Source organism: Salvelinus fontinalis, chromosome 18 (genome assembly GCF_029448725.1).
Source record: "Salvelinus fontinalis isolate EN_2023a chromosome 18, ASM2944872v1, whole genome shotgun sequence".
Taxonomy (NCBI): Eukaryota; Metazoa; Chordata; class Actinopteri; order Salmoniformes; family Salmonidae; genus Salvelinus; species Salvelinus fontinalis.
Window position 1 is genome coordinate 7,205,634 of NC_074682.1, and position 144,179 is coordinate 7,349,812.

The 144,179-nt window shown below is 43.5% G+C and overlaps 4 protein-coding genes, 1 long non-coding RNA gene and 1 pseudogene across 13 annotated transcripts in view; 3 read left to right on the forward strand and 3 right to left on the reverse strand.

Annotated features, from left to right (window-relative positions):
• Window positions 1-837: 837 nt before the first annotated feature.
• LOC129814871 (protein kinase C and casein kinase substrate in neurons protein 1-like) lies at window positions 838-60,292 on the reverse strand. Of its 6 annotated transcripts, XM_055867992.1 has the most exons (12): window positions 60,133-60,292; window positions 55,807-55,890; window positions 22,719-22,837; window positions 12,021-12,177; window positions 7,296-7,531; window positions 6,951-7,106; window positions 5,849-6,024; window positions 5,607-5,727; window positions 5,278-5,408; window positions 4,148-4,356; window positions 3,749-3,804; window positions 3,433-3,521 (listed from the first exon to the last, which is right to left on the reverse strand). In XM_055867992.1, the coding sequence occupies exons 3-11, from the start codon at window positions 22,776-22,778 to the stop codon at window positions 3,791-3,793; spliced, it is 1,260 nt and encodes a 419-aa protein (XP_055723967.1). In that variant the 5' UTR covers window positions 22,779-22,837; window positions 55,807-55,890; window positions 60,133-60,292; the 3' UTR covers window positions 3,433-3,521; window positions 3,749-3,790. The 6 variants fall into 6 exon arrangements, with proteins under 6 accessions (XP_055723961.1, XP_055723965.1, XP_055723962.1 ...); XM_055867986.1 differs by lacking the exon at window positions 3,749-3,804 and having other exon boundaries at window positions 838-3,521; XM_055867990.1 differs by lacking the exons at window positions 3,749-3,804; window positions 55,807-55,890 and having other exon boundaries at window positions 838-3,521.
• A 1,321-nt stretch (window positions 60,293-61,613) lies between these two features.
• Window positions 61,614-66,276, forward strand: LOC129814878 (40S ribosomal protein S10-like). The gene is made up of 6 exons (XM_055868000.1): window positions 61,614-61,721; window positions 62,287-62,436; window positions 64,205-64,379; window positions 65,348-65,434; window positions 65,695-65,750; window positions 66,187-66,276. Exons 2-6 carry the CDS (start codon window positions 62,287-62,289, stop codon window positions 66,232-66,234), a joined length of 516 nt encoding a protein of 171 aa, XP_055723975.1. The 5' UTR covers window positions 61,614-61,721; the 3' UTR covers window positions 66,235-66,276.
• Window positions 66,277-66,541: 265 nt separating this feature from the next.
• LOC129814875 (diphosphoinositol polyphosphate phosphohydrolase 1) lies at window positions 66,542-100,873 on the reverse strand. Of its 2 annotated transcripts, XM_055867997.1 has the most exons (6): window positions 100,504-100,873; window positions 85,479-85,589; window positions 71,055-71,099; window positions 70,856-70,940; window positions 70,547-70,732; window positions 66,542-67,119 (listed from the first exon to the last, which is right to left on the reverse strand). In XM_055867997.1, the coding sequence occupies exons 1-6, from the start codon at window positions 100,600-100,602 to the stop codon at window positions 67,073-67,075; spliced, it is 573 nt and encodes a 190-aa protein (XP_055723972.1). In that variant the 5' UTR covers window positions 100,603-100,873; the 3' UTR covers window positions 66,542-67,072. The 2 variants fall into 2 exon arrangements, with proteins under 2 accessions (XP_055723972.1, XP_055723973.1); XM_055867998.1 differs by having other exon boundaries at window positions 66,542-70,732; window positions 100,504-100,866.
• LOC129814882 (uncharacterized) lies at window positions 72,731-78,365 on the forward strand. Its single transcript, XR_008753375.1, has 2 exons — window positions 72,731-73,640; window positions 77,812-78,365. It is a non-coding gene; the product is annotated as an uncharacterized LOC129814882 (long non-coding RNA).
• A 15,663-nt stretch (window positions 100,874-116,536) lies between the features above and the next one.
• Window positions 116,537-118,355, reverse strand: LOC129815945 (general transcription factor II-I repeat domain-containing protein 2-like; annotated as a pseudogene).
• Window positions 118,356-138,297: 19,942 nt separating this feature from the next.
• LOC129814883 (metabotropic glutamate receptor 4-like) overlaps window positions 138,298-144,179 on the forward strand; it is a 330,969-nt gene continuing 325,087 nt past the window's right edge. For 2 of the 3 annotated variants that reach the window (XM_055868006.1, XM_055868004.1), the window contains exon 1: window positions 138,298-139,138. The gene's annotated coding sequence lies outside the window, so the exon portion shown is untranslated. The remainder of the gene's footprint in view (window positions 139,139-144,179) is intronic. The other variant, XM_055868005.1, reaches the window with a different exon arrangement.

The following is a 144,179-nucleotide window of genomic DNA, read 5'->3' on the forward strand; positions in this document are numbered from 1 at the left end:
TATCCTTAAATATTTATCTTTATGTTAAACGTGCACTGGTGTGTTGATTGGTACATTTTATTTGTTGGCTTAAATTGGTCTTTTATTACCATGAAATGTTAATACATAATATTTGTTATATTTTCTGCACGATTCATCATTGGTCTTTATTATGAATGCAGCGGCCAAAAACAGTTCCTGTGAGAAAAGACACCGTAAGATCTACACTATTTAAATACTGGTTGAAATATGATATTCATCTATAAGGTCCTAACAAGTTCAACATATATCACCTCAAGGTGAACGTGGCGGCTTGATAAAAAGGTCAGAGAGAATGTCTCGCTCAGGGAATAAAAAATAAAAAAGCAAGTGCCATAAAATACAATATTTACTTTTTTATCTGCAACCATAATTTCATTCATACATAAAAAGTCATAGCACTGTATTTGTAGACGTCACTCCCCCATTAGATGTCAACCCAAACAGTGATTGCAGTTAGGGGCATTTGATTCAGAAAGAGTAGGAAGCTGAACTTCTTTGTGTTTACTGATGACCTCTAGTGGTGTGTTAGGTAAGGCTTTTTTTTTTTTTTTTAACAGCTTGCAGGTTAATTCATTATTAAAAGACTTGCCAACATTATAAAGTCTCATTCATGCTTATGACCAACGTTTTTGGTCAACAAAGAGTCAAATCACCAGGAATTTAGCGACAACAACAAAAAGTGACCGTGCCTCAAATGTAATCAAATGGTCAATTTGCAGTGTACAAAAAAAAATTTTTTTTTTTTAATGGATGTGTGTATATCACCCCGCTATCCAGAGAATGCGTGTACCCATCATCACAATAGTCGTACCAATGTTCTGATAAAGCCTTTTATTTTGTTGTATGCAGATGAACAGGCACTACAGTTTGAAGAGTACAGAACTATTATTCCAAGCAGACAGGCTTCTAGACCACTAGGGCTTTCCAACAACCACTGGTTCCCCTACATACTGTGTGCGAAACAAGGTCAATTAAAAGGTTAAAACATCTTTACATATTCACCATCCTTTCACGGCTTCACGTGAACTTCTGTGTGAACGCCATCGGCATGATGTAAATTACTGAACTTTACATCATACTCATATACAAATTAGATGACATGTGTACAACAGTATTGTAAACAATCTCATTCTGATTCAGATACAATGCGTTGTGTCTGCTGGGTCAATAGTGTACTATCTGCACTTTATTGGTGTGTTGAACTGGCTAAAGGAGTCTATAATAGTTTAGAACAGCATGTACACTAGTTGTGTCTTTTCATGGTGGTAATTGAACCGGGTCTTTCCAGATGCACTGGGCCAGTGTCTGTGTGCACATGCTCTCTTTCTCTCTCTGTTAGTGTGTGTGTGTGTTGTGGGTATGGGTGGTGTGGCTCAGGTGAAGCATTTACTGATTTAGCGAGGCTTGGGTTTCGTTTGGAGAGCTGATGGTTAACATGTTTTATCCCACTATCGGAAGTGTAGTCCCAAAATGTCCTCCGGTAGCTATATCCCAGATCTCCAAAATGAACTTCTAGCAGCAGAAAATATAGTTTCCTCATCAATATTTGACACTTTCTGCCTTTCTTTAACAGTGTACTTTGTACTATAGCTTTCTCTCCCCGTGTCATTGTCATTAAGAGTACATCCCTGGTGTTTAAAGGGTTAACACTGTTTCATATGTGTGCGTGTCACACATTTTCTAGGTATTATCTCTGCTGCAGATTCTCTTTGATTCACTAGTTCAGTAGACAAGGATTAAGGATTGTGTGTTGTATAGATTCAAGTTATCCCCATTATTTAGATAAGTCTCAATTTTGCCAGTTAGGAGACACAAATCATTGGCATCAGTTTCTAAAATGATGTTAAGGATTAAGGATTCAACTGACAGGATAAAAACTAAAAAGAAAAAAGAAGGAATCATTTGGTCAAAGTGTACAGTAAGCTCACTTTCAGTAGTATTTAACAGCTTATTGTGATCGAGTATGCAATGACCGTTAGATCAGGAACAGCAAGGTGGAGAGAGACAGAGACTGAGCTGGGATACAGTTAGGGTGACTCATTTTCATTCATAAAAAAATGCATGTGTTTTATATCTATGGATAGGATCTAGTATCTCGCATGGGGCAGTGGGGCTCTCGTTCGTTTGTTACTATAACTGTGTCATCTATACAGTGAATTCCCAGGATTCTCTCATATTCCTAAATGTTTTTGTCTCCTGTAATTTGGTCGGCGACAGTTCATTTCTGATGACAAACCGTTTAACCCATTAGTGGAGTTGGGTCAATGTTATAATTGCACTGAACCCTAGTGGAGGCCCACATAGGCTGAGGAATGCACTACCTAAACCCAATACATGCTAAAGAAAAAAAAGACAAAAGAAATCAAAATAATAAAGCATATTTTTCATATTTCTCAATGAACACAGCTTGCACTTTAAGACAAAAGAAAACAATATAACGTGATGAGTCCAGAAAGCAGTGGGGTCAGGAAATCACAAGCACATGATCAACATGGTATGATCGGAGGTACTTCAAGTACATTAACTCAATGCTGCTTTAGGGAAAGAACATGTCCTATACAGGTGTTTCTTCAACCCTCGGTCCATGGTCTGGCACCGGCCCCTGAGACGTTACTGAGTGGTCCCTCATCTGACACCAACATCGTCTGATCTTGAGAGAAGCTTTTCATCTAAACAGTCACCCAAAGAGGAGAACCGTAGCTTGCCAGTCTCTGGTACAACGAGGGTAGAGAAACACTGTTCTATGCCATTACACTGAACAAGGCTCAACAGCGTAGTACGGTCGTGCTCTGCTCTGCTCAACAGTGATTTGTCAGTGATCCTGCAGCTAAATGTCATTAATGTCATACAGTAGCACATGCTGCTGCTGCTGCTGTTTCACAGGGAGACTTTTAGAACCTTACATGGAATGACAGACCCATCAGCACATATTCACAATGCACAGTGCATAGCTCATTCTGTCTAAGCAAGCACCATGGACTAAACCATATCATATGTTATGAGGGAACGTCCTTTCTGCCATGTAAATGTCATCATAACCACTGCACAACATTGGAAGAGAACACAGCTACACAAAAATGCTGAATTATTTTCCTGCACTTATCGGTTGTGGTGTTTGTTGTTGGTACACATATACTGACGTGGTTTGACCGTGGTCCCAAGCCCAGTGTGGTGGTTGATATGTGTTGGTCGTGTTGGTACTGTCTTTGTCTGATGTGGGTCCTAGGGGAGTGTTTAAATAAAGACTGCTCAGTCTGTGTGTTGGTTGCTCAGGTAGAGAGGAGGGATGGGGAAGCATTGCTTTGAAGTCTCTGGTAATGTGCAGTATGATCAGACGGTTTAGTCTGGGTGACTAACCAATGGGGCAGTGTCCTCCACGTACACAAGCAGCTAGACGGGCTCCGCGTAATTAGCAGGATACAAGCCCAGCTGGCCACTGTCCAACCGGCCTTTACACCAACCCTGCTCATCCTCGTCTTCTAGTTTAGTCAGCTCATCTCCTGTGAGACAGGAAAGAGAGAGAGAGAAAGAGAGAGGAGGGAGCGAGAGGAAGGGAAGGTAGAAAAAGACATTATATTGACATACTGTAGAATTTTGGATTGATATTGGATTGAGTTTGCAACAAACATGAATTCAATTACAATTATAACAACTCTATTGTTGATTTTTGGTTGAAATCTGGGTTAAATCTGAGATGTGTATGTTGATGACTTTTTGCAAACTGTACCTCAAACTGGTGCCAGTTCATATGCCAGGGCCTTGGGTGTTGCTATTGTGTGTTTTCTTTTTGGGATGAAAAATGTAACGAGACAAAAAAAGAACTTGCTTTTTATCTCTGGAAACCTTGTATCCTACTGTGCGTTAGTTAGATTATTTGGTTCATATCATATATAAAGTAAATAACAAAACAAATGTATTTGAAAAGTTCAGGGCACAATTTAGTGTCTTTCTTACAGTAACCAATCAACAGGCTCTGCTTCTAAAATGTTCAGTTCTTAGTAGTAGTAATGGGAAATTGATTTGTGGCATCACATTTGGAAAAAGATAGACATGGCAACATGACAATAAACACAGAATTACAACCAAACAACCAAACAGAGTTGTTAGTTCTCGTTGGGATTCTCACCTGCTTTAAAGGTGAGTTCGTCCTGTTCCTGCCCGTCGTAGTCGTACAGCGCCCTCACCCGCACGCCCTTCGCTGACTCCTCCTCAAAGGGGTTGGCCCCACCCCCATTGGTGTCTGAGCCGGAGTTTGGCGCGGCCTGCTCATCGTCTGACCACTCTACCGACTGGTCCTGAGAGGAGTAGGCCTGGTTCTTATCAGAGCTGCTCACACTGTGGAGGAGGAGACGTTTCAACATCACGGACCATCATCACCATCATCATTGTCTAGTTGCAGAACAGTTGACCACAAGTTTCCACAAGTTTCCTCCAGTAACTAGGATCACTATCCATCATCATGGTCATCGTGTGACCAGCACAGAGGAGAAAGGGCTGTTGCTACCTTCCAGTCGAACCAAGGTGAGTGAATAGGAGGCACAAACTGGATGTTTCACTTCCATTGTCCTTTAAGAGCTGATCTCTCGTACATTCATGTTGACCCAGCACGAGAAAACATGCAACAGAGAAAGCACCCCCCCCCCCCACTTCTCTGTTCTGCTATGATCATACTGACAATGCAAAAACAACCGGGGTGACGTCATCTTCTGGCCACTAAACAGCCCTTGCGGGAGATATTACCAAACCCAACTGTGACATTTCACAGTTCGAGTTAATGATACTATAGCTTGCGATGACATTGTGTGCTTTGTATTTATGAACCGTTAACTTTATGTCCACATGAATCATTGCTGCTATCGCAAGGACATCCGATAAGACAAGACAAGATAAATGTTATAGCCCCCATCCAATACGTGGGGAAATGCTCTTGAGCAAACAGCAGACATAACATCTCATTCACAGAATTCATACATTGCCTATTGCACAATTCCTTATTGCACCTATGGGCCATTCTGGCTCGGAAAAAGCTTACTTGTCCGAGACTTACTTGCTTACTATTGCAAAATGCCAATTACATCACTGACATACTACACATTGTAAAAAGAGATGTTTTGAGATCAATTCTGCTGTTAGTATTGGTAAAAAAAGGAAAATGGTCTCTTGTGATGACATTCACAGTTATTCTACATGTTAGAGAGGCATGTCTGTTCTACTACAGAAGGTAACCGTAGTGGTGGAGGTGTCTGTGAGACCTACCTGCCCCTGTCTCCAGCCGGTGCAGCCACATAGTCCGGAGCCGCTGTCACGTTGGTCAGCATGATACCGTCTGCCCCTTTCTTTGACTTCTCCCGTTTGTTGATCATGTGAGTGATCTCTGGGTTGTACTCCTGGAAGGAAGGACGGACGGAAGAAAGGAAGGACAGACGGACGGAAGACAGGGAGCAAGCCACAGTTACCAGTCAAAGCCTGGTTGTTCCTATTCAGTCAATGGGGGAAGTGAATTGAAATGAATTCATACCATGAGTTAAAAGCGATCAATTAAACACATGTCTTGTGAGGCTAACTGGGAAGCGGTGGTTGTGTACCTCAAACTGGGGCCAGTTCATATGCATGCCAGGGCCGTGGTTGTTGCTGAACCATTTCAGGTCCTCCTGTGCGCTGGCAGAGGTGATGGTGCGCTCCAGGTCTCTGTACACTGTGGCGTAGCTGAAGACAGACAGAGATAGACAGCAGTCACACCTCTGCTCTGACACACTCGTCTTGACTCGGTGTACTATTATGGTGGTGCCCAGGTGGTGGGCCAAGGCGTGTGTGAGTATGGCCCTACCTTTGGTTCTCGGTGAGGTTGAGGTGTCGTTTGATGTCCAACAGCACCTCCCTGAGGAAGCTCAGTCTCTTCTCCTCAAACTGCTGACACGTGTCAAACACTGTCTCCATGTTCTCCATGTACTGGGGCGTACACTTCCTCAGCTCATCCAGAGTCTTCTCATACTTCTCCTTAGCCTGCATGGGGAGGATCACAGAGTACGTTAACAACGTGTCAGGGGTAAACAAGCACACTGGCTGTACAGTTCAGAGCGGAGGGGCCGTTGACCCCTACAAAGTGGGCTTAATAGTTGTTGTATTTTAATGTGTCAGGGACCTTTCATACAGGGTATTTTACTGTCAATATCCTGCACATTACAGTGACTTTTCTTTTTCTATTCGGTTAGATCGTTCTAGCCTCTGCATAGCAAGGTCTTTAGAGGCTTGAGGTGACTGAGAAGTGGTGGTGATTGACGTCGACCAAGGTTGAATGATAATTTGTGGCCCTCTCAGTAGTTCTAAGACAGTGTTATTGAACATATGTAATGGTTTGAGCGGGTCAAGGGGTAGCAAGGCTGTGACATCATCCCAGTGGCCTCAGCAGAGTAGAGTCCACTATACTAGTCAATAGGTCCTCTCTGGGCTGCAGATCTTCAACTCAAGAAATACTCCTGGAACTAGTAACGGCAATGAGATGAGAGGCCTCCCTAACATTGACTGTACTTTTGTTTATCCCGTGTGTTGTTGTTTTGTGTCGCACTGCTTTGCTTTATCTTGGCCAGGTCGCAGTTGTAAATGAGAACTTGTTCTCAACTGGACTACCTGGTTAAATAAAGGTGAAGAGGAGGATTGAGCAGTGGAGGGTGTGACCCAGATGAGTCTTAAAATAGCTGGAGTTGATTTGATTCACTCTCTCCTCTCCACTCGCCTTGATTGCAGCTCTCAGTGTGAATACTGATTAGCAGAAAGGACTCTTCACTGTGATGATAGCTGATGTGTGGTAATCAGTGTTCCGGCACAAAATGGCTGTCGTGTCTCAGCCAGGTGGGTGCTACTGCTATGCCTTGGTGGTGGATGTAAGCTCTTACGCCCTGATCTGGGCAGTAGTGGTCTGGGTAGCTCACCTTCTGAGAATCCTGCTTGCACCTGTCCACCTTGTCCAGGAGCTTCTTCTGCTGGTCGGCCGTGACTGAGGCGTCTGCCTTGCTGTTGGCCTCTCTGAATGACGCCACCTTCTCCTCCTTACAAGCCAGGTGGTACGTCTTCTTGGCAGTCTCAAGCTGAGGAGAGAAGAAATTGTATATTTTAGAAGGACATGAACCCGTTGGGGACATCATTTCAATGCAAACGACTTCAAGGTTACAGCAGAGTGTGGTGCATGTGCTGACCCGGACCTCAACGTCAATGACAGCTCAATTTGGGGAAAGTGTTACATCACTCTAAGTGTAGTTCTGGTGGTTGCCCCTCACCTCCTTGAGCTTCTTGGCCCATGGTTTCTGGGCCTTCTTGAAGCCCTCCTCTGCCTCTTTGGTTTCCTTGAAGCCTCCCATCATCTGCTTGTGGTAGGAGTCCTTCTGCCAGTTCTTCACCTTCTCAAAGTCATTGTTGACCAGGTTGTTCTTCACATCCTGGTGCAGCTCACTCACCTTCTCAGCCTCTGTCATCACTGCCACCCAGGCCCTCTCCACACTGCCGTACTGGGGTCCTGAGGGAGAGTGAGAAGGGGGAGGTCCATTAGCAATTTTAGAAACAGATTACTCCAGTATTACTTCATGACTAATAGCAGTTTTATTCCATGGCAAAACTGTCTAGAGAAAAGAAGATCCCGCGCATTGCGTTTACGGTACTGACAACACTAGAAAGAGTTTATTATACATTCTAAAATGGGTGGTTCGAGCCTTGAATGCTGATTGGCTGATAGCCGTGGTACAGTATATCAGACCGTATAACCAGGGTATGACGCAACATGTATTATTTTTACTGCTCTAATTACGTTGGTAACCAGTTTATAATAGCAATAAGGCACCTCAGGGGTTTGTGACATATGTGCCTAAGAGCAGCCCTTATCTGTGTTATATTGGCCATACACCACACCTCCTCAGAGTTTATTGCTTAAAAATAGCATGCACCAACTAAGCACAGGCTAATGCCCACGTTGTTTCAATGTCTTTTTTTGGTCTGTTTTTGGTGTGGTCCGGACCAGCCTTGATTTCTAAACCAATCATAGACATCTATGTTTGGTCCAGATTTGGTCCGGTTCGGACTGGCCTTGATTTCAACATCCACAGACGTCCGGTCCGGACTGGCCTATATTTAGCCCAAACATAGACGTCTATGATTGGTTCAGCTTTGTTCGGTCCGGACCAAATCTGAACCAATCATAGAAATCTATGTTTCCCAAGTTTGGAAAGCACAGTACAGCACACTAGTAGAGGAAAGAGGAGTATGTGGCTGATAGTGTCATGTGACAGTGGGTGATGGTGCTGGGAGGTCAAAGTTGAATTCATGGAATATGGGTGTGGTATATTGTATATCTTAAATGTATGCCTACATTTAAGATATAGATCCCTCTTTTCAATATAAATTACCCTTCCATTTCTGGACCAGTTATCGGGTATGTTGTTTCGATGTGCCAATTCGTCGGCAAGTTCTCTGCATTTGAAGCTACTAAGCCCATGAAAACTGGTCCGCGAGGTTCTTGATATGTTTAGCAAGCTCAGACTCCATGTCATCAGCTAAGACCTTGTGTGCCTCTCATACATTCTTCAAAAAAAAAAGGGTTCCGAAACGGTACTCCGGCAGTTACGGGTCAAGACCCCTTGAGGTTCTCGAGAGAACAGCCAAGGAAGTGAGAGAAGGGAATAAGTCCATTCAAGCAGCAGCAAGGGATGGGAAATAGACTGAATGACATTGACCAACAAAAAAAAGAAAACAAACATGTTCCTGTGAGAAAGAGAAGCTACACCAAGGTGCTATCTAGAACCTAAAACGGTTCTTCGGCTGTCCCCATAGGAGAACCTTTCGAATAACCCTTTTTGGGTCCACATAGAACACTTTTGGGTTCCACGGAGAACCCTCGGTCTCTCACTTCCTTGGCTGCTCGCTCAAGAACCTCAAGGGGGGCTAGACCTCTGCTTGTTTTACGTTTGTATGCACGGGACATGCTGATGTTTGCTCTGTAACAATAAAAATACACTATCTTGAGTTCATATGCATGACACATTGCAACAACATTATGCATGTGAATAAAACTGACAAAATGTAATAATCATTTGTATGGGGTATGGTGGCCATTGGCTCAACGGTTTCCGAGAAACAAGGGGTGGCTCAATTGACCCTTTGGCTCAACTTACCCCACTTTCCCCCTACAGTAAAGAAAAGATTAGTATAGTACAATACAGTACAGCAGAATACAGTAAATAAAGACAAGTAAAGTTCAGTACAGCTCAGCACAGAAGAGCATAGTACACTATAATGTACTGTATTGTAACGTACTTTAAAGTACTGTATTGTACTCGACTGTACACTACTGTACTCTACTCTACTGAATTAAACTGTACTGTGCCGCACTGTACTGTACTCTATCGAATTAAACTCTACTGTACCGTACCGTACTCTACTGAATAAAATGTACCGTACCATGCTGTGCTCTACTGTACTGAACTGTGCCATACTGTACTGTTCAAACCTGTGAAACATAGCGTATATGTCTGTGTCTCGTTCAGATTTGGTCTGGTCCGGGCTGACCAGATTTGTACTTGTTTGGGGACGGAGCTCATTCATGAATAATAATAGTTATTACAGTCAGTGCATTCAATTACAGAAGACGAACAACAACATAAACAGTCGTCGCAAGACAAATATATGTCTGTAACCGTTACTGAGAATGTTATTGCATGTGTCAGCATATGGTCTCACAAGGGGTCTGAGGATCTCATCTCGGTACCTAATGGCAGTCAGGCTACCTCTGGCGAGCACATGGAGGGCTGTGCGGCCCCACAAAGAAATGCCACCCCACACCATGACTGACCCACCTCCAAACCGGTCATGCTGGAGAATGTTGCAGGCAGCAGAACGTTCTCCACGGCGTCTCCAGACTCTGTCACGTCTGTCACATGTGCTCATGTGCTCAGTGTGAACCTGCTTTCATCTGTGAAGAGCATAGGGCGCCAGTGGCGAATTTGCCAATCTTGGTGTTCTCTGGCAAATGCCAAACGTCCTGCACGGTGTTGGGCTGTAAGCACAACCCCCACCTGTGGACGTCGGGCCCTCATACCACCCTCATGGAGTCTGTTTCTGACCGTTTGAGCAGACACATGCACATTTGTGGCCTGCTGGAGGTCATTTTGCAAGGCTCTGGCAGTGCTCCTCCTGCTCATTGGCGGAGGTGGCGGTCCTGCTGCTGGGTTGTTGCCCTCCTACGGCCTTCTCCACGTCTCCTGATGTACTGGCCTGTCTCCTGGTAGCGCCTCCATGCTCTGGACACTACGCTAACAGACACAGCAAACCTTCTTGCCACAGCTCGCATTGATGTGCCATCCTGGATGAGCTGCACTACCTGAGCCACTTGTGTGGGTTGTAGACTCCGTCTCATGCTACCACTAGAGTGAGAGCACCGCCAGCATTCAAAAGTGACCAAAACATCAGCCAGGAAGCATAGGAACTGAGAAGTGGTCTGTGGTCACCACCTGCAGAATCACTCCTTTATTGAGGGTGTCTTGCTAATTGCCTTTAATTTCCACCTTTTCTCTATTCCATTTGCACAACAGCATGTGAAATTTATTGTCAATCAGTGTTGCTTCCTAAGTGGACAGTTTGATTTCACAGAAGTGTGATTGACTTGGAGTTACAGTGTGTTGTTTAAGTGTTCCCTTTATTTTTTTGAGCAGTGTATATATATATATTTTTTTAATTTATATTATTGTTTTACCTTTATTTAACTAGGCAAGTCAGTTATTCAGCTTTGTTCAATTGTATTCTTCATACTATAAAATAATATAAATAATGCCATGGAATTCTAAGCAAATCTTATCTGCTAAATGAACTAGTGTAGCCCATAGCCATATGGCATAGCCAGATGAGGACCTAACATCAGGACAACTCAGAGTATGCTATTCTGTCCTTCTGAAATAGACTACATTTTCCTCATATCATGCTTTTTTAGACCTGTCTAAAATAAATAATGGATTTATTGTGAAGGTGTAGGATATTACATGGATTTCTTATACTTTTTAAAATGTAGATGTTCCAAAGGTCTGCATCAGTGGCTTGTAGGCTGTGTGGATGCCAGGAGATGCGAAAAGTGTTTATGATAATTAACGGTCAATTACCTTGAGACCAGCAGTTATTTGCTTGACAGTCACCAGCTGATGAAATTTCGTGACCGCCACAACCCTAGTCCAGAACAAACTGTAATTCACTCAGCAATCATTTCCTTCCTCCATTCCCATAGGGTGGCGCACAATTGGCCCAGCGTCGTCCGGGTTAGGGGAGGGTTTGGCTGGGGTAGGCCATCATTGTAAATAAGAATTTGTTCTTAATTGACTTGCCTAGTTAAATAAAGGTTAAATAAATCATTTTTAGATTACAGTGCAAAGTGTAGAACACCTCCATAGTCTCCAACATACCCAGTGGCGGTACTGCACCTAATATTTGTATGCACCACCATAAAACCCCAACGAAGAAGAAAAGTAGGTTGGACTACTTTAAACATCATTGCTGCCAGTTTGAAAGCTTTTGAAAAAGCTAACATAAGTGCATGTGACAGAAGGGAGCAATAATACATATTATATGTTGTAATCTTTGGTTGGCTCCTCTTTCCGAGAATAAATGAATTAGAAAATGATTATTGTGATATAATGCTTACTTCATTGAGCATGTACAATATGTGCAGTTGAAATTTGACATAGAACCAATTACCAAAACATATGTATTTTCAATGTCTGTAAATTATGTTTTTTCAACTTTCATTCAGAACCGAAAATTTCAACGTCCGGAAAATAAGTATTTTCAACATCCAGAAAATGTGTATATTTTGACCTTTTATTCTGAACCTAAAATGAACATAACTTCAACGTCTGGGAAATACGTCTTTTAGACATATTTTTTTTTGCTAACTGGGCACCAACAGGTGGCAGTAACTCTCCAAAGCACTGTGAGCTGCTGGGTTTGTGTCTCCCCTCCTTCCTTTGTACCTTTATCCACCAGCTGTCTCCATCTCTTGGACCAGTCGGTCAGCTGCTGGCTGTAGGCCTTCTCAATTTTGGCTCGCTCTTGTATACAGTTCATCAGGTCATTGCAGAGCCTGTGGCCGTCATCAATCCGCTTCACAGCACGCTTGTAGTTCCCCACCTTTCATGGGCACCAGAATGAGAGGCATATCAATTACATTCAACACATTCCACCTTAAAAGCCAATTTATGGTAATTACGAAATCTACATTGGCTGTGCAGTATTTACTGTGATGCGGCATCTGCAGAAGTCAGGGCATTCATACTTCTTGCGCTTCGCGGAACAGAGCTATTTTGAAGGAAGCCTCCGGATGTTCTGAAATTGGGGCACACCCTCCATACGGAGCGCATTGCCGAATCAAGCATAAATCGTCTTTAAGAATGTGGCGTGCCACCTTAAAGCTAGAATCCTTATCCCAGTGGGCATACAATATGTTAAATATGTATTTTTCTGGTTGGAATCTGGTCGGGACGTCTTATAACCAGATCACAAACAGATTAAGATGTCTTTTACATGATGCCCTTTTCTTTTTTTTGGTTTACATCTGATTGAACTACTGACCAGTTATCTAAATACTACTAAATGAATCGACTCCAATCTATATAAACATGTGCTTGGTGTTTGTGGGCCATGCACCCATTGGATATAAGATACTAGAACTATTACAATGATTCAAATTGGAGTAATGTTCTTTTTCTGCAGGGTTTGCGTTATTCAGCTTAGCACAGTTAGCAAACAACAGCTGTCAGAGCGCACCAAAGTGGGTAAAGGTCTCGCGGCAACATACTGGGCTCGGGCCTATTCCATTTGAGACTCGGGGTACTTGGCATGGACTCGGACTCGGAGGGCTTCATGTGGGCAGAGCTCTTCCCGAGTCCGGCAGAATCATATTACTCTGGCTAATGGTACTCCGGCCGAGTGCACTTCAGCTCATCCGGCCCGATTAACTTTTTCAGGGTTAGGGCCATTTGAGTTTTTTATTCAGCAGGTGATAAAATACAAAAAAGAAAAAAAAAGAAATGTGATATATTTAACCTCTATCGAATTTGCTAGGTCATTAAAAGCTAAACTGTGGGACAGTCTATGCGATCCTAAAGCTATCAGAGATGGTCCCTAATTTAGAGAATCTCTGATGGTATAAATGCTTTTGCTAGGCCATTGTAGGGTTTTTCGTAGTTGCTGTCCACCTAATTGAAAAGTGCACATTCACCTTCCATAACGTTTGTTCTAGGCTACCAGCATGTAAGATAAAAATGCTCAATAATACAGGATAACCTTACAAAAATGCACGGCCGTTAAAATGCAGTAAAACTGTGGTACAATGAAATAATGGTTGTTTTATTAATGGCATCTGGTAGCTTACTGTGTGTGTTGGCTTCTAATGGTCATATTTAGTCTGTTAGCCAATTACACTGTTTATTGTGCTGCACATTTTCTTCTGTTCAACTGAATGCAATTTTGATGTTCAATTATGACTAACTACATTTATATTTTCATAATTTAACAAATAACACATAGGCCTATGTATTTTATTTCAATATCCTACTACAATTTACAAGGGTTTACAAAACCCTTTTTTTAATCAATAATTAGTCAAATATTATTGCACCTGAATTTGACCTTGTGTCACGTTCCTGACCTGTTTTCCCTTGTTTTTGTATTTGTTTAGTATGGTCAGGGCGTGAGTTGGGGTGGGCATTCTATGTTGTGTGTCTAGTTTGTCTGTTTCTGTGTCCAGCCTAATATGGTTCTCAATCAGAGACAGCTGTCAATCGTTGTCCCTGATTGAGAATCATATATAGGTGGCTTGTTTTGTGTTGGGGATTGTGGGTGGTTGTTTCCTGTCTCTGTGTTTGTGGTCTGCACCAGATAGGACTGTCTCGGCTTTCACGTTTGTTATTTGTAAATGTTCATCGTTTATCATCTTATTAAACATGTTGAACAATAACCGCGCTGCATTTTGGTCCTCTCCTTCATCCCAGGAAGAAAGCTGTTACACCTTGAAAATATGACTATTATATTTTCCCTTAAAGTTTTTAAGCAATTAACATAATGTGTGCAGTAATTGTATTTTCATTTTAGCAGCTAAATAAGGAGGTAGGCATATTTCAGTAGCTAAATGAGGATAAATAAGGCATAAAACTTGGTTTGGAATCTGTGCCTTGCGTGCAGCAATGGATCTCTAATCTGCTAAATGGTAGTCCCTGTTCTCCTGCATTCTTGTTTTACTTTTGTAAGTAAAGCAGTGGTTTGTTGGGGAGAAGAACATCAAGGAAACTGCTGACAGATTGAATAGCTAGCTTACGTTAGCTAACTTAGCTGGCCAATTTTAGCTAGCTAACATTGGCTAATCTGGCTAATCCTCCATGGACATGGTACATTTACATGTATACCTGTTGTGGCCATTGGTTGTGCCTAGCTAGCTTTTTGATATCTGTTTAGTTAGTGACAGTAATTGTATGTGTTTGTGAATATTGTCATGTCAACATTTTGCCATGCTAGCTGTGTGTGTGTGGGAGAGAGATGGTTAATGAATACACATATAGGAAACATTGATTGTGTGTGTGAGAGACATTGTAAGCTGGCCTAATTCTTGAAACGTGTACCCCCAATGTGGATGTGAAGTTTTTCTTGATTCATCAGGTATTTTTGTGAAGTTTGTATTTGTATTTGACAATACATTTTGCCTATCCCTGATCCCGCTCAACACTAATTCTAACAATACACCTCTCATTTACATTTTACATTACATTTAAGTCATTTAGCAGACGCTCTTATCCAGAGCGACTTACAAGTTGGTGCATTCACCTTATGATATCCAGTGGAACAACCACTTTACAATAGTGCATCTAACTCTTTTAAGGGGGGGAGGGGGTTAGAAGGATTACTTTATCCTATCCTAGGTATTCCTTAAAGAGGTGGTGCCTCAACTGCCTATTTCAATTCCTGATTATTTTTTGTAAACAGGAATCTTCTAGTTTGGAAGGAAGGATGGAGGAGGGAACAAAGAGAAGGAGTAGATTAGTTATCCAGCCTGCTGACTAAGAAATGTAAATAGTCTATGTTTTGCTGTCTCTCTCTCTACGTCTGTCTGTCTGACGCAAGATTGCTGAGGGGCAACATAGTCAATGTACTTGCTATTCTAAGTCTAACTTAGTGAAGACCTTAGGTAATGGTTAATTATGATTAGTCTCAGTCTTTATAGCTCTTGAAACATGTCAATGACCTGATGCGAGGGGAGAATCTCGATGGCATACACCTCGCGCCTCTGTCCTCTCTCCTCGCCTCATTCTCAAAACCCTTTGGAGGAAAAGGTCTGAGGGGAGGAACCTCTGGCTTTCTCATCCAATGGGTTTTGAGAAGGAAGTGAGGAGAGAGGACACAAAGAGTATGAAATTTAGATTCTCCCATGGCCTCTACAGCAGTGCTTGGCCACACACTCAGTTAGCAGTGACCTATTCTGCCACATCCCATGGAAAGGAGTGAGCAGAACCACCCCTCCTTACATCCATTTTTTCTTAGCATCAGGTCTCACTGAGACTGGATTCCCCAAGAGACATGCTATTCGGCTGATGAAGCGCAAGAAGAATGTTATGCCGGGTGTAGCGAAATGCTTGTGTTCCTAGCTCCAACAGTACAGTAATATCTAACAATACACAACAATACACACATCTAAAAGTAAAATACTGGAATTAAGAAATATATAAATATTAGGATGAGCGATGTCGGAGTGGCATTGACTAAAACACTGTAGAATAGAATACAGTATATACATATGAAATTAATAAAGCAATACGCAAACAAGTGTGCAGAATGCAGATAAGAGGAATAGCTTTGCCAATTACACCCATTTCTAACAATGTTTGTGGCAGGAATGATATGACGAGCACAGCTTTTGAAATATATAATATTGGATTGTCTCTTTGTCTCTTTACACATACTTCCATTTTTTTGCATTTACCTTTCTTATTTTAAGACTGCCAAGCTGTACTCAATTGGGGGAAACTCTGTCCGGGACAGTGTCCACAGGATTATGGGACGGTGTGTTTATAAAAAGTGATTTTATCAAGCATAACTTGACCATTTAGAGATGAGTAAAATACTGTCATTATCCAACGACTGTCTAATTTTGATATTCTCTTTCTTAAAATGTTTCAGATTGATGACCAATGAATTAATGTCCCACTTCAATATGAAGGGACAGAGGAGCAAACATGCCTTTGCACATGAGCAAGAAGGCCTTTGCTACAACTCGTGTCTTCCATTGTAGTTGGTAAGTAAATGTGAGCTGTTAAGACATTTGACATAGACAATGACATTTTCTTTGTAGATTCTCTTAAAGATATTTTACTGTGCGTTACTGTTCTGTTGTGTCCTGCATGCCCACATTATGCCAATCGTACATTTTTTTATTTTATTATTACGCTTAAAGAAAGTGTCATGAAAAGCCAGAAACCTCAGGAGGTTGATGTGTTGCAGGCCCCTGGAAAGTCCTCAAATATACCCCTGATCGCCACGGTGGAGGAGGATGCAAAGTATGTGTATGAGCAAATTGCTCTTTTTAGAAGCCATCTCTAACCTGTAACTGCCACAAACGTCTTCAACTAGTACCATGGAAATACTTTAAGCCAGCTGAGTCCACAAAGTTGTCAGGAATTGCCTTTTCTATTTTTCTTTTAAAATGTCAATTTGATCAAGTTTTAATGCACTGATTCTCTTTACTGCATATCTGACCCATCACACCAGTCTTCAAGAGGGCCACTACGCTCCAGATCACCTTCTGTGCTCAGAGGTCTTTGATGAGGATCTACCCCATCACACTGCTTTTATAAATCATTAATACAATTTTAAAAAAATTGTCTTTATATACTCTGTATCCCAGTCTTTCTATGCATGTGTTTTCTTTGGGTGAATTTTGAAACAATTAGGGACAGATCAAAATTGACTGGGGGGAGGGTTGACCCAAAATAGGGGAGGGTTGTGTAGTTTAGGGGTAGGGTTGTGTGATTTTTCTTTTTTTTTTTGGGGGGGGGGGTGGGGGGGTAGTTTGTTTTTTCCCTGGTTGACATATGCTCTTCTGTTCATATTTTCCCTATAAACAATTGCTTGACTTACTTTTGATATTACCCTAATAAACTTTTGTGAAGGTTTGTTATGGTGTCACTATAATTAAGCTTTAGCTACTGCAGGCGTATGATATGAAGGCAGTGCACCCTAGTGCTCCAACTGACTCCGACAGTTGAACTTGAGGTGAGGAAGTCTGTTTCAGGCCAAACCAGAGTTACTCCTATAATCTAACAATATAGTGCTTATCTTTATGCAAAATATTCGGATCGAAAATTAACAAATGACTCTCCTTCTGTACGTCTATATCTGTATTGCAGACGCAGTAGCCACCTGGCAAAAATAAATGAATGTCGGTGTCATAGCATGCCACCGGCATATCTCTCTCTGTGGGGTTAGGCCTAAACTTCTCTTCCTTTATATAGGCTATATGTATTTATTGAAATATGAATATCATATAGTGGACACCTAAGCCTACAGGCCTTTGCATGCAATGCTCTGATACATTTAGTGCTCAAATCTTTGAACTCTGAGGTGGACAATTATTGTTTTAGGAAAGTATCCTAAAACTCCCCCAAAAAATGTGGTTATAAAGTTTTGCATATGCTACACATTGAAACACAAGGAGTAGTGTTTTTGTAATTTGTTATAAGGTGTTTTTAAGTGAACGTAAATGTGATTCATTTGGCCAACATCCCTCGTTTATTGATGGCGCTGGCAGGTTGGATCAAAGCACGCATTTCTCAAATGTCCGGTCAATTAAAATCTTCCCTGTCATGTTGTCCGGTGCAAAATTTTCCTGAAGGAAACTCTGAAATGGCATATTGTTTTTCTGACGATTTTAGAATCTTCACATGAAAATCTGTCGCCAATTGGATGGAAACCTAGCTATAGACACCCTAAAGGCTATAGACACCCTAAAGACTCTAGCAAGTACGATAGTTCAGTGTCGCTTTGATTATGCCTGCACATCGTGGTTCACCAGCAGCCCTAAACATCTAAAGAATGAGCTACCAGCCAAACAAATTTAGAAGAATTGTACTTAAACTCTCCCCTCAGATGAGTATCTGAAGGTGGACATTTTTATTCTATCTATGTAATGTGTCTGTATCTATGTAATTGGGACCACGACGGAAATAAATCCCAGACTTTTTTGAGCAATCCAGGTCAAAATCTTTGTATATATGTATTTTTTAACTGACAAATAAAATCCATCAATCAATTCAAATGTGCAGCGGCCAATTGATGAATGGAAAGCGACATCTGTTACAAAACACCAAAACATTTAATGACATTCGGGGAAAATATGGCATCAAAATGTTGACAATCCGATTTCCCCCTAGCTGATCATTGTCTGCAGCCGGCTCTGATCATAGTGTAACGAAACAGGCAGGGAGAGTGAGCTTGTCTGTGGTGGTCGGCGAACCCTCAACCTTCTGGCCTGTAGCCCTGCGTGGCATCGACTGTGCCACAAAAGCATGCTGAAGTGGAAAAGCCGATATCCACGTTTATAAACACAGGGTCGCGACAGTTATTTTTTATTTGTGGTCGTAAACATTATTTTGAATTAATTCTATGGGGGAGGGTGTTACAATCATGTGAAAATAATTTTTTACTTTGAGGTGGGGGGTGCATTTTTTTTAATGACACCTTGAGTTGGACCAGCCCCTCCCTGCCAGTATATTTTGATCTGGCCCTGTCACGCCCTGGCCTTATTATTCTTTGTTTTCTTTATTATTTTAGTTAGGTCAGGGTGTGACATGGGTAATGTTTATGTTTTGTTGGATTTGGGTGTTTATTTGGTAAAGGGGTTATGGGGTGTAGGATATGGTTTTGTGTTGAGTGTAGATGTCTAGCGTTGTCTATGTTGGTTAGTTATCTAGGAGAGTCTATGGTTACCTGAATGAGTTCCCAATTAGAGACAGCTGATTTCGGTTGTCTCTGATTGGGAGCCTTATTTAGGGTAGCCATAGGCTCTCATTGGTTGTGGGTAATTGTCTATGTAGAACGTTTGTAGCCTGTATGTATGTGCACAACGTTTGTAGCTTCACGGTCGTTTTGTTGTTTTGTTATTTTGTATAGTTTGTATTAAGTGTTCGTCTTTCATTTAAATAAATTCATTATGACTGCATACCTCGACGCGTATTGGTCCGACCCATGCTTCTCCTCTTCAGATGAAGAGGAGGAGAACGTTCGTGACAGAATTACCCACCATAGGACCAAGCGGCATGGAAGGCGGCAACAGGACCTACCTACACAGGATCTCTGGAGTTGGGAGGACGAATTGGAAAGAGATGGACCTTGGGCGCAAACTGGAGAATATCGCTGCTCTCGTGTGAAAGGTGAGGCAGCCACAGCCCAGGAGAGGTGGTTTAAGGAGGCAGCTAGGAGACGTGGATGGAAGCCGGAGAATCAAGCTCGAAACCGGAATTATGAGGGGACACGTCTTGCACGGAAGCCCGAAAAGCCCGTGAGTAACTCCCAAAAATTTCTTGGGGGGGGGCTAAGGGGTTGTGGGCCAAGGGCAGGTAGGAGACCTGCGCCCACTTCCCAGGCTAACCGTGGAGAGCGGGAGTACGGGCAGACACCGTGTTACGCAGTAGAGCGCACGGTGTCTCCTGTACGTGTGCATAGTCCGGTGCGGGTTATTCCACCTCCCCGCACTGGTAGGGCTAGATTGGGCATTGAGCCAGGTGTCATGAGGCCGGCTCAACGCGTCTGGTCTCCAGTGCGTCTCCTCGGGCCGGCATACATGGCACCTGCCTTACGCATGGTTTCCCCGGTTCGCCTACATAGCCCGGTGCGGGTTATTCCACCTCCCCGCACTGGTTGGGCGACCGGGAGCATTCAACCAGGTAAGGTTGGGCAGGCTCAATGCTCAAGAGAGCCAGTACGCCTGCACGGTCCGGTATTTCCGGCGCCACCTCCCCGCCCCAACCCAGTACCACCAGTGCCTCCTCCACGCACTAGCCTTATGGTGCGTGTCTCCAGCCCGGTATCACCAATTCCGGCACCACGCACTAAGCCTTTTGTGCGTCTCCAGAGTCCTGTGCATCCTGTTGCTGCTCCCCGCATTAGCCCTGAGATGCGTGTCCCCAGTCCGGTACCACCAGTTCCGGCCCCACGCACTAGGCCTAATGTGCGTCCCCAGGGTCCAGTATGCCCTGTTCCTGCTCCCCGCACTAGCCCTGAGATGCGTGTCCCCAGCCCGGTGCCACCAGTCCCGGCACCACGCACCAGGCCTACAGTGCGCCTCAGCCGGCAGGAGTCTGCCGTCTGCACAGCGATGACTGAACTGCTCGTCTCCCCAGCGCCATCTGAGCCATCCGTCTCCCCAGCGCCATCTGAGCCATCCGTCTCCCCAGCGCCATCTGAGCCATCCGTCTGCAATGAGCCTGCAAAGCCGCCCGTCTGCCATGAGCCTGCAAAGCCGCCCGTCTGCCATGAGCCCACTGAGCCGTCCGCCAGACAGGAGCCGCTAGAGCCGCCAGCCAGACAGGAGCCGCTAGAGCCGTCCGTCAGACAGGATCTGCCAGAGCCGCCAACCAGACAGGATCTGCCAGAGCCGCCAACCAGACAGGATCTGCCAGAGCCGCCAACCAGACAGGATCTGCCAGAGCCGCCAACCAGACAGGAGCAGCCAGATCAGTCAGCCAGCCATGAGCAGCCAGATCCGTCAGCTAGCCATGAGCAGCCAGATCCGTCAGCTAGCCATGAGCAGCCAGATCCGTCAGCTAGCCATGAGCAGCCAGATCCGTCAGCCAGCCATGAGCAGCCAGATCCGTCAGCTAGCCATGAGCAGCCAGATCCGTCAGCTAGCCATGAGCAGCCAGATCCGTCAGCTAGCCATGAGCAGCCAGATCCGTCAGCTAGCCATGAGCAGCCAGATCCGTCAGCTAGCCATGAGCAGCCAGATCCGTCAGCTAGCCATGAGCAGCCAGATCCGTCAGCCAGCCATGGGCCATCCCTCAGTCCGGAGCTGCAGTCCCTCAGTCCGGAGCTGCAGTCCCTCAGTCCGGAGCTGCAGTCCCTCAGTCCGGAGCTGCCATTCCTCAGTCCGGAGCTGCCCCTTACCCTGGTGCTGCCCCTTACCCTGGTGCTGCCCCTTACCCTGGTACTGCCCCTGACCCTGGTACTGTCCCTGACCCTAGTACTGCCCCTGACCCTGGTACTGCCTCTTACCCTGGTACTGCCCCTTAGTCCGGAACTGCCCCTGAATGCAATGGGGTTAATGTGGAGGGGGGTCGTTTGGAGGAAGCCTAGGAGGTGGTTAGGTACTGTGGTGACGTGGGGACTACGACCAGAGCCGGAGCCGCCACCGTGGAGGGGAGCCCACCCAGACCCTCCCCTAGACTGTGTATGGTGCGCCCGGAGTTCGCGCCTCAAGGGGGGGGTTATGTCACGCCCTGGCCTTATTATTCTTTGTTTTCTTTATTATTTTAGTTAGGTCAGGGTGTGACATGGGTAATGTTTATGTTTTGTTGGATTTGGGTGTTTATTTGGTAAAGGGGTTATGGGGTGTAGGATATGGTTTTGTGTTGAGTGTAGATGTCTAGCGTTGTCTATGTTGGTTAGTTATCTAGGAGAGTCTATGGTTACCTGAATGAGTTCCCAATTAGAGACAGCTGATTTCGGTTGTCTCTGATTGGGAGCCTTATTTAGGGTAGCCATAGGCTCTCATTGGTTGTGGGTAATTGTCTATGTAGAACGTTTGTAGCCTGTATGTATGTGCACAACGTTTGTAGCTTCACGGTCGTTTTGTTGTTTTGTTATTTTGTATAGTTTGTATTAAGTGTTCGTCTTTCATTTAAATAAATTCATTATGACTGCATACCTCGACGCGTATTGGTCCGACCCATGCTTCTCCTCTTCAGATGAAGAGGAGGAGAACGATCGTGACAGGCCCTTACTTTATGCAGATGTAAAAAAAAAAAATGTTGTAGATTTGTTTTTGCCATTGCTTGATCGATTTTAAAAGTAAGAATATGTTGTAGATTTAAACTTTATTGGTGTCTATGGAAACGAATTGAAATGTAATGAACAACGTTTTCAATATCCACATTTAGGATTTATGACCAGCTAGGCAGATAGAGATTACAATTATGACCAACTGGTCGTATGGCGGTCAAAAAAACATGTCATTCTGGTCAGTAAAAATACTTCCATTTTCAACTAGTTTGCTACCAGAATAAGACGTCATATAAAGACGTCATACTGACGTTCCCGTCACCTGTCAAACGTGTAATCTACAGCAGCAGTAGCCCCTAGAGTGGGATACTGTATCATACACACACACACACACACACACACACACACACACACACACACACACACACACACACACACACACACACACACACACACACACACACACACACACACACACACAAAGACACACAATCCCTCTACAACCGCAGCCCTAATCAGTGGCCTGTCACGCTGCCAGCTCTGCCGCAAAGCCATAGGAGGGTGATGCAGTGATTGCAGAGTGTGGACACCTTGGTTACTGGTTCAAATCCCAGTTCCACTTAAAGGGATGCCTGTTTGACTTCACATGAATGTATCTCTGTAGGCAAACAGTTGTGGTCTGTTCTCACCTCCCAGAAGCTGTCTGTGCCATCCTCCTGGCTGGCCGACTCATCGTAGACGCCCGACATGATCCTAGAGGGCTTGAGGAGGTTGTGGGAGTCTGCAGCAGAGTCACGGTCGTCATGCACTGAAGGGAGGAGAGAGAGGATCGTCAATAATAGCAATACAATGTGATCAGTTGCTTTTATCCAAACTACAAAGAAATATGCAAAGAGCCATTTCAGAGACTGCGTGTGGGAATTGAAAACCAACTATTTAAGTGGTCCATGTGAATATAATGTTCCCTTTCTTTCATAATATCATGAAAGGTTATTCAGATGTAGAAGATGTGAAAGAACTAATGACAGAAGAGCAACAGAAAACAACAGTTGTATTCAGTTACTGTTCGCCCTCAGTCCCTTCGAATTCAGAGATACAGTAGGCAAGCTACCAGTTTCAAATACAGGAGGTAGTACAGGAGGTAGTATTAAGTAAGTGATCAAGTTGCTCATCCTGAGAATGGACACAGACATTATCTGTTAATAAAGCACTGTTTGTCTGTTAATAAAGGAATCACTGATGTGGCCCCTTTCATTATGGAGGAGTTTCCTGACAGGTGAAACGGAACGTTTTTTAAATGTTCTGAAAACAGAAGTGAAAATGTTGCCTGTTCTGGGAACTAAAATGTTTAGGTTGCAGGGGGGTTCTGAGAACATTTTACTATGGTTCCTTGAAAGTTTTCCTGTGAGGTTTTATTAACAGTCTGAGAAAGGAAATTATAGGTTATTTGAAGGTATTAAATAAGGTTCTGAGAACATTCCCTACGTGTTGTGATTGTTTTAAGCAGAATTTAAAGGTAATTTGGATAGCTTCCTTGAAAGTTGGCGCTGGAGAAGAAGGCAGACGTTTTACGTGCCCCCAACCGATTTTGCTTTTTTGTTTGTTTATTTGCAAGTCATTTTTTAAACTTATTTTGTACATAATGTTGCCGCTTCCGTCTCTTATGACTGAAAATAACTTCTGGACATAAGGACTATGATTACTCACCACGGACTGGCAGAATTATTTTTTTCCTTTAACGAGTCTGACGAGCCCGATGTGAACGATATACTGCTTTCTCGGGAACAGGCCCAGATTCACGGAATTTGCGTGAAGAAGAGGCAGAGAAAAAGGGTCCAGAGGGCGGGCTGCCTTCTGAGAATTTGTAGGCGATCGAATAAACCGCCACTTCTTTCCATTCTGCTAGCAAACTTGCAATGTTCGGAGAATAAAATAGATGACCTACGCGGAAGATTAAACTACCAACGGGACATTCAAAACTGTAATATCTTGTGCTTCACAAAGTCGTGGATGAACGACGACACTATCAACATACAGTTAGCTGGTTATAAGCTTCACCGGCAGGATAGGTCAGCGGAGTCTGGTAAGACAAGGGGCGGCGGACTATGTATTTTTGTAAATAACAGCTGGTGACAATATCTAAGGAAGTCTCACACTATTGCTCGCCTGAGGTAGAGTATCTCATGATAAGCTAAAGAAAACACTACCTACCTAGAGAGTTTTCATCTGTATTTTTAGTAGCTGCTAACATACCACCACAGTAAGAGGCTGGCACTGAGACAGCTTTGAATGAGCTGTATTCCACCATAAGCAAACAAGAAAATGCTCACCCAGAGGCAGTGGTCCTAGTAGCTGAGGACTTTAACGAAGGGAAACTTAAATCCGTTTTACCAAATTTCTGTCGGCATGTTAAATGTGCAACCAGAGGAAAAGAACTCTGGAAAAGAACTCCACACACAGAGATGCATACAAATCTGACCATAATTCTATCCAGCTGATTCCTGCATACAAGCACAAATTAAAGCAGGAAGCACCAGTGACTCGATCAATAAAAAAGTGGTCAGATGAAACAGATACTAAGCTAAAGGACTGTTTTGCTTGCACAGATTGAAATATGTTCCGGGATTCCTACGAAGGCATTGAGGAGTACATCACATCAGTCATTGGCTTCATCAATAAGTGCATCGATGACGTCGTCCCCACAGTGACCGTACGTACATACCCCAACCAGAAGCCATGGATTACAGGCAATATCTGCACTGAGCTAAAGGCTAGAGCTGCTGCTTTCACGGAGTGGGACTCTAACCCGGAAGCTTATAAGAAATCCCGCTATGCCCTCCGACGAACAATCAAACAGGCAAAACATCAATACAGGACTAAGATCGAATTGTACTACACTGGCTCTGACGCTCGTCGGATGTGGCAGGGCTTGCAAACCATTACAGACTACAAAGGGAAGCACAGCCAAGAGCTGACGGTGACACGAGCCTACCATACAGGCTAAACTACTTCTATGCTCGCTTCGAGGCAAATAACACTGAAACATGCATGAGAGCACCAACTGTTCTAGAAGACTGTGTGATCAAGCTCTCTGCAGCGAATGTGAGTAAGACCTTTAAACAGGTCAACATTCACAAGGCCGCTGGGCCAGATGGATTACCAGGACGTGTACTGCGACCATGCGCTGACCAACTGGCAAGTGTCTTCACTGACATTTTCAACCTCTCCCTGTCCGAGTCTGTAATACCAAACTGTTTTAAGCAGACCACCATAATGCCTATGCTAAAGAACACTAATACTAACCTGCCTAAATGACTACCGACCCATAGCACTCATGTCTGTAGCCATGAAGTGCTTTGAAAGGCTGGTCACGGCTCACATCAACACCATTATCCCAGAAACCCTAGACCCACTCCAATTTGCATACCACCCCAACAGATCCACAGATGATGAAATCTCTATTGCACTCCACACTGCCCTTTCCCACCTGAACAAAAGGAACACCTATGAGAGAATGCTATTCATTGACTACAGCTCACCATAGTGACCTCAAAGCTCATCAATAAGCTAAGGACCCTAGGACTAAACACCTCCCTCCGCAACTGGATCCTGGACTTCCTGACGGGCCTCCCCCAGGTGGTAAAGGTAGGTAACAACACATTCACCACGCTGATCCTCAACACAGGGGCCCCTCAGGGGTGCGTGCTCAGTCCCCTCCTGTACTCCCTGTTCACTCATGACTTCACGGCCAAGCACGACTCCAACCCCATCATTAAGTTTGCCGATGGCACAACAGTGGTAGGCCTGATCACCGACATTGACGAGACAGCCTATAGGGAGGAGGTCAGAGACCTGGCCGTGGGGTGCCAGGACAACAACTTCTCCCACAACGTGATCAAAACAAAGGAGAGGATTGTGGACTACAGGAAAAAGAGGATCGAGTACGCCCCCATTCTCATCGACGGGGCTGCAGTGGAGCAGGTTGAGAGCTTCAAGTTCCTTGGTGTCCACATCACCAACAAACTAAGATGGTCCAAGCACACCAGGACAGTCGTAAAAAGAGCACAACAAAACGTCTTCCCCCTCAGGAGACTGAAAACATTTGGTATGGGTCCTCAGATCCTCAAAAGTTTCTACATCTACAATATTGAGAGTATCACCACCTGGTATGGCAACTGCTCGACCACCGACCGCAAGGCACTACAGAAGGTAGTGCGTACGGACCAGTACATCACTGGGGCCAAGCTTCCTGCCATCCAGGACATCTATACCAGGCGGTGACAGAGGAAGGCCCTTAAAATTGTCAAGGACTCCAGCCACCCTAGTCATAGACTGTTCTCTCTGTTACCGCACGGCAAGCGATACCGGAGTGCCAAGTCTAGGTCCAAGAGGCTTCTAAACAGCTTCTACCCCCAAGCCATAAGACTCCTGAACAGCTAACCAAATGGCTACCCAGACTATTTGCATTGCCCCCCCCCCCCACACACACTCTTTTACACCGCTGCTACTCTCTGTTGTTATCATCTATGCATTGACGCTTTAATAACTCTACCTACATGTACATATTACCTAAACTAACCGGTGCCCCCGCACATTGACTCTGTAACGGTACCCCCCCTGTATATAGTCTCGCTATTGTTATTTTACTGCTGCTCTTTAATTACTACTTACTTTTATTTCTTATTCCAATCTGTATTTTTTTTTAAACTGCATGGTTGTTTAGGGGCTCGTAAGTAAGCATGTGACTAATACAATTTGATTTGATTTGAATGTTTCAATAAGACTTTTAATAACACTGCTAGCTTAGTTTGGGTGAACTGTTTTGAACTCCAAGCACAGATAGTACACATGGGAATTAACTTGCTTAGGCATTAACCATGCCACATCATGCCAACACATTAATTTTTTTATTGTGGCAGTACCTATGATCTTTTGTTCTCTGTCCATGGAATTTGTCTACTGTGTCACCAGGATGGCGCTTGCATGCCATGTTTGTTTTATGCATACAAAGTTGTTCAGTTGATTCTATTCAGACGCCATTTCAAAAGGAATCAATCACTCAGTAAGATCCAGTGTGGCCAATTATTGTGCTGAAAAGCACTTAATAAGATTAAGGAGAGAGCGTTTTATTGATGCTGAGAACGGAATGTACAGTGGCAAGAAAAGGTATGTGAACCCTTTGGAAATACCTGGATTTCTACATAAATTGGTAATCAAATTTGATCTGACCTTCATCTAGGTCACAACAACAGACAAACACAGTCTGCTTAAACTAATAACACACAAACAGTTATACATGTTCATTTCTTTATGGACCACACCGTGTGAACATTAACAGTGCAGGGTGGGAAAAGTATGTGAACTGTTGGATTTAATAACTGGAAGACCATCCTTTGGAAGCAATAACCTCAACCAAACATTTTTTGTAGTTGTGGATCAGACCTGCACAATTGTCAGGAGGAATTTTGGACCATTCCTCTTTACAAAACTGTTTCAGTTCAGCAATATTCTTGGGATGTCTGGTGTGAACTGCTCTCTTGAGGTCATGCCACAGCATCTCAATCGGGTTGAGATCAGGACTGGGCCACTCCAGAATGCGTATTTTATTATGTTGAAGCCATTCTGTTGTTGATTTACTTCTGTGTTTTGGGTTGTTGTTCTGTTGCATCACCCAACTTCTGTTGAGCTTCAATTGGCGGACAGACAGCCTAACATTCTCCTGCAAAATGTCTTGATAACTTGGGAATTCATTTTTCCGTCGATGATAGTAAGCTGTCCAGGCCCTGAGGCAGCAAAGCAGCCCCAAACCATGATACTCCCTCCACCATACTTTACAGTTGGGGTGAGGTTTTGATGTTGGTGTGAGTGTTTTTTTTATCGGGCAAGGCAGCTCTAACCAACATCTCCAATCTCGTCTCATTGATTGGACTCCAGGTTAGCTGATTCCTGACTCCAGTTAGCTTTTTGAGAAGTCATTAGCCTAGGGGTTCACATATTTTTTCTAACCTACATTGTGAACGTTTAAATTATGTATTCAATATAGACATGAAAGATACAATAATTTGTGTGTTATTAGTTTAAGCACACTATGTTTGTCTATTGTTGTGACTTAGATGAAGATCAGATTGAATTTGATGACCAATTTATGCAGAAATTCAGGTAATTCCAAAGGGTTCACATACTTTTTCTTGCCACCGTATATGTTTTTAATAAAAATTCTCTGAACGTTACTACCCTTTTCTGGTGGTTTTTATGGAAAGTTTTCTAAAACATTCTTGGAAATATTTGAGAACATGAATTTAAATATAACCATGAGGAAACATGTAGGAAATGTTACGCTGAAGTACTGAAATTCCCACAGAAGAACATAGAACATCTTAAAGTTCTCGTTAATATTCGAGAACATTTCCAATGTCAAATCCGTTAGAGAACATTCCTGCAACATTATCAACATTTAAATTCAATGTAACCACGTTTGAACTTTTAGGAAACGTTCCTTTAAAGTAATGAAATACCAAGAAAATAACGTTATCAAGTTCCTTAAATGTGCTAAGAATGTTCCAAATCTAAGCAACTATACCATTCCCAGAAGGTTGTGGGAAGTTTGTATGCAAAATAACCATAGGACAACCACGCTCCCACCAAGCTAGAATAAACCTATCGTTCTCAGAACATTATGTGCTAACTGGGTAATTAATAACATAATTGCATGCTGTCCGCTCAATTTTTTATCAGATTAAGGAGTCTGTTACTTAGAAACTGTATGTCTGTCTGTATCCCTCTCTGTCTGTCTGTCTGCCTGCCTGCCTGTCTGTGTCCGTCCGTCCGTCTGTCTGCCTGCCTATCTGTCCACGAGCCGCGTCATCAGAGTTTTAGGGGTCGCTGTCTGTCTGTCTGCATGTCTGATTCTCAACACTCTCAGTCTGTCTGCCAGGCAGATAGCCTAGCGGTTAGGAGTGTTGGGCCAGTAACCAAAAGGTTACTGTTCCTGTTTCTCAAAACCTTAATAAAAACACCTCAGGAATAATTAGCTTCAGAACAAAAAACATTGTTATTATCGAACAGCAGTGCCTCTACTATTAACATAGCGCTAAGTGGAAAGGCTAACATGCTAGTAGGGGAAATGCTTCCCACTAATGAGAGACATTGCTGTTGAGGTCCAGAGGCCACAGGGTTGCTGGTTGGTTCAAGTCCTTAATCAAGGCAAATCTCATATTCTGTAATGTCTATGGCAGTAGAGCCTACAACTTACATATTGTACTCCAAGAGCAATTGGATGTTTCTTTCACAACCGATACTGCAACCCCCCCCCCCCCCCATCAGCCCTGCAATCTCACCGGGTCTTGTGCGTGCATACACACACACACACACACACACACACACACACACACACACACACACACACACACACACACACACACACCCTTGCAGGCGAGGTTAATACACAACAGAATCTGTTCAGTCCCACTGGAGAGCTGAGCCTTGGTTGAGTTAGACCACAGGTGTCAAACTCATTCCACGGAGGGCCGAGTGTCTGCGGGTTTTCGCTCCTCCCTTGTACTTGATTGATGAATTAACATCACTAATTAGTTAGGAACTCCCCACACCTGGTTGTCTAGGGCTTTATTGAAAGGAAAAACCAAAAACCTGCAGACACTAGGCCCTCCGTGGAATGAGTTTGACACCCCTGAGTTAGACAGACAGTGCGTGACGAGCGCTTACTTCTGTTCTGTGGAACACAGAGCTGCCTGCCATACAGCATCCCATTAGATGGGAAACAAGCCCACGCTCAAGGGAGAAGGGAGCACACTGAGAGTGAGTTGAGAGTCAGAGGGTCTATGAAGTGGGGTTGGAGACAAGACGGTGAGTCACTGTGGATTGGAACAAAGATCTGTAGCTCCGTATGGCTTCCAACACTTAATAGTTTCATGCTGTCACACCCTGATCTGTTTCACCTGTCTTGTGATTGTCTCCAACCCCCACCAGGTGTCTCCCATTACCTCATGTGTATTTATACCTGTGTTTTCTGTTTGTCTGTTGCCAGTTCGTCTTGTCCCGTCAAGTCCTACCAGCGTGTTTCTGTGGTTCCTGTGCTCGAGTTTTTGGTTTTCCTAGTCTTCCCAGTTCTCACCTTTCTGCCTGTCCTGATCCTGCCTGCCATCCTGTACCTGCCTGACTCTGATTTGGATTTGGACTCTTTGCCTGCCTTGACCTACCTTTTGCCTGCCCCTTGTACTGTAATAAACTCGGAGACTCGTACTACCCGCCTCCTGTGTCTGCATCTGGGTCTTAGCCTGAGCCGTGATACATACCTCCATCAGACCTCAGAAGCCTTCCGTTCTGTCAATGGATCTCTGTTGGTTTCTGATACATTGGATTAGATCGTTATCTTTCTCAGGTAGGTCCCTCCTATCCAAGAGCCTCCCAGTGCTAACACCAATCCTGGCTAGGGGAGTGTTTCATGAGAGACAGTCAGGCGTACAGTAAAGCAGCCACAGCATTGTCTCTCTGTTGCCCGGCAGTGGGCAATAACACATCTTCAGCCCTGTATATATAGAAACTATTCCATTCCAGAGGACTGAGGCCCAGCAACGCTGTGAGAGAGAGACATGTTGAAAACAGTAGAGGGCTCCACTTTAGTGTGGGGGTCAGGAAGAGGATGAGGAGGAGGGCACTGCATGTGCATTTGGGTCACTCAGCAGTCCTAAACCAATGGGTGGAAGAATACTTTTGGTAATGGGAGAAGGAAAGAGGGAAAATGAGCGAGAGAAAGAGAGCGATAAATACTCCAAAATTCAGTTTCTCCCCAGACAAAACATGAACGGCTTTGGTTGAAAAAAGGGCTTTGACTGAATGGGAAAGTGTGAGAGCTGGAGGTGCGCTACAGATGTTTAATCCATCAAACCACAAGAGGAGGATTTTGTTCTAATGTAGGACAGCCTTCTCTAGGAACAAGGCTAGATGGTAGGATACACACACACACACATACACACACACACACACACACACATACACACACACACACATTAGGGCCTACTAGTCTTTTGCACAAAATAACACGTAGTCCACCTATACCGTTACGCACACCTACGGTGAGAAAAACAGTAAAGACCCATTCATTCTGATTCATCAAATTCACCAGCGAAAGGAACATGACGTTCTCTTCTTCTCCTATACATCCCCCTGCAACACTATGAAGAAGCTCACAACACATATTTCATTAACACTCGTAAACTAAGCACCCATGCACCTCCAACTCTCCATCTCCACACACACAACCAAATACACACACACAGACATCGCAACCTCAACACACACCAGCACATCAACCGACTGCATTAACCAGAGTGAGAAACCACTCCAGGCTGTAGCCAAGAATGCACCCAAAAAGATGGAGAATGCAGGCAGCCTCCCTCCCTCCACTCCGTCATAGCAACAAAAGCCTTACCCCCATTCCTCCATTAGCAAGGTGAGACGGCTAGCTACAGATACAGCTCTGAGGCACGTGGGCTCCACTCCTCTCTCTCCTCTCTCCTCCCGCCCCTTTGTTTTTTGTTCAGCTCAGAGCCCCATTTTCTCAGAGAGCTGAGCAAGCATCATCACACCACAAACAGGCAACCGACGTAGACTGTCTTATCCAAGAGCACAGACACTTCTGGCCAGGCAACGTGTTGAGTGGAAGTGTGTGAGTGTTTCAGGGTATGAATGTGTGTGTGTGTGTGTGTGTGTGTGTGTGTGTGTGTGTGTGTGTGTGTGTGTGTGTGTGTGTGTGTGTGTGTGTGTGTGTGTGTGTGTGTGTGAGAGAGAGAGTGAGAGCGTGTGAGTGTTTCTCAATAATTGGGGGATAATCCTCTGGTGTTTTGCTTGAATGGTTCAGACAGAGAGGGAGAGTAAAGAGACAGAGAGGGGGGAGAGGTAGGCGGAAGGAGGGATGAGGAGAAGAGAGGGGGGGGGGGGGGTTTATGGCCGGGATATACTAACCATGGCATCATGAGGGCACAGGGTTGCAGTGATTGGTAGGACCAGAGACAGTTAGGGTTAAGGAGGTGTGAGAGACAGGGAAAATGGAGGTAGAGAAATATAGTGCGAAGAAGAGAGCGTAGTGGGGATGTAGGGTGACATCATGGTTAGGGGAGAGAGTGAGACGCAGTGAGGAGTGAACAGAGAAGCAGACATACAGATAGATGAAGGAGTGAGGGCACTATAAAACCACTGCACTGGAAAGTCCTGCAGTAGAAGGAGGAGAGGAAGGAGGGAAAGTAGGAGAGGTGATGAAAGAGAGAGAGAGTACAGGTGTGGCCTTATACGACAGGTAATAGAGGGAATTGATACTACATGCCACTTCAAAAAAAGAGAGCTGCAATATTCCATGCAGACAGAAAGCCAATAATAAAACCCTTATTTGAATATTCATGAGCCCAAGAAAGCAACTCGGTGCTGTAATAAGACAAATAAATGACTGATAATCAGCAGCCAGGAATAGCTATCAGGACATTCCAGAAAGAAAGAAAGGGTGCCATGCCGATGCTGTTATAACAGCTGATAGGCCTGTGTAACATGTCATTCCTGTGAATGTGACCAGGTGTGCTTTCCTGTGTCGACCCAGTGGCCAGAGAGTAGAAGAGGAGAGGGGATCATGAGACTCACCCTGGCCTGATGCTTGATCAGCACTGGGTTGAGCGCCAGACAGAGTGATGCTGAGCAGGGCGGGGCAGGACAGGGGAAGGAGTGTGAAGAAAGGGGGACGGAGGAAGAGGGGAAGGACATCGGAGGATAGAGGAGAGAGGGGGAAGAAGAGCGGGAGGATGGGGGAGAACGAGGGCAGTGTGGGAATATCATAGCAACAGCTCCTAGCCAGCCACAGTAAAATCCTACTGCAGGACAGGTCCTCTGCACCTCAGAACCCACCGCAGCGCAGCAGCTATTCATCATAAACACTTAATATGCTGCCTAAACATCTCTCTGACTGCAGCGCTACTCTGAATGGCTGTAAGCTGTCATCTGTAGAAAAGGCTTTGGTCCATTCCTGACCCATTGGACGAGTTCCTGTGGCGACTGCATTAACCAGTTCACACAGCGTTAAAACAACTTATAACATAACATTAACAGTAATACATTCCAAGGTAATGAAAAAAACAAAAAGGCATCATAATATAAAAAAGTTTCTCCTCAGGGTAAGAAACGAGAGACACGCCCTCATTCATGTATGTCACTCTGTAAACAAACTCGAAAGACACAAACCCTGAAAACAATTCCACTGTGCTAGCTTTGTCAGTACCTGATGACTTCCGTCCAAATCTTTAACAGGACACAGTACTCAAAGACCAAAGCATATGTGTGAAAGGTTGCTGACAGCTTCGAAAACAGTGTTCGGTGAAGTGGCACGACAAGGGAAGTCTGACACATGGAATATTATTACACTGACAACCACAAGAGGTTTTCAGTCTGACGGGGGAGGCAAGGAAGCTATTTCAAATAGGCCTACGTAACGCACCCAATGGGAGTGCAAGTGTAGGTCTAGTGGGCTCAATTACCCTCAGCCAAAGAAAAGGCATGCACACACACACACACACACATGCGCACACACACACTTTTCTCACTTTCTGTGTGTTCCTCAAGTCCCCAACTATTGCTGCCCCTGTTGCATCGCAAATCCCACTATAGTAGGATCTTGGCAACGTTGGTCATATCCAGGAAAAAAAAAGTTTTAAAGCACATTTTTTGCAGTTTTACACATTTTGCAATGGGACGGAGAGAAAATGTTGCAATTTTATAACAAATGTCATGCAATTCTACTAATTTTGCCATTGGGCAAATGTCTTTTTTTTCTCCAGTTTTACAGCAAATTTTGTGCAATTCTACACATTTTGTCAAGGGGTGGAGAGACAATTTTTTTCCGTTTTGAAGCTAACTTTCTGAAATTCTACATATTTTGCCATGACTTAGGCCATGTTAATGATATCTGAGTGAGAGTAACTAACAAAATCAATGGTCGCCCCCTGGAGGTCAGGGCCCCTTGGCACGTGCCCTTTGTGACCGGTTGGTATTCGGCCATGATGACTCCTAGTTTAGATAACTGGCTAGACTAATTTATCAAATTAAAAATTGTGAGCTGACATGGCTAATTTAGTAACTACTAGTGACTGCCATAACAAGAGAAAAATTGCTGATGCCCAACCAGATGTCTAACTTGCACCTTGTATATTCTACTATTCTAACACTCCATAATAAGTTAAGACTGAGTTCCTGGGGCCCTAAGCGACCACTTATGTCGCTTATACCTGGAGACGGCCCTGCAGGAGACGCTGCGACCTGCTGCTCTCATCAGATTCCTGCTCATTATATAGAGACAGAAGATATCATCAATTATTCAGCCATACTGTGTAAACAGATAGGAGCGATGACCAACCCTACGTACCTGGAGGCCTCAGCCAGGGCCCTTCAATTCCAACTCATCCCATATAATTTACCATACAGTACACACACACTGACAGACTGAATCATTACCCATAGGCTACACACACTGCCAGACTGAATCATTACCCATAGGCTACACACACTGCCAGACTGAATCATTAACCATAGGCTACACACACTGCCAAACTGAATCATTAACCATAGGCTACACACACTGTCAGACTGAATCATTACCCATAGGCTACACACACTGCCAAACTGAATCATTAACCATAGGCTACACACACTGCCAAACTGAATCATTAACCATAGGCTACACACACTGTCAGACTGAATCATTACCCATAGGCTACACACACTGCCAGACTGAATCATTAACCATAGGCTACACACACTGCCAGACTGAATCATTAACCATAGGCTACACACACTGCCAGACTGAATCATTAACCATAGGCTACACACACTGCCAAACTGAATCATTACCCATAGGCTACACACACTGCCAGACTGAATCATTAACCATAGGCTACACACACTGCCAAACTGAATCATTAACCATAGGCTACACACACTGTCAGACTGAATCATTACCCATAGGCTACACACACTGCCAGACTGAATCATTAACCATAGGCTACACACACTGCCAGACTGAATCATTAACCATAGGCTACACACACTGCCAGACTGAATCATTAACCATAGGCTACACACACTGCCAGACTGAATCATTACCCATAGGCTACACACACTGCCAGACTGAATCAATAACCATAGGCTACACACACTGCCAGACTGAATCATTAACCATAGGCTACACACACTGCCAAACTGAATCATTAACCATAGGCTACACACACTGTCAGACTCAATCAGGAGGAATGCTATCTATTCAAATCATTTCTGGTGTTCTGAGGATATTCTAAACTGGCAGATTTGCTCGCAGATGGCCCTACCCATGATACTAGACTATAAACACAGATAGAATGGTAAAGTCCATCACTATGAGCCAGCTGAGTATATGGGTTAGTCTTTATCAGCTTTAGTTCCATTATTCCACTCACTTTTCTATGCAACGTCTTCCACTCTGAAGACTGCAGCAGAGAGACATCCAAGGAGACAACAAAACTCCTGATGTACCCACAAAAGACAATACCCAGCATATTTCACTACCTCTAAAAACCTAAACACTTAATCTACACTGAGTATACCAAACATTAAGAGCACCTTCCTAACACCGAGTTGCCCATTCACCCTCTGAATGGCACACATACACAATATATGTCTCAATTGTCTCAAGGCTTAAAAATCATTATTTAGCCTGTCTCCTCCCCTTCCTCTACACTGAATGAAGTGGATTTAACAAGTTATATCGATAAGGGATCATAGCTTACACCTGGATTCACCTGGTCTGTCGATGTCATGGAAAGGCACAGGTGTTCTTAATGTTTTGTATACCCAGTGTATAATCCTCATCTTACCTCGGACTCCTCCTTGTGACATACACCGCCTCCCTCTCTCTCTGTATCTTAATATCAAGTCCAGCCTGTCCTCAGAAACCGATCAGACACTAACCAACCGGACCACACCTTCCTACAACAAAACATGGCCATTAAAATGCCCTGGCACGCTCGGGTCTCTACCAACAATGACAGGATACCCTAACCCGTCCCTCCCTGGGAGACTATGCTGATGCTCTGCAGACCCGACTTCACTCCCCAGCTGAACAGAGCTGAAGGGAGCTGTAATGGCCTAGCTCTCTCTGGCTACACAATCAATGTCCAATAGAGGTGCATGAAGATGGCGGCCCCCATGCACTTAACACAAATTCTTTGTTGTGCTAATTTCGCCTTCCGTTACTCTTTTTTTCTATGGTCGTTAGCAAAGTATATATTATCCGGCGACTCCGGGATGCTGGCCTTGCAGGCAGAGTTGTAAACAAAAGCCATATCTCAGACTGGCCAATAAAAATAAAAGATTAAGATGGGCAAAAGAACACAGACACTGGACAGAGGAACTCTGCCTTGAAGGCCAGCATCCCAGAGTCTGGTGTTTTGCAGGTTGAGACTGGTGTTTTGTGGGTACTATTTAATGAAGCTGCCAGTTGAGGACTTGTGAGGCGTCTGTGTCTCAAACTAGACACTCTAATGTACTTGTCCTCTTGCTCAGTTGTGCACCGGGGCCTCCCACTCCTCTTTCTATTCTGGTTAGAGACAGTTTGCGCTTTTCTGTGATGGGAGTAGTACACAGCGTTGTACGAGATCTTCAGTTTCTTGGCAATTTCTCGCATGGAAAAGCCTTAATTTCTCAGAACAAGAATGGACTAACGAGTTTCAGAAGAAAGGTCTTTGTTTCTGGCCATTTTGAGCCTGTAATCGAACCCACAAATGTTGATGCTCCAGATACTCAACTAGTCTAAAGAAGGCCAGTTTTATTGCTTCTTTAATCAGAACAACAGTTTTCAAGTGTGCTAACATAATTGCAAAAGAGTTTACTAATGATCAATTAGCCTTTTAAAATGATAAACCTGGATTAGCTAACACAACGTGCCACTGGAACACAGGAGTGATGGTTGCTGATAATGGGCCTCTGTACGCCTATGTAGATATTCCATTACAAAAATCCGCCATTTCCAGCTACACTAGTCATTTACAACATTAACAATGTCTACACTATTGTGTGTAGACATTGTGCTTTTCAAAAACATGCTTTTCTTTCAAAAACAAGGACATTTCTAAGTCACCCCTAACTTTTGAACAGTAGTGTATGTGGTAGTTAGACTATTAACATAATGCAAGAGAACAATGTAGATTGTAGAAAGAGAGCACCAAAGCAGCACAAAATGCCAGATCGGGCCTAATGTGTTTTTTTCCCTCTCCAATGTCGGTCGATCATGGGCCTTTTGCAGCAGACACTCCGTTGTCTGTCTTATTGTTTTAAAATCTTAATTTCCATTTTTTTCTCCCCGATCCCCATTCCATTTGAATGTGACTTCTTGGCCTAGCTATAGTCTACTCTTTCATGATCAACCATCGAATGAATCTATAGGCCTAACGGATTTCTATCTCAGAAAGTTGTTTGAATCTGAATCTATATTTCAGTAAACTTCTGCAATAAAAGCAGATCAGATTCTTCATTTCACCTGTCACATTATTTTACATTAGGAAGCTTACCTTAGTTTCACAGAAAAGTTGAGCCAGTCAAGTGTTTGTAAATAGCTCGATGGAAGAAAGCGGGAGTAGGTGAGTGCAGCTGTGTATTGACAGGGGTCGTATTTTATATTGAAAGTTAACCGTGGGGTGGCAGGTAGCCTAGTGGTTAGAGCGTTGGACTAGTAACCGAAAGGTTGCAAGTTCGAATCCCCGAGCTGACAAGGTAAAAATCTGTTGTTCTGCCCCTGAACAAGGCAGTTAACCCACTGTTCCTAGGCTGTCAATGAAAATAAGAATTTGTTCTTAACAGACTTGCCTGGTAATATATATACACTGCTCAAAAAAATAAAGGGAACACTTAAACAACACAATGTAACTCCAAGTCAATCACACTTCTGTGAAATCAAACTGTCCACTTAGGAAGCAACACTGATTGACAATAAATTTCACATGCTGTTGTACAAATGGAATAGACAAAAAGTGGAAATTATAGCCAATTAGCAAGACACCCCCCCAAAACAGGAGTGATTCTGCAGGTGGTGACCACAGACCACTTCTCGCTTCCTGGCTGACGTTTTGGTCACTTTTGAATGCTGGCGGTGCTCTCACTCTAGTGGTAGCATGAGACGGAGTCTACAACCCACACAAGTGGCTCAGGTAGTGCAGTTCATCCAGGATGGCACATCAATGCGAACTGTGGCAAAAAGGTTTGCTGTGTCTGTCAGCGTAGTTTCCAGAGCATGGAAGCCCTACCAGAAGACAGGCCAGTACATCAGGAGACGTGGAGGAGGCCATAGGAGGGCAACAATCCAGCAGCAGGACCGGTACCTCCGCCTTAGTGCAAGGAGGTGCACTGCCAGAGCCCTGCAAAATGACCTCCAGCAGGCCACAAATGTGCATGTGTCAGCATATGGTCTCACAAGGGGTCTGAGGATCTCATCTCGGTACCTAATGGCAGTCAGGCTACCTCTGGTGAGCACATGGAGGGCTGTGCGGCCCCACAAAGAAATGCCACCCCACACCATGACTGACCCATCGCCAAACCGGGCCTCCCCGGTGGCGCAGTGGTCTAGGGCACTGCATCGCAGTGCTAGCTGCGCCACCAGAGTCTCTGGGTTCACGCCCAGGCTCTGTCGCAGCCGGCCGCTACCGGGAGGTCCGTGGGGCGACGCACAATTGGCATAGCGTCGTCCGGGTTAGGGAGGGTTTGGCCGGTAGGGATATCCTTGTCTCAGTATGTAAAATGTAAAAAAATGTAATAAAATGTATGCACTCTACTGTAAGTCGCTCTGGATAAGAGCGTCTGCTAAATGACTAAAATGTAAATTAGTAAATGCTGGAGGATGTTGCAGGCAGCAGAACGTTCTCCACGTGCTCAGTGTGAACCTGCTTTCATCTGTGAAGAGCACAGGGCGCCAGTGGCGAATTTGCCAATCTTGGTGTTCTCTGGCAAATGCCAAACGTCCTGCACGGTGTTGGGCTGTAAGCACAACCCCCACCTGTGGACGTCGGGCCCTCATACCACCCTCATGGAGTCTGTTTCTGACCGTTTGAGCAGACACATGCACATTTGTGGCCTGCTGGAGGTCATTTTGCAGGGCACTGGCAGTGCACCTCCTTGCACAAAGGCGGAGGTAGCGGTCCTGCTGCTGGGTTGTTGCCCTCCTACGGCCTCCTCCACGTCTCCTGATGTACTGGCCTGTCTCCTGGTAGCGCCTGCATGCTCTGGACACTACGCTGACAGACACAGCAAACCTTTTTGCCACAGTTCGCATTGATGTGCCATCCTGGATGAACTGCACTACCTGAGCCACTTGTGTGGGTTGTAGACTCCGTCTCATGCTACCACTAGAGTGAGAGCACCGCCAGCATTCAAAAGTGACCAAAACGTCAGCCAGGAAGCGAGAAGTGGTCTGTGGTCACCACCTGCAGAATCACTCCTGTTTTGGGGGGTGTCTTGCTAATTGCCTATAATTTCCACCTTTTGTCTATTCCATTTGCACAACAGCATGTGAAATTTATTATCAATCAGTGTTGCTTCCTAAGTGGACAGTTTGATTTCACAGAAGTGTGATTGACTTGGAGTTACATTGTGTTGTTTAAGTGTTCCCTTTATTTTTTTGAGCAGTGTATATATCCAATTTGTAAGTCGTTCTGGATAAGAGCGTCTGCTAAATGACGTAAATGTGTGTTTTTGCTTCAACAGAGTGATCAGGGGCGTGCAACTATAGTTTTCCTTCACAGAAAAAACACTAGTGCTACACATTCAGCAGAAAATAGCTTCATTTTCATCAGATGACAAAAGAAGTGCAATGCTATTTGGCTGGCAGCCACACAAGTAAATGAAAAAAAGCAAGGTCTTTTTTGCAAAAAACGTAGCATGGTCATCCTATTTATAATGTTTATTATAGAAAGAACATAGACAGCTACATTTCCTAATGTTTTGCTGAACATGAATCTGGCATTTTACCGGAGGAAAGTAGGCTGGCTACACCAAGAAACATACTGGAGAAAAGTAGCTACACGTCAGCCAGAGCGCTGTCTGTTGATAGAATGCCCATCGTGAACTCTCATCTGATTGGAATGCAACTGAAGCAAAAAATGTGTCTGGTGCAGAGCAGAAATTACAATAAGATGCATTTTAGATCTGCGTTTACAAAATGCAACAAGATATTTCTTATGTGTTTTATCTTTTTTTCCTGCGTGAAAAATTCTGTGTTAACCTGTTTGGGCTGCAGGGGCAGTATTGAGTAGCCAGATAAAATGTGCCCATTTCAAACGGCCTCATACTCAATTCTTGCTCGTACAATATGCATATTATTATTACTATTGGATAGAAAACACTCTCTAGTTTCTAAAACCGTTTGAATTATATCTGTGAGTAAAACAGAACTCATTTGGCACAAACTTCCTGACCAGGAAGTGGAAAATCTGAAATCGATGCTCTCTTCTAGGTCCTGCCTATAAATGGGCATGATACGTATTAGTATATATGCACGTCATACACCTTCCCCTGGATGTCAAGAGGCTGTGAGAGAAGAAATGAGGTGTTTATCTTGGTCTGAGTTGGAATAAATCCTCTTGGAATGACGTGTCACCGATTTCCTGTTTTCAGGAAGGCGCGAGAAGGAACCGGGGATTGCCTTATGAAAAGCTGTCGTTATAGGCAACTACTATCTCCGGCTTTGATTTTATTTGATACATGTGACCATATCATCGTAAAGTATGTTTTTTCAATATAGTTTAATCAGATTATTGAAATTTTTGCCGTGTTCCGTTCTCTTCCGTTTGTTGACATGGAGAGCTTCGTGCCACATGGCTAGTGTGCTTGCTAAATCGAGAGGGAAAAAGGACGTTCTAAATCCAAACAACGATTGTTCCCGACAAAGGACCCCTTGTCCAACATTCTGATGAAAGATCAGCAAAAGTAGGAAACATTTTATGATGCTATTTCATATATCTGTCGTACATGTGAAATTGTCGTTGGCGCCCAGCTTTTGGGTACTCTCTAGCTATACCGAAGCTGTATGTCGTAATGAAGTTATTTTTTGAATTCTAACACGGCGATTGCATTAAGAACTAGTGGATCTATCATTTCCTATACAACATGTATTTTTAGTTATGTTTATGAATAGCTATTTGGTCAGAATATGTGTGTCAGAAAAAGTGTCAGAAAAAAATCCGGACGTAGTGAGAAAAAGTAGCTACGTTAGCACAATGTATAACCACTGATTTCAGCTCTAAATATGCACATTTTCGAACAAAACATAAGTGTATGTATAACCTGATGTTATAGGACTGTCATCTGATGAAGAATATCAAGGTTAGTCAAAAATTATATATCTTTTACTGGTTTGTTACGATCGCTTACTTTTGCTGCTGGGAAATGGCTTGTGTTTCTGGCTATTGTGGTAAGCTAATATAACGCTATATTGTGTTTTCGCTGTAAAACACTTAATAAATCGGAAATATTGGCTGGAATCACAAGATGCCTGTCTTTTATTTGCTGTACACTATGTATTTTTCAGAAATGTTTTATGATGAGTATTTAGGTATTTGGCGTTGGTTTCTGTAATTATTCTGTCTGCTTTCGGTGCAATTTCTGATTGTAGCTGCAATGTAAACTATGATTTATACCTGAAATATGCACATTTTTCAAACAAAACATAGATTTATTGAATAACATGTTATAAGACTGTCATCTGATGAAGTTGTTTGTTGGTTAGTTTGGTTGGTTCTTGGTTAGTTAGGTTGGCTTTGTGCATGCTACCTGTGCTGTGAAAAATGTCTGTCCTTTTTTTGTATTTGGTGGTGAGCTAACATAAATATACGTGCTGTTTTCGCTGTAAAACATTTTAAAAATCGGACATGTTGGCTGGATTCACAAGATGTGTACCTTCATTTGCTGTGTTGGACTTGTTAATGTGTGAAAGTTAAATATTTAAAAAATATATATTTTGAATTTCGCGCCCTGCACTTGAGCTGGCTGTTGTCATATTGTGGCCGGCCTCTGGCTTGCAGCCAGAAGAAGTTAACTTGACCCCTAAGTTTAACTTGCTACTTAACTAAGTAAGAGGTTGAATTACAATGGTGATGAGGCATCATATTGTGTTAGCTTTCTGTCATGTTTGAGAAGTCAAAGCCCATTGGATGAGTTATCTGTACAGCTGCCACTGCTATCTTGATTTCCTTGTGTTTTTTCCTCTTCTCTGTTCTCATCGTCTGCTCCTCCCCCCTCTTCTCCGAACAGAGCAGGCAGCAATGTTGCCTTGTCCACTCCAGACTCCACACAGACACAGCGTGTATACATGCTGCTTCAGAGCCAGTTCTGTTCTTCCTTCAGACAAGCATGCATCAAAATTTTGTTCACTTGCACAATGTCTCTCATTCTCATTCCCTTGTAAATGTCCAAACTCACCAAAAGTGACATTCGGTAGCACCTACCAACATATGTATAACGTTATGAGCATGATTTCCTTTCTTTGCAATTCGTTTTCTCCCCGTTTTGCGCTCGTTAACATATTTAGCAGGTTTCTACAGGTTTCCTTATGGTTCTAGTTAAAGTCATGTTCTCAGAACGTTCAGAGAATGTTAAGAAACAACGTTCTTCTATGGGAATTTCAGCACTTCAGCATAACGTTTTCTGCAGGTTTCCTCATGGTTCTATTTAAAGTCATGTTCTCAGAATATAAGATATAGACATGGTCACCCTGTTCATGGCTCCTAAGCAACTTTGCTGTATTTTATTTCTTTGTGTGTTATTTCTCACATTATTAGCTCAGAACGTCTTTTGCATTATTACATAGAGCCAGTAAGAACTTTTGGATATTAGAGCGGCGGTAAATCCCCAGCATTTCAACCAGAAATACAACTTTCCTGAATTGAATCCTTTGTTCGTACCCCCCAAGCCAATTCCACTTATCCCAGAGACTGCTCCAAGACACCGCCAATGGAGAAGAGGTATTCAGAGTGGACTTTTAATCTGACTCAGGAGGCGTGCATACCATCTACCGCTTCTGAGTATATTACTTGCTAATGTTCAGCATCTGGACAATAAAGTAGAAGGGCTCAGTGCGAGGATCTCCTTCCAGAGAGACATCAGGGACTGTGATATACTCTGTTTCACGGAATCATGGCTCTCTCCGGATATACTGTCCCCGTCCATACAGCCAGCTGGGTTCTCCGGGAAAAAGAAAGGCTCAGGTGTATGTTTCATGATTAACTACTCATGGTGTGATTGTGGTAATGTACAGGAACTCAAGTCCTTTTGTTCAACTAACCTAGAATACCTCACAATCAACATATACTGTTCTTCAAATATTCTACATATTCTATCCATATACTGTCCATGCTGTCTATACATCCCATATATATATATATGTATATTTATATATACATATATACACTGCTCAAAAAAATAAAAGGAACACTTAAACAACACAATGTAACTCCATGTCAATCACACTTCTGTGAAATTAAACTGTCAACTTAGGAAGCAACACTGATTGACAATAAATTTCACATGCTGTTGTGCAAATGGAATAGACAAAAGGTGGAAATTATAGGCAATTAGCAAGACACCCCCAATAAAGGAATGGTTCTGCAGGTGGTGACCACAGACCACTTCTCAGTTCCTATGCTTCCTGGCTGATGTTTTGGTCACTTTTGAATGCTGGTGGTGCTTTCACTCTAGTAGTAGCATGAGACGGAGTCTCCAACCCACACAAGTGGCTCAGACATTTACATTTAAGTCATTTAGCAGACGTTCTTATCCAGAGCGACTTACAAATTGGATATATATATATTTAACCAGGCAAGTCTGTTAAGAACAAATTCTTATTTTCAATGACGGCCTAGGAACAGTGGGTTAACTGCCTTGTTCAGGGGCAGAATGACAGATTTTTACCTTGTCAGCTTGGGGATTTGAACTTGCAACCTTGCGGTTACTAGTCCAAACCTCTAACCACTAGGCTACCTGCCGCCCCAGGTAGTGCAAATGCTCAGGTAGTGCATTTCATCCAGGATGACACATCAATGCGAGCTGTGGCAAAAGGTTTGCTGTGTCTGTCAGTGTAGTGTCCAGAGCATGGAGGCGCTACCAGGAGACAGGCCAGTACATGAGGAGACGTGGAGGAGGCCGTAGGAGGGCAACAACCCAGCAGCAGGACCGCTACCTCCGCCTTTGTGCAAGGACGAGCACTGCCAGAGCCCTGCAAAATGACCTACAGCAGGCCACAAATGTGCATGTGTCTGCTCAAACGGTCAGAAATAGACTCCATGAGTCCATGTGAAATTTATTGTCAATCAGTGTTGCTTCCAAAGTGGACAGTTTGATTTCACAGAAGTGTGATTGACTTGGAGTTACATTGTGTTGTTTAAGTGTTCCCTTTATTTTTTTTGAGCAGTGTATATACATATTTATACTCTAACTTCGAAATTGCTCATCCTAATATTTCTATATTTCTTAGTTACATTATTTAACTTTTTAGATTTGTGTGTATTGTTGTATATTGTTACTGCACTGTTGGAGCTAGGAACACAAGCCTTTCGCTACACCCGCAATAACATCTGCCAAAAATGTGTATGTAACCAATCAAATTTGATTTGATTTGAGAACCTTAAGAAAACTTTCGATAAAAACCACAATAAAACATTAGTAACGTATAAAGAATGCCCGTGGGCAATCGTATACCATATACAATCGTATATCAGCGATGGGATGATGAGTCATTCCAGACATCGCCCAATCCTCGTGGATAGTGCTAAAACAATGACGTCATATCTGAATTTTGCCATCTTTATATACGTTGACCATTGATAAGAGTAAAAGCGTGAGTCACACTCCAGGTGACTGCACAGTTGACTAACAGGGAAGGAAACAGCCAACAGAGCTGCTCCTGACAGATTTCTCCTCGGGATGGGAATGCTTTAGCCTCGTACCAACCATCCTGATCTCGCAGGCTTACATTCTGTTTTGCTACATAGATACAGTCTGGCCACGACCAGATTCAATCCCTGAGGTGTAATATTAACTGGAGACTGCGTCCAATATATCCGACCGTTGTTTTCAAGGTTATCTACTTTTGTGGACCGTCTATATCCGGGTTGTACCCGGTTTATACGGATCAACACCACATGCGCACTAGCCCTCAGTGCACACAGGGAGCAGTGTGAGCAGCGACGACGTCGTGACATCATCCAAAAACATGGCAGACTTTGGATGAATATATAATGTTGATATCTTCGACTGGGATTGATGGAAAAACAATCAGCCTCAGCGACAATTATTTGAATAATTCAATGGATGTTTTGTGCACAAAGGTGATGACTAGTGTCTTGATTAGGATTTTTTAATCTGACTTCTCTATGTGGCCGTCTACGGAAATTGTCGTTCTGGGCCGGGCGTCAGTTCAACTGCAGTACCGAAGCAAAACAATGGGAGCCGTGCTTCTAGACTGGATCCCTGGTCCCTTGGATTCAAACCATTTGAGCCCCTCCCTTCGAAACAGAATGCAAGCAAAACAGATTGTGAGATCAGGATGTTTAGTACGAGGCTAATGCTTGGCCAACACCCAAAAACTAAAGATGGGCACTGGAAGTAACACTGGAAATAATGAAAGAGAGAGAGAGAGAGAAAGAGGAAGAGAGAGAGAGAGAGAGAGAGAGAGAGAGAGAGAGAGAGAGAGAGAGAGAAAGAGGAAGAGGACGAGAGAGAGAGAGAGAGAGAGAGAGCGAGAGAGAGCGAGAGAGAGAGAGGGGACACCTGGTGTCATGAAAGGGCAGAGGGGCTCAATGATTCAATACGGCCATGAGAGAAAAGGACAAGAGCATAACAAAGTGCAGTAAATCCACAAAACAACCATACACACTTCGCTATTGTGGTGACATCATAGGTACATAAATTACGACATCTATTTGCTCAGCAACACCTGTGTATCCAAGGTATCCGAGAACAACCCCCTCTAACACCCATACACTCAGGATCGATTTCAAGAGCGCAAGCAGTTCAAGTTAAACCAGTGTACCCTTTTTTTTTGAGAATTGATAGATCAACATGTTATCCAAAGGCCCAACGTCCTGTTTGACTATCTGCAGTGATCTTAATACATTAATCCAGTGGAGGAGTATTGTTCACATAATCAACAAATCACAACACAGGAGGCTAGTGGCACCTTAATTGGGGTGGACAGGCTTGTGGTAATGGCTAGAGCAGAATTAGTGGAAAGGTATGAAATGCATCAAACACATGGTTTGATGCCATTTCATTTGCCCTGTTCCAGTCATTATGCGCCGTTCTCCCCTCGGCAGCCTCCACTGAATCATGCGTACAGTTCTCTAAAGAACCCTGATTTTTCTAACATTCTACATGATGTGTATGTAGACTAGGTTATTAAAACGGTAAATATTTCAGAAAGTATATATTGATCTATATTGTGTATTTTAAAGTAACATAACAACAGTACTGTACCTGGTCACTCTTGTCTGTGTGTGCTGGCTAAGTCCTTGTGAGCAACACTCGGAACGATCTGTGTCCAAACTTGCGAGATGTGTCACTCGAGACGGACAGTGTTAGAGGCTAGAAGCAACTAGCACAGCTATGCACCTGAAGGAGACGACACACCCTGTTGTCTAAGCACCCGCGCAACACACACACACACACACACAAACACACAAAAACACACACATACACACCGACTGAACTTTGACACATCCTCATGAAGACCGGCAAGGCCATCAATAATTAGCCAGCTGCCAGTGAGGGCACTCCCTCCCTGTCTGTCTGACACATTCCTAGGAAGTCTCAAGGAGAACCGTTGTCATGGAGAGGAAAAGGACTGGAGAGAAAATGGACAGGAGAAAAAGAGGTAGGAGGGAGAAAGGAGCAGCAGAGACAGAGGGAGGCAGGAATGTAAGGAAGGAAATAAGGGGCTGAAGGAAGGAAATAGGCAATAAACCTTTTTTCGGACAAAATCCGGACATGCGTGTAGGTAACAGAAGAGTCCTGTTAAGTGTGTTGTCTGGCAGGAAACAGCAGCGGATCAGATCAAAGCTGACGTGGCGATCTTAGGACACATTGCAATCGGCAGGAGGGTTGTGTGTGTTTATCGAATGGGGGGGGGTGCGGAATCACTCCCACCCATCAAAAGCTTCCCTTAGAGCAGAGCATACATAAGCAGCAGCAGCCTCATTTCATAGACTCAGTCTGCTTTCAACACACACCTCCCTCCCTTTCTGGCAGCACCTTAGGGAATGATAGAGAGAATGTGTAGCTCGACTGACTCAGACTGAGAGGGGATCAAACTAATTCTCCTACACTTCAAACACAAAGGCTTCTCTCTCCTGCTGGCTACTGCACAAGACTGACCCCAATATTTTCTTTCTGTTGGATGTGGAAATGTGCACATCCCAAATTCCCACACTGTGTACTGGACCAAGGGTAAATACTGATGAATGAAGAAAGGAAGCTTGCACACGGTAAACGCTGCACACGGTAAAAGCCACCCAATGAAGGCTATTCGAGCTGAAACATTGTCTGTGTATTGTGGCGCAGTGTAATCAAAGCACCTGGGCGCAGCATATAATATACCATACCACCTGCAGGCATTTTATTTTTGTTTCTATTCTTGACACATGACCTCCCCATCAGCTCACATGTATCCAGACTGTAATTCCTGAACATAGTGGGAGTAGCGCCAACAGACACGAGGGCAGGTCTGGTGAGGTGTCTGCTGTAAAATAATTCTGCGTTAATTGCTCCTGTTTCCCTCTGACGCTCTCATCAAATCTAATTTTTGTCACATGCTTTGTAAAAAAAAAACAGGTGTAGACTAACAGGGAAATGCTTATTTGCCGGCCCTTCTCAACAATGCAGAGAGAAATAAAAATAGAGAAATAATAAAATGTAGTATAATAATAAAATAAAAGGTCATAATAAATACACACTTGCGTAACGCTAACTTGGCTATATACACGGGGTACCAGTACCGAGTTGATGTGCAGGGGTACGAGGTAATTGAGGTAGATATGTACATATAAGTATATATCTAGTATATATTAAATGCAGCTGGGACATCCTATTATTCTCAACTGATCAGCAGTGGTAACTCCCAGGTGTTGTTCTTTACTGTGAGCAAAGCTCCTCCAACCTTTCAACAATTCTGCTATCTCAGCTTCCCCAGAACGGTGCAATCAATACCTGTGCTTCTTCCAAAGCTAAATGTAAAACATCAACAACATCATCCTATCTTCTCCAGGCCTGGTAGTTGAGATAGCCAGTCCTATGCTCCCTGAGCCCAGGTTCTCCACCTTCACCACAGTAACTGCAGCGGATGTAACCAAGCTGGTTAAAACAATGAGGCCTACCACTTGCACACTTGACACTATCCCCACCTGCTTACCTGCTCTGGAAAACCCTGGATGTGTTCCTCTTCAGCTCAAACTGGCCGCTGTCACACCAGTACTTAAAAATCCTGGATCTGACCCTGACAATCTCTAGAACTAAACTCAGCAACAACAAAAAAATGTCCCCTTTTCAGGACCCTGTGTCTTTCAAAGATAATTTGTAAAAATCCAAATAACTTCACAGATCTTCATTGTAAAGGGTTTAAACACTGTTTCGCAATGCTTGTTCAAGGAACCATAAATAATTCATGAACATGCACCTGTGGAACGGTCGTTAAGACACTAACAGCTTACAGACGGTAGGCAATTACGGTCATAGTTATGAAAACTTAGGACACTAAAGAGGCCTTTCTACTGACTCTGAAAAATAACAAAAGATAGATGCCCAGGGTCCCTGCTCATCTGCATGAACGTGCCTTTGGCATGCTGCAAGGAGGCATGAGGGCTGCTGATGTGCAAAGGCAATAAATTGCAATGTCCGTACTGTGAGACGCCTAAGACAGCGCTACAGGGAGACAGGATGGACAGCTGATCGTCCTCGCAGTGGCAGACCACGTGTAACAACATCTGCACAGGATCGGTACATCCGAACATCACACCTGCGGGACAAGTACAGGATGGCAACAACAACTGCCCAAGTTACACGAGGAACGCACAATCCCTCCATCAGTGCTCAGACTGTCCCCAATAGGCTGAGAGAGGCTGGACTGAGGGCTTGTAGGCTGTTGTAAGGCTGGTCCTCACCAGACATCACCGGCAACAACGTCGCCTATGGGCACAAACCCACCGTTGCTGGACCAGACAGGACTGGCGAGAAGTGCTCTTCACTGACAAGTCTCGGTTTTGTCTCACCAGGGGTGATGGTCAGATTCGCGTTTATCGTCGAGGGAATGAACGTTACACCGAGGCTTGTACTCTGGATTTGGAGGTGGAGAGTCCGTCATGGTCTGGGGCGGTGTGTCACAGCGGTGTGTCACAGCATCATCGGACTGTCACATGTCTGTGGAACTTGTTCAGTTTATGTCTCAGTCGTTGAATCTTGTTATGTTCATACACATATTTACACATGTTAAGTTTGCTGAAAATAAATACAGTTGACAGTGAGTTTCTTTTTTTGCTGAGTTTACAAGCCTATTTCCAACCTACCCTTCCTGAGTAAGCTCCTCGAATGTGCTGTTTCTAACCAGCTCCAAAATCATTTGGTCACTCACAACCTACTTGAACCCTTCCAGTCGGGTTTCGGAGCTAGACACAGCACCGAGACTGCCCTGGTAAGGGCCACCAATGACCTCCTGATGAATGCTGACTGTGGCTGCAAGCATCCTCATACTGCTGGACCTCAATGCAGCATTCGACACGATCAGCCGCACCATCCTGCTGGACCGCATGGAGAAGCTCCTGGGCCTGTCAGATACTGGACTGGTTCAGGTCCCATCTCACAGATTGCTACCAGTTTATAGCTATCGGTCCTAGTAAGTCAGACACAGTTGTGGTCCGACATGGGGTCGCCTCAAAGCTCGGTCCTGGGGCCACTACTGTTTTGTATCAACATGCTGCCACTTGGAACTATCTTGAGGAAAAAGGGACTGGGCTTTCACTTTCATGCGGATGACACTCAGCTGTATGTCTCCACAAATACTGCCACTACACGGATGCAGTTGAGTTTCCTGCAGTTAACCTGCAAAAAGACGGAGGTCGTCCTGCAGGTTAAAGTCAAATTTTCCCATCTACAGATTGTTTCCAGGTTACGACCTATGCTATCACAACCTGCAGCTGAGCAACTCATCCATACCTTTATTTCATCCCGTCTGGACTATTGTAATGCCCATTTTGTTGGCGCATCTGCCAAGTGCCTAAACAGGCTACAGGATTTGCAGAAGTGCTCTGCAAGTATCCTGATCACTCCAGTACTGTTCAACCGTCACTGGCTCCCTATAGGCTCACGCATCGACAACAAAATCCTGTTTCACACCTACCAAGTTATCCACAGCTCTGAACCCAAGTACCTGTCGGACCTCATTCTACCCTCCTGCCCTTCACTCCTCCAGGTCAGTGTCCCTTCAGCAGACTATAAACTATGGGTGACAGGGCTTTCAGTTGCGCAGCTCTGCAGCTGTGGAACACACTTCCAGACACTATTAGGGCTGTCTTCTTCTAAGGCACAGCTCAAGATCGTGGTGTTCAGAAAAGCTTTCCAGGACTTCTGCTAATTCTGTTCTCATGTCCTCCGGATCTGATGACACCTGTATATAGCTTTGATTGTTGTCTGTGTTCTATGTTCTGTGTTTTGGGTTGTTTTGTTATTTATTATTATTATTATTTTTTACAACTAGGAATAATGTGACAGTTAATTAACAGTAGCAGTAATGTGATGAGTCAAAAAGGGGAAACGCAGATAGTCCTGGTAGCTATTTGGTTAACTATTTAACTAACTATTTAGCAGTCTTATCGCTTGGGGGTCTGGCGAAATCCTGCACGGAGCCTTCACCTTGCCACTTTAAGAGCACAGCAGCAGTCAGGAAGGAGGAAACAAAGATGGCTCTTCTGGCTCTGTGTAAGTGCTCTCGGCTAGCACGGCAGTTTCGACGGCGTGTGGAACTCTGCAGAAGTCTTGTGTAGTTTCAACGTGCTTAGTTTCTAAAAGTTTCTTGATCGCCTCGTTATCGCACTACTGCTGATGCATTAGAACCATTCCATCCTCTGATCACATGGATTACTAGCAACACTGTTGCAAGCTTTTGTCGAACAAACAACCAAGGATTGTGTCGGACGGACGAGTGCACGTGCAAGCCTGGATGCAACAGCCGAGCCCATCTCTCTTTCTATCTCCTTCAGTGCTTTACACTGAAAAAATGTCTCTCTTTGTGCTGCGCTCGCTTTTATGTTCGGTGCCTTTGGTGCCTTCGGTGCCTTTGGTGAACTAATAATGCACTGTAGGAGTGTTTAACATTTTAGTTAAAAAGGGAGGTTGCGTGAGAGTTTGTTTATTATTTATTTTTGTTTGAACTGTATTAGTTTTCTGGGGGATTATTGACATTTGGCCAAGAAGATCTTTGGATGAGATGGAGAAAAAGCACAGAAGGCCACAGACCTTCAACATGAGGAGCTGCACCAGGAGGTAATGCAGTGCTTTTCCCTTCAGGACAAATCCTCTGCACCTCATTTAAACATTCACAGTGTAGGTTGGAAAAAGTATGTGAACCCCTAGGCTAATGACTTCTCCAAAAGCTGACTGGAGTCAGGAGTCAGCTAACCTGGAGTCCAATCACTGAGACGAGATTGGAGATGTTGGTTAGAGCTGCCTTGGCCTGTAAAAAACACTCACAAAATTTGAGTTTGCGATTCACAAGAAGCATTGCCTGATGTGAACCATGCCTCGAACAAAAGAGATCTCAGAAGACCTAAGGTTAAGAATTGTTGACTTGCATGAAGCTGGAAAGGGTTACATAAGTATCTCTAAAAGCCTTGATGTTCATCAGTCCATGGCAAGACAAATTGTCTATAAATTTAGAAAGTTCAGCACTGTTGCTACTTTCCCTAGGAGTGGCCGTCCTGCAAAGATGACTGCAAGAGCACAACACAGAATGTTCAATGATGTTTAAGAAGAATCCTAGAGTGTCAGTTAAAGACGTACAGAAATCTCTGGAACACGCTAACATCTCTGTTGACAAGTCTATGATACGTAAAGCACTAAACAAGAATGGTGTTCATGGGAGGACACCACGGAAGAAGCCACTGCTGTCCAAAAAAACCCATTGCTGCACATCTGAAGTTTGCAAAAGTGCACCTGGATGTTGCACAGCGCTACTGGCAAAATATTCTGTTGACAGATGAAACTACAGTTGAGTTGTTTGGAAGGAACACACAACACTATGTGTGGAGCAAAAAAGGCACAGCACACCAACATCAAAACCTCATCCCAACTGTAAAGTTTGGTGGAGGGAGCCTCATGGTTTGTGGCTGCTTTGCTCCCTCAGGGCCTGGACAGCTTGCCATCATCGATGGAAAAATGAATTCCCAAGTTTATCAAGACATTTTGCAGGACAATGTTAGGCTATCTGTCCGCCAATTGAAGCTCAACAGAAGTTGGGTGATGCAATAGGACAACAACCCAAAACACAGAAGTAAATCAACAACAGAATGGCTTTAACAGATTTCCCCCAAAAATATGCCTTCTGGAGTGGTCCCAGTCAGAGTCCTGACCTCAACCCGATTGAGATGCTGTGGCATGACCTCAAGAGAGCAGTTCACACCATACATCCCAAGAATATTGCTGAACTGAAAGAGTTTTGTAAAGAGGAATGGTCCAAAATTCCTCCTGACCGTTGTGCAGGTCTGATCCGCAACTACAGAAAACGTTTGGTTGAGGTTATTGCTGCCAAAGGAGGATCAACCAGTTATTGAATGCAAGGGTTCACATACTTTTCCCACCCTGCACTGTGAATGTTTACACGGTGTGGTCAATAAAGACATGAAAACGTATAATTGTTTGTGCGTTATTAGTTGGGGAAGGTACCTTGGGAGTGCTTAGGCAAGAGGCCTGCGGGCATACATATACCGGTAGTATTTACTATGTCTATGCACGCTAGGTAAGACCTGGGCGGACCATCCCCTGTATTTTGGATAGTGCGCCAGTTGTTGCTAGTTAGGTAAGTTGTGGGTAGGTAGGTAAGGTAGGAGAGGGAGCTCTTTAACTTTCTATGCTTTGGTTTCGTCCCGCCCCTTTTCCCCAAATTACCGCGGAAGGAAATAAATTCCCTGTAAATGGTAATACATTCTGCCTCTGTCATCCTTACCCGCACCTACAATCCCATACCTCTTTCACTCCACGGGGAGTTGAGTGTAGCAGGGTGTTGCGTGCCCTCCAAGAGGCGTGCGTAACAATGGCTACCACAGCATTCTGCAGCGACTCGCCATCCCATCTGGTTTGCGCTTAGTGCGACTATCATTTGTTTTTCAACAGGACAATGACCCAAAACACACCTCCAGGCTGTGTAAGAGCTATTTGACCAAGAAGGAGAGTGATGGAGTGCTGCATCAGATGACCTGGCCTCCACAATCACCCGACCTCAACTCAATTGAGATGGTTAGGGATGAATTGGACCGCAGAGCAGCCAACAAGTGCTCAGCATATGTGGGAACTCCTTCAAGACTGTTGTTACTTTGAAGAATCTCCAATATAAAATATATTTTGATTTGTTTAACACTTTTTTGGTTACTACATGATTCCATATGTGTTATTTTTTATCAATAAAATGTATTTATGAAGCCCTTCTTACATCAGCTGATGTCACAAAGTGCTGTACAGAAAACCAGCCTAAAACCCCAAACGGCAAGCAATGCAGGTGTAGACGCGAGGTGGCTTGGAAAAACTCCCCAGAAAGGCTGGAACCTAGGAAGAAACCTAGAGGAACCAGGCTATGAGGGGTGGCCAGTCCTCTTCTGGCTGTGCCGGCTGTGATGTCTGGCTGTGATGGCTGTGATGTCTTCACTATTATTCTCCAATGTAGAAAATAGTAAAAATAAAGAAAAATAATTGAATGAGTAGGTGTGTCCAAACTTTTGACTGGTACTGTACGTATATATATGTTTTGATGTATTTACTTACTTACTTGAATAGGTTCACGTCTACGCCCATAAAGCGGCCAATCTTTTGGAGCGAGGAGTTGTCAAGCGGAGACACTGCTTCTGGTCGAAACGTACTGTAACACGTTGCGGCGATGCTTCGCCCTGGCCTAGAGCAACCATTGGAGCAACCATACTCAGGAATGCTACAGACCTCTGCAGAGAGGCAGCCAATTGTTTCAGAGGTTACAGTGCCAACTTGGCAAAATGAGTCACTCAAATACACACTGCAGCTGCTCACAGTGTTTATCCACAGAGAGAGCTATTCTCTGATGGTGTTGTCATGAATGAGCTCTCTTGGCTGCGTAGTGAGAGGGAACACCATTCAAGGATGCAGGTAATCAAATACCATCTACATTATCAGAGGTGCTGGAGTCAATGCACAATTAAGGCACAGATTAGAGCACATTTACACTGAGACTGGCCCCTGTAAAAGTGACAAACCCTCACAATGAGACTATAGGGTCTGTCTGCCAGCTCGACGTGCCAACATGGGTTCAGAGGATTAAACGGGGCCTTGGAGCAGTCTACAATCAAACAAGTGCTCTCTGCTACAGGGTATTTCATTCTTTGTCTCTCTCTCCCTCTCTCGCGATCAAATGCACGCGCGCACACACACACACACACGGAAATACCGTAGCTCTGTCTACTGCACCAAACTTTAATAAATCCAGTTGCTGTGGCAACATAAAGCCATTCCCTCCCCCTCCACCCCTCCCTCTAGGTGACTCTAAATCACCACTATAGATGAACAGTTAAAACCTGCAGCCAACACCCACAGGGGTTCTTCTTTGTTTGAATCCCAAAATGGCTTCCTATTCAGTTCACTACTTTTGACCAGGCCCATAAGGCTCTATCAGATCCTTTATTAGGCCCTTTTCTCAATTACTGCCAAGCCTGGTTGGTTTGGGTGTCCGGGCCTGCCTGATCTGGGCCTTCCTGCTGCCATCACCGCCACTTCAGCCAGATACCGTGTTATTATAGTCCAGAAATCCATTCTTCCTCCCTTTCTTGGACTAACTATAGATCTTGCTTTCTCCCTATCGAATTGTGCCTGACCAGTGATTTGTTTGAGAAAGGAGGGATGCGTTTAAGAAGCTCAAGGCCAGCATCTATGGAGGAAGTGTAACCAGTAGAATACAGAGGGCGTTATGCTCATAGTGTAGCACGTTTATGCGGAATGCATTGAGCGCATAATCTAGGGCTGACACAATTATTGTATAATCGTGTAACCGACAATTATGGAATAACCGTGAACTGAAAGAAATCATCATCATAATCGCCTTTGTACATTCATTTCAGGAGAAGGGTGGATTCAACTTTATATTCAAGTTAATATAGTTAACCCATTAGCAGTTATACATTTTGTACATGAAGTGGGTAAAGTTCATTATAATAGCAGAACGGCACGGTTGGGAGGAGAAGCTTAATTTCCAATACTTCCGAGCGGTCAAAACCATACATTTTTTTAGACAGGGGTGTCACCAAAGCTGTGTTGCGTTTATTAGGTATTTCTTCAGGTATATTTTTAAAGATGGATTATGATGCATTACAAGCTAAAAACAAAAATCGACAAAAATGACAATAACTGTGGCTATTTGCATGACAATTAATCATTAACCCAAATTCCATCATTGTCACAACCCTATTCTAATCAGAAATCAGTGAAAACCTTTACCTTCTCTACTGGGTCAATCAGGTTTCCATATAACCCCAGGTAAGGACTGAGCCCTATAGAATCCCTTCCCCTGAAGGAGCACACCTAAGGAGACAAGAGAGAGTGGATGACGGATTTCATAATAAAACAAAATGACAGACAGACAAACAAACAGATAGATGAATCTCTGAGACGGAGACGTCAGTTCTATCTCCTCTAATCCCTCTCGTCCTCAATATCAACCTGGATCTTTACAAAGATTCATCTGATCTCCTCTCTTCTAATGTCGCTCTCCATCGTTGTCTGCCTGTCCCTCGGACAGGAGATAACAGCAGAAAAGAGAGTCAGAAGGGATCAATGCAGATTGTCAGTCTGCCAACAGCTTGTCTGCCCTCTCCTCATCCAAGAGGAAGAGGCAAGGTTTTGGCTGTGATGTCAGATGAGACTGGCCTATGTTGTCTGGACATGTTGCAAAGGTCGTTCTGTTGTATATAGGAGAAATGAACAAAGAATGAGAAGGACTCAACCAAATTCATGAAAGCACATGATGTGCTTTACTTGGAACAACCTATATAACAATTTCTAAGTACTAATTGTAGGGGCCTCCACAAAACATTATACCTGAAGTAACATGAGCATAACAACGACACAAATAATAATAAACTAACACTTGTACTTGTCTTTTCTAACTAGCGCTGACTTTGCTAATAGCTGCTTAATTGAGAGAAGAAATAGCTTACTATGACTAGTCACTTTACCCCTACCTACATGTACATTTTACCTCAATTATCTCGACTAACCTGTACCCCCGCACAGTGACACGGTGCCGGTACCCTGTATATAGCCTCGTTCTTGTCATTTTGTTGTTACTTTTATTTCTTTTACTTTAGTTTATTTAGTAAATGTTTTCTTACTCTTATTTTTCATAACTGCATTGTTGGTTAAGGGATTGTAAGTAAGAGTGTCATGGTAAGATCTACACCTGTTGTATTTGGCACTGGTGACAAATACAATTTAATTTGAGAGGCTATGTGGTTGTCTCACCTAACTACCTTCAGATTAATCCACTCTAACTCCCTCTGAATAAGAGCGTCTGCTAAATGTCTTAAATGTCAAATGTAAAGAAAAAAATAACACAGCCGATGGGAAATATTGGGCCTGCGCCTTTAAGGACACAGGATGCAGCCTCTCTCTTGGTCCACTCCAGTTGTCCCATGTGAGTATCCTATCACTATCTCCAATTACCAAACAGCTCAATCCTAAACTTTGCACTCAGCCTCCACCACCAGGCAGACCATAGACCTAGATTAGAATAGCAAAGAATAAATTGCCATGGTCTGAGGGGCTTTGTCTGGTCTAGTAATTTGATTTCCATGGTTCAGATCAAGCACTGAGAGCCCTACAGGAGAACGTGTTAGGAGCAACCTTTAATTTAGTGGTGTAGTTGGTTGAGGGGGGAAAATCCCCTTGAGCTTCAGTCCTCATAGAGGAGAGGGTGTGGGAAGTTGGGGCATGGGAGTATAACGCAGTATGTTGCAAAAAGTTTAAAGCAAGTAAGACATGACAGCTACTAGTCAATTTCATCAAAGCCATTTTGATGCCAAAAAAGCCAATGGATATCACAGAAGATATTGTTGTTTATATTATTAAGATGGATGTGGTTAATGATATAGTAATAGAGAAGCCATGTAAAAAGGTATCTTGTAGATGAATAACATGCATGTGAAATTCACACACACAATACTGAAAGTAGAATATTCTGTTTTTGCCACCCAAATATGTTAATATGGATCCAAATAATCTATTTCCATCCAGGCCTACTACAAAGCTGGAAAATCTGTATACAGCATTGCTGAACTTACTATTCCAAATAAAGCATATTCAGGCTACACAATCTGGAAATGGATAAAACCAGTGATTTTGCAAAATAAAATGCAGTGTCTATTAGCGTAGGATTAAGATTGTGGCGAGCACAATTGACAAGCGGGCTTGTAGGGACGAATTACAATGACCGAGGCAAACAATCCATGTATGTCTCCATGGGGAATAGCCTCCCCTGGCAGATTCACAATCATCTGGAGGAGAGAAATCCAAATGATCTGGGCTAATTAATGACATTAGTAATGGTGCCTATACAGTATGTCATTCCTCCTTCAGTGTGGTCGGCTGAATTGGGGTGTATAAATCAGATGTGTGTCCTGGTCCCCATTCATCCCATTTAAGGAAATGACACACTAACACAGGACACACACACACACACACAGAGACACACACACACACACACACACATGTGACGCAAACACGTAGAAGCATGCAGAGACATGCATGCACTTAGGCAAACACATGCACACAGAGCGAGACAGACTGCACTCTATATGACCCTCCCCTCTTCTAGTTGCCTCGTGTCCTATATAAGCATTCCTTACGTGGAGACATTGTGGAAGGCAGTATAACAGATGGATAAAATCATATAACAGCAAAGGGGGGAAGGCTTCCATGAGATGTTGAAACATTGCTGCAGGGATTTGCTTCCATTCAGCCACAAGAGAATTAGTGAGGTCGGGCACTAAGTTTGGGTGATTTGGCCTGGCTTGCAGTCGGCTTTCCAATTCTTCCCAAAGGTGTTTGATGGGGTTGAGGTCAGGGCACTGTGCAGGCCAGTTAAGTTCTTCCACACCAATCTCGGCAAACCATTTCTGTATGGACCACGCTTTGTGCACGGGGGCATTGTCATGCTGAAACAGGAAAGGGCCTTCCCCAAACTGTTGCCACAATGTTGGAAGCACAGGAACGTCTAGAATGTCATTGTATGCTGTAGCGTTAAGATTTCCCTTCACTGGAACTAAGGAGCCTGAACCATGATGCGTAATTCATCACTCCAGAGAATGTGTTTCCACTGCTCCAGAGTCCAATGGCAGCGAGCTTTACACCACTCCAGCCGACCCTTGGCATTGCGCATGATGATCTTAGGCTTGTGTGTGGCAGCTCGGCCATGGAAACCCATTTCATGAAGCTCCCGACGAACAGTTATCGTGCTGACGTTGCTTCCAAAGGCTGTTTGGAGCTCGGTAGTGAGTGTTGCAACCGAGGACAGGCGATTTTTGCGCGCTACGCGCTCCAGCACTTGCCGTTCCAGTTCTGTGAGCTTGTGTGACCTACCACTTCACTGTTATAGGATGCCACGTTTCCAACAAGTCAGTTTGTCAAATTTGGTCAACTGTAAGTGCTGTTATTGTTAAGTGGAAATGTCTAGGAGCAACAATGGCTCAGCCGCGAAGTGGTAGGCCACACAAGCCCACATAATGGGACCGCCGAGTGCTGAAGCACGTAAAGATTGTCAGCACAATAACTGTTTGCCAGGAGCTTCATGAAATGGGGTTCCATGGCCGAGCAGCCGCACACAAGCCTAAGATCACCATGTGCAATGCCAAGCATCGGCTGGAGTGATGTAAATCATAGTTAAATAAAGGTTAAATCTTTTTTTAAATTAAAAGCTCACTGCCATTGGACACTGGAGCAGTGGAAATGCGTTCTCTGGAGTGATGAATCTGGGTTTGGTGGATACCAGGAGAACGCTACCTGCCACAATGAATAGTGCCAACTGTAAAGTTTGGTGGAGGAGGAATAATGGTCTGGGGCTGTTTTTCATGGATCCGGCTATGCCCCTTAGCTCCAGTGAAGAAAAATCTTAACGCTCCAGCATACAATGACATTCTAGAATATTCTGTGCCTCTAACTTTGTGGCAACAGTCTGGGGAAGGCCCTATCCTGTTTCAGCATGACAATGCCCCCGTGCACAAAGCCAGGTCCATACAGAAATGGTTTGTTGAGATCTGTGTGGAAAAACTTGACTGGCCTGCACAGAGCCCTGACCTCAACCCCATCGAATAACTTCGGGATGATTTGGAACGCCGACTGCGAGCCAGGCCTAATCGCCCAAAATTAGTGCCCGACCCCACTAATGAACTTGTGGCTGAATCGAAGCAAGTTCCAGCAACAATGTTACAACATCTAGTGGAAAGCCTTCCCAGAAGAGCGGAGGCTGTTATAACAGCAAAGGGGGGACCAACTCCATATTAATGCACATGATTTTAGAATGAGATGTTCAACGAGCAGGTGTCCACATACTTTTGGTCTAGTAGTGTATATTATAATAAAATGTAGGCTACTAAAGAATAAAGCAACAAAAAAACTGTAGGGTTGAAAAGTCTCGCTGTCCCCGGTAGCAGAATATGATGGGTTGCGTAGCCTACCAGTCAAAGATGCAGTTCTTAGCCTATTCTTTCCGTTTCTACTGAAACAAACTGGAAATGGTGCATGCATATATACTGTAAATGCATAACATACCAGAGAACACAATGCGATGTGTCCGACTCCCCTGTTGGCCTAAATATAAAAATAGTTCCCGTTATAGCAACTAGAAAAAAAGGTAGACCCTTCTCCGTCAATTGACAGCATGAAGGCTTGCCTTGTGCTGCACAAAAAGCGGCAGGACAAGAGGCGACATGTGGGGGATGGTCCCAGGGCCGGCTCTAGCTTTTTGGGGACACTAAACAAGATTTGGTTGGGGACCCCTCCACCAAGCAGATCAACAAAAAGTGTAGACCCCCTCTTGATGGCGGATAGAAAAATGTATGTTTGAAAGTTAATTTCCTGCAATTTTACACATTTTGCCATGTGGAGGAGAGAAAATGTTGCAATTTTTTAACACATTTCATGCAATTCTACTATATAGTTTTTGCTGTTTCAAAGCATGTTTTCTGCAGTTCTACTGATTTTTCCATGGTGTGGAGAGACATCTTTGCAGTTTTAAAGCAAATTTCCTGCAATTTTACACATTTTGCCATGTTAATGATATCTGAGTAAGAGTGACGACAAAAATCAATGAGGACCACCTGGAGGTCAGGGCCCCTGGGCATGTGCTCTGCGTGCCCAGTCGGTATTCGGTCATGATTGCGATAAATTTAGATTATTGGCTAGACTAATTTAAAAATCAAAAAAATGTTAACTGACATGGCTAATTGAGTGACTGTCAGTGTTAGATACTACTGCACTGTTGGAGCTAGGAACACAAGCATTTCAATAACATCTGCTAAATATATGTATGTCAATGGAGGCTGCTCAGGGGAGGACGGCTCATAATAATGGCTGGAACGACGCAAATGGAATGGCATCAAACACATGGTAACCATTCCACCTATTCCGCTCCAGCCATTACCACAAGCCTGTCCTCCCCAATTAAGGCAGCACCAGCCTCCTGTGGTGTATGTGACCAATAAAATTTGATTTGAAAACAGGAGAAACTGCTGAAGCACAAGCAAATGTTGAACTTACACCTTGTGTATTCTACTATTCTAACTCTCTATTCTATTCTAAGTTGAGAACCAGACAGTTCCTAAAAACTTTTTGGGGGGGTGGGCCCCCTAGCAGCCTGGGGCCCTAAGCGACTGCTTATGTCTGGAGCCGGCCCTGGATGGTCCAATGGAAGAATAATGTTATGGTCTTTAAATGAACACCCCAGTACAAATTCCGCTGGCTGAATCCCCACACAAGACCGGAAAATGTATCTGAAGCTTCTTCTAACGTAAAAAAATTAAATAAGCTCGTATTTCCAAAAAAGGACGAGTGGTGGTTCAGGTTGAAAAGCACTTTGATAAGTGGTGTAAGCTTAGACAGTGTATACCTATTGCAGATATGTGTCAATTAATTTATTTGATTAACAAAAGTGCATGGCTATTTTACCCATAGGCTAATTTGCAAAAATGACGATGCGGAATAATAATTCCCTGTCTATAGGCAATTCCATTTAGTCTACTGCACTTTTCCCGCCAGTTCAGTAGATGACGCTAAAGCTGCTAGTTCCAACGTCTGGGCGTAAATGCTCTTGAACGCCTTCCGTCGTTCCTTCCGGTTCCGGTCCCCTAGCAAGTGGCAAGGTAGGCAAATGCCTAGCAAAGATAATCTGAATAAATCTAAGACATCTTACATTGAATGAAGCTGTTACTCTCAATTTTAGATAGATGTGTATGTCATTGTTATAAACATCCAAACATTTCCCCAAAAAGCCTTATATTATTCGAGATGTAGGTTAAAATACACAGGGTAGTCTAGCTACATACACGGACTTCCCTGCTATGTCCTCGTATCACTTCATTTGTAATTATTTTTCAAAGCTAGTGTGATAGGTAGTAACCACTGCCGGATGGAAGTCGTTCCAAATGTGGTTTTATCATTAGACACTAGAAGCCTGGTAAAATGTTCGTTACCTAACTCACCTGGGAAATGAGCCCATAGTTTTCCGAAGAAGCTAGCTAGCTAGCTTAACGTACCTACCGGCTGGGGTAACGTTAGTTGACATAAGTTAGGACTCCCAGTCTTGTGACGTTAGTAACCTTACAATCTTGTAGTGGGCTGTTAGCTAGCCAGTATGTGGGTAGGTGGACATCCATGTTATATTGCATTTGACGCTAACGCTTGTCTCATTTTCGGTTGTGTGAATAGATGCTGATGCCTAAGAAGAACCGTATTGCCATCTATGAGCTCCTCTTCAAAGAGGGCGTCATGGTGGCGAAGAAAGATGTACATCTGCCCAAGCACCCTGAATTGGCCGACAAGAACGTGCCCAACCTTCATGTGATGAAAGCAATGCTGGTGAGAGCCCCTTGAACTTTAGGAGATATTGATTCTACTGTTAGTTTTTTAAATGTTGGTTCTGTCCTTTGAGACCGGTGCAGTTATTGTCAAGTAGCATGATGCCCACATTTAAACTGTGGCTGTTGCGTTAATTAAAGACTGGATTGTATCTGTGAATTCTGGTGTTTTTGTTACATGTTGATGTGATGACCTGAGCAAGGTGAATTTTCATGTGCGTGGACTCAAGGGTGACAGTGATGAAATTATGCATATCTCTGGGGTATTCTAGGGGTGTGCCGTCATGACCATACTCATAATCGTATCCGTAAAGTGACAGTTGACAGTCGGATCGTATTATACTCGCGATAGGAAAAAACTGGAGTGTTTTTAATATGCCTAAATAGATGTTGGGAAAATACCCCCCTGCCCATTCTCACCGGGTGGGTGTCTGTATCCTCAATTTGCAGTGGGAAGCTATGTTTGCTGTCACTTAGTCAAAATGCGCATTAGTGTTAAATCTATTTTCCCTACCCTTGCCCCACTTGATGGATATTATGCTCATTGATAGTTTGGTAGCAAACATCCTCACCTTTATATATATATATATATATATATATATATATATATATATATATATAACTGCTCAAAAAAATAAAGGGAACACTTAAACAACACAATGTAATGCCAAGTCAATCACACTTCTGTGAAATCAAACTGTCCACTTAGGAAGCAACACTGATTGACAATAAATTTCACATGCTGTTGTGCAAATGGAATAGACAAAAGGTGGAAATTATAGGCAATTAGCAAGACACCCCCAATAAAGGAGTGATTCTGCAGGTGGTGACCACAGACCACTTCTCAGTTCCAGAGCCCTGCAAGAGCCCTGCCAGAGCCCTGCAAAATGACCTCCAGCAGGCCACAAATGTGCATGTCAGCATATGGTCTCACAAGGGGTCTGAGGATCTCATCTCGGTAGCTAATGGCAGTCAGGCTACCTCTGGTGAGCACATGGAGGGCTGTGCGGCCCCACAAAGAAATGCCACCCCACACCATGACTGACCCACCGCCAAACCGGTCATGCTGGAGGATGTTGCAGGCAGAAGAACGTTCTCCACGGCGTCTCCAGACTCTGTCACATGTGCTCAGTGTGAACCTGCTTTCATCTGTGAAGAGCACAGGGCGCCAGTGGCGAATTTGCCAATCTTGGTGTTCTCTGGCAAATGCCAAACGTCCTGCACGGTGTTGGGCTGTAAGCACAGCCCCCACCTGTGGACGTCGGGCCCTCATACCACCCTCATGGAGTCTGTTTCTGACCGTTTGAGCAGACACATGCACATTTGTGGCCTGCTGGAGGTCATTTTGCAGGGCTCTGGCAGTGCTCCTCCTTGCACAAAGGCGGAGGTAGCGGTCCTGCTGCTGGGTTGTTGCCCTCCTACGGCCTCCTCCACGTCTCCTGATGTACTGGCCTGTCTCCTGGAAGCGCCTCCATGCTCTGGACACTACGCTGACAGACACAGCAAACCTTCTTGCCACAGCTCGCATTGATGTGCCATCCTGGATGAGCTGCACTACCTGAGCAACTTGTGTGGGTTGTAGACTCCGTTTTCTGTTGCTAAACATTTTTCAACGGATTCTGACTAATGAATACACCACTGATGTGGATTTTCAGACTTGCACACAGTTGGGTTACGGAAAATGTTTCCCTAGCATGTCATGACTGTTGGATTTTGGGGTTGTCTTTATATTTAAAAAACTAAAATATTTTTTCATGTTTGTTTTTCAGTCCTTGAAGTCACTTGGGTATGTCAAGGAGCAATTTGCCTGGCGCCATTTTTACTGGTACCTCACCAATGAAGGTATCCAGTACCTGAGAGACTTCCTGCACCTTCCACCTGAGATTGTTCCCGCCACCCTGCGCCGCCAGATGCGTCCTGAGACCGCGAGGCCCCGGCCCAAGGGTACGTCCACTTATAGTCTAACCATTTTCACACTAATGATCTGCACTGTCCTGGACTGGTTACACATTAGGCTTGGGAATTGCCAGGGACCTCACGATACTTAGTTGCCTATATAATATGTTTTGCGATTCTCACTTCCTATATGTATTACACTTCGATACTGCGATTTGATGTTTCAAACATATTGCTGCCAATGTCTGCTTCAGAAAGACATGGGCTTGATAACAGAAAGACATGGGCTTGATAATTTCTGATCAGTCATGGCAATAAAAGTGATGGGGGGGGGAAATGGTTTACTATTTAAAAACAAGCTATAGGATGAAAAATACGGGCGGTTTGGCGCATATACGGCTGACTAGCGTTAGCTAATGCTACCTGGCGCTGTGTTCAAACCCTGGTCCCGGAGTACCGCCACCAGTACACATGTTTATTGTAACCCTAGACAAGCACACCTGATTCAACTACTCATCAAGCCCTCAATGAGTTGAATGAGGTGTTTGTGTCATAGGCTACAGCGATGAGATGATCCATATCTGGGGTGTATTCATTGGTCAGATTCAGTTTACATATCCACCTCGTTTGCTGGAAAAGACTATATGAAAATAAAGTAACCAAACCAGCATAGTATGTGAATGGGGTATTACTGCTCCTAATGAGGCCCTACTTCAACAGGTCTGGGTGACTCCAGTCCTGGGGAGCTGCAGTGTGCTGGCTTTAGTACCAGTCCTGTACTAACTGATTCAACTAATCGTGGTCTTTGATTTAGACCTTGATTGTTTGAATGAGTTGGTTTAGAGCCGGGCTGGAACATGTCTGCATACACTGCATCCCTCAGGAGCTGGACAGTGAGAACTATCGGATTTTGTACTGTATAGTCATAGGTGCTGATTGGACCCAAACCTGATGTTCCTTCCTGTGATTTTGAGTCTGACATTCCACCCAGCTGAGCGTTGTCTTTTATTTTCCAGGTATGGAGGGAGAGAGGGGAGAGAGGCCTGCCCGCTTCAACCGTGATGGGGGTGATAGAGACAATTACAGAAGATCTGCTGCACCGCGTATGTATAGTTTTACAGAATCCCTCTAATCCTAACCATCGCTTTCAACCAACTGGGAATTTCACTATCTGCTGACTAGTGTGCTTTGTAGCTCCAAATATCTGCCTTGAGATCCAGTAGTTGGTGAGCACATTTGTTATTGGTAATGACTTATTCCTCAGCCTTTGTGACTAGTATGAATGGTGATGAATGAAGGAAAATGTCGATAACTAAATCGTTTTGGAATATGTTTTGATTACAATCTGTTATTTTCTTTACAGCTGGTGGAGACAAGAAAGCAGAGGCAGGTGCTGGTTCAGCCACAGAGTTCCAATTTGTAAGTACTGTATTGCCTAATGGTAATGTAGTCTGAAGCAGGTGCTCAACTCTGTTCCTGGGGACCGACTCAGTATACCGGTTACCATGACAAGTCTGAATAATAAATGGTCATAAATGATTGTTTATTGTATAGCCTACCATTGAAAGGTTGTATACTGTACATCTATATGGCACTAGAATAGGCAATTCAAAGCCTTATTTGTGTGCATTTAAGTTGAGACTCAACAAGATGTCATTGCCACGAGCAATTGTAATTGGTTAAACGCTATTGTGAAAAAGAACATACATTGGGCAGCCAGACACACTGTTCTAACGCATTGAGTAGTTAGTCGGGTTGACAAATTTGGGACATGAATTGGAAACAACCATATGACACTCGTTTTGCTGACCAACTATCTTGTGATGTGGAAGCTTATCCTGTTCTTTGTTTTCAGAGGGGTGGATTTGGACGTGGCCGAGGACAGCAGCCTCCTCAGGAGTAAATGTCTATCATTACTTTACAATAAACACACAACACAACTTTGTCCTTTTTATTTGTCAGTACTTTAAATATGGACCATTCTGGATGAATGTAGCATTCTTTCCAATGTTTGTGTGGACTGTGGAGTTATTCATTTGCACACTACAGTAATTATACTAGCTGAAGCGTGGCAGAGGTTATTCAAAGTACAGTCCTTTCTTTAGTCAGGGGTTTATCAACAACCTATAGTATTCTACTTAATACCTGTATTTACTAAGTAGCTAGACACTTTGTTACAATGATTTAAAAAAAGGAAAATGGAATCCAGATCTGAAATACTGGTGTTTATTTGTTGGCACATTTTATATTACAATCTTCAGTCTTCTCACTGGTTTTTCACAGTCCCAAATGACAATAGTAAATATTCCAGTGACGTACACCTTGGAGAAAACAATTACTACAAATATGTAGGGAAGGTCAAGGGCTTGTGCTTGGGGAAATGCACACTTATATTTTAGGTAGCCTAAATAGCTTTCTTCACCGAATCCCATCTGATTGTGACTTTGCCTTATCAATTTGTATATAGCAAGGGAGTATCACTCCTACTACAGGACGATCCAATAGAAAAATAATCAAGCTGTCAGAGTAGTCACTATCCAAATGCAATGCCATGAAACAAATACTGCTGAGAATGCAAGAATCCTCAACTGGACATTCACTGACTGAGGCAAAACCGTTTCACATGCGTTGCAGAATACTGCCTGACCACTAGGTGTGATATGGGCAAGTTTTACATCACTCCGGTGAAGGACCAAGGAGGCCTATCTGAGCAGAGGCTGCGTTTGATCTTTTTAAAATGCCTACATCCACTCCTTCCGGCTTTCACTGCGTGCTGTGTGAAATTGTCCTAAGGAAGAGAGAAATGCATTTCTTAAAGGACTCAAGCAGGGTATATTTATACAGTACTTATCCCTTTCCTAATAATGAGAAGTATTGAGTTCTTAAACCCCTCCACTTCCAACTTTCATTGTATTAACAAAAGGAGTTAACAGAACTATGTATTAGATGGAAGGGGAAAAATACACTTATTGACTAAAGCATAATGTTTATCTAGCTATAAGTGCTGCTTTAGCTAGTATGTACAAGGTATCTTGTCAGGAACACAAGAACATCGACAAAGTACAAACAGGTTAAAGAACAAGTGGTCATTCATTGGCTGTTACATATGGATATCCACATTCATTGCCCTCGCGTGTGCCCATTTTGAATAGAACCCCTTCACTTTAGAGATTTTACAATTCCTTCTCTAATTTGATCGCTCATTATCATATAAAGAAAATGGTGGATTAAGGGAGGCTGACCACAAAATTCAATAATAGGCCTAAATGTATTCTGCTCTGTGGGGCTAAGGTGGTATTGGAAAAATTGGTTTCCACTAGACAGTTCCAAGACTTAGCCCCCCACACCTTTCGATGCAGCTCATGTAATGAAGCAATAAGGCCAGAGGGGGTGTGGTATATGGCCAATATACCACGGCTAAGGGCTGTTCTTAAACGCACGGCGCAATGCGGAGTGATGACACAGTCCTTAGCCGTAGTATATTGGCCATATCACAAACCACAAGTTACCTTATTGCTATTATAAACTGGCTACCAATGTAATTAGAGCAGTTAAATTAAATGTTTTGTACCTGTGGAATACAATCTGGTATAACACAGCTGTCAGCCAATCCGCATTCAGGGCTTGAACCACCTAGTTTATAAAAAGCAATAAATGGTTCAAAGTAGAATTTCTATTGATATCAGTAATCCACTCACCAATTTAGTTCAACCCTTACATTATAGAATAGACCTTGAGTCTGGGATTAGGGATAACGTACACTCGGCTGCCAGTTATTAGGTGCACCCATCTAGTACCGGATCGGACCCCCTTTGCCTCCAGAACAACCTGAATTCTTCAGTGCATGGAAACGTTGCTCAATTGGTAACAAGGGACCTCCCGTGTGCAAGGAAAACATCCCCCACACCATTGCCCCATGCTGCTTATGTAAAATCCTGACTGCCATCAGCATGACTCAACAGGAACTGGGATTCGTTTGACCAGGTGATGTTGGTGATTGCGTGCACACTGGAGACGCTTCTTGTTTTTAGCTGATAGGAGTGGAACCCGGTGTGGTCGTCTGCTGCATTAGCCCATCCGGTAACTGGATGCCTCCTTTTTATAGCAAGCCACGGCCACGTGACACACTGGAGGAGCTAACTATTTTCGGGAATGGATTGGTGTACCTAATAAACTGACCACTGAGTGTATATAATGCTCATTTTGGAGGGCGAATGATGAGCTACTGAAACAATGACAGGGCAGAAGAGATAATAGGGAGATGTTACATATAAAAGAGTTGGTTCTGTCAGAAGACTAGGATAATGACATAAATGTTCTATGGTAGTGGTCTGGAAACAGCATTCAGCCCAGTGGAAACCCTCATTTTTGTATGTTAACAATTCAACCATGGACTTCACTTTATTACACCTCAGCCTCTTGGTCTTTGTAGAACATCTGAGGCATCTCTGCTGCTAATATCATCCATGATAAATGGGGTCTTCTCTTCACCCCCCCAATACAAAGCTAGCAACATTTACTTGTTCTTTAGCCTTAACATGTACTGTGTATCAAAGCAACTCGTCAACAAACCTTACAAAGCCAACGCCACCCTTTGTTTAGGGATCGAGTCAACTCTACCGCCATGGCTGAGCAAAATATAGCCCTCACAAATGCATCAGAGGAACTGTTTTGTCATTTGTACTCACCTTTGATCTATACAGAAATAAACAATTTACAATAAAACGTCTTACATGCTATCTACAGGGCCTCCAGTTTCACAGTATTGAGCCAGCTGCTCCATGCCACATCTAAGGCAAGTATAGCAGGTTGGCTAGAGATTTGCCAGACGTTTAAGAAAAAGAAAAAAAATAGTATTCAAAGCATTTTTACATGTTAAAAACAAGGTCTCAAACTGTACAAGGCTTGTTTGTTTGTTCTGCATCTAGCCAAAGACAGCATTTTAGATTAAATTACTTTCAATATCAAGCAGGTGTTTGTTTTGGGGATGCAGATTCAATACTAAAAAGGGTAAAACATTTTTACTGAAAAGCCCCCCCCCCGAAAAGATTCTACATTATTGAAATATACATGTCTATTAGTGCTTGTTTAAGTGAAAAATAAATGTTATGAACGCAATGTAAACATCTGATATAAAACAGAGGTTAAAGTAAGGGGTGAGAATCTGAAAATGTGATAAAAAGGTGGTGTGTGTGTTGGGTGAAGGCAATTGTCACAAAATAAATGGATGGAGACTGCAGTTGTTCACACCATGCAATTCTAAATAAATAAACTGATACATTTTGGTCGGCTTACTGTTTCGGCGTCTGTAGTGAACCACTACTAACAACCTACTAGACCGTTAAGTAGGTAAAGACACTGTGGAGAACGAAAGGGTCTCAGTCTATTGGGTAAAACACCAGGGTAAACTCTCAATGCTAACTCACCAAAATGGGGACTGTGCTACATATTTAGTTGAGTAGCCATTCTTTCTATATTTTATTCTCTGCCTAGAAGTGAATATTGAAATGGCTAGCTAGCTTCCAGACTAAGGGAAAATGTATAGGCTACTTGACGATCGGGTCAAATGGGGAAAAGGCCCTCGTCTTTCTGATGAAACCTGCAAGATATTAATACCAAGAACCACAATGCGGAGCTAAATGAGAATTCAAAAGAACTTAGTTACCACCAAAGACTATCTGCTGCACAATCTATATCAGGTGACCCCAATGTGCAAAACGTAGCCAGCGATCATGCAAAACAAGTCACTTCCTACAACTGTCTATTCAGATGCACAGAACATTTCCTATCCTTAACAGAGGGAAAACACACTCTTGGGCACAATCATACACAGACAATAACCAAAAGAGGAGACATTAAAAAGACCACTGAAAGCATTGCGCTTAAGCACTAAGTATACACTTTTACATCACAACAGTGAAAAGTAGTTCTTGCATTCAATAAACACCACGCTAAGGGTGTGTTCAAGGTAGGAGAATGAGGGAGTGAGGGATGCTTCATGACATTTTCAATAAAACGAAACAAACAAGGGGTCAAAAATGACATTTCCAAATTGTTTCAGAATCTTCACTCAACACTTGTCAAGTCTGCACCACAAATCTGGCACAAATGAGTTGGCAAAGCAAACCATGTTATTTTGAGACCAAAAAAAAAAAAGAAGTAAGAGGGAGAGTGGTGGCAAGAGCTCCTGGGGTTGTGTTTTAGTTATCTGATACCCGACACGGAGCTCTGGCTGATGTTGTAGGTGGGGGAGAGGTCGCCGCCTATCGTGGCCACCAGGGGCGTCCCGTTGCTGGTCAGGCAACCATCCTTGAGAGGCTCGAAGTATGTGGCCTGCACAGGCTTGTGACACTGCAACACTTGTATTGCATCGTCTATTTTAAACCAATCCCTTTTTCTCCCTGTTAAAAGGAACAAGAACAGACACCATTGTGGCACAAGCTTAGAAAGACAGACATGAGAGGCATCTATAACCAGAATTCAAACAATGTAGTATAAATCAGATTGAAATGAAAGCCACTCACCAATGTTCACTGAGTCCTCCCAATCCTCCAGGACCTCAGTTACGACAAGAATGTAGACGTAGGTTCTGTGTTTCCTCTCTCGGTTCTGTAAGATAGACAGTTTTGACCTGTATTTATTTTTTTCAGAACAAAGTCCATATTTTCTCTCCACTCCCAAACAAGCTTTAGCATGCCTAAGCATGTCATAACATAAACTCACCTCAAATATTCCAACTAGGCGACCTAAAGTCCCCTTCACACCTGCCTGTGGAACAACAAAAAACAAGGAAGCAAATCAAAATCCTATCTAAGGATTAAAAACACAACTCTTTCAATCTTAAAGAGTCTGTGTGTAACAATATGTCCTGAAGATGCCATTAGATAAAACATCCTTCACACAACTGTCCTGCTATAAAATGTAATAAAGTGTACACACCAGTACCTCTACCCGTCATGGTTCACACCAAATGGTGTTTTATATACAGTACCGGTCAAAAGTTGACACCTCATTCCAGGGTTTTTCTTTATTTGTACTATGTTCTACATTGTAGAATAATAGTGAAGACATCAAAACTATGAAATTACACATATGGAATCATGTAGTGAACAAAAGTGTTAAATATCTTATATTTGAGATTCTTCAAAGTAGCCACCCTTTGCCTTGACAGTTTTGCACACTCTTGGCATTCTCTCAACCAGCTTCATGAGGTAGTCACCTGGAATACATTTGAATTAACAGCTGTGACAAATAAGTTCATTTGTGGACATTCTTTCTTAATGAGTTGGGGCCAATCAATTGTGTTGTGACAAGGTAGGGGTAGTATACAGAAGATAGTCCTATTTGGTTAAAGCCTTTAAGACATGGTCAGTCATTCCGGAAAATTTCAAGAACTTTAAAAGTTATTCAAGTGAAGTCGCAATAAAAATCAAGCGTTATGAAACTGGCACCGCCACAGAAAAGGAAGACCCAGAGTTACCTCTGCTGCAGAGGATAAGTTCATTAGAGTTACTAGCCTCAGAAATTGCAGTCCAAATAAATGCTTCAGAGTTCAAGTAACAGACATCTCAACAACTGTTCAGAAGAGACTGCATGAATCAGGCCTTCATGGTCAAATTGCTGCAAAGAAATCACTACTAAAGGACACCAATACGAAGAAGAGACTTGCTTGGGCCAAGAAACATGAGCAATGGACATTAGACCGGTGGAAATCTGTCCTTTGGTCTGATGAGTACAAATTTGAGATTTTTGGTTCCAACTGCCGTATCTTTGTGAGACGCAGAGCACGTTAACGGATGAATTTCGCATGTGTGGTTCCCACTGTGAAGCATGGACGATGAAGTGTGATGTTGTGGGGGTGCTTTGCTGGTGACACTGTGATTTATTTAGAATTCAAGGCACATTTAACCAGCATGGCTACCACAGCATTCTGCAGCGATACGCCATCCCATCTGGTTTGCGCTTAGTGGGATTATTTGTTTTTCAACAGGACAATGACCCAACACACCTCCAGGCTGTGTAAGGGCTATTTGACCAAGGAGGAGAGTGATGGAGTGCTGCATCAGATGGCCTGGCCTCCACAATCACCCGACCTCAACCCAATTGAGATGGTTTGGGATGAGATGTACTGCAGAGTGAAGGAAAAGCAGCCAACAAGTGCTCAGCATATGTGGGAACTCCTTCAAGATTGTTGAAAAACATTCCAGGTGAAGTTGGTTGAGAGAATGCCAAAATTGTGCAAAGCTGTCAAGGCAAAGGGTGGCTACTTTGAAAAATCTCAAATATATTTTGATTTGATTAACACTTTTTTGTTTACTACATGATTCAATGTTATTTCATCGTTTTGATGTCTTCACTAATATTCAACAATGTAGAAAAATAGTAAAAATAAAGAAAAACCTTTAAATGAGTAGGTGTGTGCAAACTTTTGACTGGCACTGTACAACTCAAAGTGTGAAAATGGCATATCTTGTTTGTGTCCGCCGGCGATGGTGAGGGGTACTGGGCCAGTTTTCGAATACATTTTCATTTTATTTAGCCAGGATAGTCCACTAACAACTGCCACTGTTTTTTTAGGGAGTCCTGGGTTCCGTTTAATTAATAAAAACATACACATCACATAAAAGTTGACTCGATAAAAACAACACACATCATACGCGGTAGCGTACATACAAAATGACGCTCACATATCCTACTAGATATGTGTACAGTTCTTTTGAAGGCAGACATGCTAGCTAGCTGTCGTGTGGATATGTCCAGCTTATTCCAGAGCAGTGGTCCAAAGAACTGCTGACTGCCTTGGAAGGCCATGTTTTCCCCTGATGGTTGTGCCAGCAGGTGTGGGTCCCATTGGTCATAGGCTTTGGCTGCTGGCGCGTACTGCTGGCATCCTCTAGTTTCAGTCTATTAATAAACTTGGACTCCGTAGTGAATATACCAGTATATACCCCAGTATCAATCCCACGCTCTTCATGCCTTCAACCAGATCATATGGGGAAGACCAGCACTGGGGTGACTGGAGAATAGGCAGGGTTTGGAAAGCGTAGGCAAACCTCAACCACCTCTACTGAAAATGGCCACCCTGTCCATATCATTATGAGAACATGAGGGAAGAACATGAGCCGTAGAGCTGCATTCCAGTCTATTTAGCCTCCATCGGGTCAGGTCGTTTAACTGGATGAGTGGCTGTGAACACTAATACAAGGTACTATGCATAACCCTTAACCTGCTCCTATGTCTTTCAGTTCGGACCTCACAAACGTCTACAGATGCACCAGAGAGCATCCTGTCAGGCTGGATTACTGCATGGTACGGCAACTGCACTGCCTGAAACCGCAGGGCTCTCTCTCCAGAGGGTAGTGCATCGAGCTGTTGTGGTGACCGGCAGTTATGACCGCAGTCAAATTCCATGGGACCGTTGAGTCACAGTAATATCCTCCTATGCGCTCTGTACATGAATGGGGCTGATGTGTTGCTAGTACCCAACTCGCTGACGACCGTCAGGTCACGGATGGGCTGCTACTCAGCGCTCCATTGTCCTTCAAATCACTCTGACATCAATGCAAACGTAATTGAAAATCACAAACACTTATCATGAAAACAGTATCATGCTTTAGGCTACAATGTTTGGCCTCACTGCGATGATAAAGTTGAAAAAAGAAGTTCAACAAAAAGGTTGAAACTGTGGAAAACACGGTGGATCTTGTTAAAAAAAACATTTCAAATCAAATTGTATGTCACATGCGCCAAATACAACAGGTAAAGTAGACTTTACCGTGAAATGCTTACTTACGAGCCTTTAACCAACAACGCAGAGTTTAAAAAAAGTAAAACATTTGCTAAATAAACTAAAGGAAAAATATTAAAACAAAATAACTATAATGAGGCTATATACAATGTGTACCGGTACCGAGTCAATGTGGAGGGGTACGGGTGAAGTGACAATACATAGATAGTAAACAGAGTAGCAAGAGAGTATGTAAAGAGTGTAAGGAAGGAAGGTGAATGAATGTGTGTCTGGCGTCAATATGCATGTGTGTTTTGTGTGTGTGTGTGTGTGTCCGTGTGTGTTTTGTGTGTGTGTCCGTTGGAGTGTCAGTGTAGTATGTCAGCGTGTGGTTAGAGTCCAGTAAGTGTGCACAGAGCCTGTGCAAGAGAATCAGTGCAAAGAATTATAAATAACAATACAAATAAGAGGGTCAATGCAAATAGTCTGGGTAGCCACTTGATTAACCGTTCAGCAGTCTTTTGGCTTGAGGGTAGAAGCAGTTAAGGAGCCTTTTGGTCCCAGACTTGGAGCTCAGGTACTGGATGGCCCTTCCTCTGACACCGCCTGGTATGGTCCTGGATGACAGGAAGCTCGGCCCCAGAGATGCACTAGGCTGTATGCATTACCATCTGTAGTGCCTTGCGGTCGGATGCCAAGCAGTTGCAATACCAAGTGGTGACGCAACAAGTCAGGTTGCTCTCGATGGTGCAGCTGTATAAATTTGAGGATATGAGGTACCATGCCAAATCTTTTCACCCTCCAGAGGGGGCATTGTCGTGCCCTCTTCACGACTGTCTTGGTGTATTTGGACCATGAAAGGTCCTTAGTGATGTGGACACCAAGGAACTTGAAGCTCTCGACCCGCTCCACTTCAGCCCTATCAATGTGAATGGGGACGTGCTCTGTCCTCTGTTTCCTGTAGTCCACGATCAGCTCCTTTGTCTTGCTCACGTTGAGGGAGAGGTTGTTGTCCTGGCACCACACTGCCAGGTCTCTGACCTCCTCCCTATAGGCTGTCTCATCGTCGTCGGTTACCAGGCCTACCACCGTTGTGTCTTCTGCAAACTTAATGAGGGTGTTGGAGTCATATGTGGCTCAAAATAGGGCTACTAAATGTTAGATCCCTCACTTCCAAGGCAGTTATAGTCAATGAACGAATCACTGATCATAATCTTGATGTGATCGGCCTGACTGAAACATGGCTTAAGCCTGATGAATTTACTGTGTTTAAATTAGGCCTCTCCTCCTGGTTACACTACTGACCATATACCCCGCAAAGGTGGAGGTGTTGCTAACACTTACAATAGCAAATTACAATTTACAACAAAAAATTTAAAAAGACTGTTTTCATCTTTGAGTTTCTAGTCATGAAATCTATGCAGCCTACTCAATCACTTTTTATAGCTACTGTTTACAGGCCTCCTGGGCCGTATACAGCGTTACTTATCGAGTTCCCTGAATTCCTATCGGACCTTGTAGTCATGGCAGATAATATTCACATTTTTTGAGACTTTGATATTCACATGGAAAAGTCCACAGACCCACTCCAAATTGCTTTCGGAGCCATCATCGACTCGAGTGGGTTTTGTCCAACATGTCTCCGGACCTACTCACTGCCACAGTCATACTCTGGACCTAGTTTTGTCCCGTGGAATAAATATTGTGGATCTTAATGTTTTTCCTCATAATCCTGGACTATCGGACCACCAATTTATTATGTTTACAATCGCAACAAATAATCTGCTCAGACCACATCCAAGGATCATCAAAAGCCTTGCTTTAAATGCCCGGACAACCCAAAGATTCCTAGATGCCCTTCCAGACTCCCTCCACCTACCCAAGGACGTCGGAGTACAAAAATCGGTTAACCACCTAACTGAGGAACTAAATTTAACCTTGCGTAATACCCTAGATGCAGTCGCACCCATATAAACAACAAACATTTGTCATAAGAAACTAGCTCCCTGGTAAACAGAAAATACCTGAACCCTGAAGCAAGCTTCCAGAAAACTGGAACAGAAATGGTGGTCCACCAAACTGGAAGTCTTCCGACTAGCTTGGAAAGACAGTACTGTACAATATCGAAGAGCCCTCACTGCTGCTCAATCATCCTATTTTTCCAACTTAATTGAGGAGAATAAGAATAATGCAACATTTATCTTTGATACTGTCGCTAATCTAACTAAAAAGCATTTCCCAAGAGAGGATGGCTTTCACTTCAGCAGTGATAATTTCATGAACTATCATGGTCATTAGGGGGAAAAATTACAGACTCCTCTTTAACTTCTCTAGGATAGGGGGCAGCATTTTCACGTTTGGATGAAAAGCATACCCAAATTCAACTGCCAGCTACTCATCCCCAGAAGATAAGATATGCATATTATTAGTATATTTGGATAGAAAACACTCTGAAGTTCCTAAAACTGTTTGAATCATGTCTGTGAGTTTAACAGAACTTATTTTGCAAGCGAAACCCCGAGGACAAACCATTCAGAATTTTTTGTTGTTGAGGTCACTCTCTTTTCAATGGGATTTTCATTGGGAATCCAGATTTCTAAGGGACCTTCTTGCAGTTCCTACCGCTTCCACTGGATGTCAACAGTCTTCAGAAATAGTTTTTTTCCATTGTGTAATGAAGAAGTACGGCCATCCAGAACGAGGGTAACTTGAAGTGTACTGTTAGAGGCGCGTGACCAGAAAGCTAGCTACAGTTTGTTTTCCTCCTGTATTGAACACAGATCATCCCGTCTTCAATTTTATCGATTAATTACGTTAAAAAATACCTAAAGTTGTATTACAAAAGTAGTTTGAAATGTTTTGGCAAAGTTTACAGGTAACTTTTGAGATATTTTGTAGTCACGTTGAACAAGTTGGAACCGTTGTTTTTCTGGATCAAACGCGCCAAATAAATGGACATTTTGGATATATCTCTCTGATTTGGTCCTGCCGTACATACCAACACGTATGCTACGGTCACAAGATGTAGTCCTCCTTATCGTCCCTAGAATTTCTATGCAAACAGCTGGAGGCAGGGCTTTCTCCTATAGAGCTACACTTTTATGGAATGGTTTGCCTATCCATGTGAGAGATGCAGACTCGGTCTCGACCTGTAAGTCTCTATTGAAGACTCATCTCTTCAGTAGGTCCTATGATTGAGAGTAGTCTGGCCCAGGGGTGTGAAGGTGAACGGAAAGGCACTGGAGCAACGAACCGCCCTTGCTGTCTCTGCCTGGCCGGTTCCCCTCTCCACCGGGATTCTCTGCCTCTAACCCTATTACGGGGGCCGAGTCTGGTGCTCTTCCATCCCGTCCCTAGGAGGAGTGCATCGAGCGACTGACGTGATCTTCCTGTCCGGGTTTGGCGCCCCCCCGGGTTTGTGCCGTGGGGGAGATCTTCGTGGGCTATACTCAGACTTGTTTCAGGGTAGTAAGTTGCTGGTTTTAAGATATCCCTCTAGTAGTGTGGGGGCTGTGCTTTGGCAAAGTGGGTGGGATTATATCCTGCCTGGTTGGCCCTGTCCGAGGGTATTGTCGGATGGGGCCACAGTGTCTCCCGACCCCTCCTGTCTCAGCCTCCAGTATTTATGCTGCAATAGTTTGTGTCGGGGGGCTAGGGTCAGTCTTACGTCTGGAGTATTTCTCCTGTCTTATTTGGTGTCCTGTGTTAACTTAAGTATGCTCCATCTAATTCTCTTTCTCCCTCCCCTCCCAGAGGACCTGAGCCCTAGAACCATGCCTCAGGACACCCTGGCTTGATGACTCCTTGCTGTCTCCAGTCCACCTGGTCGTGTTGCTGTTCCATTTTCAACTGTTCTGCATGTGGCTATGGAACCCTGACCTTGTATCGGACCTGCTGTTTTCAACTCTCTCTCTCTACCGCACCTGCTGTCTCTAATTCTGAATGCTCGGCTATGAAAAGACAACTGACATTTACTCCTGAGGTGCTGACCTGTTGCACCCTCTACAACCACTGTGATTATTATTATTATTATACCCTGCTGGTCATCTAAGAACAATTGAACATCTTGGCCATGTACTGTTATAATCTCCACCGGCACAGCCAGAAGAGGACTGGCCACCCCTCAGAGCCTGGTTCCTCTCTAGGTTTCTTCCTAGGTTCCTGCCTTTCTAGGGAGTTTTCCTAGCCACCATGATTCTACATCTGCATTGCTTGCCGTTTGGGGTTTTAAGGCTAAGTTTCTGTATAGCACTTTGTGACATCGGCTGATATAAAAAGGGCTTTATGAATAAATTTGATTGAAATTTGATTGATAACGTGTTATGGCACTGGGTGTCAAATAAAGTGCTACCTTTTTCCTTTGTAATCCGTGATAGTTTACAAGTCCTGCTACATCAGACGAGCGTAATAGACGATGAAGTGGGATTCTTAGTCCTGTATTGACGCTTTGCCTGTTAGATGGTTTTTCAGAGGGCGTAGCAGGATTTCTTATTAGCAACCAGATTAGTGTCCCGCTCCTTGAAAGCGGCAGCCCTAGCCTATAGCTCAGTGCGAATGTTGCCTGTAATCCAAGGCTTCTGGCTGGGATATGTATACTGAACAAAAATATAAAGCAAAACATGCAACAATTTCAACGATTTTATTGAGTTACATATAAGCAGGGGCAGGGGTGCAGCCATGGGTGGGCCTGGGAGGGCATAGGCCCATCCACTGAGGATGCCAATCAGAATGAGTTTTTCCCCACAAAAGGGCATTATTACAGACATAAATATTCCTCAGTTTCATCAGCTGTCCAGATGGCTGGTCTCAGATGATATTGCAGGTGAAGAAGCCAGATGTGAATATCCTGGGCTGGCGTTGTTACACATGGTCTGCGGTTGTGAGGCCGGTTGGACGTACTGCCAAATTCTCTAAAATGACGTTGATGGTGGCTTATGGTAGAGAAATGAACATTCAATTCTCTGGCAACAGCTCTGGTGGACATTCCTGCAGTCAGACATCTGTGGCATTGTGTTGTGTGACAAAACTGCACATTTTAGTGGCCTTTTATTGTCCCCAGCACAAGGTGCATCTGCATAATGATCATGCTGTTTACTCAGCTTCTTGATATGCCACACCTGTCAAGTGGTTGGTTTATCTTGGGAATGGAGAAATGCTCACCAACAGTTAGATGGCGCCGGAAAAAATGGCTGCTGTGCTATTGTGTGTACATAATGTTTCTGCCACCGTCTCTTATGACCGAAAAGAGCTTCTGGATATTAGGACAGCGATTACTCACCTCGTGCTGCACGAAGATTTTTCCTTTAAAAAGTCAGACGCAAAGAATTTACTTCAGACACCTGACAATGCCCAAATCCCCATTTGCATGAAGAAGAGACAGAGAATCGGGGACATAGGTCGGGGTGCCTTGTAAGGATCCGACGGCGAGTGAGTAAATCCCCTCTACCATCAATCTTAAAACTGCCGGGGTTTTCGAAACCATCGACAAGATAGAACAGCTACCTCCAGTAAGACAAGGGGTGGCGATCTGTGTCTATATGTAAATTACAGCTGGTGCAAAAAACTAATATTAAGGAAGTTTCAAGGTATTGCTCGCCTGAGGAAGAGTATCTCATGATAAGTTGTAGACCATACTATTTACCAAGAGAGCTTTCATCTATATTCTTCATAGCCATCTATGTACCACCATAAACCGATGCTGGCACTAAGACGACACTCAATGAGCTGTTAACTTCTTTGGGACAAGGGGGCAGTATTGAGTAGCTTGGATAAAAAGGTGCCCAGAGTAAACTACCTGCTACTCAGTCCTAAAAGCTAGAATATGCATATAATTAGTAGATTTGGATAGAAAACACTCTGAAGTTTCTAAAACTGTTTGAATGATGTCTGTGAGTTTAACAGAACTCATATGGTAGGTAAAAACCTGAGAAAAAAATCAAACCAAGAAGTGGGAAATCTGAGGTTTGTAGTTTTTCAACTCTTTGCCTATCCAAGATACAGTGTACATGGGGTCATATTGCACTTCCTAAGGCTTCCACTAGATGTCAACAGTCTTTAGAACCTTGTTAGATGCTTCTACTGTGTAGGAGGGGGGAATGGGAGCTGAATGAGTCAGAGGTCTGCCAGAGTGGCATGAGCTGGTCACGCGCGTTCACGTGAGAGGTAGCTTGCGTTCCATTGCAATTCTACAGACAAAGGAATTCTCCGGTTGGAACATTATTGAAGATTTATGATAAAAACATCCTAAAGATTGATTCAATACTTAGTATGACATGTTTCTACGAACTGTAATATGACTTTACGTCTGAACTTTCGCCTGGACCTGCCTGCGCGTCGTGAGTTTGGATTGTGTACTAAACGCGCAAACAAAAAGGAGGTATTTGGACATAAATGGACTTTATCGAACAAATCAAACATTTATTGTGGAATTGGGATTCCTGGGAGTGCATTCTGATGAAGATCATCAAAGGTAAGTGAATATTTATAATGCTATTTCTGACTTTGTTGACTCCACAACATGGCGGATATCTGTATGGCTTGTTTGGGCTCTGAGCGCTGTACTCAGATTATTGCATGGTGTGCTTTTTCGGTAAAGCTTTTTTGAAATCTGACACAGCGGTTGCATTCAGGAGAAGTTTATCTAAAGTTCCATGCATAACACTTGTATTTTCATCAACATTTATGATGAGTATTTCTGTAAATTGATGTGGCTCTCTGCAAAATCACCGGATGTTTTGGAAGCAAAACATTACTGAACATAACGCGCCAATGTAAACTGAGATTTCTGGATATAAATATGAACTTGATCGAGCAAAACATACATGCATTGTGTAACATGAAGTCCTATGAGTGTCATCTGATGAAGATCAAAGGTTAGTGATTAATTTGATCTCTATTTCTGCTTTTTGTGACTCCTCTCTTTGGCTGGAAAAATGGCTGTGTTTTTCTGTGACTATGTACTGACCTAACATAATCATTTGGTGTGCTTTCAACGTAAAGCCTTTTTGATATCTGACACGTTGGCTGGATTCACAACAAGTGTAGCTTTAATTTGGTGTATTGCATGTGTGATTTCATGAAAGTTAGATTTTTATAGTAATTTATTGAAATTTGGCGCTCCGCATTTTCACTGGATGTTGGCCATGTGGGACGCTTGCGTATCCCAGAGTGGTTAAAGGCCATAGCAAAAAAGAAAATACTAATCCAGAGGCAGCACTCCTATTGGCCGGGAACTTTAATGCAGGGAAAATCAAATCCGTTTTACCTCATTTCTACCAGTATGTTAAATGTGCAACCAGAGGGCTACATTTTTTTTTATATATAAAAAAACCCCCAAAAAACTCAAGACTACCTTTACTCCACACACAGAGACACATACAAAACTCTCCCTCCATTTGGTAAATCTGACCATAACTCTATCCTTCCGATTCCTGCTTACAAGCAAAAACTGAAGCAGGAAGTACCAGTGACTCGCTCACTCAGAAAATGGTCAGATAACGCAAATGCTATGCTACTAGACTGTTTTGCTAGCACAGACTGGAATATGTTCTGGGATTCATCCGATGGCATTCAGGAGTATACCACATCAGTCACTGGCGTCATCAATAAGTGCATTGATGATATCGTCCCCACAGTGACCATACGTACACATCCCAACCAGAAGCCATGTATTACAGGCAACATCCACACGGAGCTAAAGGGTAGAGAATTTAACACATTAGATTTGGTAAAAGATAATACAAAGAAAAAACACGTGTTTCCAATTTTTTTTTTAATCATCTTTGAAATGCAAGAGAAAGGCCATTATATGACTTGAGTCTAGGCTCAATTTATATTTTGGCCACTAGATGGCAGCAGTGTATGTGCAAAGTTTTAGGCTGATCTAAAGAGCCATTGCATTACTGTTGAAAATGTTGTATCAAGCCTGCCCAAATGTTCCCAATTGGTTTACTGATACATTTTCAAGTACATAATTGTGCACTCTCCTCAAACAATAGCATGGTATTCACTGTAATAGCTACTGTAAATCAGACAGTGCAGTTAGATGAACAATAATTTAAGCTTTCTGCACATATAAGACACGTCTGCGTCCTGGGAAATTCTTGTGACTTACAACGTCATGCTAATCACATTAGCTAAACCGTCCCGCGGGGTGGGGACACACACCGATCCCATAGAGGTTAAGGTTAGCAATCTAGAAAATGTGTTTTGAGTTTCCACTTACTCAGTGGTGAATTATCCCCAACAAAATTAGCCTAGGATACCTGTTAGTGCACATAAAGATGTAGGCAAATCCATCTCTATTGACCAAAAGAAAATTCTGGAGCCCTATGTTAACAGTAAAATATAAGTGGCCGAGGAGTGTGTCAAATCGTTCGTAGGCAAATGGATGACTGTACTGCCCTCCTTGATAGCCACCTTTCATCGAGGATAATCATGTTCATCTTACCGCAAAAGAGTTTTGAAATCTGCCACACGCCCTTCGAATCAGCTTTTGTTTTCTCAGAGAAAAACATGCACACATTTGAAATCAATATGCTACTTATTGTTTTATCTATAAAAATGTCTTGCACAACTAGCTTAATTTGTTTTGAGCACATTACAAATTTATTTTGGGATCCATCCCTCTAACGTCATTTGCCTAACGACACCCGAGTGGAGAAGGACAGTCTCATTTCAAGCAAGAGCATTTCCACTCTCCTCGCCAACTCTCATTGATTAACTTGGACCTTTTTCAAAAGGAGGCGAGAGAGGACGGAGGAGAGAGAGGACGCAGGTGGTGACTAAATCTAATTGATAAAAAGGCCTCAAAGCTAAAATCCTTAGTTGCTACATACATTTTTGGACTTATAAATTAACTATACATACCCATTGACTCTTGGATATAAAACTTACCAATGCCTCATAACTCATAACTCCAATGTAAACAAACACTGTATAGACTTAAAACACAGTTTTAACTATCATTTTGATATCATGGATGGTTAGTACTTGCATCCATAGCTCTCTATAAATTTGAGAGTGGTTACATTTTTCAAGCCCCATCCCTCAGCTTTTTACCAAAACAGAGGTGGGGTGCCATTTTTTCACAGAAAGAGTCTAGCTTTAATAAAGCACTGTGAATTACTTTAGAACATGATTACTTATATTTTCTTTGGGGGGGGGGGGCTGGCTGGTGCCGCCAACTGAAAAAGTTAGTGTCACCAGGGGAAAATATTAGTCTGGAGCCCTGCATATAGTCTACAGGCTTTCAAAGTGTCCATGCAATCTTGTAAGTAGGCTATGATTTCTGGAACGCTTATCTCAGAAAGCTAAGTTATCATATTGTTTTCTGGAATCTAAGCCTTGGTTGAAGATACACTACTTGGCAACAGAGAAACGCTCTTTACCCCCTAGCGGGCAACAAAGAAAATACCCGGGGATTAAATGAACATATTCAATCATCATGGTTCAATTAGTGATTAGTACAGAATAGGCTACATTATGTAAACAAACTAAATTGATCTCCATAGAAAGAGGAGTATGAGTTGGGCCTGTGGCTTGGTTGTCTGGCCTGCAGCCACAGCATTATATCTCAGTATAACGCCCTTCGGCACTTTTAACACTCCTGTGTAACATGACTCTGGGATACGAGTCTTGGCTGCGTGCTTACTGTGGATGTGCTTTCTCAGCACACATAAACAGAATACGATCAAGACCAACTGCTCTGCCCAGAAGGGCTCGGGATAAGTGCTAACAGGTGAATGTGCTTTGACCAACATCAAAAGAATAATGTGTTGAGCTAGGGCTGGGCAATATATCCATTTAATTCAAATGTATGTTTTTGTGTGATATTTCAAATGCCTGTATCGCAAGAATCAGGGTTTTGTTATATTCCGTTTTTACGATGGCTTATGTCCGTTTGTTCCCAGGTTGCCCTTTTGGGCTTGTCTCCTTCGCTCCCTCTGTGCACCTTCCCATTTACACCAGAGATGTGTATATAATGACGAGATGCTCATGTCTCCACCCTATAACAAATGGGAGTCGTTGTCCCAAAGCCGGAAAGGCAGGCGACAAGCTTAGGTCCAAAATAATCCCATAGAAACGTAATGATTTTGGCGAGAGTGAAACCTCTGTCACCTCTTCCTCTCTGTTTACACACACACACCCCTCCCTCTGCCACTCACTACAAATATGAGCAATCACTTCCTTTCTGACAAGCAGTTTCAATTCGCTATTTGCATTTGAGGTTTGGTCCAACATAGTTGGTCATATGGACACAAACACATTGAGCCATTTTTACTGTGATGGGTTCTGACTCATAAACTTGAAATATTGTTAATCATCAAGTATTCTAAGGCAATGAGGAGTGCCAGAGTCTGGTTTCTACACCAGAAGTGAATGGTTATCTGTAGGAGGAATGTATATGGTGGAGTCAATTAAGCGTGGAATGTACTGAGTAAAGGAAAGGCAATCACATGGTTGCAGTCACTGATAAAGTTGGTGAGATGTGGTTTAGTGAGGAACGGGGGCCGAGGTCAGGTCAGATTATGGGAGAAGGAAAGGGTTCATTGCCCGCATCACTGTCTAGCAATAAAGATGTAATGTTTAGAGGGAAGGAGGATGCTCCACCCAAATTGGGGTATATACACACACACACACACACACACACACACTACCACTGCTGGAAACATGTCTTTGTCTGAATAAACTTGGTTTGAGCTTTTATAGTTCGTCAGTTTTTACCCAGTTATTTAGAACCCATTACAGGTTCTCTTATTTATTACAGGTTCTATTACAGGTTCTGTTATTCTTCCTAACGATACCCTTTTTACAGTACGTCTCAACTGCTCACATCGCGCACAAAGCAGATAACACTAAAACGGGAGTATCAATGAACATTGATTCTCGAAAACGATTGCTCAGTTTGTCACGCGCGGCATTGGCCTACAACGTAAAGCCCTGAAATCGCTACATTATTGCTGACTGTTTGAAATGCAGTATAGTTGACCTTTAACTGTACAACAAAGGTTATTTAGAGATTCTTTGGCCATATCGCCCATCCCTATGTTGAGCTCAATAGCCATGTTTCCACAAGCTTTATCAAGGTAATCAGCATGGGACCAGTAATGGCAGGCCAAATGTGTTATTTTTCAAAGTATGACATAACCTAGTCACAATGGCAAATCTCAGTTTAATATATGGTTGCCATTGCGGCAAATACCATATTGTAATTGAGGGGTGTGATTTGCAAGAAAACAGATTTGAGGTTGTCTACCCAAAAAGCCACGCCTAAAACAAAGAGACCCTCATCTCTAAAATCCATAACCACTTATGAAAAACACCACAAGTTCCCTGAAATGTGGGGATAGAGAACAGTGTGGGAATGTAGTTTGAATAATTAAGCTAAGGTCAATGAAATGAGAGGGAAAGAAACAAACCTCTTCACAGACTTCTCGTGCTGCTGCTACATGGGGCTCCTCTTCTGGCTCCATCCCCCCACCAGGGACAATCCACTTGTCTGGATGACGACTACTACTCACCAACAGCACCTGCAGATAAAGACGATACAGCAGTGAGCACCATCAATCAAATACAGAGTTTCAGGTTCCAATGTAAACACAGCGTGGTGTTGCTTGAGACAACTTCTCTACTCAGTTGAAGACAACATCGCAATCCTATTCAAATTACAGGTGACATTCTCAATAACAGATCAAATAAAATGGTATTCTTCACATGCTTCATAAAGAATAGGTGTAGAGTAACAGTGAAATGCTTACTTACGGGCTCGTCCCAACAATGCAGAGAGTAATAGAAAAGTAATAACATAATAAAAGTAATAATAAATACAACGAGTAACGATAACTTGGCTACAATGCCTTCGGAAAGTATTTAGACTAGGGATGCATGACTTATCGGTGAACATCACGTAATCGGCCGATATTAGATAAAAATGCCAACATCGTTATCAGCCGATGTCTAATTTAACACGGAACCCAAACCGGCTGCGCGCGTGCGCTATCGTGCATACATTTATTTTGTCCCCCGAAACCAAACGCAATCACGACACGCGGATTAAAATATCAAAACAAACTCTGAACCAATGACATTAATTTGGGGACAGGTCGAAAAGCATTAAACATGTATGGCAATTTAGCTAGTTAGCTTGCACTTGCTAGCTAACTTGTCCTATTTAGCTAGCTTGCTGTTGCTAGTTAATTTGTCCTGAGATAAAAACATTGAGTTGTTATTTTACCTGAAATGCACAAGGTCCTCTACTTCAACAATTAATCCATACATAAAACGGCCAACCGAATCGTTTCTAGTCATCTCTCCTCCTTCCAGGCTTTTTCATCTTTGAACTTATTTGGCGATCGCATCTACACTTTCATAGTATTACCACGACAACCGGCAAAACAATTTGTCTTTCAATCACCCACGTGGGTATAACCAATGAGATGGTACCTGCTTCTATAAACCAATGAGGAGATGGGAGATGCAGGACTTCCAGCGCGATCTGCGTCAGAAATAGAAAGGAGTTCTATTTTAGCCCTTAGCATCGGAGACGCTCGTTGGCGTGCGCGAGCAGTGTGGGGGCAATAATTGAATAACATGGATTTAAACATTTTTTTTGCGACGCTCGCGCATGCGACGTGTCTGGTCTGGTCAGCATGTAACGCCGATGTGCAAAACTGATGTCAAAGCTGACGTGCATACCTATATAACGTAGGTACATGACGTAATGACGGCATGTAAAATGTTGCGCTATACGTGCAACACAGCGTTCCTAACTTAGCCTACAATGACTGCTGTGTGGATCGAGCAGTCAACACGTCAAGCAGTCATTTGAAAGAGTAAGAATTTCAGCAAGACAACTCAAAGGCGAAATCCATTAAAGCCAAGATAACGGAATTCATTGCCCTTGACAATCAACCGTTCTCTGTCGTGGGTGATGTTGGCTTTCGCGACTGGTCGAGCACCAGTACACACTACCAAGTGCGCTATTTTTTAGGTGTTGCCCTACTGCAGTTACACAGTAATAGCGTCACTGCTATTAGCTTCACAACATACATACTATGGAACGCCTTTTGGATCTTTGCGTGTCAAAAAAGATACAGTAGCACTGTCAAAGCTGTATAAAAAAGTCTGCACACAAGCAAACACCGACCACGAACAATGTGTTTTCAATATCGCGTTGGTAATAAAGCATAATTAGTTAGATCTCAACTTCTGGGGTAGCTAGCTTTAGCTTGGTACCTAGCTAGCACCAACACAACCAGCCTGAAAACAATGACCAGTAGAAACTGCACTCATTTTTTATTATTCTTAGCAATGATTTAGGAACCCTAGTGAGTAAGTATTAGCTAGGTTGTCACTTGTTGTTCGCCTATTGAAATTTAACTTAGCTAGCCAGCTACTTAACCCCGTTGCCAAAAGCAAACATTATTAGCAGCCAGCTATCTTCATCTGGCTCGTGAGGCTCGACCAAACCAGGTTGTGTTGTGAAGCTAGCCACAATAAGGATTAGGCACAATAGTGGAATTTGCAGTTTGCCTTCGAAATAAAAGTGTCATTGACAGTGACGCAAATGAATACAAATATAATTATGCCGTACTTTTATTTTGAAGGCTAACCGCAAAGTCCACTGTTGTGGCTAATCCTAATTGTGGCTAGCTTCACATAGATGCGTACGACCACCATTAGTCAAATAAGAACTGTCTAATAAATTAGTGTTATTTTAGATGCCACCTACTGAAACAGGTGTCGTTGCTATGTTTTTGGGGAAGAACAAAGTTTGCATCCATGAGCTAGCTAGCTTTTTTTTTAATGACCACCACTGTAGGTGCACGAGACAACTTTACCAGCATCATTGCATACGTATCGATGAATCATTTTTGACAAATTAAATACGAGTGATTGATTACACTGTGTAATAACTACGCAAAAAATGTATGAACTCGTTAAATTATTATGTGACGTGCAATCATATTCAGGTCCTGATTGGTCAACAAGCTTATTTGACACGTCAAATCGTGTTAAATACTATATTTTTTGACACGCAAAGACCCAAACAGTGTTCCATAGAAATCCTGGTTGAGAATAAAACGACTGAACAAATGAACAACGAAACAGCACAGCAAGTAAGTGAAAGAAATAGGTTTTGATTATGTTTTACTGGTGATAGGGACATAAGTAAAAGCAAGCAGAATAGCTTTTTGGTCAGTGTGTGTGTGTAACCTTTAACTAGGAAAGTCAGTTAAGAACAAATTCTTAATTACAACGGCGGCCAAACCCGGACGACGCTGGGCCAATTGTGAGCCGCCCTATGGGACTCTCAATCACGGCCGGATATGATACTGCCTGGATTCGAACCAGTGACGCCTCTTGCACTGAGATGCTGTGCCTTAGACCGCTGTGTCCATGTGTGTGTGTTAACTATTTAACTGTACTAGAATGTTCAAAAAGGCAGCAAAAAATGTTATACCGGTATCATTTCTTTTGGCACGGAAAATATATGATATCGGTGCATCACTAAATTAGACCCCTTGACTTTTCCACATTTTGTTACAATCTACACACAACACCACATAATGACAAAGCAAAAAAAGGTTAAGAAATATTTGCAAGTTTATTACAAATAAAAAACGGAAATCACATTTACTTAAGTATTCAGATCCGTTACTCAGTACTTTGTTGAAGCACCTTTGGCAACGATTACAGCAGAGTCTTCTTGGATGACTCTACAAGCTAGGCACACCTGTATTTGGGGAGTTTCTCCCAATCTTCTCTGCAGATCATCTCAAGCTCTGTCAGGTTGGATGGGGAGCATTGCTGAACAAATATTTTCAGGTCTCTCCAGAGATGCTCGATCGGGTTCAAGTCCGGGCTCTGGCTGGGCCACTCAAGGACATTCAGAGACTTGTTCCGAAGCCACTCCATTGTCTTGGCTGTGTGCTCAGGGACTTTGTCCTGTTGGAAAGTGAACCTTCGCCCCAGTCTGAGATCCTGAGCACTCTGGAGCAGGTTTTCATCAAGGATCTCTTTGTACTTTGCCTCGATCCTGACTAGTCACCCAGTCCCTGCCGATGAAAAACATCCCCACAGCACGATACTGCCACCACCATGCTTCACCGTAGGGATGGTGCCAGGTTTCCTCCAGACATGATGCTTGGCCTTTAGGCCAAAGAGTTCAGTCTTGGTTTCATCAGACGAGAGAATATTGTATCTCATGGTCTGAGAGTTTTTAGGTGCCTTTTGGCAAACTCCAAGCAGGCTGTCATGTGCCTTTTACTGAGGAGTGACTTGTCTGGCCACTCTACCATAAAGGCCTGATTAGTGGAGTGATGCAGTGATGGTTGTCCTTCTGGAAAGTTCTCTCATCTCCTCAGAGGAACTCTGGAGCTCTGTCAAAGTGACCATGGGGTTCTTGGTCACCTCCCTGACCAAGGCCCTTCTCCCACGATTACTCAGTTTGGCCGGGCGGCCAGCTATAAGAAGTCTTGGTGGTTCCAAACTTCTTCCGTTTAAGAATGATGGAGGCCACTGTGTTCTTGGGGACCTTCAATGCTGCAGAAATGTTTTGGTACCCTTCCCCAGATCTGTACCTCGACACAAGCCTGTCTCAGAGCTCTACGCACAATTCCTTCGACCTCATGGCTTGGTTTTTGCTCTGACATGCACTGTCAACTGTGAGACCTTATATGGACAGATGTGTGCCTTTACAAATCATGCCCAATCAATTGTATTTACCACAGGTGGACCCCAATCAAGTTGTAGAAACATCAAGAATTATCCATGGAAACAGGATGCAACTCAGCTCAATTTCAGTCTCATAGCAAAGGGTCTGAATACTTATGTAAATAAGGTACTTCTGTTTAATAAGTTTATACATGTGCAAAAATTTCTAAAAACTGTTTTTGCTTTGTCATTATAGGGTGTTGTGTGTAGATTGCTGAGGATTATTATTTATTTTTTTAAATCCATTTTAGAGTAAGGCTGTAATGTAACAAAATGTGGAAAAAGTAAATGGTCTGAATACTTTGAAGGCACTGTATATACACGGGGTACAAGGTAATGGAGCTTGATATGTACATACAGTGCCTTCACATAGCACAACTCTGTTGTGTTTCAAAGTGGGATTAAATTAGATTTTACATTTTTTTGTCATCGATCTACACAAAATACTTTGTCAAAGTAAAAAAAAAAAAATATATATATATATATATATATAGTAATGGAAAATAAAACATTAGATTAGATAAGTATTCAACCCCATAAGTAACATTTTATCACTTTTAGGCAGCGATTACAGCTGTGAGTGTTTCTGGGTCTCGAAGAGCTTCGCAAACCTGGATTGTACAATATTTGCCCATTATTCTTTCAAAAATTCAAGCTCAGTCAAGTTGGTTGTTGATCATTGCTAGAAAGCCATTTTCAAATATTCCCATTTTCAAATATTCCCATAGATTTGCAAACAAACAAACTATACCACTCAGGAATATTCAATGTCGTCATGATAAGTAACTCCAGTGTAAATTTTGCCTTGATTTTTAGGTTATTGTCCTGCTGAAAGTTATCTCCTAGTGTTTTGGAAAGACTGAACCAGGTTTTCCTCTAGGACTTTGCCTGTGCTTAGCTCTATTCCTTTTTATCCTAAAAAACGTGCTAGACCTTGCCAATGACAAGCATAACAATAACATGATGCAGCCACAACCATGCTTGAAAATATGAAGCGTGGTACTAGATGTGTTAGATTTGCCCCAAAAATAATGCTTTGAATTCAGGACAAAAATTCAACTTCTTTGCCACATTTTTTTGCAGTATTAATTAGTGCCAAACAGGATGCATGTTTTGGAATATTTTTATTCTGTACAGTCTTCCTTTTCACACTTGTCATTTAGGTTAGAATTGTGGAGTAACTACAATGTTGATCCATCCTGTTGTTTTCGCCTATAACTCTTATAAAATCACCATTGGCCTCATGGTGAAATCCCTGAGCGTTTTCCTTCCTCTCCGTCAACTGAGTTAGGAAGGACGTCTGTATCTTTGTATTGACTGGGCGTATTGAGACACCATCAAAAGTGTAATGAATAACTTCCCCATGCTCAAAGGGATATTAATTGTCAGATATTTTTCTCCCATCTACCAATTGGTGCCCTCCTTTGCGAGGCATTGGAAAACATCCCTGGTCTTTGTCTTTGAATCTGTGTTTGAAATTCACTGCTGACTGAGGGACCTTCCATATATGTAGAGTACAGAAATGGGGTAGTAAATCAAAAATCATGTTAAACACAATTATTGCACACAGAGTGAGTCCATGCAACCTTAACAAAATGTACACACCTGAAGTTATTTAGGCTTGTAATAAACAAGGTGGAGAAAACTTATTTACTCAAGAATTTACTAAATTAACATTTAAAAATTCTAAAAACATAATTCCACTTTCTTTTATTTTACCAGGTAGGCCAGTTGAGAACAAGTTCTCAGTAACAACTGCGACCTGGACAAGATAAAGCAAAGCGACACAAACAACACATGGAAAAAATAAACGTACAGTCAATAACACAATAGAAAAAAAAGTCTATATACAGTGTGTGCAAATGAGGTAAGATTGGGGAGGTAAGGCAATAAATAGGCTGTAGTGATGAAGTATTTACAATTTAGCAATTAAACACTGGAGTGATAGATGTGCAAGTAGAGATACTGGGGTGCAAAGAAGCAAAAAAATAAATAAGAATATGGGGATGAGGTAGTTAGGTGGGCTATGTACAGGTGCAATGATCTTTGAGCTGCTCTGACAGCTGATGCTTAAAAGTTAGTGATGGAGATACGAGTCTACAGCTTCAGTGATTTTTGCAATTCGTTGCAGTCATTGGCAGCAGAGAACTGGAAGGAAAGGCAGCCAAAGGAGGAATTGGCTTTGGGGGTGACCAGTGAAATATACCTGCTGGAGCACGTGCTACGAGTGGGTGCTGCTATGGTGACCAGTGAGCTGAGATAAGGCGGAGCTTTACCTAGCAAAGACTTATAGATGACCTGGAGCTAGTGGGTTGGCGACGAATATGAAGCGAGGGCCAGCCAACGAGAGGATACAGGTCGCAGTTGTGGGTAGTATATGGGGCTTTGGTGACAAAACGGATGGCACTGTGATGGACTGCATCCAATTTGCTGAGTAGAGTGTCGGAGGCTATTTTGTAAATGACATCGCCAAAGTCAAGGATTGGTAGGATAGTCAGTTTTACAAGGGTATGTTTGGCAGCATGAGTGAAGGATGCTTTGTTGCGAAATAGGAAGCCGATTCTAGATTTAATTTTGGATTGGAGATGCTTAATGTGAGTCTGGAAGGTGAGTTTACAGTCTAACCAGACACCTAGGTATTTGTAGTTGTCCACATATTCTAAGTCAGAACCATCCAGAGTAGTGATGATGGGCAGGCGGGCAGGCAGCGATCGGTTGAAGAGCATGCACTTAATTTTACTTGCATTTAAGAGCAGTTGGAGGCCACGGAAGGAGAGTTGTGTTCAGTGTCCAAAGAAGGGCCAGAAGAAAATGGTGTCGTCTGCGTAGAAGTGGATCAGAACCCGGTGGTACCCCCATAGAGACTGCCAGAGGTCCGGACAACAGGCCCTCCTATTTGACACACTGAACTCTGTGTCTGAGAAGTAATTGGTGAACCAGGCAAGGCAGTCATTTGAGAAACCCAAGGCTGTTGAGTCCGCCGATAAGAACGTGGTGATTGACAGAGTCGAAAGCCTTGGCCAGGTCGATGAATACGGCTGCACAATATTGTCTTTTATCGATGGCGGTTATGATATCGTTTAGTACCTTGAGCGTGGCTGAGGTGCACCCATGACTAGCTCGGAAACCAGATTGGATAGCAGAGAAGGTACGGTGGGATTCAAAATGGTCAGTGATCTGTTTGTTGACTTGGCTTTCGAAGACCTTAGCTAGGCAGGGCAGGATGGATATAGGTCTGTAACAGTTTGGGTCCAGGGTGTCTCCCCCTTTGAAGAGGGGGATGACAGCGGCAGCTTTCCAATCCTTGGGGATCTCAGATGATACGAAGGAGAGGTTGAACAGGCTGGTAATAGGGGGTGCGACAATGGCGGCGGACAGTTTCAGAAATAGGGGGTCCAGATTGTCAAGCCCAGCTGATTTGTATGGATCCAGGTTTTCCAGCTCTTTCAGAACATCTGCTATCTGGATATGGGTAAAGGAGAAGCTGGGGAGGCTTGGGCGAGTAGCAGCGGGGGGGGGGGGGGCGGGGCTGTTGGCCAAGGTTGGAGTCGCCAGGTGGAAGGCATGGCCAGCCATTGAGAAATGTTTGTTGAAGTTTTCGATTATCACGGACTTATCAGTGGTGACCGTGTTATCTAGCCTCAGTGCAGTGGGCAGCTGGGAGGAGGTGCTCTTGTTTTCCATGGACTTTACAGTATCCCAGAACTTTTTGGAGTTAGAGCTACAGGATGCAAATTTCTGCTTGAAAAAGCTGGCCTTTGCTTTCCTGACTGACTGCGTGTATTGGTTCCTGACTTCCCTGAACAGTTGCATATCACGGGGGCTCTTCGATGCTATTGCAGTTCGCCACAGGATGTTTTTGTGCTGGTCGAGGGCAGTCAGGTCTGGAGTGAACCAAGGGCTATATCTGTTCTTGGTTCTGCATTTTTTGAACGGAGCATGCTTGTCTAATATGGTGAGGAAGTAACTTTTAAAGAATGACCAGGCATCCTCAACTGACGGGATGAGGTCAATATCCTTCCAGGGTACCCGGGCCAGGTCGATTAGAAAGGCCTGCTCGCAGAAGTGTTTCAGGGAGCGTTTGACAGTGATGAGGGGTGGTCGTTTGACCGTGGACCCGTGGCGGATACAGGCAATGAGGCAGTGATCGCTGAGATCTTGATTGAAGACAGCAGAGGTGTATTTGGAGGGCAAGTTGGTCAGGATAATGTCTATTAGGGTGCCCATGTTTACGGATTTAGGGTTGTACCTGGTGGGTTCCTTGATGATTTGTGTGAGATTGAGGGCATCAAGCTTAGATTGTAGGACTGCCGGGGTGTTAAGCATATCCCAGTTTAGGTCACCTAACAGAACAAACTCTGAAGCTAGATGGGGAGCGATCAATTCACAGATGGTGTCCAGGGCACAGCTGGGAGCTGAGGGGGGTCGGTAGCAGGCGGCAACAGTGAGAGACTTATTTCTGGAGAGATTAATTTTTAAAATTAGAAGTTCGAACTGTTTGGGCATAGACTTGGAAAGTATGACAGAACTTTGCAGGCTATCTCTGCAGTAGATTGCAACTCCTCCCCCTTTGGCAGTTCTATCTTGACGGAAAGTGTTATAGTTGGGTATGGAAATCTCAGAGTTTTTGGTGGCCTTCCTAAGCCAGGATTCAGACACGGCAAGGACATCAGGTTTGGCAGAGTGTGCTAAAGCGGTGAGTAAGGCAAACTTAGGGAGGAGGCTTCTGATGTTGACATGCATGAGGCCAAGGCTTTTTCGATTACAGAAGTCAACAAATGAGGGTGACTGGGGACATGCAGGGCCTGGGTTTACCTCCACATCACCCGAGGAACAGAGTAGTAGTAGGATGAGGGTGCGGCTAAAGGCTATCAAAACTGGTCGCCTAGAGCGTTGGGGACAAGGAATAAAAGGAGCAGATTTATGGGCGTGGTAGAATAGATTCTGGGCATAATGTGCAGACCAGGGTATGGTGGGGCACGGGTACAGCGGAGGCAAGCCCAGGCACTGGGTGATGATAAGAGAGGTTGTATCTCTGGACATGCTGGTCTCAATGGGTGAGGTCACCGCATGTGTGGGGGGTGGGACAAAGGAGGTATCAGAGGTACGGAGAGTGGAACTACGGGGTCCATTGCAAACCAAAACAATGATAACTAGCCTGAACAACAGTATGCATATTGATATTTGAGAGAGACATACAATAAGGCATAAAGTGATTGCAGGTCATGATTGGGAGAGCTAGCTAAAACAGCAGGTGAGATAACAGCAGCTAGTCAGCTAACACAGCAACAGAAGGTAAAAATGGCGACGACTGGGCAGAGAGGGTCGGATTAACTACACACAGATCCTGAGTTAAGGCACAGAGCCGACAGATAAAACACAAATAAACAGAATGGAGTACCGTGAATTAATGGACAGTCAAGCAGGCATCAGCTATGTAGCCAAGTGATCATAGTGTCCAGGGGGCAGCCGTAGATGGAGTAGTGAGGCCTCCACTAAGCTAGCACGCGTTTAAAGTTAGTAGCCCGGGGGGGTGGTCTGCTCAGACGGAGGGGGTCTGCTCAGACGGAGGCCGGTTGAGGGCACCGGACGTGGTCGTGTCGACAGAGAATCCAAGCCGGATAGCGATGGCGAAAGAGAGGTTGTGAATTGTAGAATTGTGTTTGCTAACTGGTGCTAGCTTCCTGGCTGCGCTAGCTGCAAGATAAGCTAGCAGTTAGCAGACCGGGGCAGGCAAGTTAGCCTTTGGGGGACGTCGCGATGGGGGGGGGGGGGGGGGGGGGGTCTGTTTTTGCCTCTTCGTGCGGTGACGTCGATAGACCAGTCGTGGAATTAGTAGGGTTCCAGGTAGCTCTAGGTAGCTAACAGGCCTAGTAGGTTAGCAGAATGGGCCTTCAGCGGGCGTCACGCCTGAGGGGCCTGTTGGAGTCCCCGGGCAGATTATGTCGGTATTCCAGTCGTAGAGGATAGGCGGGGTTCCGTGCTCCGTACCGGCAGTAAATGGGTCCGGGTCTTGTAGCCCAGGAGTGGGCTTCAGTGGTAGCACAGGAGCCCTAGCCAATTAGCTTCAGGCTAATTGGTGCCTGCTCCGGTGCCTGCTCCGGGATGGAAACGCAAGCCAGGAGTGGTCACCCGGGATTGTGGTTAGCTAGTTGCGAAGATCCAGATGAAAATGTTCAGAGTTTGCGGTAGGAATCCGGGGACATGGAGAGAAATAGGTCCGTTATGCTCTGGTTTTAGTCACGTTGTTCGAACTAGCGAGAGCTTTCCGAGCTAAAGGTTAGCTGATGACCGCTAGCAATGGTTTGCTAACTGATAGCCAGCTAACTGCCTACCAGCTATCTTCAGTAGATGGATTCCAGATCAGAAGTAAATAGAAATACTTTAGAAAAAAGCAGATCCACGCCACATTGGGTGAGGCGGGTTGCAGGAGAGTATTTAGAAGTTGAGGTTTAAGAAAGTATTTTTAAAAGATATGCGAAGAAAAAGATGTAAAAAGATGTAAAAAGATATATACAAGGGACACGGGACACGACCGGACAAAGACGTCTACACTGCTACGCCGTCTTGGAAGAAGTGAAATAAAGTGACTAGGCAACAGAATAGATAAACAGTAGAAGCAGCGGATGTGATGAGTCAAAAGTTAGTGCAAAAAAGGGTCATGCAAAAAAGGGTCATGCAGATAGTTAAGAGAAGTAAGTAAAAGCGCAATATGTGCCATGTAAAAAAGCTAATGTTTAAGTTCCTTGCTCAGAAAATGAGAACATATGAAAGCTGGTGGTTCCTTGTAAAATTTGTTAGGGCTAGGGTCCTTTTTTCTCAATTTCTGCCTGACTGACGTGCCCAAAGTAAAGCCTGTAGCTCAGGCCCTGAAGCCAGGATATGCATATAATTGGTACCATTGGAAAGACACTTTTAAGTTTGTAGAAATATTAAAATAATGTAGGAGACGATAACACAATAGATATGGTAGGAGAAAAAAAAAGGGAAAAAAAGGGTTGGTTTTTCTGAGAGCCCATGCTCTTCCAATGGAACGAAATAAATAAATATAGCCCCCAGTATGCAATTCCTATGGCTTCTACTGGGTGTCAGTAGTCTTTGTTCAAGGTTTCAGGCTGGTTTCTTCCAAAACAAGTAAGAAATATGAGTTTTACTACAGGGACCCAGACTTGGAAATTTGTGTATGCACGCGCGATGAGGACAAGACGCACCTGCTAATATCATTTTCCTATTGAACATACTTCTTTCCATATGAAATGTTATAGTTTAATTACATTTTAGGGTATCTGATGATTAAATAGAAATGGATTTTGACATGTTGAAAATTTTTGGTGTAGATTTTCGGATTCCTATCTTGGCACGTTGAACGAGTGGATTACTCAAATCGATGGCGCCAACTAAAGAGACTTTTTGGGATATAAAGGATTTTATCTAACAAAACGACACTACATGTTATAGCTGGGACCCTTTGGTTGACAAATCAGAGGAAGATTTTCAAAAAGTGAATATTTAAATCGTTATTTGTGAATTTATGAAACCTGTGCCGGTGGAAAAAGATTTAGATATGGGGCGCCGTCCTCAAACAATCGCATGGCATGCTTTCGCTGTAAAGCCTACTGTAAATTGGACAGTGCAGTTAGATTAACAAGAATGTAATCTTTCTACCGATATAAGATACTTGTATGTACCTAAATGTTTAATATCCATCAGTATTATAATTATTTATTTGAATTGCATGCCCTCCAGTTTCCCCGGAAGTTGTCCCGAAAGCGGGACGCCTAGCCTTATTAACACGAGTCTTCAATATTCCCAGTTAAGTAGTTTTAGGTTGTAGTTATTATAGGACTAATTCTCTCTACCATTTCATAGACCTTTGACTATTGGATGTTCTTATAGGCACTATAGTATTGCCAGCCTAATCTCGGGAGTTGATAGGCTTGAAGTCATAAACAGCGCTGTACTTCAAGCATTGTGAAAAGCTGCTGGCAAACGGAGGGAAGTGCGGTTTGAATGAATGCTTACAAGCCTGCTGCTGCCTACCACCACTCAGTCAGACTGCTCTATCAAATCATAGTCTTAATTATAATAAACACACAGAAATGAGCCTTAGGTTATTAATATGGTCAAATCCGGAAACTGTAATTTCGTAAACAAAAAGAACCGTTCCGTATTTTATCAAACGGGTGGCAACCCTAAGTCTAAATATTGCTGTTACATTGCACAACCTTCAATGTTATGTCATAATTATGTACAATTCTGGCAAATTCATTAGTCTTTTTTAGGAAGAAACGGTCTTCACACAGTTCGCAATGAGCCAGGCGACCCAAACTGCTGCATATACCCCAACTCTGCTTACACTGAACACAAGAGAAGTGACACAGTTTCAGGCACCACATTGATTATATGCAACGCAGGACAAGCTAGTTAAACTAGTAACATAGTCAACCACGTGTAGTTAACTAGTGATTATGTTAAGATTAATTGTTTTTTATAAGATAATTTTAATGCTAGCTAGCAACTTACCTTGGCTCTTTGCTGCCTGCACTCACGTAACAGGTGGTCAGCCTGCCACGCGGTCTCCTCGTGGATTGCAATATAATCGGCCATATTCGGCATCCAAAAATGCCGATTACAGATTGTTATGAAAACTTGAAATCGTCCATTCCGTCCATTAATCGGTCGACCTCTACATCAGACTATTTTCTAGCTAACGTTATATTGAAGGGGTAGGTAGCTAGCTAGTTTGATCACAAGCACGGTTAGCTAGTGGTCGGTCAAGTAAAGTGCCCATATCTAGCTCGCTATATAGTTAGATATCTATCTAGTAAATGTGGCTAACTAACTAGCGCTAGCTCTGATGTCACAAGTTGACATGAGTTTTGAGCCATTGATAATGCTGCTAAATATTGATTGTCAGTGTTTTATGTTGCCATTATCAACAGAACGATACTAACTAGCAGTAGCAATACACACACACAACAGTATGTAGACAACCCTTCAAAATGGTGGATTTGGCTACTTCAGCCACACCCACTGCTGACAGGTGTATAAAACCAAGCACACAGCCATGTTGACAGTAGGATGGCCTTACTAAAGAGCTTAGTGACTCTCAACGAGGCATTATCACAGGACACCACCTTTCCTACAAGTCAGTTCATAAAATTTCTGCCTTGCTAGAGTTGCCCTGGTCAACTGTGTTGTTATTTTGAAGTGGAAACTTCTAGGAGCAACAATGGCTCAGCCGCGAAGTGGTAGGCTACACAAGAGCACAGAACGGGACCGCCGAGTGCTGAAGCACGTAAAAATAGTCTGTCCTCGGTTGAAACACTCACTACAGAGTTCCAAACTGCCACTGGAAGCAACGTCAGCACAATAACTGTTTGTCGGGAGCTTCATGAAATGAGTTTCCATGGCCGAGCAGCCGCACACAAGCCTAAAATCACCATGCGCAATGCCAAGAGTCGGCTGGAGTATCGCAAAGCTCGCCGCCGTTGGACTTTGGAGCAGTGGAAACGCGTTCTCTGGAGTAATGAATCACACTTCACCATATGTCAGTTCAAGGGACGAATCTGGGTTTGGCGGATGCCAGGATAACGCTACCTGCCTGAATGCATGGTGCCAACTGTAAGGTTTTGTGGAGGAAGAATAATGGTCTGCGGCTGTTTTTCATGGTTCAGGCTGTTCCTGTGAAGGGAAATGTTAACGCTACAGCATACAATGACATTCTTGACGATTCTGTGCTTCCAACTTTGTGGCAACAGTTTGGGGTTCCTGTTTCAGCATGACAATTCCTGTGCACAAAGCAAGGTTCATACAGAAATGGTTTGTCAAGATGTGGAAGAACTTAACTGGCCTGCACAGAGCCCTGACCTCAACCCCATCAAACACCTTTGGGATGAATTGGAAAACAAACTGCGAGCCAGGCCCTATCACCCAACATCGGTGCCCGACCGTAGTAATGCTCTAGTGGAAAGCCTTCCCAGAAGAGGGGTGGCAGGTAGCCTAGTGGTTAGGTTGCACCGAAAGGTTGCACGATCGAATCTCCGAGCTGACAAGGTACAAATCTGTCGTTCTGCCCTTGAACAAGGCAGTTAGTTAACCCACTGTTCCTAGGCTGTCATTGAAAATAAGAATTTGTTCTTAACTGAGCAAAGGCAGAACCAAATCTATATTAATGCCTATGATTTTGGAATGAGACGTTCGACGTCCACATACTTTTGCCATGTAGCGCTTGTTAGCGCTCAAGCTAGCTAGCAAGACGATAACGTCGCACTGCTGGCTTAGCTAGCTAGTAGCCGGTTACCAATATATGTTGTTGCAGTAATGTTTGCTGGCTACGCGTTCGCTAGCTTGCTACCTAACAAAAGAGAATATAACGTTAACTATAATCTTTCTAACTTCAATGTTTGGTTAGCTGCAACGCTACTAAGTTAACTAGCTAGAATAAATAGCATATCCAGTATAGCTGCCAGCTAGCTAAACAGTTAGCTGGCTACCGTTAGCTAACTCAACGTTAATTATCCCTGGGTGGTCGCTGATTCAACAAACCAAAACCAGTAACAACCAGTTAGATAGTTAGCTAACGTTAACTAGCTATCTAATTCACTTTAGTAATTAGCAAATTAATATAGCAAATTAATAATGTACTGCGACAAACATCTATCCACCATGTTATCTGTCCTTTCCTGAACTGCGGCCCACCCTACACCCCAGCATCCTTGGCCTCACCTCCTCTTCACTTTCACTCCTGAAGCACAGACAGGCGGCCCGCTTCTTGTAGCCATCCCCATCGTATGTCCGGGTTTGGTTTGACTTGAGCTTCATCATTTCGGCTACCAATTGACCAAAACTGTAATTCAAACACTGGGAAGGACGCTGTCTTTGACGCAAAGTCCTCCTATGAGGAACCCCGGCGTTTTCTTATAAGAAATAACTTCTTCTTCGCTTCATTTTCATAAGCATAAGCACATCTCCAGCACGGTCGCCATTATGAAGATAACTGCGTAAACAACGTAACATGGCATATCTTAACGATGGTGGCATTGGGATAATACGTATCTTGTTTTGAGGAATACAGTATTGAATGCCAAAAAAACGAAACGAAGTAGAGAATTTACGCCAATGACGCTAGGTTCTGTTGATATATTTCATGGAGATGCTGGAAGAATTCATCGCCTTGACTATCAACAGACCAAGATCCTATCTTTGGTTGTAATTCATATCAATGACTAAATGGCACGTTAACGCCGAGCTTGTAAAATTAACCACAATAACATATACAACGTGTGTACACGCGAAACTTCAGACAATCTTTCAGCACACCAGGCAATGGACAGCAACCTGGTAGGTTATTACCTAAGATCAAACAATCAACAAAAAAAAAAACATTTGTGGGAAATTTCTATCGGTTACTTATGTCCATTTATGCATATCTAATAATATACTTCAATGCTTTACATTATTTGTTTCATTTATGTTTTATGCATCCATTTCATAGTGACGTTATGGACAGCCTGAACAGTATGTGACCGCGACCACAATAAAATAGATTCAAATGTTTTGCAGTGTCTTGCATGAATTCTGAAAGACGGTGTGAAATATTAACCAGTTTAAACACAAAACTCGGGAAGTATTTTGTTCCTTGTGCATAGATGCAGAGAACAGGAGACAAAGAAACGTCTCCAAGGTGATGACATTCCCCAAATATTACCCTTCAATAGGAAATGAAAGAAATTACGAGAGCCTAATTTTCAATTGCGGATTAGAATTCTAAGCTGAGTTCTAGTTGCTAAAGTTATTCTATTTACATACTGACTATGTTAAATATCGTATAAGTATTTATTTCCAGAGCAGTTGTAAATAGAAGATACATTTCCCCACCCCTCCGTAACGGGCACCATGGAGAATATATGAGTAAGGTGTAAGTCTGGCTGTGGTTGGAAGGCAAGCCCATTACGTTGAATGATGAGGTAGTGTTGATTGTAAAAAGCAGTTACAGCTAATCTTCCTCATCCTCTTCCTCAGAGGACTCTTGGGATCCCTGCTCTTTCTTCTCTTGAAAGCAACAGGGGGACAATATTACAGCTTTCTGCATGCTACAGGGATGTGCACAGTCCATTTCAGTGTCATATCTACCACACCCATGGCAGCAACATACATTTTTCACAAGCAGACCTCAACAATACAGGCAGTGTCCAACACCCATGCAATAAGCAATCGTAAGAGGAACCGCAATAATGTACAGTAACCAACAAAAGGACACCAGAATAGTGTTACCTCCTTTTTGGGTGGCCGTCTGTGCTCTCCCTCTGCAGTAAAAGCAGCTTTATGTTCAAGGTGGAATTCAACAAAACAGGTGGAAACATTATATAGTAAATATACAGTATTTTATAATTGTCTATGACGCCAACACCTTTGGCCAAGCAGAATGTGTTGTGTAGCACTCCATGTGTTATTGGCAACAGTAGGGGGAGGTAGATCGTTCAGCCCAGGGCAAGCAGGGGGTTCAGAGGCTTTTACTGCAGGTGCTGCTGACAGTGCTTGGCCCAGAGGGATGAGAGTACAGTCAGCACACCACCTGGTGCATTTGAGGATCTAGCGCTTACTACTGTATATGGACATGTGTTGTAGTGTACTGTACTGGTATCTTGAGGATAAGCATTTACACAGGGCACAGGTGTTCTAATCCAAACTGATTCATAAAAACAATCAGCAGTGAAGTATAACAAAGGATGTTCTCCCAACTATCCTCACATGGAGTAACTTTGCCTGAGGCCTGAAAACCAATGTTAGCTCAGTGGGCTAATGTTGTCTTGAGATGTGCAGATGATGCAAGCTCAATACTCGGTCTATTACACATGACATATCGCCACTTTTTTATTTCATTTAAAAAAAAAATTACTAGGCAAGTCAGTTAAGAACAAATACTTATTTACAATGACGGCCTACACCGGCTAAATCCAGAAGACACTGGGCCAATTGTGCGCCGCCCTATGGGTGTCACATGGAGCGGAACAGGTGAACCCAAGAGCAGACTCAGACGAGGATGAGGCAACCAAGGTATTTATTGAAACACGGGGAAGATGGGGTGCAGGCCAGGGGAAGCCCGGCGGGTTGTAGGAAGCCCGGTGCGGAGGCTGAAGCGAGGGGAGTTGGGACTGGGTAAGCAGGTCTGGAGAGGAATCCAAGGACGCAGTGCAGTGGGGGGGAAAGGGGGGGGGGGGGGGGGGCCAGGACAGAGTAGCAGGACTGACGAGACGTGGGACTGTAGATGGGCCAAAGTCAGGTAGGGCAGCGGAGAGGAAAACAGTGTCAGGCAAGGGAAACCAGGATCTAAGCTTGAAAAATTGGCTAAAACCGCAGACTGATGGAGCAGAAGTTACGATCTGGCAGCGTGGAAGTGTCAGGGCTGAGTGTTTGTAGAGGTCTTGATTATGGAACATGTTGCAGCTGGTGGGGTTCTGCTCTGCCTCCAGCACACCTGTCTCTGCCCACACAATCACACACAAAGAGAGAGGAGGAGGGAGAGGGAATTGGGGGAGTAGCAGCAGGTTAGGCAGACACAGGATGAGAAGTAGAGGGTGTGGCAGGAGCAGATGTAACAATGGGACTCCCAATCACAGCTGTTTGTGATACAGCCTCTATTCGAACCAGGGTGTCTGTAGTGATGCCTCAAGCACTGAGATGCAGTGCCTTAGACCGCTGCTCCACTCAGGAGCCCAGAGTCAATTTTTGTAAACCTAATGTCAGGGAAAGCTATGTAATTATTTACTGTTTGTTGAAGTATACCTGGCTATGTAATTATTTACTGTTTGTTGAAGCATAAAAAACTGAACCTTTGTGTTATTGATGAAGGGGTGGGGTTCGGGTGCATTACAGTGACTTTAGTTTTACAAAAACTGACATTGGGGTCCTGACTGGTCTTTCTTCTAGCCAGGCTCAGAGTTAAATATCTAATTGCAATGAATGAAGTCGATGAGGTCTGTGAAAGCTCCTCTGGAGAACAGTGGAGAAAATGGTATCGATAATTCACTATAATAAACAGTCTGAATAACCTCTTAGTCTCCAAGGACAGGCTTGGTCAAAGGTGTAAAGTACTTAAGTAAAAATAGTGCTACTTAAGTAGTTTTTTGGGGTATCTTTACTTTACTACTAATATTTTTGACTACTTTTACTTCACTACATTCCTAAAGAAAATAACATACTATTTACTCCACACATTTTCCCTGAAGTTCTTCTTACATTTTCAACATTTAGCAGGACAGGAAAATTGGCCAATTCACGCACTTATCAATAGACCATCCCTGGTCATACCTACTGCCTCTGATCTGGCACACTCACGAAACACAAATGCTTTGTTTGTAAATGAGCTCTGAGTGTTGGAGTGTGCCCCTGGCTCTCCGTAAATAAATAAAAACGAGAAAATGGTGCCGTCTGGTTTGCTTAATATAATATAAGGAATTTGATTTCTACTTTTACTTTTGATATTTAAGTATATTTGAGCAATTACATTTACTTTTGATACATTTAAGTATATTTAAAACCAAATACTTTTAGACTTTTACTCAAGTAATATTTTACTGGGTGACTTTTAATTTTACTTGAGTCATTTTCTATTAAGGTATCTTTACTTTTAAGTATGACAATTGTGTACTTTTTCCACCACTGGGGTTGGTTATGTTTTATTTTAATTTGAGGCATGTGTATCTAGACTTTGTAGGCTAAATGCTTTGTTTAGTTTTAAAACGTGGTTTCATGCAATTTGCCCGCTCGACCCCATCCCGTCCTCCCTTCTCCAGACCATCTGGAGACCTTCTCCCATTCCTCACTTCCCTCATCAAATCATCCCTGACCACTGGCTGCGTCCCCTCTGACTTGGTCTGAGTTGTTTCCCTCCTCAAGAAACCAACACTCGACTCATCTGACGTCAAAAACTATAGACCTGTATCCCTTCTTTCTTTTATTTCCAAAACACTTGACCCGTGCCGTCCTTGATCAACTATCTCGTTATCTCTGTAAGAACTATCTTATTGATCCTAACCAGTCAGGCTTCAAGACGGGTCACTCAACCGAGACTGCTTTTATCTGTGTCAGGGAGCCTCTCCACACTGCCAAAGCTGACTCTCCCCTCTGTTCTCATCCTCTTAGATCTATCCGCTGCTTTTGACACCGTGAACCATCAGATCCTCCTCTCCACCCTCTCAGGGCTGGGTGTCTCAGGCGCTGCACACTATTGGATTGCATCCTACCTGGCAGACCTCTCCTACCAGGTGATGTATAGAGGATCTGTGTATGCACCACATACTCTCACTACTGGTGTCCCCCAAGGCTGGGTTCTAGGCCCTCTTCTCTCTATACACCAAGTCACTCGGCTCCGTCATATCCTCACATGGTCTCTCCTATCATTCCTATGCGGATGACACTTCTTTTGCGGATGACAACTACTTTTTTCCTTCCCCCCTTCTGACACGCCTGGCAGATAGCTCAACTTTGATGTCGGCCCAAAACCTCAAGCTCAATCTCGTCAAGACGGAACGGCTTTTCCTCCCAGGGAAGGCCTGCCCGCTCAAAGACCTCTCCATCACGGTTGACAACTCCAGTGTTGCCCTCCCAGAGTGCAAAGAACCTTGGCATGACCATGGACAACACCCTGCCAGTCTCTGTAAACATCAAAGCAGTGACCCGCTCCTGCAGGTTCATTCTCTACAACATCCGTAGAGTACGACCCTACCTCACACAGGAAGCGGCGCAGGTAATAATCCAGACACTTATCTTCTCCCGTCTGGACTACTGCAACTCGCTGTTGGCTGGGTTCCTTGCTTGTGCCAACCAACCACTGCAACTTATCCAGAAGGCTGCAGCCCGCCTGGTATTCAACTTGCCCAAGTCCTCTCATGTCACTCCGCTCCTCCGGACACACGCCACTGGCTTCCAGTCAAAGCTTGCATCCACTACAAGACCATGGTGCTTACCTACGGAACAGCAAGAGGAACTGCCCCTCCCTACCTTCAGGCTATGCTCATTTCGCTACACTCGCATTAACATCTGCTAACCATGTGTATGTGACCAATAACATTCGATTTGATACCCTACACCTCAACCCGAGCACTCCATTCTGCCACCTCAGGTCTCTTGGCCCTCCTTATACAGAAATAACAAAACATGCCGAAAAGATGCTGTGTTGTTCAATGCACGTGTAACCGTGTCAAAAATCTGGACCTACGGTTCACAATGCTCCCACGTAGGGAAATTGAACCTGCGAGAAGAGCCCTGTGGCTTCAGGCTATTAAGGGTGGGAGAGTGGGAAATGTGTCCAAGTAGCGTTGTCTAACTTCGTGTGTGGAAAACATTTAATCACAGATAAGACATTTAACTTGTTTAGTATAGTCCATTTGAATCTCCACTCACTACTTGTAGTTGTATTGTCCGTTTTTTTGTGTTGTTGGTCTTGGCTAACTTAATGTTCCGGTCATTTTTCTAAGTAGTGAGAACGCTCGGGAGCAGGCAATGTTGAAAAATTATCTTTAGACTTATACTTTTCTTAAATGTAGTTTTGTAATTGACTAAAACTAAAATAAAACAAAAAAATAGTGTTTGTAAAAGTTCACATTTTTGCTGTGAGCCAATAGGCTAACCTAGGTAACCCCAGGTTGTTTTCCCCACAGGCGGACAGGGCCGCAACGTTCTATCTAATACCGACTGGGACTTTATGAAACTGAAGATATACTGATCTAACCCATCTGCAGTTGGTAATGATTTTAAGGGCCTCTGGAGTGCAACTCATTATGAGCACCACTGCAGGTCTGATTCCCTCCAGCAGAGGGTGCTCAACTCACATCACCAAAGCCATAGAAAAAGATTTACAGATGTCGGATCTTAATTTGACCCCTTTTATCACAGAAGTAAAATAATCCTGCAGCAGGAGGATTTGAATGTCTAAAGACATTTTTAGAATCGCCGCTATGGGGCTACTGGAAGCGATGTTTGTACAAGCCTACAATACAGTACCTACATTGTAGGATACCTTTAGACTGCAGGTCCACTGGGCGCCAGTTCAAGTAGCCTTCCCGTAGGCTACAGCGCATTTGGTGTGAATTCCAGTGGCGTGTATTAACGGAGGCCAAGGAAAGCCAGTATTCCCTAAAGAATTGGACCACGATAAAAAAAAAAAAAAATAGAACAAAAAATAATGTCTCTTTCGTTTCGTGTTTCAAAATTGTCCTTCAATTCTCAAGTATCTGAATGCATTTCACCGGAAAACGCATCCGAGAAACAGAGGGGCGTTTCAATATGGGATTGTTCGACGTTGCAGCCGACAGTGCAGGCGACTGCTGACCTACTGATCAACAAATCACCTTGCATCATAAATAAAAACTAATGATCATTTGTAGATCAGTCAGTCACAATTTACCCATGATACATCCCGGTTTTGATGCTCTCGAACACGGCCATTGTGTAGCCCATCTATCTGACGCTATCTGGCCAAAATGAGTATGGGTGTGTTTGAGTCGAGGAGTGAAGTCGGGGGAGGTGCATCTGCCACAGCCGAAAATCAGACAGCGGTTTTAGAAAATTGCAGTGTTATTTAGCTGCTGTTATTTATAAAAGTCGTAAATGTCGAAATAAACTTTACCCCCCATATCACACACTGAAAACATAACATGTGAACAATTCATTGGTAATTTATTGGTCTCAAATCATCATTTATTTTATATCACCTGTAGCTTTAGAATCGCAGAAAAGTTGATTCCTGTTTCACTCACATCTTTGGCCACGTTCACGTAGGTCAATCACAAACACCCTAACGATTGCTTGACAACTAGTGCCTCCCACAATGCAGTGATGGCTGCCTGGTGCAGTTGGTGAGAGGCAACTTGAAGGCAACTTCATCAAAAACAGGTGTGCCTTGTTAAAAGTTAATTTGTGGAATTTATTTCCTTCTTAATGCGTTTGAGCCAATCAGTTGTGTTGTGACAAGGTAGGGATGGTATACAGAAGATAGCCCTATTTGGTAAAAGACCAAGTCCATATTATTGAAAGAACAGCTCAAATAAGCAAAGAGAAACAGCAGTCCATCATTACTTTAAGACATGAATGTCAGTCAATCGGGAAAATTTCGAGAACTTTTAAAGTTATTCAAGTGCAGTCGCAAATACCATCAAGCGCTATGATGAAACTGGCTCTCATAAGGACCGCCACAGGAAAGGAAGACCCAGAGTTACCTCTGCTGCAAAGGATAAGTTCATTAGTTACCAGCCTCAGAAATTACAGCCCAAATAACAGCTTCACAGAGTTCAAGTAACACACATCTCAACATCAACTGTTCAGAGGAGACTGGGTGAATCAGGCCTCCATGTTCGAATTGCTGCAAAGAAACCACTACTAAAGGGCACCAATAAGAATAAGAGACTTGCTTTAGCCAAAAAACACAAGCAAGTGACATTAGACCGGTGGAAATCTGTAATTTGGTTTGATGAGTCCAAATGTGAGATTTTTGGTTCCAACCACCGTGTCTTTGTGAGACGCATAGTAGGTGAATTCAAGACTGTTGGAGAAGCATTCCAGGTGAAGCTGGTTGAGAGAATGCCAAGAGTATGCAAAGCTGTCATCAAGGCAAGGGTGGCTACTTTGAAGAGTGTAAAATCTAAAGTATATTTTTATTTGTTTAACACTTTTTTGGTTACTACTAATCAAATTTAATTGGTCACATACACGTGATTAGCAGATGTTATTGCGGGTGTAGTGAAATGCTTGTGGTTCTAGCTCTGACAGTGCAATAAAAACGAACAAATTACACAACGTATACCCAATACACACAAATCTAAGTAGTAATGAATTAAGACAATATACCTACGGGCGAGTGACGTCAGAGCGGAATGGACTAAGATACAGTATAGTATAGAATACAGTATATAAACTCAGCAAAAAAAGAAATGTCCTCTCACTGTCAACTGCATTTATTTTCAGCAAACTTAACATGTGTAAGTATTTGTATGAACAAAATAAGATTCAACATCTGAGACATAAACTGAACATGTTCCACAGACATGTGACTAACAGAAATGGAATAACGTGGCCCTGATCAAAGGGGAGGTCAAAATCAAAAGTTACAGTCAGTATCTGGTGTAGCCACCAGCTGCATCATCTACTGCAGTGCATCTCCTCCTCATGGACTGCACCAGATTTTCCAGTTCTTGCTTTGAGATGTTACCCAACTCTTCCACCAAGGCACTTGCAAGTTCCCGGACATTTCTGGGGGGAATGGCCCTAGCCCTCACCCTCCGATCCAACAAGTCCCAGACGTGCTCAATGGGATTGAGATCCGGGCTCTTCGCTGGCCATGGCAGAACAGTAACATTCCTGTCTTGCAGGAAATCACGCACCGAACGAGCAGTATGGCTGGTGGCGTTGTCATGCTGGAGGGTCATGTCAGGATGAGCCTGCAGGAAGGGTACCACATGAGGGAGGAGGATGTCTTCCCTGTAACGCACAGCGTTGAGATTGCCTGCAATGACAACAAACTCAGTGCGGTGATGCTGTGATACACTGCCCCAGACCATGACGGACCCTCCACCTCCATCCCGCTCCAGAGTACAGGCCTCGGTGTAACGCTCATTCCTATGACCATAAATGCGAATCCGACCATCACCCCTGGTGTGACAAAACCGCGACTCATCAGTGAAGAGCACTTTTTGCCAGTTCTGTCTGGTCCAGCGACGGTGGGTTTGTGCCCATAGGCGACGTTGTTGCCGATGATGTCTGGTGAGGACCTGCCTTAAAATAGGCCTACAAGCCCTCTGTCCGCAATAGGCTGAGAGAGGCTGGACTATCTGAGCACTGAGCACTGATGCATTGTGCGTTCCTGGTGTAACTGGGGCAGTTGTTGTTGTCATCCTGTACCTGTCCTGCAGGTGTGATGTTCGGATGTACCGATTCTGTGCAGGTGTTGTTACATGTGGTCTGTCACTGCGAGGATGATGAGCTGTCCGTCCTGTCTCCCTGTAGCGCTGTCTTCGGTGTCTCACAGTACAGACAATTTTTTGCCCTGGCCTCATCTGCAGTCCTCATGCCTTCTTGCAGCATGCCAAAGGCACGCAGATGAACAGGGACCCTGGGCATCTTTCTTTTGGTGTTTTTCAGAGTCTGTAGAAAGGCCTCTTCAGTGTCCTAAGTTTTCATAACTGTGACCTTAATTGCCTACCGTCTCTAAGCTGTTTGTGTCTTAACGACCATTCCACAGGTGCATGTTCATTAATTGTTTATGGTTCATTGAACACGCATAAGAAACAGTGTTTAAACCCTTTCCAATGGAGATCTGTGAAGTTATTTGGATTTTGACGAATTATCTTTGAAAGACGGGTTCTGAAAAAGGGACGTTTCTTTTTTTGCTGAGTTTACATATGAGATGAGTAATGCGAGATATGTAAACATTATTAAGTGAATGAGATACCATAGAATAGTATATAAAACAGTATATACATGAGATGAGTAATGCCAGATATGTAAACTATATTAAATGACTAAGATACTGTAGAATAGTATAGAATACAGTATATACATATGAGATTAGTAATGGCAGATATGTAAACCTTATTAAAGTGACTAGTGTTCCATTCCTTAAAGTGGCCAGTGGTTCTAGTCTATGCCTATAGGCAGCAGCCTCTAATGTGCTAGTGATGGCTGTTTAACAGTGATGGTAATGCGTTGGGCAGACCGCATCGCCATCGGGAGAGTCTTGCAGTAGCGGGCGGTGCAGTTGCCGTTACAGGCGGTGATACAGCCCGACAGAATGCTTCAGTTGTGCAGCTGTAAAAGTTTGTGAGGGTTTTAGGTGACAAGCCAAATATCTTTAGCCTCCTGAGGTTGAAGAGGCTCTGTTGCACCTTCTTCACCACACTGTCTGTGTGGGTGGTCCATTTCAGTTTGTCAGTGATGTGTACCCCAAGGAACTTGAAGCTTTCCACCTTCTCCACTGCGATCCCCGTCAATGTACAGCCGTGGACAAAAGTTTTGAATGACACAAATATTAATTTCCACAAAGTTTGCTGCTTCAGTGTCTTTAGATATTTTTGTCAGATGTTACTATGGAATACTGAACTATAATTACAAGCATTTCATAAGTGTCAAAGGCTTTTATTGACAATTAAATTAAGTTGATGCAAAGAGTGAATATTTGCAGTGTTGACCCTTCTTTTTCAAGACCTCTGCAATCCACCCTGGCATGCTGTCAATTAACTTCTGGGCCACATCCTGACTGATGGCAGCCCATTCTTGCATAATCAATGCTTGGAGTTTGTCAGACTTTGTGGGTTTTTGTTTTTCCACCCGCCTCTTGAGGATTGACCACAAGTTCTCAATGGGATTAAGGTCTGGGGAGTTTCCTGGCCATGGACCCAAAATATCGATGTTTTGTTCCCCGCGCCACTTAGTTATCACTTTTGCCTTATGGCAAGGTGCTCCATCATGCTGGAAAGGCATTGTTCGTCACCAAACTGTTCCTGGATGGTTGGGAGAAGTTGCTCTCGGAGGATGTGTTGGTACCATTCTTTATTCATGGCTGTGTTCTTTGGCAAAATTGTGAGTGAGCCCACTCCCTTGGCTGAGAAGCAACCCCACAGATGAATGGTCTCAGGTTGCTTTACTGTTGGCATGACACAGGAATGATGGTAGCGCTCACCTTGTCTTCTCCGGACAAGCTTTTTTCCAGATGCCTCAAACAATCGGAAAGGGGATTCATCAGAGAAAATGACTACCCCAGTCCTCAGCAGTCCAATCCCTGTACCTTTTGCAGAATATCAGTCTGTCCCTGATGTTTTTCCTGGAGAGAAGTGGCTTCTTTGCTGCCCTTCTTGACACCAGGCCATCCTCCAAAAGTCTTCGCCTCATTGTGCGTGCAGATGCAGTCACACCTGCCTGCTGCCATTCCTGAGCAATTTCTGTACTGGTGGTACCCCGATCCCGCAGCTGAATCAACTTTAGGAGACGGTCCTGGTGCTTGCTGGAGTTTCTTCGGTGCCCTGAAGCCTTCTTCACAACAATTTAACCACTCTCCTTGAAGTTCTTGATGATCCGATAAATGGTTGATTTAGGTGCAATCTTACTGGCAGCAATATCCTTGCCTGTGAAGCCCTTTTTGTGCAAAGCAATGATGACGGCATGTGTTTCCTTGCAGGTAACCATGTTTGACAGAGGAAGAACAATGATTCCAAGTACCACCCTCCTTCTGAAGCTTCCAGTCTGTTATTCAAACTCAATCAGCATGACAGAGTGATCTCCAGCCTTGTCCTCGTCAACACTCACACCTGTGTTAACGAGAGAATCACTGACATGATGTCAGCTGGTCCTTTTGTGGCAGGGCTGAAATGCAGTGGAAATGTTTTTGGGGGATTCAGTTCATTTGCATGGCAAAGAGGGACTTTGCAATTATTTGCAATTCATCTGATCACTCTTCATACCATTCTGGAATATATGCAAATTGCCATCATATAAACTGAGGCAGCAGACTTTGTGAAAATTACTATTTGTGTCATTCTCAAAACTTTGGCCACGACTGTAGATGTGCACCCTCTGCTGTTTCCTGAAGTCCACGATCATCTCCTTTGTTTTGTTGACGTTGAGTGAGAGGCTGTTTTCCAGGCACCACACTCCCAGAGCCCTCACCTCCTCCCTGTAGGCTGTCTCATCATCATTGGTAATCAAGCCTACTACTGTTGTGTTGTCTGAAATTGATGATTGAGGTACATGATTCCATATGTGTCATTTCATTGTATTGTTATCTTCACTAATACCCTTGAATGAGTAAGTGTGTCCAAACTTTTGACTGGTACTGTATATAAAACGACGGTTGTTCATGTGTATTGCTGCATTTCAGATACATTTTTGTACATTTGAATGTTGCAGTAATAGGACGTATGTCACGCCCTGACCGTAGAGAGCTTTTTATGTCTCTATTTTGGTTTGGTCAGGGTGTGATTTGTGTGGGCATTCTATGTTCATTTTCTATGTTTTGTATTTCTTTGTGTTTGGCTGGGTGTGGTTCTCAATCAGAGGCAGCTGTCTATCGTAGGTAGCTTCTCCCCACCGATGCTTTGTGGGTAGTTATTTTCTGTTTTGTGTTTCTGCACCTGACAGGACTGTTTCGGTTTTCGTTCATTCTCTTTGTTATTTTTGTTAATAGTGTTCAGTTGTAATAAAAAGCATGAACACTTACCACGCTGCGCTTTGGTCCGATCCTTCTTCAACAGACGACCGTTACAATGTAGGCCTACAGTAGGCCTAGCAGTAGGACATGTATTAATATTCTGGCTGGTGTTTTATCTTTTGATCGATCGAGAGTGAGGATGATTTTGATAGCAGGCCCTGATCCCAATGACTCGACTGCTCGTTTTCAGGGACTTTATCTAAATCACAAGGCTCATTTTAATTTTCTGATGCAGCAGGGAAATTTCTCTGCAATAAAAGAGTGATAAAGTTAAGATCCGACATCTCCAGTATTACAGTCATTCTAATGCTGGGACCAATTCAGTTTACAAAATGTTAAATGAGATAAACTTGCAAATAGAAACTGGGCCGGAACACTTGTTTAATCAGACACTCAGAAGCTGTTGGTAACATCAACTGTTAAAATGTTACTCTCTCCCCCTAGTAACTAAACAAATTAATGACTATGCTGTAACGCTTCAGGTCACTAAGCATTGTGCTTGGCTTTGCACGTAAAGGCCACAGATTTAATTAGCTGTAATTTGCTGTGCTTTGATGTACAATGCCCTCTCTCAGTGCAAGTGCCCTTTGCTAAATGAGGATATGTTAAAGTAATAGAGGAATTGCCTCAAATGGTTATCTGCGGTGGACCACAATACAGTCCTTCTCATGCATGCACTCTATAGCCTGTCACCACTGATACACATCGAAAAGCTACCCTATTCACATACAACAATACTCTCTGAGCAGCATTCTACTCTCATACGCTTTTCCCTACTTAGAAGAAAGAGACCAGCAGAGGCTGCTGTTGCCTCAGAATTGTAAATGGAAAAGGACATGCCAGTCCATAAGAACCATAGGATGTATGACATGCAGTGTTCATTCATGTAGAAATCCTGTAACAATAATGGCTGAATAAACTTGATATGACTTCCTTTAATCTTGTTTAGTGCTATTTCTCAATGTGGTATACTGTAGTACTGGGTACTATCAGACTGGTGATTGAGGACTTATCGCTCCATACAACAATATTGATTTAAAAACACAAACTGTGCATGAACTCCAGTTTTTCCACGTACAACTACTTGAAACTATGCTGGGCTGACTTGGGACTTTGCCAGTGTCGGAGGTACAGAGAAGCAAGACATCTCTTTAGTCTGAAGGTAGCCTAGTAGCCCAGTGGTTAGAGCGTTGGGCTAGTAACTGAAAGGTTGCTGGATTGAATCCCTGAGCTGACATGGTAAAAATCTGTTGTTCTGCTCCTGAACAAGGCAGCTAACCCACTGTTCCCCGGTAGGCCATCATTGTAAATAAGAATTTATTATTTTACTGACTTGCCTCGTTAAATAAAGGTTAAAAAAAAACTGACACCTCACCTCCAGAACCTTGACAGTCAGCTTCTTACTGCTCAGTTCACACGCCCTCAAAAGTCACTTGTCCAAGTGATTAATTAATACATGGATAGAAGAAGTTGTAAATAATTGGGAACTTTTCGGGCCAGCACAGCCCCCATTACAATTCGTCATCTCAAACCAAGTTTCCTGACCTCAAGTATATTCTGTCCAAAGCCCTCCACGGTGTGAACTTTCTCATTAGGTTCAACATTTCATGGATTGGAGAATCAGTTGCATTATAGTCACAGCACAAGGAAAAACCTCAAGGTTTCATCCATTTATATTGTCAGTATACACTGAGTGTACAAAACATTAGGAACACCTTCCTAATATTGAGTTTCACCCCCTTTTGCCCTCAGAGCAGCGTCAATTTGTTGGTTCATGCACTCTACAAGGTGTTCAACAGGGATGCTGGCCCATGTTGACTCCAATGCTTCCCACAGTTGTGTCAAGTTGGCTGGATGTCCTTTGGGTGGTGGACCATTCTTCATACACACGGGAGACTGTTGAGCATGAAAAACCCAGCAATGGTGCAATTCTTGACACACTTAAACCGCTGCGCCTGGCACATACTAACATACCTCGTTTAAAGGCACTTACATCTGTTGTCTTGCCCATTCACCTTCTGAAGGGCATACATCCACAATCCATGTCTCAATTGTCTCAAGGCTTAAAAATTCTTCTTTAACCTGTCTCCTCCCCTTCATCTACACTGATTGAAATGGGTTTAACAAGTGACATCAATAAGGGATCATAGCTTTCACCTGGATTCACCTGGTTATTCTATGTCATGGAAAGAGCAGGTGTTCTTAATGTTTTGTGTACAGTCAGTGTACATACTAAACTGCACTGATCAGAGTTAATTAAGTTCTGTACTAAGTAGCAACACATTTGAATTAATTCTGTAATGTATCCATAAAATGAGCGCTGTCTGGGGCAGGCGATTATGCCTCAGTGGTTAGCCTTTTCCCTGGGATTTTTCATTGGGGACTGGAATTAGCATGGCTTAAATTTCCTCAGCCTCTCGGCTAATTGAAACATGTAATCTCCCATGTCGGCACACGACTAAGGGACTTGGAGGACCGCTCTGACACTGTCTCAACATGATGTCGTCAAAGCATTAAACGAGAGTAAAAAGTAGGGCTGTGGCGGTCATGAAATAATGTCAGCCGGTTATTGTCTTGCAAAAAACTGCTGATCTCACGGTAATTGACCATTAATGAACATAAACACGTTTAGCATATCCAGGCCTCCACACATGCAAGCCGCTGATGGACGCCGTTGGAACATCTACATTTAAAAAAAGTCAAATAAACTTTTTGTAATGTACACCATCACAAGATATGCTTGTAAGTCCCATGCCATTATTTTATTTTATATGATTTTATAGTAAGAAGAATATAATTGAACGTAGCTGAATAAAAAATAAAGTATATTTTTTGCCCATTACGGCAAAAGTGCACGTGTTAAGTGGCTATGTTGAGCGTAAAAGTGATCACCTGAGGTGAATTTTAAAAGTAAGATAGGTCTACTGTTTTGATGATGTGTTTGATGTGATTTTCAATCGCATTTGCATTGATGTCAGAAGGGTTAGAGCAGGGGTGTCAAAGTCAAATGGACGGAGGGCCAAATAAAAAATTTAGCTACAAGCCGAGGGCCGGACTGTTCGAATGTTCATTGAAAAAATTTTAAATGACGCATATAGTCTAGTGAACCTAATTGAACCTACTGAAAACCTAACAAATATATTCCAATATGATCAGATAAATAAAGCAATATTTTCTTATGGCTCTGTCAGTAATCTTTAATTTTCAACAGACACAAAAGACAAATTTCCTTTATATAAAAATCCCCATAACATGAACATTAAATGAAAGAAACCGGTATTCAAGGCACCATCAGTAGCCTATATTTTCTATTTTAGCAAAAGTGGGCTAAATTTACTTCAAAGAAAAAAACAATAATAGCAATTTTCTATCATCCACTCAACTGAAATATTTTTAAAATATAATTGGATTGAAATACAATAAAATAAAGTGCAAAAATCTATTAATCAAAAACAACACTTTGTTTAAGGAGAAGTAACATGCAGTGAAAACAAATATTAAACTTTAACTTTTAAACTTGAACTGAGTAAAAACTCTAAATATGTGATTGCACAGTAATGTTCACTTGTTTGAGGTTGAGGGTGATACTTGGTGGTGTCCCATCTTTTCCACAAGTTCATCAATGTTCGGGGTAAGGCTCTGAGCTGAGGAAATCCTCAGAATTGAGTGGAGGTGTTCAGCAGTAAGTCGACTTCTGTGTGATGTTTTGTTCAGGTTCATCAAAGAAAACAGTTGTTCACACAGGTATGTGCTGCCAAACATAGACAACGTTTGAGCAGCCTGGATGCGCAGCTGGGGCATTGTGTCGGGGAGGAAACGGGCGAACTCCGCAGCACCCACTGCCGCATATTTTGCCCTCAGTGCATCATTGCATTGGAGGTCAATCAACTCCATTTGGAGGTTTGGTGGTGAGCTTTCCACGTCAACAGCAAATGGGTTACCGAGCAGTTCCAACCTGCTTTTTTGTGCTTCAAAGTGCAAATCGGCGTCGAAAGTCAGCGGCAAGCATACCTATTTTATCAGCCAACTGTGCGCTCGGGAACGCACTGGTAGAGAGCTTCTCTTTCATGGTCTGGCAGCTGGGAAAGTGGCTCAAATTTTCTTTCCGCATCTGCGTCTCCCACAGAGTCAGTTTGGTTTTAAATGCCTTCACTGTACTGTACATATCAGAGATGACATGATCCCGACCCTGCAGCTGCAAGTTCATTGCATTCAGATGACTCGTAATGTCACACAGAAAAGCCATTTCACACAGAAACATTTCGTCTCGGAGTTGTGTTGTGTCTTTCCCTTTGCTGTCCAAGAACAGACAAATCTCCTCACGAAGCTCGAAACATCTTTGAAGCACCTTTCCCTGGCTTAGCCATCGCACCTCTGTGTGATAAGGCAAATCACCATGCTCCGTTTCTAACTCCGTCAGAAATGCCTTGAACTGGCGGTGATTCAAACCTTTGGCTCTGATAAAGTTAACTGTGCGCGTGATGATGCTCATTACATGCTCCATTTTCAAGGCTTTACCGCACAACGCTTCCTGGTGTATGATACAATGATAAGCTGTCAGCTCACCTGTCGCGTTTTCCTCTTGCATCTTTTCCCGTATCTTCGCCACCAGTCCGCTCCTGTGTCCACACATCGCAGGTGCTCCGTCGGTTGTCAAACCCACGAGTTTTTCCCAAGGCAGCTCCATCTCATTTACACATCTTGACACCTCTTCATACAAATCATGCCCCGTAGTTGTGCCATGCATAGGACGTAAAGCCAAAAACTCCTCTGTCACGCTTAGGCTGGAGTCCACTCCGCGGATGAAAATTGACAACTGGGCAATGTCAGAAATGTCGGTGCTCTCATCCACAGCCAAGGAATATGCAATGAAATCTTTTCCCTTTTTCACAAGCTGCTCTTTTAGATTGATGGACAACTGGTCTACTCTCTCGGCAATGGTGTTTCTGCTCAGACTCACATTTAAAAAGAGTTGCCTTTTTTCTGGGCAAACTTCGTCACAAACTTTAATCATGCAGTTTTTGATGAAATCCCCCTCCGTAAATGGCCGGGCTGATTTAGCGATCTCTTCTGCCAAAATAAAACTGGCCTTGACAGCAGCCTGGCCTTGTGATTTGGCTTTTTTGAACAGAGCCTGTCGAGATTTGAGGCCTCGTTTTAATTCCTCTGCCTTTTGTAGCCTTTGTTCCATGTCCATATTCTTGTTTTTGTCCGCGTGTTTCGTTTCATAATGTCGTCTCAGATTATACTCTTTCAGTACCGCCACACTTTCTCCACACAGAAGACACACAGGTTTTCCAGCTACCTCCGTGAACATATACTCCGACTCCCACCTTGTTTGAAACCCCCGGTTCTCAGTGTCCACCTTCCGTTTTGCCATTTTTGATGGGTATCTGAAAGTTAATTTTACTGTGATGCTGACGACTGCTGTGCCAATAAATATTGAAATGAAGCAGCCTACTGCTCGGTGCGTCACCGTTGCATTGTGGGAAATGTAGTATTGGTGCGTGTAAAAGATCTGCGGGCTGCCGGCTTGCTGCGGTCTGCGGGCCGGTTCTAATAATAAATCAAGATCATCCCAGGGGCCGTAAAAAACCTTCTCGCGGGCCGGATGTGGCCCGCGGGCCTTGACTCTGACATATGTGGGTTAGAGGGACAATAGAGCCCTAAGTACCAGCCATTAGGACCTGATGGTAGTTAATAAGTTGGGTACTACCAAAGCATGTCAAGATTGCATAAAAGGAGATTAATGTGACTCAACGGTCACGTGGAATTTTACTGCGGTCATGACTCACGACTGTCGGTGTGGCGGGAATATGGTCACCGCAACAGCCCTAGTAAGAAGGTTCCGGCTCCTCCTAACATCCTAAATGGCTGTTTCAATTAGGCTTTGACTTTAAGCAAAACAAAAACAGGGTGAGATTTGTGGTTTTAAATGCACTCTCAACACAATCTTATTCCCACTCAGAATTGGTTTGAGGGGATGAGATAGGAACTGTGAATAGTAAAATGCTGGTATGTGATGAAGATAATGTGAGCTCTGCGGTTTGTAGTCAGGTCGCCTTCGATCGCACACCATTCTGATGTAGTACACAACGGCTGTGCTTAGTTGTCAAAGTAGAAAACCAGCAGACACTCAGGCCCCCGAGGATCAGAGTTGTCCATCACTGCTGAGGTGCACTGCGTGCAGAGTTGAATTTGCTCCAACAGAGTTCTGCAGGAATATTGAGTGGCTCAGATGTCTTTTTAAGCCTAGCAAGATGCTTCCTCATATAAAGCATCTTCCCCTGGTTGGAGGGTTGAGATGGAATCTGTCCAGCACTTCACAGGTGTGACCTGCAAAACCTGCCTGCCCTTTGCGTCCGGCACATACTGCAGTTCCCTTACCAGAGGGCAGCAAAGGGCCATCACCAACTCCACACCAGCAGCTGTACTCACAGTCCAGTCTTGTAAACCCAACCCTAAGCAAAAGCAGTGACTAGGGTCTAGAAGATATGGCATCCTGACTTGGTTTCTTCGCATTGGGGGGGGGGGGGACGTTGGGTGGACAGACAGACAGACAACTCTTTTGACAGACAACTCTCCAAACAAATCACGATTTTGGGTAGGCAGGGCTTAAAATGTGAACCAGAGTTGTGCTCGTGCAAATAAATACTAATATTGGTCACTACCAATGATGTGTATATATACAGTAAATCATTGGTCATTACTCTATATAGCCTATACCTTTACTAGATACATTTAAGCTTGTCGTGATGAAGCTAATAACTAGCTATCTAGGTAGGTAGCTAAATGGTTGGTTACCTAGCCCAATAATGGACTAAAGGAGCCTAACGTTACTCCTTATAGTCCAAGGACCTTACATGTTCTGTTTACTGGCAAATTAGCTCTGGAAGCCAAAACAGCCAAACAGCTAAACATGAATTGATTCTCAATTGCGGTACGGTTCTACATACATAAATCCCTCTACTTTCATATGGCATCAAAAATAATTTCACAATTAGAAAATACACATTTACTGTACACTGTTTTAACCAGTTTTGTCCTCAAGCCTGGAGGGAGGCCAAAATAATTCCGCTACCCATGAGTGGTAAAGCGGAATTTACTGGTTATAACAACAGACCTATCAGCTCTTACCAAACTGTTGGGAAAAATTGTGTTAAACCAAATGCAATAGGTTCTAGACCTCAGCTGAATCTGGTAATGAATGTGTGGCTGTTGAACAAGTTGAGGAGACTAAATTACTTGGTGTTACCTTAGATTGTAAACTCTGATTGTCAAAACATGTAGATTCAATGGTTGTAAAGTTGGGGAGAGGTCTTTCCGTAATAAAGAGATGCTCCGCTTTTTTGACACCACACTCCACGAAGCAAGTCCTGCAGGCTCTAGTTTGATCTTATCTTGATTATTATCCAGTCATATGGTCAAGTGCTGTAAAGAAATACCTAGTTAAGCTGCTGCTGGCCCAGAACAGAGTGGCACGTCTTGCTCTTCACTGTAATAAGAGGGCTAATATTAATACTATGCATGCCAGTCTCTCTTGGCTAAGAGTTGAGGATTATTGTTATTATTGTTCCTTTTTAATAAGGAACAATAATGTGTTGAAAATCCCATATTATTTGCATAGTCAACTTACACACAGCACTGGCACACACACTTACCCCACCAGACATGCCACCAGGGGTCTTTTCACAGTCCCCAAATCCAGAACAAATTCAAGGAAGTGTACAGTATTATACAGAGCCATGAGTGCAAGGAACTCCCTTCTATCTTATATAGCGCAAGTGAACAGCAAACCTGGTTTAAAAAATCAAATAAAGCAACACCTCAATGCACAACGGCTTTCCCCCATGTGACCTACTTGTTGTGAGTATGTACTGACATGTGGGTGTAACTGATCGATCCAAACAAAATGTACTTTTTCGCTTACGTTTTCATGTACTGAATAAAAATCTAATGTTGAATGTGTTTCCATAGCATTTTCAACCCTACCAGTAGTTTTGTCACAAAAACTGTTGCGTTAAAAAGTAAATGTAGATACGTTGGTCTTGGCACATGTGCTCTAGCCAACAGTTTGCATCTACAGTGTGGATAGATTAGTCTACATGACGGGATTATTATGGATTATCGAGAATATTTGTCAAACATCAGTCAAGCATCGATCATCATGTCACCAGAATAATACCCTCTCATGAAGCTCATACCGTGAACTTTCACAACCCTGTGAAGTTCATCACAACGTATTTCATGTGAAGCCGGTCATAGCTAGAAGGGATCCAGCTTTTGTCAAACTAAAGTCAGATTTTATGTTTCATAGCAGGTTATAAGAATTTACACAACAGGTTAAGATAATTAATGCAGCAGGTTAGGATAATTAGGTTAAGGTTAGGGAAATGGTTAGGGTTAGCTAAAAAGCAAAAAAAAACATTTTTGATGTTAATTTCACAAAATCTGGATGCCTTCTAGCCAAAATCTCTGTAGCCTATAAACTGAATGGTTTCCACAGTCTTAGTGGGAAGAGCACACACCATGTCATCACGTGACTCCAAGTTTACTTTGATATGATGGTTACTATATCAATATTTGCGCATAAAGGCATTTCCACCACCATTTCTCACATAGTTCATTTTACCAACACAAAAATATCCCAACATGTCGAATGAACAAATGATCTGTCGGCTGTAACGTCTGCGTCCAACTCACACTCCCAAACACTTAGATCCCCGGAACGCAGTCCACTTTCCAGCTCACTCTCCAGATCCCAATCACCGGAATTCTAACCACCTGTTCACACACCTGCATGTCAGCATCCCACACTATTTAGTTCAGTTCCTTGCACCCCATCACTGTGAGGTATTGTTTGTTTTGTAGACACACTTCTTTCAGAGCGCTGTTTTTTTCCGTTCTTCACTCCTCCCGTGTATGATAGTTTTTGCCTGCCTCACTCATGACATCTTTTGTCTATTCCCTGCCTGTACTGACTGTTGCCATTTTGGACGTACCGTGTATGACCTTCTGCCTGCCCCTGGACCCAGCTATCTACCCCCTCTTATGGTCCCTTCCTGTAAACACCTGCTGCGCCCTGCGCTTGAAACCAGCTCTCTGTCTCCTATCATGTTCATTACAACGGCATTTATAACGTCATTTATTTATTTGACTGAAACGTCCAATTTCCATCATAGCTTTCGTGATTTAAAAAAATATATACGGTATGACTTTACTCGCATCAAAACTGTGGATGGAAACGTGGTTAATGTATACTGAACAAAGATATAAGTGTTGGTCCCAGAAAATGTGTTTACATCCCTGTTAGCAAGCATTGATCCTTTGCCAAGATAACCCATCAAGCTGAAAGGTGTGGAATATCAAGAAGCTGATTAAACAGCATGGACATTACACAGGTGCACCTTGAGCTGGGGATAATAAAAGGCCCCTCTAAAATGTGCAGTTTTGTCACAAAACATAATGCCACAGATGTCTCAAGTTGAGGGAGCATGCAATGGGCATGCTGACTGCAGAAATGTCCACCAGAGCTGTTGCCAAAGAATGTAATGTTAATGTCTCTACCATAAGCTGCCAGAGCTGTTGCCAAAGAATGTAATGTTAATTTCTCTACCATAAGCTTCGCCCAATGTCATTTTAGAGAATTTGGCAGTACGTCCAACCGGCCTCACAACCGCAGATCACCTGTAACCACACCAGCCCAGGACCTCCACATCCGGCTTCTTCACCTATGGGATGGTCTGAGACGAGCCACCCGGACAGCTGAGTAAACTGTGGGTTTGCGTAACCAAAGAATTTCTGCACAAACTGTCAGAAACCATCTCAGAGAATCTCATCTGCGTGCTCGTCATACTCATCAGGATCTTGACCTGACTGCAGTTTGGCGTCATAACGGACTTCAGTGGGAAAATGCTCACCTTCGATGGCCACTGGCACTCTGGAGAAGTGTGCTCTTCATGGATGAATCCCAGTTTCAACTGTACTAGGCAGACAGCGTGTATGGCGTCGTGTGGGCAAGCGGTTTGCTGATCTCAACATTGTGAACAGAGTGCCCCATTGTGGAGGTGGGGTAATGGTATGTGCAGGCATAAACTACGGACAACAAACACAATTGCATTTTATCAATGGCAATTTGAATGCACAGAGATACCATGACGAGATCCTGAGGCCCATTGTCGTGCCATTCATTGTGCCATCACTTCATGTTTCAGCATGTCGCAAGAATCTGTACATAATTCGTGGAAGCTGAAAATGTCCCAGTTCTTCCATGGCCTGAATACTCACCAGACATATCACCTCCCATTGAGCAGGTTTGGGATGCTCTGGATCGATGTGTACGACAGCGTGTTCCAACTCCTGTCAATATCCAGCAACTTCGCACAGCCGTTGAGGATGAGTGGGACAACATTCCACAGGCCACAATCAACAGCCTGATCAACTCTATGCGAAAGAGATGTCGCGCAGCATGAAGCAAATGGTGGTCACACGAGATACTGACTCGTTTTCTGATCCACGCCCCTACTTTTTTTTTTAAAGGTATCTGTGATCAACAGATGCATATCTGCATTCCCAGTCATGTGAAATCTATAGATCAGGTACTAAGGAATGTATTTCATTTGACTGACTATTTGAAATGGTTGCATGTTGCATGTATATTTTTGTACAGTGTATTTTATTTGTGTCATAGCTATTTCCATGACTTAATATCACATGCCAGGGTGATTTATCAGCAAGCTAACTTACATATTACGTGTATATTGCCTTACTGTCACGCCCTGGCCTTATTATTCTTTGTTTTCTTTATTATTTTAGTTAGGTCAGGGTGTGACATGGGTAATGTTTATGTTTTGTTGGTTTTGGGTGTTTATTTGGTAAAGGGGTTATGGGGTGTAGTAGATGGTTTTGTGTTGAGTGTATATGTCTAGCGTTGTCTATGTTGGTTAGTTATCTAGGAGAGTCTATGGTTACCTGAATGAGTTCCCAATTAGAGACAGCTGATTTCGGTTGTCTCTGATTGGGAGCCTTATTTAGGGTAGCCATAGGCTCTCATTGGTTGTGGGTAATTGTCTATGTAAGAACGTTAGTAGCCTGTATGTTTGTGCACAACGTTTGTAGCTTCACGGTCGTTTTGTTGTTTTGTTGTTTTGTTAAAGTGTTTTTGTGTCGTGTTCATCTTCGTGTTAAAATAAAAGAAGATGGCTTATTTTCCAACTGCTGCATTTTGGTCCGTTAATCCGCCACACGATCCAGACAGAATTACCCACCATAGGACCAAGCGGCATGGAAGGCGGCAACAGGACCTACCTACACAGGATTTCTGGAGATGGGAGGAAATTCTAGACGGGAGAGGACCCTGGTCACAGCCAGGGGAATATCACTGCCCCAAGGCAGAGATAGAGGCAGCACGGCGACACGGGAGGAAGCCCAAGAGACAGCACAAAAATTTTTTTGGAGGGGGGCACTTGGAGCAGTCGGCGAAGTTGAGGGGTGAGTCTGAGTGTGTCGAGGAGTTATTGGACAGATTGGAGGAGAGTGAACGAAGGGGAGATTATGAGACATTCGAAGAGTTGTTGACGAAATTGGAGGAGAGTGAAGAGAGAGAGCTGTTGGTTTGGCAGAGTATGCAATGCATTCTTCCTGAGGAGCGTATTAGCTGTCCGATGCCACCTGTGTCAGTTCCTCGTACTCAGCCTGAAACTCGTGTTAAAGTTCCGGAAGATTTGATGCCGGCTATACACACCAGGTCTCCAGTACACCTTCACAACCCGGTGTGTCCTGTTCCTACTTTTTGCACTCATCCTGAGATGCATGTCCCCAGCCCTGTACCACTAGTTCCGGCACCAAGCACTAGGTCTAAGGTGCGTCTCCAGAGCCCTTTACGCACTGTTCCTGCTCCCCGCACTAGCTTTGAGTTGCGTGTTTCCAGCCCATTACCACCAGTGCCTACACCACGCATCAAGCTTCCTGGGTGTCTCCAGAGCCCTGTTGTTCCTCCACGTACTAGCCCTGTGGTGCGTGTCTCCAGCACATTACCACCAGTGCCTACACCACACACCAAGCCCTCTGTGTGTTTCCAGAGTCCTGTACGCATTGTTCCTTCTCCCCGTACTCGCCCTGATGTGCGGGTCCTCAGCCCGGTACCACCAGTACCGGTACCACGCACAAGGCCTATAGTACGCCTTGAGAGTCCAGTGTGCCCTGTTGCTGCTCCCCGCATTAGCCCTGAGATGCGTGTCCCCAGTCCGGTACCACCAGTTCCGGCCCCACGCACTAGGCCTAATGTGCGTCCCCAGGGTCCAGTATGCCCTGTTCCTGCTCCCCGCACTAGCCCTGAGATGCGTGTCCCCAGCCCGGTACTACCAGTTCCGGCACCACGCACTAGGCCTAATGTGCGCTCCCAGGGTCCAGTATGCCCTGTTGCTGCTCCCCGCACTAGCCCTGAGATGCGTGTCCCCAGCCCGGTGCCACCAGTCCCGGCACCACGCACCAGGCCTACAGTGCGCCTCAGCCGGCAGGAGTCTGCCGTCTGCACAGCAATGACTGAACTGCCCGTCTGCCAAGCGCCATCTGAGCCATCCGTCTCCCCAGCGCCATCTGAGCCATCCGTCTCCCCAGCGCCATCTGAGCCATCCGTCTGCAATGAGCCTGCAAAGCCGCCCGTCTGCCATGAGCCTGCAAAGCCGCTCGTCTGCCATGAGCCCACTGAGCCGTCCGCCAGACAGGAGCCGCTAGAGCCGCCAGCCAGACAGGAGCCGCTAGAGCCGTCAGCCAGACAGGATCCGCCAGAGCCGCCAACCAGACAGGATCTGCCAGAGCCGCCAACCAGACAGGATCTGCCAGAGCCGCCAACCAGACAGGAGCAGCCAGATCAGTCAGCCAGCCATGAGCAGCCAGATCCGTCAGCTAGCCATGAGCAGCCAGATCCGTCAGCTAGCCATGAGCAGCCAGATCCGTCAGCTAGCCATGAGCAGCCAGATCCGTCAGCTAGCCATGAGCAGCCAGATCCGTCAGCTAGCCATGAGCAGCCAGATCCGTCAGCTAGCCATGAGCAGCCAGATCCGTCAGCTAGCCATGAGCAGCCAGATCCGTCAGCTAGCCATGAGCAGCCAGATCCGTCAGCTAGCCATGAGCAGCCAGATCCGTCAGCTAGCCATGAGCAGCCAGATCCGTCAGCTAGCCATGAGCAGCCAGATCCGTCAGCTAGCCATGAGCAGCCAGATCCGTCAGCTAGCCATGAGCAGCCAGATCCGTCAGCCAGCCATGAGCAGCCAGATCCGTCAGCCAGCCATGAGCAGCCAGATCCGTCAGCCAGCCATGAGCAGCCAGATCCGTCAGCCAGCCATGAGCAGCCAGATCCGTCAGCCAGCCATGAGCAGCCAGATCAGTTAGCCAGCCATGAGCAGCCAGATCCGTTAGCCAGCCATGAGCAGCCAGATCTGTCAGCCAGCCATGGGCCGTCCCTCAGTCCGGAGCTGCAGTCCCTCAGTCCGGAGCTGCAGTCCCTCAGTCCGGAGCTGCCATTCCTCAGTCCGGTGCTGCCCCTTACCCTGGAGCTGCCCCTTACCCTGGTGCTGCCCCTTACCCTGGTGCTGCCCCTTACCCTGGTGCTGCCCCTTATCCTGGTACTGCCCCTTATCCTGGTACTGCCCCTGACCCTGGTACTGCCCCTTACCCTGGTACTGGTCCTTAGTCCGGAGCTGTCCCTTAGTCCGGAACTCCCCCTTAATGCAATGGGGTTAATGTGGAGGGGGGTCGTTTGGAGGAAGCCTAGGAGGTGGTTAGGTACTGTGGTGACGTGGGGACTACGACCAGAGCCGGAGCCGCCACCGTGGAGGGGAGCCCACCCAGACACTCCCCTAGACTGTGTATGGTGCGCCCGGAGTTCGCGCCTCAAGGGGGGGGTTATGTCACGCCCTGGCCTTATTATTCTTTGTTTTCTTTATTATTTTAGTTAGGTCAGGGTGTGACATGGGTAATGTTTATGTTTTGTTGGTTTTGGGTGTTTATTTGGTAAAGGGGTTATGGGGTGTAGTAGATGGTTTTGTGTTGAGTGTATATGTCTAGCGTTGTCTATGTTGGTTAGTTATCTAGGAGAGTCTATGGTTACCTGAATGAGTTCCCAATTAGAGACAGCTGATTTCGGTTGTCTCTGATTGGGAGCCTTATTTAGGGTAGCCATAGGCTCTCATTGGTTGTGGGTAATTGTCTATGTAAGAACGTTAGTAGCCTGTATGTTTGTGCACAACGTTTGTAGCTTCACGGTCGTTTTGTTGTTTTGTTGTTTTGTTAAAGTGTTTTTGTGTCGTGTTCATCTTCGTGTTAAAATAAAAGAAGATGGCTTATTTTCCAACTGCTGCATTTTGGTCCGTTAATCCGCCACACGATCGTGACACTTACAATAGTACTCAACAGTCCAAGTGCAGATCTGTACAAGAAAAATACATTTTTAAAGTTATGATATAGACCATGAAGGTCAGAATGCAGATGTTTGTGTATCTAGATTTAGCAGTCAATCCTTCAAAAAATATGCTTAGCATACACATGGTTAGGTTATAGGTCTGTTACTGTATGTGTAAATAATGGCAGCATGCATGGAATATGGCAGCTGTGTTGTTATAACAACCCGACCTCTATTTTTTTCTCCTGTCCACATTGTAGGGGGCAGTTGGCAGACTTGGGGACAAACCAAAAGATGTTCCTGTCACAGCAGCAGCAACAGCAACAACTACAACATCAGCGCGTGCAGGAGCAGCTGCCTAGACGTCAGTTAATATTCAACGGGGAAAGGAAGTGAGTGTGATAAACAAGTCAATAGCATGAGAAATTACAGCCACAATCTTTTTCACTTTTTTTATGCTCTGTCTCTGTATGGAAAATCTGCAACTACAATAAAAAAGAATATTTTGGCCCTTCATTTTAGTGTAGGTCAGTTTCCATGTCGGGACATTGTATCTTACAAGAATACTTACCGGACTATGGGAGGCAGTTGCAGACAATTTAGTACAGGGTCGTTTCACATTTATTCCCAGAAATCTAATGGCAATCCCTGGCCTGGGTATTGTTGTGGTAAAGGAAGTCCTGAAGTTGATAAATAAATAATGCACCACCTTAACAACTCTTCACTTGAACTCAGTCCTGCATAAGACTAGTCCCCTCTCACTTAAAGCATTCAGGTGGACCACTGTTATCGATGAGTTGAAGACTACAGTGCCAACCCTTCTCAGTTGTTTTTCTGCTAGCTCAGCTACTGCATCCAACCAATCCAGCAAAGAAACATGTTCGATGGCTATGGCTGGTGCCACATTACTTCGATTTCACTTGAACAATATGTGTGAACCCATGAACAGGAAAACGCATTGGTCCTACGGCAAGAAGTAGCCAAGACAATATGCCATGACAGGCTTGCCAGACCAAAAGTTTGCGAAAGAAGTGACAGTAGCTTAATAAAAATTAATCAAATGGCACTATCCTATGGGAAAAGACTTCATCTGCATCTGCTGCCCAGACTGATAGTGATAAGCCACCAACCAGCCCTCCTCATTCTGTACTAGTAGTACTATTAGAGAGCTATTTGACCAGAGAAGAGTGTAATGAGCGAAGAGCGTAGGTAATGACTGTGTTTAAGTGGGACTCTAAGAGACATCGGATTTCCCCTTATGGCAGTGAAACAGCATGATAGGGTACTTACTTCAGCCACTCCAGATGTTCTAAAGAAAGACGTCCATTATTGCCACAGGTATTTAATTACCCTAATCACTTTCTCATGGTTGATTGATGTTTCACGGCTTCAGGCCAGAGCCATATATTTAGATGTATGTCCCCTTGAGCGTGGTAAAGTTATTAATTGCACTTTAAAACAGTTACAGAGTTCAATGGCGGTGATAGGAGAAAACTGAGGATGGATCAACAACATTGTAATTACTTCACAATGCTAATGTAATTGACAGAGTGAAAAGATGGATGCTTGTATAGAATACAAATATTTCCTAAACATGCATCCTGTTTGCAACAAGGCACTAAAGTAATTCTGCAAAAAAATGTGGCAAAGCAATTCCCTTTGTTGTCCTGAATACAACGTGTTATGTTTGCGGGCAAATCCAATTCAACACATATTTTCAAGCATAGTGGTGGCTGCATCATGTCATGGGTATGCTTGTAATTGTTAAGGACTGGGGAGTTTTTCAGGATAACAAAGAAACAGAATGTAGCTAAACACAGGCAAAATTCTAGAGGAAAATCTGGTTCCGTCTGCTTTCCAATAGACACTGGGAGATGAATTCACCTTTCTGCCGGACAATAATCTAAAACACAAGGCCAAATCGACACTTGAGTGGCTTACCAACAAGACAGTGAATGTTCCTGAGTGGCCAAGACAGTTTTGATTTAAATCTACTTGAAAATCTATGGCAAGTGTAATGAGGTTTGTGTGTAGCTTGTGTAGAGGAGCCAGGCGCAGGACAGCAGATATGAGTAAATAAACATAATTTACTCAAAAAACGCAAATACAATACAAATAAGCAAGCCCACAGAACGGACCGTCTAACATACAAACAATTACTCACAGACAAACATGGGGGAACAGAGGGTTAAATAATGAACAAGTAATTGGGGAATTGAAACCAGGTGTGTAAGACAAAGACAAAACAAATGGAAAATGAAAAGTGGATCGGCGATGGCTAGAAGGCCGGTGACATCGACCGCCGAACGCCGACCCGAACAAGGAGAGGGACCAACTTCGGCGGAAGTCGTGACAGCAAGACCTGAAAATGGTTGTCTAGCGGTGATCAAGAAACAATTTGACAGAGCTTGAAGAATTTAAAAAATATTAATGAGGTAAATGTTGCACAATCCAGATGTGTAAAGCTCTTAGAGACTTATCCAGAAAGACTCTCAGCTGTAATCACTGCCTAAGGTGATTATAAAATGTATTGACTCAGGCGTGTGAATACTTATGTCATATTTCATTTTCAATAAATGTGCAAAAAGAAATTACATTTTCTTTCTCACTTTGTCACTATGGGGTGATTATTGTGTTTGGATGGGTGAGAGAAAAAATAAATATCATCCATTTTGAATTCAGGCTGTAACACAACAAAATGTGGAATAAGTCAAGGGGTAGGGCGGCAGCTAGCCTAGTGGTTAAGGCTGTTGGGCCAATAACCGAAAGGTTGCTGGTTTGAATCCCCGAGCCGACTAGGTGAATAATCTGTTGATGTGCCCTTGAGCAAGGCACTTATCCAGAGCAACTTACAGGAGCAATTAGGGTTAAGAGCTTCTGCTAAATGACTAAAATGTGTGAATAGTTTGTGAAATGGTGTGCATGGTGAGTCAGTGCAGTCTGAATGGGGAAGGTGCGATAACAGAGAAAATAGTCTCTAACTGGTGTCCTTGGTGATTGTATGGGCCTTCTACTGCCTAGCCAGACAGAATGCTGTCTATGGTACATCTGTAGAATCTGACAAGGAACTGAGTGGACTACGCTTAACAAACAGTTATACAGGTAGGCTCATCAAGAAATAGTTTGTTTACTATCTACATATTATTTCAGAAATAGAAAAAACACATGTTTGTCTTTAATGTTTGTTTGCTAAGGTAGCTGAAATACCAGAGGGAGAAGAGAAGAAGAAAATAGAAGATTAGGCTGACAAAAGTAAAATAATTGGGTAAAGAGAGCGATTTGAAAAGTGAGTTCAGGCTGTACCAGTGGGCCAGGTCTAGCTTTGTGATGACGCTTCGCACGGCCTTCAGATTGCTCTTCTCATCCTTCAGTACCAGAGTGGCCTCTGCACCACCAGGGCCACATTGATCATCGGCACTGTGTCACTGGGGCCACGTGATGAGCCTGGGGAAACAGTCACAGTACAGCGAGTAACAATACAGTCACGTAAGGGTCACACTCCCTTCAGTTTAACCAGCTCAGCCAAAAGCCAGCCATAAGGTTACTGAAAGGAATACAAAGAAATGCTTCATTTCACACCAGCAAAGTCCATCACCTTCAGCAAAGTCTGAATGCACTCCTGCAGTTTCTCTCATTTGAACAGCGTCTGAATTAGGTAAAGCAGCCCTCTGTCTTCTGCTTGTACAATTTTTCAAGACAGTTGTTGTACTATCCAGTGGGTCATAAAAACCAGCCGTATGATTTTTCAGATAATTACCAAGCCAGCTAGCTAATTATCAACAGCTCTTTGCAATTGTTTACCTTCACAAATGATCTTTTTATGGCAAATACAGGTAATAATGCTACTGTATGCATTGGTTAGTGTGCTGGAGATTTGTAATGAATCTTTATTATATACAAACCACATGAGACTGCGAACTTACCACTGAACAACTGTGTGAACTTTGTCCATAGGGCCGGGACGATACCAGTATCTCGATACTCGTTAGTATCGTGGCAAGGAAACAAAACACGAAGCGGATTTAACTTCTTTAGAAACAAACGTCATTATGTTGTCATCATTTATTTATTTCCCAAGCTAAAGTACACAACATTTTACATACGGCAGGTTTTTAAAGGACCAAAGAGTTTGGGCTGCTTCGTGTTTTCATTTTTGCCATGGAAACAATATCGCCATACTGGTATCGCCCTTGGCCCTTTTAGTCCACAGCCATCCCAACCAGAAGGCTCCTGAACTGGAGCGCTGTCCTCCATTTTTCGAGGCAAAGGTCTCTATCGACCCATAGGCGATAGAATACTCCCCGTTTGTAAATCGTACATTCGTCTCCTCATTTTGGCCGGCAAAGGGTGGCGCTGATGCCATTCTTGTTGAGGATTCTCATTTGCTCCTCCATTATGAACACAAGTGGGCAAATGACCAAAGCGATGTAGTCATCCGGACATCTCTCGTTATATTTGCCAAGCATTGAACATAATGCCGGCCAAGCCTGAAAAATGTGACTTTTACTGAAGCCTGTAGGCAGACATGCCAGAATATTGTTATTCAAAACCAAACCCACTGAGCACAGACGTCAGTTCAACATCTAGTTTTGAATTTACATTTGGTTGACTAACGTGAATTCAATGTGAAATCAACATAACATTTCACCATGTCATTCGTTTTAGGTTCAAAGTTGGGTGAAAATAAGATGAAATTCCCTTACGTTGATGATATATATATTTTTTTATCCAATCAGTTCTCCACGTTGATGCAACGTCATTACATTGAATTTTTGGGTTGATATGACATGGAACCAATGTTGATTCAACCATTTTTCGCCCAGTGGGATGTAGCTATAAGGACATTCTCAGGGATAAACTCAATTGCATACTCCTCACCTTTGCAGTGGTTTTAGTTAAGGTAGTTGAAGCAAAGTAGCCACTCGTGAAATGCATCTCCATCAGGAATGTTTAACTAAGGAACAAATGGCAGAAAGTGGATGTAGGTATAGTGGGTATAGAAAGTCACCACCCCCTTTCAAAATGTTCACCTTTTGTTGCTGTCACGCCCTGACCATAGAGAGCGTTTTACTCTCTATGTTGGTTAGGTCAGGGTGTGACTAGGGTGGGTTATCTAGGTTGTTTTATGTCTATGTTGGTATGGTTCCCAATCAGAGGCAGCTGTTTATTGTTGTCTCTGATTGGGGATCATATATAGGCAGCCATTTCCCCACTGTTTTTTTGTGGGATCTTGTTTTGAGTTAGTGCATGTAGCACCTCTTATGTTGCGGTTCGTTGTTTGTTTCCTTTTTTTGTTGTTGTAAGTTTCACATAAATAAAGATGTGGAACTCAGAGCACGCTGCGCCTTGGTCCGTTAATTCTACAAACCATCGTGACATTTGCCTTACAGCCTGAAATGAAAACACATCAAATCAGACTTTTTCCTGCTTTATTTACACACGGTAACCCACAGTAACCAAGTGGGTCCCAACTCTCCTCCTCTTCCTAATTTGCAGACTCGTATGCCATAGCACTGATACATTGTGGGAGGCAACAAGTCTGCCATGTCACCAGTTAATGAACACACAGGGTTAAAATATAGGCCCAATGTATGAAGCGCTTTCATGAGAAACGCAGAGCTAACGTATTATGCTATTTGACTATGGTGAGTTGTCTGTTCGCTGTCTTTCTCTAAGACAGCAGTGGCACAAACATACAGAAAGACAACGATTTATTCAGTTATAATGCAGACGGCCACATTTTTCTATTGGTTCTCTTGGGCTTCAATTTGAGGAACAGATGGTTTCAAGTACTGTATCTTGAGGGTGTCTCCTTATTTAGACTAAGAGTCCGCAGGGACTTCAGGAATGGCAAGATGGAAAATCCTATGACAGGATTATTATACCGTATGTGTAAAGGGGAGAGAAAGAAAGGGTTAAAAAACAGGGCAATGCAATTAAGGCATTATATTACCCTTGTCTTTGTTACTGTAACACGTGTGGCAGGTGTGCTCTCTATCTATCTTTGTGGCCTCTGGAGGAGCGAGGTCATCTGTGGCAGGTGTGCAATGCCCTTTAGCCATCTCTTTGGTGGATTATGATGCTGTGTTCATAACCAAGTGGGATTTACCACATACGACTGGGAAACATCCAGTTGTAACGGTCCTCCATCATCCCTGAGCTCCGACTCTTTCCACATGCTGAACTTTGACGTCACATTAAGAACTCGATAGCAGCATTTTCAGCAGTTAAATGCAACAGCAAAACATTATTTAATTATATAAAAAGTAATGTATTTATATTGTTTTTGAACACTGTAATTTGTTTACTGTACTTTTAGTTTGTGGTTGATGCAGCTTGTTTGACATTAGCCAATCAGCATTTCTCAGCGAGTTTAAAGCACGTGAATGCACTCAAGTTGTATTTACAAGTTGTATTTACAACTTCACAACTGTAGTTTCTACTTTCCCACTTGGTTATGAACGCAGCATAAAACCAGGCAAGTGTGGGGGTGGCAGGGTGCCTGCCTTCTTAAGGTGCCCACATACAAGGTTCGGTTAGCTCCTAGCAGAACTCGGCAAGGTGAAGAAAATGTCTTTGATCTCCCATACACCCTTAAAAAAACTTTGATTGAAAAATAAGAAAAAAGCGGCAATATTACTGTTTGTCCCTCTTGTGGCGCCATAGCAACAACATATTCATCAAAATGGTCAGAATTAAACTAAGATAAATCAAGAAATCTGTCATTAAATTTTGACGTTTTTGCCAGAGGAAGTCTTAGATGCGCAATGTTATATCTAAGATGTTTGGTGTATTATTTCTGAAGTGAAAAAATGTGCATGAAAACTCGTCATCTTTCATTGTTTTACAACAAACACTTTATTGAAGAATCCTGTCCAGAGTTCCCACTCCTACAAGGAGTAGTACTGTTGACCAGTCACAGACAAATGGGCCTAGACTTCGGCTACCAAACTTTGACTTGCCTCAAGAAAAAGGGTGTGTTTGAGTGGAAAGGCTAAAGCAAATGACTGTAGACGAAATTCGAGGAGTGAAGTTAGGGGAGGTGTATCAGCGACAGCCAAAAGTCGGACACTAAGGTGGTTTTACGACAGCAAGACTCAGATCAACATGACAGTGTTGCCATTGTTAATAAAATATTTTTCTTTATAATGTCTCCAACACCCATATCACACACACACAAACTGAAATTATATTTACATTTTACAATCAATTAGTGAGAGAGAGCCTCAAATATCACATTTATTTGTATATATTTGCGGTACACATGAAGCAAATTGGTTACCGTTTCAGTAATGTCTTTGGTCACGTTTGCCTGTTTTAAACAAAAACCCCATAATAATTGCTTGACAATAGAGCCTAGCACAATGCAGTCAACTGCAGTCAAAACTACATGACCTTTGACCTTTGATCACATTATTTTTGTAGAGTTCATGCAGTCGACATGTAGGAGAAAGTCTGAGATTTTTTTCTTCCCAGCATGCAACACACCTTGAAAGGCAGTGACTTGACAAAAGTGATCCGCTCGAATGTGCCCAAAATGTTGTGTGAGCGAACAGCGGATATAAAAATGGCCGAAGTCCAAAATTAACAATAATGTCACAAAATGTTGTCATAATATATGCGGAAACTGTTTGGACTGGGAAGCATGCTTAATCAGGTCCATCTTACAACGTTTTGTCTAGAAGGGATAAAGATTTTGTCAAAATTGACTTTTTGTAGCAGGTTCAGGAGAACTTAAGCAGCAGGTTAGGATAATTAGGTTAAGGTTAGGAAATAATTAGCTAAAATGCGAGAAAAAAAATTATACTTTTGACCTCAATTTGACCAAAGCTGTATCCCATCTACATGACCATCTTACAAGCCCTGAGGTGAGCACACCATCAAGCTAGCTAGTACAAGGTGTCGCCCCAGCTGTGCTACCGGCACTGTTTTCCAGCGGTTCTGTTAACAAAGGTGAGAGTAGGCGAGAGCGAAACACACTGTCTACCGGTGTCCAGTGCTTAATTTGAGCTGAATCCTGCCGGAAGCTAGCTAATGTGAAAACGTGCCTGATATTTTAAGAATTGATTCATGTTGGGCCGGCAGGGTTTGTGCAACATTGTAGCCTATAGGCCTATAGCGGCCTAACATGAATCAATTCTTAAAATATAGACCAATATAGACTATAGACCAGCCATTGCTGTGGTGCGAGAGAAGCAGGCCTGTATCTCTCACAGAACTAAAATGAGATTCACTTTCTATGATCTCTCTACCTCTCTGTGTTGTTATAGACATACGCCTGCAACTCTCATCTCTCCAGCATTGCACTTCATCATTTATTTCCTTATAGAATAATAGCTGCTGGAAGTGTGCTGGGGGTGCTGCAGCTCTCTGCTGCCTGTTCAGACAGAAATGAAATAATTCAGAATACTGAACCAGGAGTAAGCCAATAATTTAGCCACAGAGGATCAATAGCTAATTTAAAAAAAATAGCCTAGCTGTGGATTGTGTGTAGCCAAATCACAAGGCATGCCTCGGGAACGTGCGGCAAATCTGCCAGTAAACAACATGCAGCCAAAACAGGCCTTTCGCAATATGTCATACAATCGTGGGAAAACACAGTTTGGAAAGCAAATGGATCCGGCTGAAAATAAAATTCTAATCTGTCTGTATGTTACCAAGTTATCAACTTCCAAATAGGCCTATTGAGTGAACAGCATTGTTTTACAAAGTAAAGCAAGAAAGAGATACGCTTTTGGCTGGTGAGTGAGCTGCGCATCATTGGGTGAGACAGTGAAACTGGAAAACTTTTTCACGACTATAATTTTCTCCTCATATTGAACAATATGTGTTTCTCCGCACACCTAGGCCTAGCCTAAAGACATCTCAGATTCTCAGTTTGTCAGAGTCAAAGCAGCCTGACATTTTGATCATTTGTGAGGTATTAAAAGAGATTCTGCGAAAGTCTACAGTCATCTAAAATGATGTAGAATTGCATGAAATCCATTTAGAAGGCCACATTTTTCCAGGACTCCAGGCTACAAATAAATGTCTCCATGTGTGCAACTTCTGCAAACAGCTCCACACCACTGCTCTATGCCAGTACGCCAAATCGATGATAATGCATGCAATGCTTTATTATAAAGGTGATTTTTTCCCCCATGCATTCCAGTACCTCAGAACTCCCCAGGTCACCCCCTCTTGGGCTCACTTCTTGTTCCGGCACCTCCTAATTTACAAATTAAGCACTGCCGGTGTCGTCCTGCTAGCTAGCAAGGAGAACTCTGCTACACAGCAGGCGGGAGCGACGCCATATGCTAGTGTCGCCGAAGTGTGGCCAAAGCCTCCCGTCTGTTGTACTAGTGGGAGGGCGGGACGACCGGTAGACATGGTCCTTCGCCCCTGTCTGTCGGGCACGGTTTTCTCCAGTACACATTAGGTGGGGTGCGGGGGCGACACCCTGTGCTAGCTAGCTAACTAACTAGCAAGCTAGCACACAGTGTCACTAATTAGCAAGCTAGTTAGCTTACACGTGGGATGCAGGGCGACCGCTAGACAGTGTCCTTCGCCCTGCCTGTTGGGCACTGTTTTCCCGCAGTTTTGTTAAAAATGGTGAGGGTAGGCGGGAGCGAAGGACACCGTCTACTGGTGCCGCTCCCTCTAGCTAGCAAGGATTACTCCGGTAGGCAGGGGCGAAAAAACTCAGATAACAGTTTTATTTCCCTTTTAACCCACATTCAAAAGTGTCACACAAGCATGAAAAGGTCTGCTCAGGCAGGGTTGTAGCGCTCATTCACGAAGCACAAATATACACTGAGTGTACAAAACACCCCCCTTTCCCTCAGAACAGCCTCAGTTCGTCAGGGCATGGACTCTACAAGGTGTCAAAAGCGTTCCACAGGGATGCTGGCCAATGTAGACTCCAATGCTTCCCATAGTTGTGTCAAGTTGGCTGGATGTCCTTTGGGAGGTGGACCATTCTTGATACTATTGAGTGGGGGAAACCCAGCAGCATTGCAGTTCTTGACACACTCAAACCGGTGCGCCAGGCACCTACTACCATACCCCGTTTAAAGGGACTTAAAAATGTTGTCTTGCCCATTCACCCTCTGAATGGCACACATACACAATCCATGTCTAGTCAAATGGCTACCCAGACTATTCACATTGCCCCCCCTCCCCCACCCCCCCCCCGTCTCCACACCACTGCCACTCTCTGTTGTCATCTATGCATAGTCACTTTAATTAACTCTACCTACATGTACATACTCCCTCAACTAACCGGTGCCCCGGCACAATGACTATGTACCGGCACCCCGCTGTATATATATATATATTTTTTTACTGCTCCTCTTTAATTACGTGTTACTTTTATCCCTTATTCTTATCCGTATTTTTTGAAACTGTACTGTCGGTTAGTGGCTCGTAAGTAAGCATTTCACTGTAAGTCTACACCTATTATATTCGGCGCATGTGACTAATAAAATGTAATTTTCTTTAAATTTGATGTCCCAAACGTCTCAAGGCTTGAGAATCCTTCTTTATTTAACCTGTCTCATCCCCTTCATCTATACTGATTGAAGTGGATTTAACAAGTGACATCAACACGGGATCATAGCTTTCAACTGGATTCACCTGGTCAGTCTATGTCATGGAAAGAGCAGGTGTATTATGGCTCTTAGGTATCATTGGAAACACGTATATATGTTGCATGCGACAGTTTGATCAATCCTAATAATTTGTGGCGCACGCAAATCCTAGAATCTCCATTTCCGACAAAATTTAGTAAGACATTTATGCACGGTTGATATATGAGGACTTAAGCCTAAATATATAATGTGCATGTCAAAAACATAGCGTTTAATTGTCTATTTAGGTTTTCAAAAAGGATCATCTAACATATGTATTGAGGCAGGCGAAGCAATTGTGTCTCACGTGTTTCTTGTAAAGCTTCCTGCGCGTGACGATGCGCTGCGTCTGCCACACCGCTTTTGAGTAATATCCTTATACATATTCAACGTTTGCTGGATTTGGGCATAACTCCAAAACAATTAAACTCAGTGAACGTCAAGTCTGAAATGAAGTGGAGGCTAATGTAGCAGGTGGTCGAATCGACGTAACCTAAATCAATAAGAATATCAGCACCATTAAGTGCATGGCGCACTCTTTCTCGGCATGTGTTGTAACTGGTGTGCGATTGTTAAATATTTGGGATTTTTATCCCGTTCTCAGCAGCGGCATTGAAACAGAAATGATAACAACGATTTTACCACAATAATATGTGTATTTTGCTGCTTTGCATTATGATCAAATTAATTCAGTGGGCGCTGAGTGCACTCCATCGATTCGAGGGTGCTGTCTCCATTCCGCGGGCGTGCAATGTTTGCTTCTCAGTCATCTTTATTATTAGGACATGTCAGTATATGTTCATTAAAGTTAATAAGTGACTGTAGCATAACCGCTACTAAATCCACTGGTCAATTCGATTTATCGGCAATTAGCAGCAGGCAACGAAAGTTAGGCGAGTCCAGACTTTCAGAACCACTTTCCACTGGACAGCGCTCGAGCGGCTTTGGAATCGAGACAGCAAACGCATGGATTTCTTTGGGATATTTCAAACGATGGAAGGAGTTTTTTGGAAGTGAGGTGGAGGACATTCTTCAAGTGGCCTAATCTACACCCTATTACCAACAGGAACAACATTTTTCTTTAGTCTCACATGTTTGTGAATTGGATATGGGTCAGTTCACACCGAGAAGATTCTACCAGAGAAGGATAAAGGGGTGAGTAGCCATAAAATGGGTCAACTTTGAAATGCAAAGATAACGTAGATGATAGACAAAGGACTTCATAAGAATTCATAAATGTACCTATTTATTGTACGCCCACACTCAATATGTGGTTGTATTAAATTAACTGAACACAATCATTTCGACAAACGGAAGTGTTGTAGGGAGTTTCTGTAATGATTTTTACTATAATGACAAAATTGCTAAATATAGGCACATAAATGCACAAAAACGTCGAAATATTATTATGTGGTATATATGTATCCCTAGAAGTGCAACGCCTCGAACCTTGTAGGCAAACATTGATTGTTTTATGCGTAAAGGCGCAGCATGTGTGTGCAGGTCTGTGTGCAGGTCTGTGTCCTCACCCGTAGCCTACCACATGGAAATTATCTAGACTGCAGAGCCAACGATAAAACATTTTTTTGACGATGTGAAAAAAATAAATGACATTGCTTTATGCATGCCTTTGTGGGATAGGAATATCAAATCAGTGTATACTTTTGACCCACTATGAAATTGTATGAGCAGCTGACCCTTCTATTCAGTCGAGTTTGAATAGCACAGTAGGCTATGTGAGGTGCCTTCTAAAGAGCCCTATACCCCGATCATATACATCCAGGATCCCGCGGGGACGCAAACAGTGTTTGAATTATTTTCCAGTGTAGATGTTCTACAGCTGTGCTGTACGGCATCCTCTTGGCAATACGAAAAGTATGTGGACACCCCTTCAAATTTGTGGATTCTGCAATTTCACCCACACCGGTTTCTGATAAGTGTGCAAAATCGAACATACAGCCATGCAATCTCCATACCCAAACATTGGAAGTAGAATGGCCTTACTGAATAGCTCAGTGACTTTCAACGTGGCACCGTCATAGGATGCCACCTTTCCAACAAGTCAGTTCATCAAATGTCTGCCCTTCTAGAGCTGCCCCGGTCAACTGTAAGTGCTGTTATTGTGAAGTGGAAATGTCTAGGAGTAACAACGAGTCAGCTGTGAAGTGGTAGGTCACACAAGCCTGTCCTCGGTTGCAACACTCACTACCAAGTTCCAAACTTCCTCTGGATGCAACGTCAGCACAATAACTGTTTGTTTCCATGGCCGAGCAGCTGCACACAAGCCTAAGATCACCATAGGCAAATTCCAAGCGTCAACTGGAGTGGTGTAAAGCCCGCCCCCATTGGACTCTGGAGCAGTGCAAACGTGTTCTCTGGAGTGATAAATTATGCTTCACCATCTGGCAGTCCAAAGGACGAATCCTGGTTTGGCGGTTGCCAGTAGAACTCTACCTGTCCCAATGCATAGTGCCAGCTGTAAAGTGTGGGGGAGGAGGAATAATGGTCTGGGGCTGTTTTTCATGGTTCTGGCTAGGCCCCTTAGTTCCAGTGAAGGGAAATGGCCACCCCGACCCATTTTGTGTTAAGACTACTCTGATCAATGTGTTAATATTATTTTGGGAGTTAAAACAACCCTAATTTTAGTAAATATTAAACTCTCATAGAGTTGCTTACATTTAACTCCAATTGACAATGTATTAGTTTGTGTCGTTTTTAATCAACTCCGTTGTCATTTTGCACTTTTCTATGTTTTTGAATTAACAATCAACTACAGCAGAGGACATTTCTCTTTCAGTGTACTTCCTTTGAGTTATAAGGGTACAAAGACATTTGAATATTTCTTAGTGTGTCACATTATGGTGGTTTGCAATGTGATATCAAACTGCTTCTGTTGGAAGCTAATTTACAGGATGACATCCAGCACTTTTACATCACTCATATTTTACATTTACATTGCCTGTCAGAGTAGGGAAGAAATACAGTAGATGAAGACTACCTACACTATATACAGTGCCTTCGAAAAGTATTCAGACCCCTTGACTTTTTCCACATTTCGTTACGTTAAAGCCTTATTCTAAAATGGATAAATAAATACAAAATCCTCAGCAATACACACACAATACCCCGTAATGACAAAGTGAAAACAGGTTTTTGTAAATTTTTTGCAAAGTTATTAAAAACAAAACATATAAAAACCTTATTTACATAAGTATTTAGACTCTTTGCTATGAGACAAGAAATTGAGCTCAGGTGCATCCTGTTTCCATTGATCATCCTTGAGATGTTTCAACAACTTGATTGGAGTCCACCTGTGGTAAATTCAATTGATTGGGCAGGATTTGGAAAGGCACACACCTGTCCATATAAGGTCCCACATTTGACAGTGCATGTCAAAGCAAAAACCAAGCCATGAGGTCAAAGGAATTGTCCGTAGAGCTCTGAGACAGGATTATGTCGAGGCACAGATTTGGGGAAGGGTACCAAAAAATGTCTGCAACATTTAAGGCCCCCAAGAACACAGTGGCCTCCATCATTCTTAAATGGAAGAAGTTTGGAACCACTAAGGCTCTTCCTAGAGTTGGCCGCCCGGCCAAACTGAGCAATTGGGGGAGAAAGGACTTGGTCAGGGAGGTGACCAAGAACCCAATGGTCACTTTGACAGAGCTCCAGAGTTCCTCTGAGGAGATGAGAGAACTTTCCAGAAGGACAACCATCTCTGCAGCACTCCACCAATCAGGTCTTTATTGTAGAGTGGCCAGACAGAAGAGACTCCTCAGTAAAAAAACAGATGACAGCCCGTTTGGAGTTTGCCAAAAGGCACCGAAAGGACTCACAGACCATGAGAAACAAGATTATCTGGTTTGATGAAACCAAGATTGAACTCTTTGGCCTGAATGCCACGCGTCACGTCTGGAGGACGGCACTGCTCATCACCTGGCCAATACATCCCTACGGTGAAGCATGGTGGTGGCACTATCATGCTGGGGATGTTTTTCAGAAAGATGAACGGAGCAAAGTAAAAAGAGATCCTTGATGAAAACCTGCTGCAGAGCGCTCAGGACCTCAGACTGGTGCGACGGTTCACTTCCCAAGAGCACAACGACCTTAAGCACACATCCAAGACCACGCAGGAGTGGCTTCGGGACAAGTCTCTGAATGACCTTGAGTGGCCCAGCCAGAGCCCGGACTTGAACCCGATCAAACATCTCTGGAGATACTTTATAATAGCTGTGCGCTCCCCATCCAACCTGACAGAACTTGTGAGGATCAACGGAGAAGAATGGGAGAAACTTCCCTAATACAGGTGGGCCAAGCTTGTAGTGTCATACCCAAGAATGATGCTACAAGCAATTAGGCTGTAATTGCTGCCAAAGGTGCTTCAACTAGTACTGAGTAAAGGGTCTGAATACTTATGGGTAAAAATGCTGAGTTGCTAAAATGTCTATTGTGTGTAGACTGATGAGGGGAAAAAAACATTGAATACCCTTTAGAATAAGGCTGTAACGTAAAATTTTTGGGAAAAAGTGAAGGGGTCTGAATATTTTCAGAATGCACTGTAAACTTGATCAACTATCTCACTAACGGGTTGATATAAATTAAAACACTTACATATTAGATTAGTTTAGAAAAATGTATGTTTATTATCTTTGTGTAGCATGAAATAAAAAAAAACAATCAATGCAGATGTGAAAACACAGATATTGAAACAAACAGAACATTCAGGAAAATATGACAATGAGGCCCGTCCCACATTTGTGGATAACTCCATACATTTAACTCCCTGGGTGTTTCTCAAAATGCATACTACTGTGCTCCGAGCACGCAAATTGGAGCACGGGAGGGTCGTAGTATGAGTCCAAATCAAAGGAGCACGGAGGGCACTTCTCAAATGCGTACTCCGTTTGTTCATATTTTGAAGCATGCATCGAATTATGACACAACCACGTACAGCGGCTATTATCTTAGCTAAAACAAGAGAAAATGCACTCCTACTTCGGAATGAAATGTTGCCTATTCACATCTCATATGTTGCCTGACTACAATATTTTAACTTGTTAATAAATACATGCTATGTTAATTTTGCCATGGTTACCTGCCTACAATACCCACTCTAGTGTGCGAGGACGCAAGCCATAGTAAGTTAAAAGAGCTAACTGGCTAGCTAATACTAATACTAATACTATAGATAGCCACAAAGAATTGTTAACTAGGTACCCACAAATAATTGACATCTACCTAGGATAACATTGGTTTTAGGTCATTTTTGCCGTTTGTACTATCTGGTTAGCTACATTATTCCGATTCACCCATAGCTAGCTGATAGTTATGAAGTAAAATGTTTGCTTTGTATTTTGTCTCTATTGACATTGTCCTGGCAAGAAGAAGGAAGGTTCAGCGAATGGGTAAGTCAATTGTCAATAGGGCTAACTGGCTAGCTAACTAGCCACAAAAATGGTTAGCTGAATTGAAATCTATTGTACCTTGCATAACATTAGTTTTAGGTAATGTTTTGGCCTGTTTAACGATTACAACGATTCACATATATCTAACTGATAATTATGAAGTAAAACGTTTGCTTGGTGAATATCTTGTTTCGTCTCTATTGTTGCCGTTGTCCTGGCTGGAAGAAGGTTCAGTGAATGGGGAGATGCAGCGTGAGGTAATAAAGTAGGGTGAGGAGCAGCGTGAGGTAATGCAGTAGGGGGAGTGTGAGTGCTTCTCAAATGCAATGTTTAAAGCGTTCTCCACACTCTCATCCTCACAAGAACTCAAGAGAATGTCCTCTGAGAATGCACTCGGAGCATGAGAGTGTGGAGCACAGTAGTATGCATATTGAGAAACACCCTGTCTCTGGTTACTCTAAATGGAGTTTATTTCATCTTTATTTAACTAGGCAAGTCAGTCAAAAATTCTTCAGGATCGATGTCCCCTTCCACGGGATGGTTAAGCTAACGTAGGCTAATGCGATTAGCGTGAGGTTGTAATTAACAAGAACATTTCCCAGGACATAGACAGAAAGCTTAAATTCTTGTTTATCTAACTCCACTGTCCAATTTACAGTAGTTATTACAGTGAAATAACATTATGCTATTGTTTGAGGAGAGTGCACAGTTTTAAACATTAAAAGTTATTAATAAACAAATTAGGCACATTTGGGCAGTCTTGATACAACAGTTTGAACAGAAATGCAATG

Bases quoted from the DNA above. Each gene is read 5' to 3' on its own strand.
- LOC129814878 (XM_055868000.1), top strand. From the start codon at position 62,287: ATGCTGATGCCTAAGAAGAACCGTATTGCCATCTATGAGCTCCTCTTC. The intron at 65,435-65,694 runs GTATGTATAGTT...TTTTCTTTACAG, and splicing joins CAGAAGATCTGCTGCACCGC to CTGGTGGAGACAAGAAAGCA. The intron at 65,751-66,186 runs GTAAGTACTGTA...CTTTGTTTTCAG, and splicing joins CAGCCACAGAGTTCCAATTT to AGGGGTGGATTTGGACGTGG.
- LOC129814871 (XM_055867990.1), bottom strand. From the start codon at position 22,778: ATGTCGGGCGTCTACGATGAGTCGGCCAGCCAGGAGGATGGCACAGAC. The intron at 7,532-12,020 runs GTACAAAGGAAG...ACTCTCCCTCAG, and splicing joins GAGACAGCTGGTGGATAAAG to GACCCCAGTACGGCAGTGTG. The intron at 5,728-5,848 runs GTAGGGCCATAC...GTCTGTCTTCAG, and splicing joins AACCTCACCGAGAACCAAAG to CTACGCCACAGTGTACAGAG.
- LOC129814875 (XM_055867997.1), bottom strand. From the start codon at position 100,602: ATGATGAAGCTCAAGTCAAACCAAACCCGGACATACGATGGGGATGGC. The intron at 85,590-100,503 runs GTGAGGCCAAGG...CTTTATCTGCAG, and splicing joins GGAGTGAAAGTGAAGAGGAG to GTGCTGTTGGTGAGTAGTAG. The intron at 70,941-71,054 runs GTGAGTTTATGT...TCTATCTTACAG, and splicing joins GCCTAGTTGGAATATTTGAG to AACCGAGAGAGGAAACACAG.